Genomic DNA, 116,300 nt, shown 5'->3' on the forward strand with positions numbered 1-116,300 from the left:
GGGTCTTGTTTTCTTATCCATTCAGCCACCCTATCTTTTATTGGAGCATTTAATCCATTTACATTGAAAATAATTGTTGATAAGTATGTAGTTATTGCCATTTTATCACCCATACTTATTTTCTTTTGTCTTACGTCCTTCTAAGATTCCTTGTAATACTGGTTTGATGGTGAGGAACTCCTTTAGCTTTCTCTTGTCTGAGAAGCTCTTTATCTGTCTTTCAATTCTAAATGAGAGCTTTGCTGGGTAGCGTAATCTTGGTTGTAGGTCCTTGCTAGTTGTAGGGCTTTGTTTCAGCAAGATTTTAGGTAATTCTCAATGATGGTTGTTTTGTAGTTTAGTTGTAATTTTGATGTGGTTATGAGAGAACGTAAGCACACTATTTACTTACTTTGCCATCTTGACTGGAACTGTTTTTTGTACTTTTATTTTAAAATGAGAGATTACTAAACTCCTTTTAAAGAATATTCATAGGAGAATATCAGAGGAACTTCTTTAGATTCTCTCAGTTCTTTCTGTCAACTATGGGCTCCCTCAGTGCTGCTGCTACACTTCCATATCATGTTCCCTTCTGCAAGATTGTCTAGAAAATTGGAAATTTATTCTTTTAAAAAATTTATTGTATTTAGATCCTTGCAGTCTAGAAAACATTAAAAGTGAAAAATAGTTATCAATTTCAATTGTTAGTTTAGTTTGTTTATTAAGGCTGAAATAAAGTAGACACTTGCCATATTTTAGATTTAAATTAGTCATGTGAAATCTTTTATTTTATATCTTCTTTCCTTCCTTGAAGAAAAATAAAATAAAAACAACTTAGAATATTACATGGACAGGAGACTTAGAAAAAGTCTCCTGATTTTCTGTCCTTTTAGGTTGGTCATTAGTATACTGCAGGGAAACACAACCTATATTATTTACCATACTTAACGCGTCTATTTTTAATGTCCTGTTTGTGAACAAGAAAGCAATTGGAATCAATTACACTTTTTTAAACCATTGTTTATCCAATAAACTTCTGTGGTAGGTTTCTTTGGTGTTTGGGATTCTACTCTGATTGTGTGGAGGTGTTTTACAAGAGCCTGAGACCCTCAAACATCTCATCAGCCATGGAAGGAGTGAATTCATCACACAGGGTTTAATTTGCCCTTCACTAGGATATTTAATTTCCGTCATGGGTCCTTGCTCGGTTACACAGTATCTGACCTGGCAATAGCAACCTAGCAACCTAGTGGAACTCCACCTACCCCGAGCAGTGCTCTGGGGTTGGGGGCCCAGGGCGATATTAATTATTTACAGTGGTGAATTAGTGAAGCTGCGGAAGTGGACCTGGGCCACCATTTACTAGAGTCAATTGCCTTTTCATCTGAGGTGCACACAGACAATAGTTGTTTATCTGAGTGGCCGAAAATAAGCTCATTTAATTCTGCAACATTTCTTGGTGGGTAAAAATTTGTAAAGCTGAATGATAATTAAACTTAATCTAAATAAATCAAGCATTGTTAGAATAATTAATTTTCCTGAGTAGCCATAAGCATTTTAAGTTTTGCAAAAGAGAAAGCTACTGTTCAAATTTTAAATACTATGTCCAACATGCCTGATCATTTTAAAATGATCAAAAGTTAATATTAAACTAGGCATGCAGAGCCCCTGCTTAAGTCATATTTGAGAGTGAGAAATGCTCCTATTATTACTAATAACAAAGATGTTAAAATCAGAGATTATTGCTTAGGACAGAAATAAACCACTATGGTTTCTCTCGTGTGTGTGTGTGTGTGTGTGTGTGTGTGTGTGTGTGTGTGTGTGTACCTAAGACCAAGCAAGAAAAGGAGGTGCTACATTTATTAAGTACCAGCTATTTGCCAGGTATTTTATATACATCGCCTTTGTATAAGGTAGGTATAATTATTATCCCCACTTTACAGATGATGTAATTAACACATAGGGGACCATGCAGCTTGCATGCAGTACAAGGTGATGAACCTGGGATTCAGACTCAGGCTCCACACTCATCCCAGGGACTAGAGGACACACCTGGAGGCCCTTTGCGGAGGATGAGATACCCGATGTGCAGGTGGGGCAAGATCCCATGAAACTTGCGCTACCGCTGTTTACTGACCCCATTGGTAGTTATAGGTGAGATGATGAGACCTGGAAAAACTGAGGTTACAAACACAATGCAAATATCACACTGAGCCAATAATAACTGCTATCATAACCAAGAAGAATGCCATGTTTTAGTTTCTATGACGAGAATAATAAAGTCATGTTGTATTTATAAATTAGGTAAGATAATAGCAGACATATTTACTGCTTGCTATATGCCAGGTGCACTAAGCTCTTCACTTGATAACCCTAAGGCAGACACTTACTCACTATCCATTGCCCCCTTTTTGTATGCTAATAAAACCTTGCTTTTGTTTGAGAAAACAATGTGCCAGCCCCAGGTAATGGCTGCAGTCATGCAATAATGACACTCCTGTTCTCTGTAGTTCCAACTTCCTTTGCACTGATAGGTGGCCAACACAGCCCAGTTCTGCCCGGGACACCTAAGCTGAAGTTAGCTATTGTGGAGCTAGGGGACTGGGTTATGGAACATGCTTCACCCGGAAGACTACAGGGCAAAATCCCTCACCCTCTCCGGTCTTTTTATAAGTGTCACCTTCCCAGTAAGACCTAACCTGAACACGCTGTTTAAAACTGTAGTCCCTGGCACAGCATAGGCACCCAAAACATCTTTTTCTTTTTTTCTTTGAGCAAACATGTAAAGACAAACTAGGGAAAATCACCAGAGAAAAATGCAAAAGAGTGTGCACAAGTGCCCTGGCATATTGGGTGACTAGGAGGCGGCCAGCATGACAGGGTGGTGTGATGGAGGGGAGGAGAAGGAGAGGTGCAACTAGGGTGACAGTGGAGGGTCTCATCACACCAGCACTTGAAAGTCATAGTGAAGCTTTTGGCTCATACTCTGCGACGGGAAGCTGCGGAGGAGAATAACAGCCTCTGACTTCCCCCTAACATTATCATCTGGTGCTTTTGAGAGAGATGGAAGTGGGCAACGTAGATGCATGGAGAACAGTTAGGAGGTTACTACTACAATCCTAGGCTGATGGTGGTTTGGACCGTGACAGTAGCAGTGAGGAAGGAGAGAAGCGATTGGGGTCTGTGTGTATTTGAAAGGTAGAGTCAACAAGATTTGCCCACAGACTGGGTATGGACTGGAGAGAGAGAGGGAGAAAGAGAGAGGGATGACTTCGAGGTTTTTGCCCAAGAAACCAGAAGCAAAGTGATTGGGAGGAGTGTAGGAAGTATGGGTTTGGGGGGAGGAAATCAAGCACTCGATTTTAAACATGTTTAAATTTGAGATGCCTATTGTACATCTCAGTGGAGACATTAAGTAGTCAAATGGATATACAGCTCTTGATTTTATGGGAGAAGTCCAGGCCAGGGAAATAGATAGCATGTAAAGCTACGAGACTGGACAGATTCATCCAAGACAAGGGTGTGGGTTAAAAGAGGGGGAAAAAAATCTCCGGTGTGAGAATGAGCCCTGAGACAGTCCAATAATGAGGGGGCTAACGTGCTGCGCGTGGCCATCGCATGTCCAGGCTCTCATTTACCTCTTATAAAAATGTGGCAAGGTAAATACTCACAACCTGACTTGATAGAAGGGGAATCTGTTTCACAGTGAAAAGCTATCTGTCCAAAGGCACACAGGTAGTTAAGTGCTACTATCCATCTGACTTTTGTAGTGACTAAAAGTTTGAGTTGATTGCCTCTAGCAACTTTACTTATAAACCTTGCCATCATCCTTTGTCTTTCCTTCCTTATCCAATCAGCCTTTCATTTCTATTTTCCCATTAAGCTTCAGAACAAGGCATCCTAATCTTTTACTTTGAATTATTCTTACTGTCTCCTGATAGGATTTCCTGCCATGACATTCTCCCCATTCTAATCCATTCCTTATCTTCCTGAATATAAAGCTGATCGTGTCACCTTCCTGCTTAGTCTTTCTATTAATTCCCTATTATCTGCAAACTATAATCCAGCTTCTTTAGCTTGGTTTACAGGAGCCTTCACAATCTGGCTCCAAGCTACTTTTCCAGCCTCATCCCCTGCTAGTCTCCCCCTAATCCCACTTCCCATATCAGCCACTTTGGTGACATTGAATCTCTCATTGAGATACACCAGGCTCTTTCATAACTCAGTTTCACACGCTGTTTCCTTCTCACTCCCACACTGGTTAACCCCAGTACAACGCTGGCTGGAAGACATGATGGTGGGCACTGGGTCTTGTTCCACACAGCCGAGGCCAGCTTTCACCTTTTTACCATTAAGCGTGATATTTATTGTAGTGTTGTTTTAGATACCCTGTATCAGGTTAAGGAAGTTCCTCCCCTTTTTTTTTGTACTTGCAAATAATTTATTGTTGTTTTATCATGAATGGATGTGGAATTTTATCAAAAGTTTTTCTGCATCCATTTTGGTATCATTATTTCTCTCCTTTAATCAATCATTGATTTATTTTCTACTGTTAAATTAATCCCTGGATAAACCCAACGTGATCATCATGTGCTATTCTTTCCTTGTACGTGTATTTCTGGATTCAATTTGCTAATATTTTGTTTAGCATATGGCCCTACAATCTATGTAGTAGCCCAAGGGGAGCACTTTTTGGAGAGGTGACCAAAAGCAACCTGATCATTAGGAGCAAAGTTTGATTTCCACTTCTGACTGGTGGTAGGGGCTCTGAATGGATGTCAGAAGCGGGGGTTGAGGGGACATCTGAAGCTGCGTATTTCTACAGGAAAACGAAATTTTCATCATCAATAACTTTCATGTTCGGTACAAAGGTCAGTACATATTTAGTCTGAAAATGAAAACAGATCTTATTGTTATAATTCAAAATTTTTAATAGCAGTGAAATAAAGGCCTAATATTTATAAATAAACTTATTTAATGTTTGGTTTGCTACTTTACCTTACAGGAAAAAAAAAGAAGTCCCACAAAGCCTCCAAAACAGCCCTACAGAAAGGTTTTCTATTCCACATCCGTGAATGACATCCTGTTTGTCATTTTGATTAGGCCCAGATTTAGGAGGATGGTCTTTTCCAGTTCTAAATAACTCTCGTAGTCCATTTGCAATTCAGCCTCCATTTGCTCTTTTGACTTCTGATACGTTTTCTAGGGAGAAAAAAAGCAAGTCATCCTATAAAACACGGACAACTAGAACTACCAAAGGATGAGAAGGAGCAATTTTTGAACAGTCTGCCTGACTGCTGCTCGATGGAAGGGGTTTGCAGGAGGCCAGAGGGTGGGAGGGCATCTCTTTCGCAGTTAGGGGGAGGAAATGCTGGCTCTGAAGGGGAGTGGCAGAGAGAGAGCTGAGAAGTGTGTGCAGATTCAAGGTTACTCCTGGGACTGGGCAGACTGAATTTACTGATGGGTTGGATGTGGGCTCTCAGGGGTAGCAGGGAGCACATTGAGAGAGGAAAAAATAACAATAAGGAACGTTTCTTCAGCTAATTTACCCAACACCACTTGCTGAATAATTTGTTCTGTTCTTTGATCTGTCAGTGTTTGTATTAGCACTGCTATGGTTTAATTATTGTGGCATTTCATTGTAAGAGTGGCTAGGGCAGTCATGATTTTTAAGATTTCTTTCCCATCTGTGTCTTCTTTCTGACGAACACTTCATCTTGGTTTGGCTCATCCTTGAGTTGCCTTTGTTTCTCCTCTGTCATCTTCCCATCCTATTGTTTTTTGGTGACTTCTGCTTGTTTGTCACAAACTCCTGTCTTTGTGGATTTCATCAAGAGGAACCAAGACTCTAAGCTTTTATTCTAACTCTTTAGAGAATAACGTAAGAGCTGTTCTCCTCCTTTGAACATTCACAATTATTGCTATTCCCTTCCCCTTTGTTTGCCGAATTCTTTCCATATGTTTGATTTTCTCTCTCTTTTCTTAATATAGCTGCTTTCTCAGAGTCCTTGTGTCTAATAATTGTTGCAGCTACTTCATAGTACTGTGAGAATTAAATTAATTATTAAACATGGCAAGTCCTCAGAATAGCGCCGAACACCCAGTGAGCATTTAAAACATGTTAGCTACAGTAACCAAGTCACAAAAGAGCAGGGCTTGACAGGTATGGTGAGAATAGAAAAATGTTATTTTTCTAACCATGGTCCTTTGCGACCTATGTGACAGATCCTGTAGCATTTCCCATCACTTTAGGTATTAGGAATATTGTCATTTTCAGGTATTTGAATATCCTGGCCAGGCTAATATCAAAGTGAAAACTGCCCCTTGGTAACCTCCCCACTACAAAGCCCCCACTGTGCACCTTCAGCCTCTTTCTGTAGAGGTTGCCTCATCCCAGTTAGAAAGTCCTTTTGGGCATCTGATTTGAGCCTAGCTACTTTCCAAGCCTTCACCTGGCCCCAGGAAAACTCACCACCCTCACTCTGCCATCAGTAGAAGTTCACTGCCAACAGGCCCTCTTTCTACCCTTCTGTCAGAGCAGTTTAAATCAATCTCTTGCCTGCAGACTTTCCAGCCTCAAGAGTCAGGCCCTAGTTCCTGGGTTCCCAAAGCTCTCCCATTCTGTTTTGGTCATGGTAACTCTGGGCCTTTGGATTTCTGTGGCTCAGCAAGCCTCCTAACACATATCAGAGGCCAATTGACCAGCCACCTATCTCTAATGGAGTCTGGTGTTGCAGAAGTGGGAAGTGGGAAATACGTGGCCTTCTGACACATCTCCCCGCCCCCAAAAAAAAGAAGAAAAAAAAAAGAAAAAGAACCCTCTTCTAATCTTTCCCATATGTCTTGCTTCCTTTGTGCCGTCTGGAGTATGGGTAATTTACTAGATGTTGCAGAATTCTCTTCTAAATCCCATATAGACGGCATAATTTACGGATCACATGGAAACTGCTACTTTTCCCAGCTTTGGGTCTCCAGCTAAAATTCCAGTTAAGTAAATTCCTATTACATGTGCTGTGAAAGCTGTAATTACTATTATTTTTCAGGAAGTGAGCTGTATTCAGACTCAATGTTTACAAAGAGGGAGAGTATGATTTCCCTTACATCTATGGGTTGGAGTACAGCCTAACCCCTGGCAATGGGGGTGGGGTGTGCGGGGGTGGGGGCTCATAAGGACCAGCCGTGCTGGACAAATGTGTGATCGTCCCCAGCTCTCTGTAATAACACTCACAGTGAACACTTACTAACACTTTCTGTGTGCCAGTCACTGGCTAAGTGCTGTAAATACTTTAACTCTAATCGCCACTGCAGTCCTCTGAGGTTCCCATTTTCCCTTTTCTTAGCAGTTACTAATAAGGAGATATTTCTGACTAACATTAGTTTTTTTTTTTATCCTTGGTCACTCTTCTCATGTTCTAAATGTAACAGAGGAGTCCTTTAAAAGCTATTCATTTACCCACACTCTAGTGTCACAAACAATTTGAGAAGTGGTAGCACTACTTAAAATAGGGTACTATGACAAATGAAAATGAAGTTTCAAGGAGTTGAAAATGTTTTGCTAACTCAAAAGCATGATACAGTTTCAAGATATGATTATTATAATATTCAGGTGTTTTAAAAGTATTTTACATGCAAATTATTTTGTATTATCCACATTGTGCTGATGTGGATAATTAGGAGCTTTCATTATGGTACTTAAAAAGTCATAATAATCGTGGATAATTGCTGGCATAAGAAAAGGGTAGCAGATTATCTCCCACAACAGAATTTCAACCAGTGTTTGTGAATGTACAAAAGAACAAGACCTTTTCTTTTTTTCTTTCTTTTTTTTTTTTGGTAGCTGGGGAAAACAGTGAAAAGTTAATCGGTATTCTTTTTTATGCCTTGTCACCACTAAACAGTTTTTGAAATGAGGCTCTCCGCTTTTATTACACTAATTCTTATGTATCAATAAGTGATCATGTTAATCTATTTGCCACTGCAGTACTTTAAAATATTTCCATCTGCATGTGCTTTTATTTTTTTCAATTTATTTTATTTTTTTAAAGATTTTTATTAAAATATAGCTAACACACAATATTATATTCGTTTCAGGTTATTCAGCATTTATATACCTAAAGAAGTGATCACCATAAGTCCAGTAACCATCTGACACTGTACCACACTATCATAATATTATTGACTATATTCCCCATGCTGAACATTACATCCCCATGACTTGTTTCAGATCTAGAAATTTGGACCTTTTATTCCCCTTCACCTTTCCTGCCCTTTTTTAGTATTTCAATTACAGTTCACATTCAATATTACTTTATATTAATTTGAAGTGTACACCATAGTGGTTTGACACATATATTTTCAGAAGTGATCCCTTTGACTAGTCTAGTACCCACCTGGCACTGTACATAGTTATTACCATTTCACTGACTATATTCCCTGTTCTTTACATCCCCATGACTATTTTGTAACTACCAATTTGTACTTAATCCCTTTACCTTTTTACCCTGCCCCCAACCCCTCCCATCTATCACCCCAACAAATCTAGTACCGATATGACCCATACATAGTTATTACAATATTATTGACTCTGTTCCTTATGCTATACCCTACAGTCCCATGATTACTGTGTAACAACTATTTGTACTTCTTAATCCTTTCCCCCTTTTCACTCACCTGCAAGCCCCCTCCTATTTGGCAACCATCAATATGATCTCTGTATCTATGAGTTTGTTTCTGTTTTGTTGATTTTGTTCTTTAGAATCCACATATAAGTGAAACACATTGCATCTGTACTTCTTTGTCTGACACTCCACTTAGCACAATACCCCCAGGTCCATCCATGCCATTGCAGATGGCAAGAACCCATTCCCTTCTTTGGCTGAGCAGTATTCCATTGTATATATGTATCACCTCCTCTTTATCCATTCTTCCATCAGCAGACACTCAGGCTGCCTCCACATCTCGGCCATTGTAAACAATGCTGCAAAAAACATATGGATCACACGTCTCCTTGAAGTAGCATTTGGGTTTCTTCAGATAAATACACTGAAGTGGGATTATAGGTCCTTCTTTGTCTCTTGTTATAGCCTTTGTTTTAAAGTTTATTTTGTCTGGTATAAGTATTGCTACCCAAGCTTTTTTGTTGTTGTTAATTTCCATTTTAATGAAATATCTTTTTCTATCCTTTTACTTTCCATCAGTGTGTCTTTCAATCTGAAGTGATTCTCTTATAGGCAGCATATGTAAGGGTTGTGTTTTCTTATCCATTCAGCTCTGCTATGTCTTTTAAGTGGAGCATTTAATCCATTTTCATTGAAAGTAATTCTGATAGATAAATATAGTTATTGACATTTATTATTCATAATTTTGACCTTAAAGAAGTCCCGAGCTTCTTTAGCTTTTTCTTGTCTGGGAAGCTCTTTATCTGTCCTTCAATTCTAAATGATAGCCTTGCTGGGTAGAGTACCCTTGGTTGTAGGTCCTTGCTTTTCATTACATTGAATAGTTTGTGCCAGTCCCTCTGGCCTGCAAAGTTTCTGTTCCGAAATCAGTTGACAATCTTATGGGAGCTCCCTTATAAGTTACTAGTTGCCTTTATCTTGCTGTTTTTAAGATTCTCCCTTTGCCTTTAACCTTTGCCATTCTAATTATAATGTGTTTTGATGTGGGTCTGTTTGGGTTCATCTTGTTTGGGAATCTGCACTTCCTTGACTTGTATGTCTGTTTCTTTCTCCAGGTTAGGAAAGTTTTCAGTCATTATTTCTTCAAATAGGTTCTCAATCCCTTGCTTTCTCTCTTCTCCTTCTGGTACCCCTATGATGTGAATGTTGTTATGCATGTTGTCCCAGAGGCCTCTTAACTATCCTCACTGTTTGGATTCTTTTTTTCTTTTTGCTGTTCCAATTTGGTGTTTTCTACCACCTTGTCTTCCAAATGGCTGATTCAGTCCTCAGCTTCATCTAGTCTGCTGGTGATTGTTTCAAGTGCATTCTTCATTTCAGTTATTGTATTCTTTACTTCTGAGTGGTTCTTTGTTATAGTTTCTATGTCCTTTTTTATGCTTGCTATCTCTTTGTTGAGGTTCTCACTAAGTTCTTTGACTATCCCATCACCATTGTTTTGAACTCTGTATCTGGGAGGTTGCTTGCCTCCATTTTTTTGAATTCTTTTTCTGGAGTTTTCTCCTGTTCTTTCATTTGGGGGCACATTTCTTTGTGTCCTCATTTTGGCTGCCTCTCTGTGTTTGTTTCTATGTATTAGGTAGGTCTTCTGTGTCTCTCAGTCTTGGTCTAGTGGCCTTATGTAGTAGATGCCCTGTGGGGCCCAGTGGCACAGTCTTCCTGGTCACCTGCATTGGGTGCTGTAACAGTGTCCCTTGTGTGAGTTGTGTGTGCCCTCCTATTACAGTTGAGCCTTGGTTGCTATTGGCATGTCAGTTGGTGGGACTGACCCTCAAGCTAATTGGTTGTGGGTTTTGGCCATGTCCACAGCTTACAGGATGCTGTCAGGGGGTGGAAGATGGGGGAGATGGAGACTTACCACACTGAGTGGAATTTACCCCAGCGGGCTCTGGTGCCTGTTCAGACCACCCTTTATGTGTGCCACTTGTGTGGTGCTCTGCTGTGGTCTGAAGCCAACCTCCAAGTATATTAGTTCTGGGGTTTCTTGTGAGGGGCTCTGGTGCAGGCCCAGGTTATCCACTGCCTGTGACCAGTCAGGGACTACCTGGTTAAAAGCTAAAAAGTGATTTGTGGTTGTTTGCTGCTTCTGCTAGCCCTCGAGGTGCATTGGAGAGGCCACGCTGTGGACCAAAGACATCTGCCACCAGTACCAGGCCTAGGGGAGCTCCACAAAATGTTAGGACACCGTGGAGGCCTGTTGCCACCTGCCAGCTCCCTTAAGGTTCGGCCACTGATAAAGCCTCATGCGGTATGCAAGTTGCTGAGGCAAGGTCTCAGAGAGTCACTGGAGTTGGAAGAGTTCTAGTCACCAAGTTAATATAAATTCTGGTTCGGTGCCAGCGCTAAGCCTGAAACTATTCAGCAAAAGTCTCAGAGCACACTGAGATTAGTCGCTGCCCACCTGGGGTTTACCAGACTCTGATAGTTTTCCAAGAAAGAGTGCATTGTGGGCGGGGCTGGCTACCCTTGGAGAAAGGGCCTCCAGCATTAGGGGTGTTGGGTGGGGTGAGGTCCCACTGAGTCAGTAGGGCCCGGCTTCCAGACCAATCAGATTCAGATTTGGTTGTGTGGGGACAGGCTCAACACGGTAAAGATGGTAACCACCTGCTGGCTGCAGGGGAGGAGGACCTCCTCACAGGGAAATGGTGACTGTCCTCCAGCCCTCAACCTGGAACAACACAAGTCTGCTCCCCATGTCTCTGACACCCCCCAAGTTACTGTCCCTCAGTTGGAGCCCAAGGTGAGTGCTTGGGAGTGAGAGAATCTGTGCACAGGCCTTTTAAGAGGATCCCTGGGTTTCTCACAACCTTCCATCCCACTCTGATTGTTGGAATACCCACTGTTTTTCACAGCCAGCTGTTGTAGGGGCTCATCTTCCTGGCACCAGTACTCTGTGCTGGGGAGGCCAGTGTGGAGCTGAGGTCCCTCATTCCTTCAGGGGGAACCTCTGCAGCCGAGATATCCCTCCTGGTTCTCAACCACCACATGGCAGTTTGGGATTAGTCAGTTCTGTGTCCACCCATTCTACCAGTCTCGACTTCTGTTCAGGCCAACTTCAGATGGCTTTTCAGGTCGATTGTTCTATAATTTAGTTGTAATTGTAATGTGTTCATGAAAGGAAGCAGGCACGGTGTTTATCTACTCCGCCATCTTGGATCTCCTCCACCTACCTGCTTGTGCTTTTAATTGAGACCTAAGGTCTCACATGAATTATTACATTGGAGAATGCTACATATTTACATATACAGAAACTACGGACGGGATCAATGATGAAAATACTGGCAACATAGGGCAAAAAAGGGAATGAGCAAGAGTGAAGTAGAAATATGGACTAAGATCAACTCAAGTAACAAAGAGAGAACTGAGTTCACAGAATATTTAAAGGCATCATAACTGTGGACAAGGGAAGACCAATAGAGTGACAGAATTCATATCAAACAGAGAGGCTGAAAAATAGGAGAATGGGGGGGATGCAGAGTTCTAGGTTCCTTTTTAGTCAAATTTAAGATGAGTGCGTCCTGTAGCAAATTCTTCTCTATCTCAAATTTCACATCTCAAGTATAGTATATCATAGCAAACTTCATGTCTGTCTCTGTCTCTGTCTCTGTGTCTGTCCATATGTTAGCTCCCATTTAATGAAAGTATACTATTTCTTAGGTTACTTAACTGAAAGCCTTACAGTAATGCTAAGAGGTCGTTATTAGTATTCCCATTTTAAAGACAATAGAACTGAAGCTCAGCAAAGATGTGAGCATTGCTCGAGATCTCATAACTAGTAAATTGGTGGAGTTGGGATTTGAACTCACAGGTCTTTATTCCATATTCCATTCTTTCTGCATTACCTGTTTTAATGCATTATTCACCAGGTGTTAAAATGCTATATAATAAAAGCATTCAGGTTTTGAATCATTGTATCTGTATATGTAGATACCATTGTATCTAAATGAATTTGAAATTATAAAACATTTCAGAAACTTTAGATAGAATCTTGCTAGGTGTCCAAATGGTAGGTCTCACTCATGGTAAGCTAGGAAATCAGAGAAATGCCCTCTTGACTGTTATGACAACAAGATAAAAATAATTTTTCTATTGAAACTGTGGACTAAGCCAAACACACATATTTCCAGTGGCGTTAGAGAAAACCAACTTGCGGTTGTGAGATTTAACTTACGAATTTTATCTTCTCAGTTTCCAGATCCATTTCTTTCTTGTCTTGTTCACGAATTTTTTTGCGCTGTTCTACATATTCCAAGTGCTTGACTTCTCTTTCGAAGTAGTGGCTCACACTTGATGCCTGTTAGAAACACAGGCCCATGAAACAGGAGCCCGTATGGAAGCCCCAGTGATCTTCAGAGGGCTCTGGAAGAATTCCTGCTCTTATAACTCATCAGATACCTTACTACTTTGGGACACTGCCCGCAGGCCCACTACCAGCAAAATCATCTCAATATGGGGATTACTGTCCTCAGTGTTAGGGCCCTGCAAATTGGAGGATTCCAGGAAGGGAGTGAAGGTGGAAGGAGAAAGCTGCACATTTTGTAGAAGGAATATTCAGAGATTGCTTATTTCCCTTTCCTTCCTTCTCACTTCTAACACGGAGGGAAGGTTCATACCATCAACAAAACTTGAAAAATCCAAATGATATCAATATAGACCCTAAATGGACTGAGAACAGAGTTGAGTTTCTGGTCCCCTGGAGGGCTTAGCATGTAGGCAGAAGAGTAGAAGCCGGAAAGTAGGCAGAGACCTTGGGCAAGGTGCAGGTGAGGGAAAGCTTTTTGTCTGACTGTAACTAGTCTGATGTTGTTGGGACTTGCAACAGATTACAATCTATACATTTAGTGTTGTGTGTATACATATTTATGTATTTCTATATATTGATCTTTTTTATAACCGTATTACCATTGCTTGAAACCTTTGGGTGGTGGGTATGGTGGGGCAGAATATTGCCACTTTCAGACATGCTGGTTTTCATACATCAAGTTGGGGGAGGATGGGTGATGACTGGTAATAGAAAGATGCATTAGAACGTCAACTGTGCCCTCCGAGAAGGGCATCACTGAAATGAGGGTCCCATTTTGGTTAGAACCTGGAAATAACGTCTTACGATTATGAATCCCCAAATCAATTCTTCTCTGAATCTGGGTTTTATTTACTTGGCCTCCCTCTTATTGCATGTTTGTTTTTTCTCTTGCTTCAGACGATTTAATTCATAAAATAGAAATACATGTCCTTAGTTTTGACTGTACTGATTCTTTTGTTCTCTTGTAGAGCAAAAATGCTGTCATTTCTGAACACACTTTTAAAACATACCTCAGCAATATTTGGTTACACAAATCCTCAAAGCCAAAAGTTACTGACCTCATTGGCAGAAGGATGACTTAATGTCCAAGGGATTTCTAATATATGCAGTGTTCCATAATAATCGGCCACGGCTATAAACTGCTGCTTAGCTGAAAGATTTAAAGAAAATGGGGGGTAAAACATTTCAGCAATCAGAAAGCCATCTTAGAGGTTAAACACGAAATGTAGTTTTGTCTTGTGGTCTCTCAAAGGGGCTGCTGTGCTTACAACGATCTTCACATCTTCATGAGACATTCATGACCGGGGATCATACAAACATGGAAAAGTCATTTTTTTTTTCCCAGTTGATGAAATGAGAACTGAGATCCTCAGTATGTGACAGCCACCCTGCCTACTTCAAATCTTGTTTGCTTGGTGTCTGTATAAGGAGTGTGGCTCCTAGCTGAGGTTGACCCTCTGGAGTGGGGTCCCCTGGGCAGACTTGAGAACAAAGCAGGGACAACACGTGGAAAGATTTTCAAAGGAAAATAATGAAGCCAATTTCCGCCAAAGACATAATAAAGGCATAGTAAAGGATGCCATTATACAGGTGAATTTCAAAGACACAGCCAGAACCAGTTTTCTTATTTAAAAAAAATGGTTTCCTTTGAGCATTTAAAATGAATATAAAACACAAATGTGTTTGAGAATTTTAATTTTCTATCTCATTATGTGTTTTTTCTTCTCATTTTCAGAAGGTCTGGTTGAAATTGCTATATCCTAACTTGTAATCCCTGTAGGTATACAAAAGCAGTGTTTTGTAACAAAGATAGGAAAACACACTTTGGTGACACATACAGGTAAGCAGTAGCCGGACTGTGACACTGTAGAGATTCTGTAATCTGCATTTCTTAAGTGTAATGTTTCTGAGAGAGAAAAGCCGAGGAAGAAAATTTTATGCCTGCACACCTTTGGAAACAAAGGGAAACTTCTTTTAAAAGAGGCAAATGTATTGGGTTTACATAGAAAGTAGTACTTGGTTGAAACAGAAAAATTGAGACAAAGGAAATGAATTACTAGGCGAAGATCAGAAGGCTGCTTTTCACTGTCTGGTTCAAAACCAGCCTCTGCTTGGCATCCTAAATATATTTCAGAAATAATTGTTGATGAAGAAAACAGTGAGAGAAGTTCAGGTTGTATCCAAGATATGGTTGCAAGAGAGAACGGGAAGAATGGAAAGGAAATGGAGGAGAAGAGAAAGAAAGGAAGAAAGGGAAAGGAATGGGAAAAAACAAAAAACCCGAGAAACAACATTGGAGGCTTTCCAGAAGAATGTCAAAATTTTCCTGAGTTACACAAAAAGGGCAAAATGACTCCGCACATTTGATCAGAATTAACATACTGGAAAAGGCCCAGGGTTTGATGGAGGTGATCATAGTTATACAGATGTTTTGTGACTGGGCTGGTTCGTGGGTTTTCTCCAGAAGGTCCCAGATATCGATGTATCCATCTTCTCGGCCAATATAGAAGACGCTGGGCCTTGTCAGGGACCAGTGCCCCGAGGTGTACCTTTTTGGTGCACAAGATGACTGCACGAGGGGTCCAGTCTTCAAACAATTAAAAAAAGCACACACACACACAAACAAATTAAAAGCTTTTGTTATTATTGAAGGGACATTCACAATGATTTTAAGTACAACTCAGATAGCTAAGATCATGTAATAGCACAACTATGCCATTCTTGTAGGACTTTTATACAATGCCTGCTCTTTTCTCTTCTGTATGTTTTTATAACACCTTTTCCCCCCTTATTTAATTGCTCTTTTGGAAAAGATCAAACCTTCCAATTGAGCTGTTGATGGTTCTAATAACCCAACTGCTACTAATATCCCATTGCTATTTCTATGGAGATTGGTGTACGTTAGATGAGTAAAGATTATAAGGAAATTTTGCTTGTACGTTTATTTTGCTTTTAGGTGTCTGCTTCCCATAGAAACAGCTCTGGTAGTCAGGAAAAGCAAATAAAAAGTCAACTCCAGCTGTGAGCTGCATCCAATGGCTTATAAATATTATTTGGAAGCAATTTTAGACCAGCAAAGCATCCGAACATCATCTTGTTTTTTTCTCTACCATGGGGTGATTTGCCTTCTTTGGGAGGTTGCAATAGAGACAGAAGATCAGAATGTGCTTTCTTCCCACTGTCATGCTCCACCTGGCAACCAGGTGTACTCGTTATCTATTTATATCTGCAGGGACTAAACTAAACTGTGGAACTGTCTCCTACCCTCCAATACATGCACAGGAACCTTTCTATAGGGAACAAAGAGTGTGTCAGATTCTCCGACTCCTTAGAGGTGACACTCCTAACCTGCTCTTGACCGCCTTGCCTACATCCTTCAGTTTCTGTGGATAAACAGGGTCCTGACCTCTGCACGGTCTTTGGACAATCTTGCCTAAATTTTCTTTTTCTTGAATTACAAATCTAATACTTGTTCATTGTACAAAAAAAAAAAAAAAAAAGAACATACAGAAGTACATTTGTATAAAGTAGAAGTCTAATTCTGGATAGGCCACTTAAGTACCTTTTTTTCAATGAAAATTTTTTTCACAGAAACTTTTATTTTGGAGATTTGTGTTAGTGTTCTGGAAGTGAAAGTGTTAGGTCAGAGAAAAAATATATAATATTTACATACATTTTATATGTATAAATAAATATATATTACATATATTATGTATTCAAAGAATGTATATAGTATGGCTATGAAATATATATACCTATATAGTTCAGATTTTGAAAATCTTGAATTACTCACAAACAGGACGTATCTTACTGATTTCCCCACACCCTGGCTTCACTGGATTGTTCTCAGTCTTTCTAGTTTTGGCAGTTTGGCTTCTATCAGCCTGGATCCAGGCCCTCTCCTAATCCTGACCACCAGATTTTCTTGGCACCGGCTCGCTTTAACCCAAGCATGTGCCTGGTCTGCCTGGTGATGGACTCTAGCTTTCTTACTCCCGCTTTCTGAACCTGCTGGCATATTCCTGGTGTAGAAGCAAAGAATGTTTCTCCTTGGACTTCACACAGTAATCAGCATCCCCATCTTGTATTTTATGGGAAGTAAAAATGCAAATCCAGTCAACTGACCACAATACATATTTCAAAGAAAAGCCTATTAGCTTTCAGAGAACAAGAGACTTGTAAATGTTGTTTCCTTCCCTCAGGAAAGGAAAGCAAATGGCTGGGTTTTCAAAGGGCTTATAAAGGTTCTGCTGACAAGCTGGAGCCCACGCCATCTGTTTCAATTTCTCTAAAAGTTTCCCACAGGCACTGTTATATAGGAACAGCTTGTTGTTCCTATTGTGTTTCTCAATAACAAAGGACCACACACCCTTTCCTCCATTTCGTAAGCAACTTACCATGACACCTTCTTTCCAGATGGCCATGTTCCACCCCCCAATGGTGAGGATAATGTCCTTGTAAAAAGGTGACCTCTGAACAGTGTGGACAGCACCATCGTGGACGGTGCAGAGGTTCACTGGCTTCTTTGCTGTTGGAGTGGAAAAGGCCATTTTGTCTTTAATAACACAGAATACATTTCTACAGTGAAGAATGGAGTGCCCTCCGATGGACAGATAGGTCCTGATTAATGAGATCCAAGAGTCAAGAACCAGAATCTGTCAAGGAGTAGCTCCTCCTCTTTTTCTGGAAAGTCCAGACAATTTCCCACCAGGGCCACTTTGCAAGTTCAGAGGAACAGTTCATGTTCTTACTCATTTATTCATTCATTCATTAGTCAGTAAGTATTTGTAAATTGCTTATATGTACCCGGCACTGTAGACAGCTGGGCACACAATGGTTAATCAACAAACATAATCCTGCCCTCACGGAGCGCACAGTCTAGTGGGAAAGACAGATATGGCCTCAATAGACAAATCCCAAAGTATAGAATAGAAAATGTGAAAAGTGCTACGAAGGAAAAAATATATTACGAGAGAGTAACAAGGGGCATTCATAATTTGGACTGAATGCTCAGTAAAGCTTTCTCTGGAGATGAGTCATTTAAGCCTGAGTAGCAGTTTGACCTGGGAAGATTTTGGTGTGGAGGAACATTCCAGACAGACGGAGTCCTGAGGAGTGTTCAGTGTCTTTATAAATTTGAAGAAGGCAATAAGATCCAGTCTGGTAATCCCAGTGTGAGACATGTGAACCAAATGGGGACCAGGAGTGATGAGACCATGCAGAGCCTTGTAGAAAAGGGGTTTAGATTGTATTCTAAGTGTAATATGTCTTCATGAGTGCTTTAGGCCTAGAAGATGATCTGACTGATATTTCCAAAAGATTCTCTGGCTGCCGTGGGGAGAGTGGATTAGCAGCAGCAGGTAAACGCAAAGAGAGAACACCCTAGGAGGCTGTGGTAGCTCTGGTGCAAGGGCATGGTGGCTTGGATGAAAGTGCAATGGAGACGAGTGGGTAATAAAGAAATATTTGTGAGCTAGAATTGACAGGGCCTGGAGATGGCTCGAATAGGAGGGAGGGGTCAGAGAGATGAAGTGCTGAAAATGAGAGCCAGGTTTCTAGTACAAGCAACTGGCTCATGGAATTTCCATTTATGGCAACTGGGAAGTCAGGAGGAGCAGGTTTGAACTTGAAGATCAAGACTTCCCTTTAGTCTCTGCCCAGGCCCTGGGGGCCTTCTGCCTCCCTGGCTTGTCTACCAGGCCATTGCTTAGATTTCCGCTCCCCTCAGGCCTGTCTGCAGAGCTGGACGCTCCTCACCGCTTGCTGCCCATACCCACCCCAGGCATGGCCATAAAAATACGTGCCTGGCTAGACCGAACCACAATGTTTGTCTTCTTTATACTGAATCCATGAACTTGTTCTGAATCTCATCATATTAATGCTATGTGAAGGCTGGATTTTGTTTTTACTCAGAACACCAATGGGACACTAAGCTTAAAAAAGAGCGATTATATCTTGCCAAAAGCTCATAAAGTAGAGTTTCAAAGAGATATTTGTCCACCCATGTTCATAGCAGCCTTATTTGCAATAGCCAAAACTTGGAAGCAACCCAAGCGTCCATCGATGGATGACGAGATAAACAAAATGTGGTGTATACATACAATGGAATATATTATTCATCTTCAAAAGGAAGGAAATTCTAATGTATACCACAACATCTATGAACCTTGAGGATATTATGCTGAGGGAAATAAGCCAGTCACAAAAAGACAAATAATGTTTGATTCCACTTATATGAAGTACCTACTCACTTATATGAGTCACAGTCATAGAGGCAGAAAGTAGGATGGTGGTTGCCAGGGGCTGAGCGGGGAGAGAGGAACAGAGAGCTACTTTTTAATGGATATAGAGTTTCAGTTTTGCAAGATAAAAAGAGTTCTGGAGATTGGTTGCACAAAAATGTGAATTTAATGCTACTGAACAGTACACTTCAAAATGGTTAAAATGATAAATTTCATGTTTACGTATATTTTACCACAATTTTAAAATTATTTGAAACATGTTTATGAAGTAAAAACAAATAAAAAATTTAAATGGCACTCTTCTCATTTAAAAAAATATTTTCCCTCCAACCAAAGTCCAATCTTGAAGAGAGCACAGAGGACAGGCTTTTAAGTTCATCTTGAAGTTATCTAGAAGATTGCTGGTAAGGCAGGAAACCCAAGGCAACCAGTAGCTTTCTTCCTGCTGCTGTTCCTGTTTCTCAGAGCCTGGTTTTACCCTCAGGCTTAGCAAGGTTTCCCTGACACCACATCACTCGCTGATCAGGGCTGTCCAGAAATCTGGAAGCCCTCTGTGAAATATAATGATTACCAGTGATAGCAATATTGGCAACCGCTAAGACTTGTACTTTAAAATACTGTTAGAGGGTGATCACTTCATAAGGTATACAAATGTCTAAATACTATGTTGTACACTTGAAACTAATATAATATTGCATGTTAACCATAATTGAAAATTAAATTGTGAAACAAAACAAAATAATAGGCTAGATGTTCTCAGCCCATCGTAACTTTCCCTTTCTTTTGTCCTTTGAAAGACCTTAGTGCCAGTTAGCAATGAATGGAGGTATTCTTAAGTTAGTAAATGAAGTGCCAGAGCACCCAGACCAGGTTATTATGATAAAAAAAATGACAGTAAACAAAAAAATTGTTTCCAGAGTCATTATCTAATGAAGGATTCAGTATAGTGACTTCTTTAAGAGAGCAGACTGCCTGAGTTCAAATTCTGACAATGCAACTTATAGTAGCTACCCCATAGAGCTGCTGTGAGGGTTAAATGAGTTAATCCAGGGAAATTGCTTAGGAGAGCGTCTGGCACGTGACATGTGCCAATTTGTGAGTAGAGCATATGAAATGATTATGTCAAATGTCATTCAGCCTGCATTTCTTGGCGTGTCACTTAGATCATCTGGAAATTTTAATTTTACATTTTTTAATCACACACGTCTCAGTCAGGGTATTCTGTCTTTCAGAAGTTTTGTCTTAGAGGAGAAAATTCTCCTTGCCTTGTTGTACATTTGAGATAAGAACATGGGATTTCCAGCCGATCAAGAGGGGTTGGGTTACCTCATCTTTACTCGGGAAATTTCAGTGGTGTTTATGAAAGACAGGCTGGGAGCTCCCAAGGAAAACACCACCAGTTCACAGAATGTAATGAGGGCATGCAAAGCGTGTACTCATTGACTTTCTCTGAACTTGAACCGTCATCCAATGGGAATAGCAGTGTTATTTGTCTTTCCACGTTACAAAATACTTGACTGATGATTTTAAAGTACTTTAAGTATAAAAGTATTATGATAATTTTAAAGCATGCTTTAAGTAGGTGGTTAAAGCTATTTCCCATTTCCTTGAATGAACTAAATGCCAAGGAATTAAAAGCAACTCCTCTTCTTCCTGACCACCTTCATCCCATGGGTCACAAAGTCCTGACATGTTGATCCCTAAGTCTGCCTCGCATTTCCTCCGCTGCATGGCACTCTGTTACCATCCTTATACATCCGTCCTCCCCATCTCTTAGTGAGGCTATTGCAATTGGTCATCATACTTCCATTATAAGTCTCACCAATAAATTAATCTAGCCCCTGTTCTCCTGCCAGAGTGATTTTCTGATTATACTGGTGGCTCGAGGATAAAGTCTTAGTAGGGTACTCAAGGCTCTTTGCCATGTGGACCCAAATGTCCTTCCTGGCACCTTTCCTGCTGCTGTTGCCCTCTATATTGTTATGGTTTGGCCAGGAGATATCCCTGTTTTCTTAATTGTCCCCTGGCCTTTTGGGCTTCCATATTTTTGTGCTTGTCACTCGTTCGACCTGAAACATCTCTCTCCATCTTCTCCATCCGGAAAATTGCAATCTACCCTTTAGTACCCAGCTCAACTGCATCTCTCTTCAGTGAGGTCTTTTTTTAACAGCCCAAGAGAATCATTCATCATTTGTTTATGTTGACTTTTCCAATAGGTTGTGGAACTCCTCGGGGGAGGACAATCTCTTGTTCATCTTTATATCCCCAGTGCCTGGTACATAGTAAGTTCTGAATAATGATTTGATGAATAAATGACAGTAAGAAAGAAAGAATAAACAAACGTCAGGGAAGTTCAAACATAAAGCTCTTGGTTTTCAAGTTTGTCATTGGTTATTCTATAAATGGGAGAGAATTCATTTAAAATAAATAACTCAACCTGTTTGTTATGGGCTGCTTCAAGCAGTTGAGGAAACTGCAGGAGGAGGTAAGGCCCCAAGAAAAATCTCTGAGACCAGGAGGAACCAGAGCTTAGCTGTGTGTAACCAAGTCATGGCCTCAAGCTTTTGTCCTACGGGTACTGTGGAGACTACTGCCATGTTACATAGTGCCTGGCATGCAGTACGTGTACAATTCACATTCACGAATTATCGAATTAATAGAAACACACATCAGTGTAAAAGTAGTTGAATATAATTCATTATATCCAATATGTAATTTTGAATTCAACTTTAAATCATGAAACTGGGAATAAATGGAAAGTGGAAAATTGGTCTCAGTTCTGCATGCATGTGACCCTCCCTTGGGTCACCTCTAATCCTCTCTCCATGCACCACACTTATCAATAACATACATTTGGGCTTCTGGTCAGGGGACACTATGTACGAAAAGTAGAAATGCTTTGTTTCCAGATTAAAATGGCTACTTGGAAGCAATGCTGACAAAGCAAGCCTTTCCAGGTCTGTGGCACTCCAGTCTACGGAACCAGACTCAGTAAATAGAAGTGAATGGAGTGAAGTGTGAGGTGGAGATCTGAGCCCCAGAAGCTGTTCCCTGAGAGTTGTGGCTTTGAACTCCAAACCCATCAGTCACTTATGTGTCTACTTGCCCCAACCCCCACAGGGTTGTCCAGATCCCCAGGTGCAAACCAAGCCTGGCTGCCCCACCTGACTGCTCCACCGTGTTCTAGTAGTTGCAGGGGCTTCCTCTTCCTTTGCTTAGGATTATTCCCTGCTTTGAAAGCTGGTTCAAATATATTTTCATGCCATGATAAAATCCAAAGTTTTAAAGTAAGTAGTTGTAATTGTGGCAAACCCCAAGGCTCTCAGCTTTGACAGAGAGCTTTGCTTGTTGGGGAGCCTGAATCTTGACCTGATTCCTGCTCACACCTGGGTGTGACCTTCATCCTTCTGCTCGGCTGCCCAAAGTCCTGCTCTGGCAGCAGGGGAGACCACGGACAAGTCCGAGTTCCAAAAGCGGGTCCTACAATCACTTCTCCCATACTATCCTAAGGTCTTCAAGATCACTGTAAATTTAGCTTATAATTTTACATTAACTCAAATTTTCTACATAGATAAGCTATCAGGTTGTTGAATTATTAAAATAACACTGTTATTTTAAAATTGTGCTCCTCAAGTTTTGGTGTGAAAACAAATCACCTGGCGAATCTTATTGAAATCCGTATTCAGATTCGGCAGGCCTGGGGTAGGAGCTACAATTCTGTATTTCTAACAAGCTCCCAGTTGACAACAGTGTTGCCTGTCTGCGCCCTTCACTTTGAGTAACAAATGTAGTCAGAAACTCAGGTGCTCTCCCTTCCATTAGCAAGGCCAGGGTTACTCAGTACTTTGTAAAAAAAGGAACAACTTACTAATAATGGGACAATCATTAAAACTTACTCATCAATCGGCCAGTTTCAGGGTCTCTTTCCAGTTTCCAATCTGTGTATATCACTTCACCTTCCTAAAAATATTACAGATTTCTGATGAGTACAATGCCCACGTAAGAAACATAAAACCTCATGTTCACATGCTAAGACTAATTATGACAGATACAAAGCAGCACGTCAGTTTAATCAAATGATAATTTGGTACAATGCTGGGAAAAGGCTCAAAATTATTACTTGGTTTTATCTTAAACAATAAAACGAGTTTGTTGAGTTTTTGTTCACACACAGTGATGTGGAGAACACGGGCCATCACGGAGATAATCTATGTTCCAACACAAGTTCCAACTGCTAGGTTTCCAAAGTTTTGGTTAACAGGAAATTGTCCCGATGAACTGAAAGCTCCAGGAGGAGAGGGATCCTGTCTGACTTGTTCAGTTCTCAGCATGTTACAAATACAGTACTTAACAAATATTTGTGGTTAAGAGAGAGAGAGGGAATATGAATTTATAACATGGTATTCTTTACCTTTCAAAGTTGAGAATAGGAAACATAAAGTTCCATCCAGGTAACATGACAAGTAATAAAGTAATATGTATTCCAGTACCACTTATGGTCATTTTAAGGAGAGAGGAAGGCAGAGGACCTGGTATAAAGGAGAGTCAGAAACACCCACACAAACAGGAAAGACAGAACAAATGAATGACAGAGATGGAGAGATTTAGATACAAAAATTAGTTCTATGCTCCCATTTTAGAGATGCAAAAACTGACTCAGAAAGGTTAAATGGCTTACTCAAGGTCATCCAAATGCAGTTTCCTAATTCCATTTTATTCCCCCAGTGCATAATAAGAGAAAAACATGGAGGAGGGTATATAAAAAAAGAAATCAAGAGGACACAGAAGAGAGAATGGATTCAGATGTGTAGGTGAGGGAGGGAAGATGGGAAAATATTTGGTTTATGCAAAGTGAAGGGTAAGCTCATTAGGGCCTGAGCCCACCCATTCACTCATCTGTGCTTTCTTCACCCATGTTAATTCATTTAACAAACAAGGACTGTGTTTGGTGCTAGAAATTCAATCAGAAGATAAGCACTCCTTCCCTTCACAGTCACAGTCTACGGGCACACACTGTACACGTGGACATGTCTAGCCTGTTGCCTTTGGCACAACCTCTCATAATTACCATTCAGTGAGCACCCAGTTCTTGCCAGAATTGCTAGGAGCTTTTTGCGTGTGACCACAGCCCTCACCAAAGGTCTGTAAGAGCGTCATTAATTAATATCTCCTTGGTCTCATGGCTGTTTTGTGGGACACTGAAATTAAACCAAGTCGAAAAGGAATAATTTCAACCAGGTTCATAAATTTGTCTTGAGTGCCCATAATATCATCAGCCACCTAGCTGGAAACTTTCACGTCCTTCTCCATCCATTTCCCTAAGTTCTGACAATGCCGCTTCCCTCCACCTCTGTGTGGACACTTTTAGCCTTACTGCTCAGGCCCTCTTCATCTCTGGTTTGGTCCACCTGCCTGGCCTTTGCCTCCAGGGTCCCACTTCCTCTTGCTTCAGCCTGTGCCAGCCCAGAAGCCAGAGAGGCCTCCCTTATTCTCTCTATCCAAAGAAGAAGGACCAGCCACGTCATGGGTTGGAGAAGAGCCTTCCACTAAGATGTCAGCCTCATGAGGGCAGAAAATTTTGTCTATTTTATTCACCGCTATATTCCCTGGACCAAGAACAGTGCCTGGCATATATTAAAAGCTCAATAAATATCTGTTGAATTATGGATGGAGTTAATTCCAAGCAGGGCAAGGCCTCAATAGGCAAGAAAGAGTCTAGTGCATAGGATGAATGAGGGAAAAATCAGAGCAGCCAGAGTGAGGGAGGGAGGTTGTTGCAGATGAAGGTGGAGAGACACGAAGGAACCGAATTATGCAGAATCTTATAGGCCACAGGGTGAGGAGTTGGGGTTTTATTCATATTTCACTGAGTTGTTGTGGGAGAGTTTAAGTGAAAGGTGCTTATGCTTTAATTTCTGGTTTTTCTAAAGCTGTCATTCCCCTGCTTTCAAATTTTGGCGTGCACAGAGACAAATATATTAATCCACTTACATGAGGTACTTAGAATAGTCAAATTCATAAAGACAGAAAGTATAAAAGAATGGTGGTTGCCGGGGGCTGGGGCAGGAGGAAATGGTGAGTTATTGGTTTAGAGGGTACAGAAGTTCAATTTGGGATGATAAAAAAGTTCTGGAGATGGATGGGGGTGGTGGTTGCTCGATGACATGATATGAATGTATCTAATACCACTAAACTGTACACTCAAAAATGGTTAAGATGGTAAATTTTGTTATATACTTTTCCAGAATTAAAAAAACAATCTAAACACTTTGGTGTGAAGCCCAAGTTATAAAACATGTATCTATTTGGTAGTGCCTCATCGCTTTTCAAATGAAATTCAAATTACCTAACATGGCAAAAAGTGCCTTTGGTTGGACCCAGCCTAGCATTCTAGGCATAGATTTCCTTCTTGTGCCACGCTATTCCGTTATCTCCAGACAGACCCTAGACTTTCATAACTCCAAAATCTTGTTCAGGCGTTACTTCTGCTGGAATCCATGCTCTCACTCTGATCTTTCAGGTGCCTCCTCAACCTCCAACATCCAGCTCGCTGACAGGTCGCCTTCTCCAACCTCTTTGTCCTGTACCCCCGGCCTCCAGACCGGTGTTGGCGTGGATCACACTGTCAATGTATTTGCTTCTTAACTAGGCAGTGAGCGCCCTAAGGACAGGGACTGTGCTATTGATTCATCTCTGGTCCAGGGCCTAGTACTGTGCCTGGCAGGTAGTGAGAGCTGGTGGGATTGACTAACCCATTGTGCAAACTGCATTTGAGGAGACTGAGCTATGGCATCTTTCCACTGGCCTGGGAGACTCACCCTTCCTTTCAAGAAAGGAGACTCATGTATAAACAGGTATCTCTGCCTCTGACTGTAAGAGAGAGCCTCATTTCTTCACCTGTAAAATGGGAATAATATCATCTTTATAGGATTGCTAAGATTAAATGAGGTATAATTTGGAAAATACCTGGCACAGATCCTGATATATAGAAAATGTCCAATAAATGTGTATCGCTTTAGTTATTATAATAGATACCAAACAATGGCAGCAATTATTGTTATTATATCCAGTTGTTATTTATCTTTTGAATTGAGTGAGTTTTTTACTTTCTTTCTTAGTAGATGGTGCCGGCCTAACAAAACAACGTATTTTCTAAGTATGGTCTCTAAGTATGGCTCAGCATGGTTTTTTTCATGTAATATAGGTCTTTGGTAACTATTTGCAGGCCAATCAATACATTATTAGTAAAAAGGGTCATGCTTCATTTTATAGATCTTTCCACAGTTGTTCAGGAACATTTAAAATATGAATCTATGAGGCAGTGGGGTTAAAATTTTTAAGTGCACATAAGCATATTAAAACATGAAAATGGTATAAATGTTACAAGATTTCATAAAGCAAACATGTACAATAAGTCAATGTAGTTAAAATTATTAATTGTCAAAGCAGATAATTCCAACTCACCTCTGTTCCCACAAAGAACTTTGTACAGAAGTCATCTATTGGCTTGAGAATATTGGCCAACCCACTTTCCAGGTTCTGGTATGGGTTCTCTTCTGCCTTTATGACTTTGTTCTGAGATAACAATTTATCTGGGAGAGGAGTATGGGTAAAAGAAGCACACATTTACAATGAAAGATCTTTTAAAATATAGTTCGTCTATATTTTCTGTCCCTTTCCACACAAACCTGTCCCTCCCCAGTGTGGCATAAGTCCAAGCATTTTTAGAGTTCTAATTTAGCAGTAAAATGCCTTCTCCCACCCACCCTCCAAACCAAGGCGTATGTAGGACCCCCTGCATGTAAAACTGATAGAAGCTGCATGCTTTTTGAAGTGTTTCTTGGGTGGGACAGGAGAGACTCTTCTGCTTACTTTGCAGGGGTTCTAAAAGGTTTCATGGAACACAGCTTGCAAACCACTTCTATATATTTACATCATTTCAGCATTATTTACAGTCAACATTGGACACAATATATATCCCCTGCGTTATATTACCCTGAATAGTCTCAATAAGGCTTTCTAATGAGAAACTCATGCCACTGTTATTCAGTGGGCATCATATGAAAATTTTTCACAGTTCAAAAGTAGCCTATTAAGTGTCCAAAATTCTTTAACTTCTAAAAAAATAAATCTATCTAAAATGCATTACTTGTTTGTCATATGCACAGCATATGTAACATTATTTGTTTCCTGATGAGCTTAGATTTATTATTTCTGAATATCACTGACTGTTCTATATCATAGCTATAAGGATACATGCAAACAGCAAGAATATGGTTCATCTGGGGGCTGAAATTCAGGCATTATCTGGAACTTCTTTCATTTTAAAACTATCTGATGCTATTTTTAAAAAAAATCTTTTATAATCTAGAGTTAATAAATGTTATTTATTGGCACTTTGGAAAAGAGAGAAAAGCATAAGGACAATTACAAAAATCACCCATTATCATATCTCCCAGAGATGAACACTATTAAAATATTGGTATTTTCCTCTAGTTACTTTTCATTTTTTTATTTTTATTTTTTTTAAAAGATTTTATTGGGGAAGGGGAACAGGGCTTTATTGGGGAACAGTGTGTACTTCCAACTTCCAGGCCCTTTTTCCAAGTCAAGTCGTTGTCCTTTCAGTCTTAGTTGTGGAGGGCGCAGCTCAGCTCCAGGTCCAGTTGCCGTTTTCTAGTTGCAGGGGGCGCAGCTCACCATCCCTTGTGGGAATCGAACCGGCAACCTTGTGGTTGAGAGGATGCGCTCCAACCAACTGAGCCATCCGGGAGGCAGCTCAGCTCGAGGTGCTGTGTTCAATCTTAGTTGCAGGGGGTGCTGCCCACCATCCCTTGCGGGACGCGAGGGGTTGAACCGGCAACCTTGTGGTTGAGAGCTCCTCTAGTAACTTTTATGTGAGTATATATAAACAGGTTTTTTAAAATTGGGTATTTTATTACTATATCCTGCTTTTCTATTCTCTTAAAGCTGTATCTTGGACATTTTCCAAGGTCACTTATTAGTTTTTAGGAAGTGTGGTATGAAATTTCTGGGATAGATGGTAGAGAAATAGGTGCTCTCAAAACCTTCACCACCACATCTCAATGCATCCTCTGGGTTACATCACCCACAGGAAAACAAACAAATGAACGTAAAACCAACCAACAAACATATCAACGAAAACTAAAATAAGAGAAGAAAACTTCAGTTATGTTGATATATATTGCATTTCAAAAAATGTTTAGCATAATTCTGGACCAAAGTAAAAAATAGTTTTCATGATTTAGTAGGTACAGTCAACCAACACCTCCATTGTTTGGGATCTATGTGTTTTGAGGGGCCCCTTTACCAGTAGGCAAGACATTAGAAACAAGTATCAAAGTCAAGCCAAACATGGAACCACTTTTAAATAGATCTTTAAATAGCTGTATTACAAAGTGTCAGTCAACATTTCAGAAAAAGCTAGGCACATTTAATCACACTGTTCTTACTAAAAGATATAATACATTTAGCAAAAGTAAAAGGTGTTTTGTCTATTCAATATATAAAGTTAAAGTCATTAAAATATTTATTTCAAATTCTTCACTCATGTCAATGTCTGTTATTCTCTTTTCGAATAATGTACATAAATATATTAGTAGAATAGAACATGTATATAATTTGTAAATAAATACATGTCCACTGGGAGTATGTACTCCAAATGGTTTCCTGAGAGGGTGCCAGATGGAAGAATTTGAAGCCCTTTGGTCTAACAAGGGAACGCAAGAGCCTGATGCAGGGTTCACTACTAGTAACGCAAAGGAAGAGGCATGTGTGAGATGCATTGTGAATTAAGACTTAATTGTTCTGAGTGACAGACTAGACATGAGGGGCCTGAGGAGAGAGTCAGGGGTGACTCAGATTCTGTTCTGGAGAGATTGACTTTGAGGGAAAAGGTTAGGTTCAATCCTAGGAGAAGGAGAGAGAGGAAGTGAGAGAGAAGGGGATTCTTGGAAGAGATAAAAAAGTAGACCGTAGTACCAAAGAGAGAGTGTAATGAGAAAAGCACACAGCTGAACTTGGAATTTGAGGTACTTTCAGTGATTAGAGGGCAGCAGGTAAAATGGAGCCAGGAAAGAGGACAGAGGAGAGAAACTGAAAAAGTATGAGAAAGATCACAAAACCTAAGAAAAGGGGCTTAAACAGTGTTTAATGTGATAGAGTCAAGGAGGAGGAGGCCAGAGAAAAATGTCATCAGCTGCATTTATTCGGACTTGACTGGAATAACTTGGATATTTATTAAATTCAAGATCATCCTCATAGGTCATGGATTTTCCATCACTGGGGATAGTAGCAATAATAGCAGCTAACATTTATTGAAGGCTTACCTACCACATGCCAGGCACTAAACTGTGTGCTCCTCATGAACTACTTCATTCAATCCTCACAATAACTGGAGGTGGTTAAACATGAATCCTCCTTCAGGAATGAGTCAACTGAGGCTCAGGGAGAATAAGTAACGTGCCCAAGATCTCACACATGGTAATTAACATTTATAGTGAGTTGATGTGCTGTTCTTAGACCTTTACATGTATCAACTCTTTTTATCTTCACAGTACTCTATGAGGTAGTTATCTTTATGATCCCCCTCTCCTCCTCACATCTTCCTCCTTCTCTTTTTAAACACGTTTTTTTAAAAAAATGTAAGGCACAGAGAAGTAAAGTAATTTGACCTGGTCAAACAAATTGTGGCTTTGGGATTTAAACCCAAATCATTGACTCCGGAATCCACACACTTAACCATTAAGTTCCATTGCTTAGAAGAATATAACGCAGGCTCTGAAGGCAATTTCAAAGAAGAATTCCAAAACTATATACAGTAAAGTCTTCCTCATTGGAATAAATATAGGACTTAAAGTTCTACAAGGGGTCTATTAAGACCTAAAATGGCAGGCAAAATGTGAGTGGCCTGTGGCCACTAGATGGCAACAGAGTATCAGACACTGACGTTGAGACTGAGCGAAGCCTTGGGAATGTGATGGTAGAATAGCCTGGAATAGCTGTATTCACAGTCGAAGGAGAACAAGTATAGTGTCAATAAGCAAAATGTGATAGAGAAGCACATGAATGTATTCTAGTCAGCAGGTCCATGTCTGGCCAGAGTAGGTGGGTAGCTGGCAGTTTGTCTGAAGGAGAACCAAAATACCACAGTTAGATCTCAAATACGTGCTGAAAGCTGGTTGTCTACACAGGAAGCAGGACATGGCCATAGTAACTGCCTTTAGAGATAAGATGCATGTGTTAGCAAGATCCATGGAGCTATGGAATTGTCTGCAACATGGATCACTGGCCACACATAAGGGGACATGGCCAATCAGTCTCAGCTGTGTATCTAAAAACATGTCCATTCCTTCCATGAACTGATTTAGCCAAATATGCCTTTCTCTAAGAAACATCCAAAAAATGATTTTGTCTGGAAAGAGAATATTCATTTGATGAGGAATATTTCTGTTTGATGGCATTTGGGTCATGCTTTTAGGTTTTTCTTTTAAATAGGCCCTTCCTTAAGTGGATGTGGATATGTAGTTGTTATGTATTTTAGTATCTATCCCATCAGAATGTAAACACCGTGAAAGGAGGGACTTATCTTTTTCACAGCTACGTCTTCAGAGGCTGGCACTTTGCAGGAGTTTAATAAATGTTTTGAATAAACACCGATGTAATTGTGGAGATAGTAATGTAAAAATTATTCTTTAAAAGTTAAAAGATCACAATATTTCTGTATAATGCCCCTGGCCACATTTAGCTTCACACTCCTATTTCCTAATGTTAGCAGTGCCTATGCTAAAATGAAACAGAATGTTCTTTAAGGGACAAAAAAAGGGCTTTATCCTCTGAAATTCTACCATACTTAGGCAGTCTTCAGAAAGACATGGCTCAGGAGTCTAATATTTGTAAAGAAATGAAGTGTCAACAGAAATTACACTCACTTGAAAGACATTAAGGTTAGATTTGTTTGTTAAAAAGATATGGTCAGCCGGCCCTGTGGCTCAGGCGGTTAGAGCTCCATGCTCCTAACTCCGAAGGCTGCCAGTTCGATTCCCACTTGGGTCAGTAGGCTCTCAACCACAAGGTTGCCAGATTCCCACATGGGTCAGTAGGCTCTCAACCACAAGGTTGCCAGTTCAACTCCTCGAGTCCCGCAAGGGATGGTGGGCCCTGCCCCCTGCAACTAAGATTGAACATGGCACCTTGAGCTGAGCAGCCTCCCGGATGGCTCAGTTGGTTGGAGTGTGTCCTCTCAACCACAAGGTTGTCAGTTCAATTCCTGACTCCCGCAAGGGATGGTGGGCTACTCCCCCTACAACTAGCAACAGCAACTGAACCTGGAGCTGAGCTGCGCCTCCACAACTAAGATTGAAAGGACAACAACTTGACTTGGAAAAAAGTCCTGGAAGTACACACTGTTCCCCAATAAAGTCCTGTTCCCCTTCCCCAATAATAATAATAATAAAAGATATGGTCATATCTCATAATAAATTTTTTAAAATACACTTTAGAGAGACTTTTCTGCTTGTGGCCCAAATGGAGCAATTAGTACTGGATTTAGGCTCTCTCACCTAAAACAACCATAAAATGGGCAAGATATACGAAATTGTAGTTTTTTTAAAAAAATGGACATTGGACCAAAAGGACATTAATCTCTGAGAGATGGGAGAGAAAAAAGGATAGTTTGTAACCTAATCATGTCAATAATCACATTAAGTCTAAATGTTTTAAATGTCCCAATTAAAAGACAGAGATGACCAGATTGGATTAAAACAAGAAAAGGAAGACACACAAGAAATGCATGTCAAATATAAGACTCAAATAGGTAAAAAGTCGATGGATAAAGATACCATGCTAACAGCAACCAAAAGAAAGCTGATGGCTATAGTAATATTAGACAAAGTAGATTTCAGAGTAAAGGATATTACCAATTTATCAAGGGGATATAACAATCCTAAACACTTATATATCTAATAATGTGATGCTCAACACCTTTAATAATAGGTAAATGCAAATAAGATATCAGTACACACATTTTAGAATAGTTAAATTAAAAAGTCTAACCATACTAACTATTAGTGAGGATGTGGAAAAACTGGAACCCTCAGACACTGCTGGTGGGAATGTAAGTGGTACAACCACTTTGGAAAACACTTTGGCAGTTTCTTAAAAAGTTAAACACACACCGACCATATGATCATTCCATTCCTAAGTATTTACTCAAGATAAATGAAAGCATATCTCCATACAAAGCATGATCATATGAATGTTCATGGAAACTTTATTTGTAATAGCCTTAAGCTGAAAACAATTCAAATGTTCATCAGGTGAATGGGTAAATATTTATGGTATATTCATACAATGAAATATTACTCTGAAATAAAAAGGAATGAACTATTCATACACACAGCAACATGGAAGAATCCCAAAATAATTATGCTGATTGAAAGAAGCCAGACCAAAAAAGAGTATACATTGTATGAGCTACATAAAATTCTAGAGAACGCAAACTGACACATAGTGACAGAAAGCAGATGGGTGGTGACTTGGGGGTGAAGGTAGGGGAGGTGCTGGAGGGATTAAAAAGGGAATCCCTACATGAGTTAACCTTTGGGAGTGAGGAATATCTTTGTTATCTTGATTATAGTGATAGTTTCATGGGTTTTCAACACATCAAAACATATTAAATTGAACACTTTATCATGTGCATTTTGTTGTATGTCAATTATACCTCAACAAAGTTGTTTGAAAGATATAATGATATCCTTATTATAAACTGGATAAAAGCAGTAAAATCCTCTTGACCATCTCTTTTCATTAGGTTAAAAAACAAGACTAGGACAATTAATAAGTTATCTTTTTACAAGTTACATTAAGCTCTCTCAGTGTTGGTTTTCTTAACTGTGATATGGTAATGAAAATTCCCAGCTTACAGGATTGTTGGGATTATTAGCGTCTGTTTTATTCAGTGTTATACCCCCAGGGTCTAGCAGAAAATGAATACTTCATAAATATCTGTTACGTGAATGAAAGCATGTGCCGTACTTAACTCTTGGCTGGAATTCAATAAATTGTAATCAATAATCGAATACAAAGAAGGAAGAGAGAACTCACCTTAGATTCCCTCTGGAATAGAGCAGACCCAAATAAATTTAAAAAAACATGCAATATTTTAATATTGCTTTGAAAATGTCTATAAGAATGTACTGATTCCATGTTTTTAGCATGAGGTCTTTTTAGCATGTTATCTGTGATACACAAGGCTTCAAAGTAAGTTTTGCCCATGCTGGATATTAGATACACAATAGGTTTTTCTTTGCTGCCCTGTCATTTAACTGAAGATTGAAAAATTTATGAGAGTAGACACAGACAATAGTTTAGTGGTTACCAGAGGGTAAGGGGGGTGGGGGGAGGGAGATGAGGGTAAGGGGGATCAAATATATGGTGATGGAAGGAGAACTGACTCTGGGTGGTAAACACACAATGGAATTTATAGATGATGTAAGACAGAATTGTACACCTGAAATTATGTAATTTCATTAACAATTGTCACCCCAATAAATTAAAAAAAAAAGAAAAAAGAAAAATTTATGAGTGGAAATCCTTTTGATAAGGTAAATGTTTGGAAAATAGTTGGTAGTGATTCTTATATGTTTTCATTATGCATCGTTCTCAAGGTGGGATAGTCACACACACTTTTATTTTAATAGTTTTCCCAGCTTATCTGTGCGCCCTTCAAATTACTTCAACAAAGATGTATGGGTTGAGTTGAGATAGATTTAAAAGTCAATTGTTCTTTCTTTACTTAGTTTTATCATGGTGCTATAGAAATATTAATTTTCCTAATATATTCTGATTGAGAATGGTAAATTTGTTTCTTGGTACTTCATAACTTATTTTACTAGGTATGATCCATTCTATAGAATTATTCTCTGAGCACATACATATTTGTTAAGTGAACTTCGTTAAATTTTTTTAATGTAGTAAGTTTTCAAAGACACATAAAGGTGCTTAATAAACGTTTGTGAAACTGAATTCTGTCAAACTTTTTAGTGTGTATAGGCAGTTTTAATGTGTTGCCTATAGCTATTATAGCCATTATAAAGTTACACATCGGAGGGTTTGATTTTCTGTATTCTGTTTACAAATTAGACAGACTATCCCAGCAAGTAACCTTAGACATAATGAGCCACTAACACTAAAACTATCAGATGCCTTTTTAAGAAGCAAAGGAAATTACCTTGTGCTTTGTAAAAGAGATGATCTTCACACAGGCTTATCTTGGTTGGGCAGTGGTCTAAACTTGTTTCACCTTTAGAAAGCTTTATCTTTTGGGAGAACATACAAGAGAGATTATTTCCGTATATCCTTAAATTATTTTTGCTTTTCCCTTCTACTCCCAGATTGCTGTTTTCCACCTCTCTGTCCTTCTCCCTTCTCCATTCTTCCTCAGATTTCTAGTTACCTTTCCCCAAGGAAAGCACTGTCTGTGGGCTCATTTCCAAATCCCCAAATCTCATGTGTTGTTTAATTTCTGAAAATGTTTTGTATTCTTTTTATAACACATTCTTATTGATTTTAATATAAAACAACGGCTCATTCTCCTGTTCCCTAAATTTTTCAGCTAATCAAAGCTCCAGAAAGATGTGCAGGGACTTGACATTGCCTGGCATTGCCTAGTCCCCTCAGGGCCGCACATGCCCAAGTTCCAGAAGTGGCCCCGGGTCTGCACCAGAATGGGAAATGGTCACACTTGATATTTTTCCCTCATGGCTCTATCCCCACTTTTCCCCATTAGGATGTTTGTCCACATGCTATACAATTATTCTCAGGTGAATTTTTGTTTGCTTGTTTCTTTTTAAACTATTTACGGCTCAGTGAATCCTCGCCCAGAAAATTTCTAATCCTAACTTCTAATCCCAATTATTTCAGGAAAATTCTCGTCCCTTCGTGCTCTGTCTTCTATTGGGAGAAAATACATAATAATGTAATTCTAGTGATACTTATAAAGAAAGCAAGTAAACAAAGAAAGATATCAAGTTTGGAAATAGAACTAGACATTCCAAAGAAAGAGAACCATCAACATCAGAAGTCCATTCATACTTTCCACACACATCCCACTAAAACCGTCTTTCTTGAAGCTCTGCCATTCACGACGAGTGCAAATAATTTCTCATTCAATTTCTTTTCAGTTTGTTTGGTCATAGGTATCACAATACTGTTTCCTAGTATTAATGTGCAAAATATCCAGAATTGTGGCCACAGTAGAGGTAAAATTAGTTTTTTTTGGCTAACCTGGGAGCCTACCAATTTTCAAGCAACTGGTATGCAATTGAATGATTATTATGCAAACTATTTGTAAGTTGTGGCAGCTTATACATGAACAATTATTAATTTCAAGTTCACAATAATTGTGATTTGGGGGTTGATATGGGCAGGCATCACAGTGACTCAATTAAATAATTTATTGGATGAATGAATCAGGAATTATAAAGTCCTGTGTTAATTTGTGCTGCTCTACTTTTAGAGTTTATGTAGGGTTGTCAATACATATAAATTATATAGTGTATGTAAGCAAATAAGATGGAATAAATCCTATGTTATTTACCTTAAAGAGAGGTTTCCAGGTGAGATCTAAGTGCAAAAAAGTAGTTGGTATATCAAAAGGAATTTCAATAGTTTCTTCTTTCTTTTTCTCTGCTGGTTGAGGGGTTAAAGTTTTCTGTGGTCTGATATCCCAAAAACAAATTGTGCTTTGAAAAAAAGTTCACATATTATTTTTTTATTAAGTACAAATAAAGTTGTAATCTCAGGACTACCATTCTTGCTGCTACACATTAGCAATATAATCATGGTTGTATTTTAATATCTATGAAACTAAGATTTTTATGAAATGGAATTATTTTGCATTTTCTATTTTAGAGAATTATATAGTTCATAGGGTTATTTAACAATTTGGTTATTTGTTGGTCTTGAGACAAATATCAAATATGATAATTGAGTTTGGAGATTTACACATTTTTTTTTAACACAATGGCTTTTTGAAATATAACCCATGTACTCCCAAATTCACTCTTTTAAAGAGCACAAATCAATGGCTTTTAACATATTCAGAACTGTGCAACTGTCACCACAGTTTTAGAAGATTTTCATCAACTCCAAAAGAAACCAGATTAGCAGGCATGCCTCATTCACATACAGAGGGTGCCAAAAAAATGTATACACATTTTAAGAAAGGAAAACTGTATGAAAATTGTAATGCTCAATAGTATATACCAATAACAAAAGATGAATACAAGTCACATTTGACTTCTGCAATTACAAGAGGTGCTCAAAGTGGTTACCATCAGCGTCCAGACACTTCTGATTACGGTGAACTACTGTTTGAGCAACATTGACCAAAGTGTCCACTTGTATACATGTTTTTGGCACCTCAGTATATACTGTGAGAACACCACATACACAGATGGAGTTATATTTAATGTGCTTTTTACATCGCAGGCATCCAATAAGTGTTATTTCTTCTCTTTTCTCCTTCCTCACAGGTTGACTATAGAAATCAGATGAGATAACGTATGTGAAAATCCTTTATAAAGTTCTACACATACATACAGTGTTACTTTTAGTGCAATAAACTTGGTAAAAAATTTATAATGAAACTTGTACAGTACTTTAGTGTCTTTGTATTAATTATGTGAAAACATATGATGAAAACCACAAGAAGTATGCTAGATTAGCTCCATAATTTATATCACTGAGGTTATGAGTAACCTGATTTAATAAACTTGAGATATTATTAAAGATTTAGATGTGTATGTATTTAGATAAATGGTTGGTAACTAAAGTAGGAGTAACAAAACTTGCATTTATTTATGTGAATTATTTAATTGATACTAATCATTTATTCATCTTAATAATGAATAATTAAAATAAAATTAATTAATTTTGGTAAAACTTGAAATTTTAATTAAGAAATTATTAAAATTAATAAAAATAATAATCATTTTTGTGTTGTTAAAACATAAATCCTCAGGAGAATACCACAAATGATGCCATAAGATCTATTTTAAAATATAGTTGATTTAAACTGTTTTTCAAATTACACAGTTCTTCTTGAATCTCATTTATGCCATTACTTTGCATTATTTGTGAAATGGTTTTGCTAAATACATATAACTCTAGTTGAACTATATGCATAAATCAGTCACACATTCTTAATTAATGGAAATTTATTTTATCTTATTCTACATTGTAAGACTTTTTAGCATGGCTGAAGTATAAAGTTTAGGACTGATGAGTTTTCCAGATAACTAAAAGTTAGGTTTTCTAAATGCATAAACTTCTTTTTTTTACTTTAACAACTTTTTAAAGAAACTATTTTTAGAATACTCTAGACTATATCCAAATTTAAGGGCCATTATTATAAACAACAACCTGTATCTTCAATATAGAATGCATAATATTTTTAGTCTGTTCAGTGCTTCTAAATGTTTTTCAAGGCTACCAAAAAACAGTATAGCTCTGCGTTCTGTTGTTTATAATCAACATTAAACCCTGAGCATTTCTCCATTAAATAATAATACAATTCTCATTGTTGTGTAATATTTCATATGCCCCTATAGGTGCCATCCATGTGTTGCTTTTGCCTGGGCAACCAACACCCCTCTACTCTCCTCCCCCGCTACACCCACATGTTTTTTAGCAAAAGCATTCTAATCGTTTTAGAGGGACATGCTCCTTTCCTATTGGAAGCACTCAGGTTGCAACTGTCACTCAAGGTTCTCTGCCATTCCTTCTCTGGCCAAAGGGGTGAGTTCATGATGTAATAGAAGTAACTTAGACTCTTTAATGACACAGGTTTGGTACTGATTCCTTCATATCAAAGGGGCTGGCCATATATTCCTGGGGCCCAAATCCTTGGGACCCTTTCTGAGGCCTAGTCAGCTCTTTCTTTGATTCAGTAACAACATTACTTACTAGCTATAGTATAGGATATAATTATATATTCTGTAGGTGTCAAAAACATGTATACACATTTTAAGAAAGGAAACAACTGTATTAATTGTAATACTCAATCCATAAGGATAACAAAAGATGAATACAAGTTACATCTGACTTCTGCAATTACAGGAGGTGCTTAAAGTGGTTACCATCAGCGTCCAGACACTTCTGATTACGGTGAACTACTGCTTGAGCATAGATGACATCTCTTAAAATGTGTATACATTTTTTTGGCACCCCCAGTGTAACTCACTATATATAATGAGCTAGAGATGGATAAATGTCTTTGCCTTCAGAGACACATTTCCTCTATCCATAAGTATCTTTCAGAGTTGTAGCGGATATTAAAAAGTTAACCTATTAAAACACCTAACAGAGTATTGGCATAAACTTCCAATAAACGTATTACATTTCCACTAAGTTTATTTTGTCCCCTTAAGTTAGCCATGCTCAACTTCTGTTGCTTGCAACCACAGAACCTTACCCAATACATGCCCACAGGATGTGTCGGTCTCCTTGACCCTTTGCCCACGCTAATGTTACTTGTGCCTTTTCCTGCCACCCCACACACAGCTGCTTCTGCTGCTGTCATTCTATGACTTGAGGTGTCATTGTTTCTATTGCGGTCAAAGCTGTTTGGAATGGAAAGTTTTGCCAGTATTTGGATGCTAGATAATATTAGTACTCTTCATGTTTCCTACTCCATTATGAATTTTCAGTTCTATAAATTGGGAGATGCAATTTTTAAAACTAAACATTCTTTAACATAGCTACCAAATTGTTTACAAAAAACACTTTTTATAAATATGCAATAAAAATTTAAAACTCATTTTTTAAAAGAAGCTTTCGAAATTAAAAGTTGTTATCTTCGTAACTGTAAGATAAAATTAAATGTAAACAACACAAAAGGTAAATTTACAAATATAAGAGTGTGAAGAAGCAGAATAACTATGGATAGTGTCATACATTATCAGTCATGAAATCTAGTTAATTCTTCTTTTTACAACATATTTTTTATCTATAAAAAGATATTTTTAACCAGCAGAAATCTATAACATTGTATCCTTTAGTTATATTAGGTTTAATTACTATACTAAAAATTATTTAAGGAACAGACGAATACAATGATTTTAGAAGTGTCTAAGAAAAAATACTATATTACATGAAAAGATATTAGGTAAAGTTTAAGATAAGACATACCAATCTGCTGAACAGGTGACAAGTTGACAGCATAGCTCACTTCTATTCTCAAAGACGGAACCCATTCTGTTAATCTATTTTTTGAAAAATGCAAGATATAAGTTCTGTGTGCCTAGAACAGCAATGACTTTTTTCTGATAGCTTTTTAAATTTTTTATTTTTTTTCTTTGTTTTAATTTCTATTAAAAGAACATAACACTCCCACAGAAATTTGGAAAATAGGTTGTAAAATCAAATATAATTATGCCATATATCTTTTCCAGTCTTTTTTTCAGAGACACTTTTATGTAGTTTTAATTAGCATGCATGTACCCTTCTTTCCTGAGATTATAATTCGAATGCTTACCTGTGTATTCATGAATTAATTCTATTATAACAGTTTTATAATGTATAGATTATGTGCCATAATTTCATTATCCATTATTATTGGAAATGTAGGCTCTTTCTGCTTTGCCCTATTAATTGTGAAGCTGAACACAGGAGCTTTTATGTAATTGTTAAGTAGTTAAGATTAATAGAAAAGAGCCTTAGTGATTTGTTGTAATTTTCCTCTGACTTGTTATTTTTATTTAAATTTTTAATCACCTGAATTAATTTGCGTGTATGGTGTGAGTTAAAATGGAATTCCTTCTCTTGGTTGTAACTTCCATTATCATATGTTCAACTTTTATAGATAACAGAAACTATGCCTGGGCTATTTATTTCAGTCCATTATAACTTTTTAAAATATTATTGTTTTGCGTAATCTATTTGTATACCTTGAAGGGCTAATCACCTTTTATAACTCTAATTTTCAGATTAATTTTTGATATTCTCACCTGTTAATTCTTCAAAGTACATAGTAGGTAGACCCTTAGTGTCCTTGACTAACCATTTGGGGAGCTTACCAGTTTCCAAATTCACAAACACCAGACTTTGTGGGTCAAGTACAGAACCGCAGAGCCAAACTGTAGTACAATCAGCGGGCTCACTCACTGCACAACTAGTTTTTACCACCAGTCGCAAGGTACAATTCAGGACTGCCTTGGCAAAATTATTCCTGTATGTCTTAGATCTTCAGAGTTGCTTGCTTCAAACAGCTGACGTCATAAATTTTAAATCCACAAAGGCTAAGTGTGTAAAATATTTATGCTCTATTTTTGCATATGAAACTCTCATCTTTTCCACCATTGTATTCTATCAATGTTGACATCATCTAGATTTTTTAGTGCTTTTTAAACCACGGTAATTGAAACATTGGCCTTACTCTCATCCCCAACTCAGATATTGGACTAGTATCAGTGACACAACTGTTTGGTGCCTAGTTCCTGGTAATTGCACAATTTAAATGTAAATGAATTATTGACTTGAAACATTCTCTGTGAATAAAATCTTCCAAAACGTTATACTCCAGCAGAAGAAATGTATGAAGCCATTGAGACTTACCTCAAAGGTGTCAGGCAGCCAATGTATATCTGTAATTACTTTTTTATGTCCACTTTCTATTGAGGAGACTGCGCAGTGTCTGATATACATTACTTCCTTATTACTGTCTGGTTCAAGGAGGAACATAGGCTGGAAAAATGTTTTTAAAAAGTTATGTGCAAACTTCAGAGAGTTGATGAATGAACTCATACTGTACTCATCATTCCAATTAAAATTAATTAACATTAATAACTTGGAGAAATATCAGTTTAAGGAAAAACATAAATGAGTGTGACTCACTCCCTAAAGAATCAATGAGATCCCATTTTTGAAGGAGTTTTTTTGTTTGTTTGTTTGTTTTTTGCTCGCACAGAGGCCACATCTCATTGTTTCTTGGTGAGAGATTTGTTGATGTAAAGGTTGAAGAAGTGGGGCTGCAGATGTGCGCATGGTAGGTAAGTACTGAGTTGGGAGCTGAGGACTTTTTTCCCAAGCCACAGCTTCACGAAATCGGAGTATATAATCAAGTCAGAGAGGATAGTAGCCCCTTCATTGTATACATGAGAAAATCGATGCTTGCTGAGATGAGGGGACATGTCCAAACTCACAGGTCTATGACTCAGAGTCTGGACACAGTGCTCTCTCAGCTGCATCAGATTACGCAATTCACTTGGCCTCTTCCTTTTATTTAATGACAATAACAACAAAGAAGAACTTAACATCTTGGGATAGACAGTGCCATCTGTTTTGTGGTGTTTTACATCAAGGGCCTACACAAAAGTGATTCAGAACAATGTCCACAGCAGATGTGAAGGACTGGGAAATAACACTGGGTTTTCCTATTGAGGCTTTGTTTAGCTTGGCAACTCTGTTAAGTACTTTTTGATAGACTTCAGAATGAAGAAAAAAGTTGCAAGAGAAGAATTTGAAAAAATCCAACCTTGAGTATGGGTTTTTTACTTCTACTGCCACCCGCCTTAATGTTTTCTATGCGATCAGCATGTGCAGTAATGTCCCACATGACAATCTGAAAAAGAAATAAATGTGATCACAACATATTTGTAGGATTAAAGGTTTTTTGAAAACCTATTTGCATTGATATGCACTCTGATAAATCAATAAATTTGGGGGATAATCAAATTTAGCCTACGTCTTAGGTAGGTCAACAACTTTTTAAAGCTAATATAAAAAGAATGTGTTTTTTTTTTCTATAAAAATATTTTCAACACTTTGATTTTGGTGTTTGTGTTAATAAATGCTAGTGTTTTTTAAAATCCAAGATAAATATCACACAATACCCTCTGCTTTGGGAAGAGTTCATCCTCTGATGGGGGAATGTGCTATGATTGTGGGGACAGGTACTTTCGACCCAGAAGAAAACAACCTGTTCTCCAGAATTAAGTACAAACACCCAATTGTCCAAAAAGGCTAAGAAATGATGATTTTGATTTAATTGGGTATTATGGCCAACTCCAAATTTGCATATGACGGTCATTTTTTGAAAAATCAGAATAAAGTAGCATATGCAACACTAATTTAGATTAATTTTCAATGACTAAATTTAATTTCAGTACACAAAAATATTAACAAAATGTCAGGATTACAGAATTATTAGTGCATTTAATTTCTTCATTTGCTTTTGTAAAATATTCTATAACAAAGTTGTATTATCTCTGTAATGAGTGAAACAGGCATTTCAGGATTTGCAGGGCTGAGAGCCTGGTCTCTGGGTCATCATTGTGACCACCAGTAACTGTTGAACAAAACTGAGGGAGAAAATTTGTTTTATTGGATGTTTTTTAGTTCTAGAAAAATGGGCACGGACGCTGCAGACACTTAAACTTCAACCACAAGAACGTTTTCCTAGCCACACCAAAAAACATCATACACCCTCATAATGGTCAAATTTACTGCAACACAGTGAATTTCAATTTTGATCCTAAGATAGATTTAAGGTTTTTGTTTTGCTTTATTGGAGTAACAAATAATTGGAGGATAGATCTAAATTTTATATAAATTAGATAACTCAAAAGGGAAAAAAGAAAACCAAACATGGTATCCTACTATACACATATAAATTCAAGGACATTATGTATGTTTTCCAGTGGATTTCTGTTTAAATTCTGTATCCTTCCCTAACTCCGAACTTTAGAAAAATTTCAGAAGAGGCCTCTTGACTGAGAGGTATTAATGCTTGTGGGTTTTGTTCTTCCATGAAATCTTATACATTGTGTGGTTCTATCTGAGCCACATAAATAGGTCTGACCTGGTTTAGTTCTGGTTATCATGACTGGATTACCCTGTGGATAACTTGAGCTGTGATACCATGTCTAACACTCATTTATTTATTTATTTATTTATTTATTTATTTATTTAGTTGCTTACTTATTTATAGTAGGAAGTTTTTTTAAAAAATTTGATTTTATTGTATTGTTTTTAAAGTTGCCATACCCCCCACCCAACACATCTTTATATCCCAGTTCAGATTGGCACACAATCGGCATGCCTTCCTTCTGCTGAACTGAATCCTTAAATTCAAAAACCTACCAATCAAAATGTATTACAGAATGTTATCTAAATTAATAGATACATGAAAAAAATTTCAATACATACCTGTCCATTTATGCAGCCTCCAGCAATGATATTAGGGTTAGTTGGACAGAATTTGAAGCAGAAGATGTCATCTGGGCTCTCCAGCATTAACTAAATTAAACCCCGCAAATTCAAGAGAGTGAGAAAACCTATTAAGACTATGGCTGAAAATAATAATAAGGCAGTCAGAGTCTAATTTTATAGCTATTTATCAGAAACATGCACAGTGAGTCCATTTCCAGCATTCTACCTCTGAATTAGAAACTGCTTTTGTTGAATTTTTGTGGACATTGACCATGTCTAGGAGAGCAGGTACACTCTCAAGGAGACAAAGTCTCCCCTCCCCCATTCTCCATGGCTCATTGTAGGGGCATCTTATGATTTTTCACAAACAAAATGACTATGAAATCAATGTTTCTGAAAAGTATGGAAAATTAGATTTGGGAAGCCAGGATATTTGTCTGTTTCATTCCCGGGGGTATATCTAGCCTGGCACATAATGGGCACGTGAAAATAAAATTTGTTGAATGAGAAAAGGTGCAGGTATTGCCAGTAATAATATTTCAAATTTTAAAATAACACAGAACTCAGAAGGTAAACAAACTCAAATGCTTGGAGTGTATGGAGGAAGCCCTGCAAGGAATACACCAGTGTGAAGGAATAGGTATGTTAACCATAGTTAGCACAAGTGTTACTGAGTTACCATCAAGCAAAACACATGCATGGTTACTGTTCTTTAAACATAACTACCAAAAATGTAGGCCCCAGAGGCCACAGGTTTGCCACCACTGAGCAAAAGATTGCAAACTGGAAATGGGGTGAACTCTCTTGGTTAATTTGGTACTCTGTGGATTCTAGAGAAACCTTTACTTTTGAAGATAAAATCTTTCAATACTCTCCTATGGTTTTGTTGGAACATTGAAATCATTTGAATTATTTCTTTAAGAAATTATTTGCTTGTCTTTATTAATTTAAAAAATTTGATATTATTTTATATTAATTTCAGGTGTACAGCATAGTGGTTAGATATTTATATAATTTAAGAAGTGATTCCCCCAGACTAGTCTAGCATCCACTTGGCACTATGAATAGTTATTACTATATTATTGACTATATTCTCTATGCTTTACTTTACATTCTTATGACTATTTTGTAACTATCACTTTGTACTTCTTAATCCTTTCATTTTTTCACCCTGCACACGACCCCCTTTCTATCTATCACTCTAATAAATCTAGGACCCATTTGACACCATACATAGTCATTACATATTATTGGATATATTTCTTATGCTATACCCTACATCCCCATGACAACTGTGTAACAACCCATTTGTATGTACATCTTAATCCTTTCCCTTTTTCACTCGCCTCTAATACCCCCCACCCCAAATCTGGCAAACATAAAAATTTCTCTGTATGAGTGTTTCTGTTTTGTTTATTTTGTTCTTTAGATTCTACATATAAGCAAAATCACACTGTGTATGTCTTTCTCTGTCTGATATACTCCACTAAGCACAACACCCTCCAGGTCCATCCATGCCGCTGCAGATAGCAAAATCTGCACTGTCTCCCAGTCTTGGCCAGGTGTCTTTAGGTAGTAGGAGTCCTGTGGAGTCCAGTGGCACAGTCTCCCTGGCCACTTGCTCTGGGTGTTCCAGAGTGTCCCTTGTGTGAGCTGTGTGTGTCCTAGTATAGTTGAACCTTGATTGCTATTGGCATGTCAGGGGGCAGGATTGACCCTTAGACAGACTGGCTGTGGGGTTTGGCCACATCCATAGCTTATGGGCTGCTGTGCAGGGGCCTTACCCCACTGAGTGGGACTTACCCCAGTGGGCTCTGGTGCCTGTTGAGACCACCCTTTGTGCGTGCTGCCTGTGGGGCTAATTGGGTGCTGTTCTGCTGTGGTCTGAAGTCAACCTCCATATATGTTGGTTCTGGGGCCTCTTGGGAGGGACTGCGGTACAGGCCCAGGCCAGCCACTGGCTGTGATTGGTCGTGGAGTACCTGGTAGGAGCTGCAAAGCAATTCGCAGTTGTTCACTGCCTGTGTTAAACCTAGGGGTGTGTGGAAGAGGCCATGCTATGAACCAAGGGCGGCTGCCACTAGTACCAGGTGTGAGCTATCTCTGCAAAAAGCCAGGACACCCCAAGCCCTGCTACATCCTGCCAGTTCCCTTAAGTTTCCGCCACAGGTAAAGCCTCCTGCGGTATGCAAGTTGGATGACGCAGGGTCTCAGGAAGTCAGTAGAATGGGAAGAGCTGTGGTCAACAGATTAATGTAAATTCTGCTTTGTTGCCAGTGCTGAGCTTGCAGCTACTCAGCAAAAGTATCAGAGCACACCGAGGCCAGTCACTGCCTGCCAGAAGCCCAGGGACTCCAATAGTTTTCCAAGAAAAAGTGCAATTTGGCCAAGGCTGGCTGCTCCAAGGCACTCTAGGAGAAAGTGCCTTGGTGTTGGGAGAGATGGGTGGTGCGAGGTGCCAGTGAGTGAGCAGAATGGAGCAGCGGAACTCATCAGGCCAATCAGATTCAGATTTGGCTGTGGTGGAGGGGCGGGCTCAACACAGGAAAGATGGCGCCTGCCTGCTGGCTGCATGGGAAAAGGACCTCACACAGGGAAAATGCCGACTGTCCTCTACTCTTTCCCCTGGAGCCATGAACCTCAGTTTACCCCACCCCTGTACATCTCCGTCACCTCCCAAGTCACCCTCCCTCCACTGAAGCACAAGGTGAGTGCCTGCAAGGGAATGAGTCTGTGTGCAGTCCGTTTAAGAGGACGTCTGGATTTCCCACAGCCTTCTGTCCCACCTGGATGGTCGGAATTCCCAAGGTTTTTCACAGCCAGATGTGGGGGCTCCTTTTCCTGGCACCAGTACTTTGGGCTGGGGAGCCTGGTGTTGGAGGGTTGGATCCCTATTCCTCCCGGGGGGGGAACCTCTGTGGCCAAGATATGCCTCCTGATTCTCAACCGCCACACGGAGGTTTGGGGCCCTTTCAGCATCTCTATCCCTCCGACCATTCTTTGTTGTATTTTTATTCATAGGACTTCTGTTTGGCTAGACTTCAGATAGTTCTCCAGGTTGATTGTTCTGTAATTTACTTGTAATTTTAATGTGTTTACAGAAGAGTTCAGGCAGTGTTTATCTACTCTGCCTATCTACTCTGTTTATCTACTCTCCCATGGATCACATAAATCTACTCTGCTTATCTACTCTGCCATCTTGGATCTCTTCTTCAAATAGGTTTTCAATTCCTTGCTCTCTCTCTTCTTCTGGCACTCCTATGATGTGAATGTTGGTACGTTTGATGTTGTCCCAGAGGCCTCTTATCCTCATTTTTTTGGATTATTTTTTCTTTTTGCTATTCTGATTGGGTGTTTTCTGCTACCTTATCTTCTAAATTGCTGATTCGATCCTCTTCTTTATCTAATCTACTGTTTACTCCCTCTAGTGTATTCTTCATTTCAGTTATTGTATTCTTGATATTTGAATAGCTCCTTTCAATGTTTTTTTTTTTAATTTCCATTTTTACATTTCCATCTGTTTGTTGAAGTCCTCCCTGAGATCTCGAGTATCCTTATAACTAGTGTTTGGAACTCTGCATCTTATAGATTGTCTCCATTTGTTGAGTTCTTTTTCTGAAACTTTGTTCTGTTCTTTTATTTGGGACATATTTGTTTGTCTCCTCATTTTGGCTGCCTCTGTGTTTGTTTGTATGTATTAGGTAGGGCTGCTATGATTTCTGGTCTTAGTAGAGTGGCCTTATATAGGAGGTGTCTTGTGAGACCAAGTGGCGCAGTCTCCCTGGTCACCTGAGCCGGGTGCTGCAGGTATGTCCCTTGTGTGGGTTGTGTATATTTTCCTGTTGTAGTTGAGCCTTGGTCGCTGTTTGCACATCGATGGGAGGGATTAACCCTCGGGATGACTGATTCTGAGGACTGGCTGTGACTACTGTGGAGGAGCTGTGGTGCCGGGGCTGATCCTACAGAGTAGGGTTTGCTTTAGTGGCACTCTGGTGCTTGCCAGATTGCACTTTGGGTGTGTTGTCCTTGGAGGTGGCCAGGTAATGTTCTGGCTTGGTCTAAAGTTGGTCACCAAGCATGCCAGCTCTCTGACCTCTTGGGAGGGGATTCACTGCAGGCCAGGTTTAGCCACAGCCTGTGCCCTGCCTGGGGCCACCTGGTATGAGGCACAAAGCAATCTGCAGATGGCTGCCACCCACACTGGGCTTGGTGGTGCCTTGAGAGGCCAAGCCTCAAACCAAGGCTGGCTGTCACTACTGCTGGGCTTAGGATTGCTCAGCCAGAGGTATGGGACACACTAAGTACAGATGCTGCTTGTGTGAGTTTTGTGAACCTTTGAGAGGTTATAAGAAAGTCCACATGCAGCATGAGCTAAGACAGGTTGTTTGTACAGAAAAGCCAGTGGAAGGGGCTTACATGTGCCTGTAATTTTAATGGGGCAAGGTCTCAGGGAATCACTAGGGCATGGCAGACAAAAGGTGATAGCCAGTTTGATGGAGACTCAGATATAGTGTCTGCCTGTGTCTGCACACATGAAGGGGGAAGGCTCAACAAAGAAACAATGGCTTCCTCCAGCTCTTCCATCAGCTGTCACCCTGAAGCCAGACAATTCAGTTCTTCCCTGTATGTTTTTGGTGTCTTTTGAGTTGCTGCCCCAGCACTGGAGCTAAGAGCAAGTGACTCCATCAGCAAGTAAGTCCGTGTGCCTGGAAGTTCAGGCACACTTCCATGGCATGGAGTGGAGAGTAGTTCTACAGGGAGTAGAGAGTAGAAAATGATAGAAAACCCCAGCGAGAGAATGGCACCATTTTTGTGGTAAGTAGGCTGATAAGAAAGAACTAGAAAGCTGTCATTTTGATCTCTAGGTCCATAATAATTAAAGTATCTAGACTCTATTACAGGAAAACTGCCTTAATTCAGATAAGTTATGGAAGAAGAATAAGGGGAGGCTAGGGTTTATTAGGGAAAGCCTTAATTATATGATATCAATAGTTTATAGAAACAAAATATTATTATACCTAAGTACATTGAAAACACTTCGTCTAACCCTACACAGCTGCCTCCCCTAAGCAGAACTCTTCTTGAGCAGATATTGGAAATAGAACCCTGTGGGGCAAACTCAGCCTTCAGCCTTGTTTTATTTGGATTGCTGTGTGTTTTGGTTTGGTTGAGTGGGTGTTTTGTGTGTTTTGGTTTGGCTTTAGAATAGCTATTTAAAAATTTCGAGATTTCACACAAAATTCCTAATGGCTGGAATCTCTTAAAAAGTGGGACCACCTGGCAACAAGAGAGCTGTCTCTATAGATGGGCATTCTCTAGGGCCACCGTCCCCACTGCTCTCCATTGTTTTCCCACACAACCATCTTTACACATTACCATCACATACTGGTGACTTTGGAATTGAGAAAATTCATGTGAAACTAAAATCTATCTGCTTTTGAAAAATTACTATTTAAATAAAGCCCATAAAAGAGTTTGCTCTTTAAAATCAGTTGAACGTTTATCTTACAATGACTTTTTAAAAATAACATGTTGAGGAGCATTTGAGATCTTGCTCCCTAACATATGTGGTCAGTTTGGCTCAAATAAGCTCTTACAAAAGTTCAAAAATAAATAAATAAATACCATGTTGATTTGTTTAATAAACCTTTTCAATAAACTAACTGTAAACTTTAGTTTCACTCAAATTGAATGGGAGCAAATTCCAAATTGAAGAAAGCATGACTTTATAAGGGTTTACAACATTGATTATAAAGCACTTCTCAATGGAAACTGCTAAAGAGACACATAAAAGTACTGCTTGAAATGTTTAGACTATGAAAATGACTCTCCTTCATTACCTGAGGATGTATGGGATCAGAGAAACTCCAGAAAAGAATCAGTGATGGGTGCAGCAATAATTTACTAGAAAAGTAGACTCTGTCTTCAAAGGAGAGTCGCACAGCCACTGACACAGCTATTAGCCCTGATTGAGACACAATTGGAAATGAAGATGTGCAGCAACTGTACATGGAAATGTGTTTCTAGGTTTTGCTTTTCTACATAGACACTGTTCATTTCCCTTTGGATGAAACTTGAGTAAAAATATTCTATAGGAGAGCAAGAGTTTTCTTAGAGCTCCACTATTTAATATGGTTTGCCAGTAGCCACATGTCACTTAGTTAGCCCTTGAAATGTCCCTATCCAAATTGAGATGTACTGTTAGTATAAAATAAACATTGGACTTTGAAGATTTTATAAGAAAAAAATGGTTATTTGTTTGTTTGGTGAAGAAAGGGCCAATGGTGGGGAAGGAAGAAGAAAGAAAGAGGGCAAGGGCCTCTCTTTCTCTCTCTTTGAAGTCTCACCTTCACACATTCCTACCTCTCTTGGCTGCTCAGTCCTTTAAAGGAGGTGTGTTTCCTATTTTGTCCAGTAATCAGAGAGGCAGAGTGGCAGGGAGAATAAAGCTAACCTTGGGCATCCAACAGTCCTGAGTCAAATCCAGATTTGGCATTGCACCAGCTGGATGACTTCAGCCAGTCAGTCACTGCCCTGAGTTGAGCTTTGGTCCTTGCCTTGTAAAGTAGAGGTCATAGTAGGTGTTGCACAGTGTTGCTTGTAGGATACATGACAGAGAGAAGGTGCGGAAAGTGTTTGGCAGGTGTCTGGCACTTGGCAAATGGAAGATGTCCTATTGAAATTGAGCTAATTTGCAATTTTACACATAAAAGCAGCAAGCTATTTCAATGTCATCACAAAGGGACTGGTAGTCTCTTCCACCTCACCATAGATATCCGGATGCCATGAGACGCAGGTGATCATTGTCTCCATTAGGTTATGAAGATCAGTAAAGGACTGGAACTCCTTCAAGTGGGTATCAGTCTTGTCCCCAAAGGTGCCTTCTTCTTCTGCCAGGCATTTCCAGTCATCAATAAATGTGTTCATGATTTCATTTTGTTGCAGGGCTATCTCAACACTATTTTGTTAAAGAAAAAAAAAGCAATGAAGACGTTAGATTTTAGTATTCAATGATATGTCTTTCAGCAGCTCCCCCCTACTTCATTTATACTGAAAGAAAATAAATTCTCAATTATATTTAGTAACTAAATATTAACCCCATATGAAAATAAATGACTTAAGAGAAAAACACAATTCATGGCAGTGTGCTACTCAGAACTTCAAAGAACGTGCTATTCAGCTCCCAGGATGTGGTTCGCTGACAGCCTCTAGCACCTTCACCATCTGCTTTGGTTTCCAGGCCAAGGCTTGCTGTCCCCAGACCAATGAGCACAGCAGCTGTGGGGACAATAGGTCCTGGCCATTTCTGCCTCCTGCAGGACTCCTCCAACAGGCCATCTTCACTCTGCAGCTCCCTGTTGGATTGGCTGAGACTGTCTAAAGCTCTCCCTGTCCAATCCTGCTTCCCTTTCCTTTATTTTTCACAGTGTGACCCACAGCTAACCTGTCCTTTGAACTTGGTCTCATTGGGTTCCTGAAAACCCCAAACTGACAGAAAAGGCCATTTGCTCAGCCATATTCAATATCAAATGCTCACATGTATGAATTATTATACTACTATATAATTAGGATTGTGTGTGTGTGAGTGTGTGTGTGTGTTTATATATAATTTAGAACAACAAATAAGAGATTCTTAAGGGGAGAATTGGAGTTTAGAAGTGTGTGTTTGTGTGTGTGTGTGTGTGTGGGGTGGTGGTGGTGGTGGTGGTGGTGGTGGTGGTGGTGGTGGTGGTGGTGGTTTAGTTGTCACAATGCCTGGGAGAGCAAATGTATTTAATTTCATTACTACACCTCCTGCAGTGCATGAGATAGTCCCTAAAATGAAGAATTATCCTGATAAAAATGCTAATATTGCTTCTTAAAAAAACAATCTGAGTGCTAGGCTCATCTCTTAATAGTCTAGGGATCCTGGCTTTCCAGGCTCCTGTCTTAAAAGTTAGTATAAATTACTAGAATGTTTATTGTCCCTTCACATGCTTAGGTTTGAAAGCTCAGCTCACTCACAAAGCCTCTAGGAACTTTCCCACAATTAGAATGCCACCCAGGGTTTTACCCTAATGATTGAAAGTCCAAATAGCTTGGTGTTTTAATAGGTGTGGTAAGTGGAAAGAGTGGTATCTCAATTACGAATTTCCTAAATAAGAAAAATTCTTTATTTAGACAAAACAAATACTACATATGATAATAGATACTCCTAAAACATAATTAAACAAGGGTACCATTTAATACCTCTGTCATTAAGCCTTAACACTACCATTCACTGCTTAATGAAATACTCTTTTGGTTAAATCCTTCATGTACTTCACTTTTCAAACTAGAAGCATTTCTAGGACCAGCAGCATCAGCATGACCCGAAACTGTTAGAAACACAGTCACAGGCTCCACCTCAAACCTATTAAGTCAGAACCTGCTTTTTAACAAGATGCCCAGGTGGTTCATATGCACATTAAAATTTGAATAACCCTGTGTAGGGAGGGTAGAGTCACACCCTGGAGCTCCAAAGTTTAAACCCTGTTTCAAGTAGAAATATTTGTTAGCATTTTCGAGCTCTTATTTCTTTCTGTTTCAGCCTGAATGAGAAAGGAATTCCAGAGAGAAGTTAAAGGCAGGGCTGTGGGGACAGAGCCGCAGAGAGCAGTTTCCAGGCTCTCGGCCTCACATAGAAAAGGTGCTGGCTCAGGTAGTAAATGGCCATCAACTGTGATTGGATGGCCATCAGCTGTGGCTAGTTGGCCGTCAGCAGTAACCAGTGAGCCACTGGCCACTAATATAACTGCCGTGGCTACGCTAGCAAAAAAAGGGGGCTAACAAGAAGATGGTAGCTGAGCCAGCAAGCGGCTGAGTGAGGGTTGCAGATTGTGTGGTTCCTGTTTTCTGTTTCTCCAACCCAGTCACCAGTGAGACTATAGCGATATGACTCCCCTATCTATGGCTCCATGGGGTTCCTTTTTGGCTTCACCATGTCCTGCATTCTTATGTGGGGAGCAGGACCAGAGACCCTGCCTGACCCCCTCATGAGTCCCCGCATGACAAGGGCCTTTGTTTGCTCTGGTTTCCTGATTCTTTCCTCTCAGGGTGAAGGGGTAAGTAATTCACTAGGGAAACATGAAGACAGCACCTTTTCTCTGGTTTCCCGTTTCTTGATTTCCCTGCACTATGACTTGGTTCCTGAGAGTGATGAATTGGAGGCTGGCAACGCCGTTGTCTGTGTTAAAGCCTATGAGAATCATTGTGTTTTTTTTGTTTTTGTTTTTTTTAATCCCCAAATGAAAGTTTCTTAGTTGCTTTGAGAATTCCCTGAAAGTTTCTATCTCTCCTCTCACATGATTTCCTTCTTTTGCAAATCATGCTTCCTCATTTCTGAAAGGACTCTCTTCCAGAACAAAACTAGGTTTATATTAGTTTTTTAAAAATTAAATAAGCCTTAAACAGTTTTAGAATGTGGAGGGTGGCAGTCATATGAACATGGGTTTCTTATATATTCTTGGCCAGTGCTATTATAATTCCTGTGCCAGTTTCTCTCTTTCTTATAGTCCTGGCTTCTCCTTCCTACATCTCAGGGAAGACATTATATTCCTCTCTTTATAAGCATGGCACTTGAAAGGGAAGAATAAAAGGCCAGGACTACAGATAATACACAATATGGATAATTGAAAATTGGTTATAGATCATTTATTCCCTCAAAATGGGTTGTAGAGAGACAGACTTTTCATTTTCAGTGTTCTGATGAGGAAAAAATTATATAACTACTTAATTTTGATGTGGAGAAAAAGAAACCTTAGGTTTTCTTGTTTCTTTTTCTTTACCCACATAGAAAAAACAAACAAACTATAAATAGCATGCTTCCCATGAGTGGCATATAATTAATATACTCTCTAAATCATTGATGAATTTTTGAACCAGATTCTTCCTTGGCATAGATAATTTTCAGGACCGACAATTCATCCAGGCTGAGAGAACTAATGATGTTATCTTAAGAATAAAAAAGCATACCTTGGGATGTCTATGAACTCGACCACCAAATTTTTAACTTTGGAAATAAATGGAAACCAACCTATTGGGTTCAATTGACAGACCAGTCCATCATTGGTTCCACTTCTCTGAGCCCTGGCTGCAATCAGCTTGATAAGCCCTTGTCAAGCTCTTTCTCTGGTTTAGAAGTCCCACAGCTCTGCCTACCATCTTAGTACCACTGTAAGGGGTGTTTTGAAGACACCTCTCTTTTAGAGCCAATAAGAGTGGCAGCCACACAGGAATTAAGGATAAGGATGACATATCCAAGAAGTATAACCAAATTGAACGTAGATTCTTCTTTTTCTTTAAATTTAGGTTCTTATTTACAAAGATATTTTTGTCAATTCCCATCATCATGCAATAATCATCCTTAACATCCATAGTACCCTCATCTTCATAACCTTATAAAAGTCAATGCAGCTCAAAAGTGGAGTGAGGAGTGGAGTAAAAGACTCTAATAAAAGAAGCTGTGGTAAATAAATGTTAATTTGCTGTTATGAAAACATCCTCACATTGTCAACTGTACACATCATCCAGGTTTACACACTGTTTGGTGTGGCCCTAGCTTTCGAGGTCTAGGATGTTGCTTGGCAATAGAAGAGAAAGAAACAGTGAGAATCTGTAGAAGAATGTCATACGCTCACGCATATGTGATAACTGTCCTCATACGTTCTATCTAGATACCGTGTATTAAGCTGTTTTGTAAGACCTATTATTGTAACTACACATACACATTTTATGTTTTATTTTAAAAATTTAATACACAATTTTTACCTTATGGATGCGTTGTTAAGAAAATCGGTAAAAGGCTTTGATTTTCCAAGTGTTTCTTTTTCCTTTTCTAAAAATTCTCTTGGATAATATTGCATGGCAGCATTTTTGGGATATGTCCTAATATAGTACAAGAAAATTGAACATAAAAAATTAGATCAAAGCAAAGTGAATATAGGTCATGTCAGGTCAAAGTTTATCTCTGTGACAGTGTTAGGATATTATTTTATATTTAAATTCTATGTATTGATTTTTTTCTTTATCCTAGAAATTCATCTTAACTGCCATTCAAAGTATCTGTGTATTTCTCTCCAACATAATCAATAAGCTCTTATTTTTTAAAAATTTTATTTAGATATTATTTTAAACTCGCAGAAAAATTGTAAGAAGTCTTCTCAACTCCAGGCTTTTTCTCCAATACACTGCCTGGCTCATCTTCTTTTAATACCGTACCATTCTGCCTCTCATGCTTCAGGACTTGCCAAGTTCCCTACTGTCTGCCACAGAGAAACCACTTCTCTGTCTCCCTCTGCTACTTCCTCCATTGTACCCAGGCTGATCTCCTCACGGCCCCATGCAAACTCTGTTGTTCCCCTGTCCCTGAGTGGTTCAGGTTGTTTTTAAAATTTGGGCTGTTTTCCCTTTCTCTATGTCTCCAAATCATATTCAACATTCATGGCTTATCTTCTACAAATCTAAAATTATTTCAAAATAAGAAGTTTTTTTTAAATACTAAAAAAATGCATAACTTAGCTAAATATGTCTTCAAAATTATACAATATTTGAAGCCTAGCACAAGTCCCCAAAGCATTCCCTCGGCAATCCACTTCACATCAATTCATTCACAGGACTAATTTTAATCAAGAGCTTGATGTGTGAAATGATACAGTTTGTAGCCTCCAAGCGCTCTGGCAGATAGACAGGTGTGCTGGTGAGTACAATATGGGTCTTCAGTGTTACGACAAAGACACCTCTAAGTTCTAGTGGGCTCCTAGAAGAGGGAGTGATCAATTCTACCTAGTGTTTCCAGGAAATCACAGAGGAGTGGCCACTGAACTTAAAGGGTGAAGAGGAGTTCCTCAGTTGGACAAGGCAGTGAAGCGTATTTTATTCAGAGGAACAGCATCGGCAAAAGCAGGAAGATATGGAAGGGTGGGTATTCTAGGAGATGGAAGCAGCTCATAGGGTTAGAACACAGAGGGCTTGTTTGGGAACAGGGCCATGAGGCTGGAGGAAGGAGGACCTTATATGTCATCCCAAGGGCTCTGGAGCCAAAGAAGACATTTAGGCAATGACCTAACAGTCTGATTTAATATGCAAGAATGATGACTTAGGCAGTAGAACAGAGCAGTTAAGAGGCAATGGTAATATTCCAGGTGAAAGCAGTACTGTAATTATTAACAGCATCCACCATTTTCCCACTTCACAGTCTTTGTGGTTTTATATACTTGTATCCCATTTTCCTATTAAGATTTTAAAAGGCATTGTTGAATGTAATAAGATCTTCCTGAACTGAATTACACTGTGGAGATCTGTATCATCCTTGTCAATCCATTTCTGTTTATTATAAAGCTCTCTCAAACTAATCATAGACATTGCTAGATTTTGCTGTAATCGCCTTTGAAAATACATAAAGCTGTCGCATACTTACCATCTTGTCTGAGTACTTGTGTCTTTGACTTGGGGGACTGCTTGCATGCCAACATCTTTCTCAAGTTGCTTAAGGGTAAAATTTTTATCTGGATAGGCTGTACATTCAATATAGGCATCTTTTACGCTGGAAGCATTCTGGTCACTGAACTGAATTGGGGCACCAAATGCACTTCGTTTTCGAGAAATCATGTATGTAATCTGCAGCACAGGGAAGCAGTAAAGGGAGCATAATCAAGTCCCTGGAGAGAAATGGGTGTGTGGTAGAGAATGCGGGTGCTCTGCCCAGATCCTGTCAGATCTCTGTATATTTTCTGGGCTCCCCTCCAGCTCCATGTGCTTTCTGTTCCCACGGCCACTGCTGCTGCTTTGCCATGCAGCAGTGCTCCAGGGCTACCAGGACCACTTTGCTCTCAGGTATAAACAACAGGAGGTGACTAGCTGTTTACATCCTAACCCATGATGGACTGGCAGGAGACATAAGACAGCCTAACTCCTTTGCTTCTGTTTGGGATGACTCTGAGGTATCATTTACACTCCAGAGTTCCCCGAGGGGGTCAGGCTGAAGCCTTCCCTCGGCCAAAGTTTTGCCTGAGGCTGTGCCTTTGCAGGGCTTCTGTCACACCCCTGTCCTGATGCCTTTCCAATTCGGGCATGGGGCACTTTCAAAGTAAATCACTCACATTCAAATCCTCTTCTTAGGCAATGGCACTGTGTCGGTTCCCTAGGGAGGCTGTAACCAAGTACCACAGACAGGGGCACTTAAAACAACAGGAATTTACTCTCTCATAGCTGTGGAGGCTAGAAGTCCAAAGTCAGGGTGTCGGAGATTCCTTTTTTTCTGAGGGCTCTAAGGGAGGATCTGTTCCTTGCCTTTCTCCAGGCTTCTGGTGATGCCAGAAATTCTTGACGTTCCTTGGCTTGTAGATACAGCACTCCATTCTCTGCCTCCTTCCGCTCTCCCTGTGTCTCTATGTCTTCACCTGGTCCTCTTTTTATAAGAACCCCAGTCATAGTGGAATAGCACCCTCCCATTTCCTAGTAGGGTCTCATTCTCAGATACTGGGAGTTAGGACTTCATATGTTTTGGGGGAAACACAATCCAACCAATAGTACACACCAAAGACAATGACCATTCTTCTATTAAAAGAAGAACCACGTGCCGATAGCAAGCATAGCAAACCTTACAGATCCTTCAGGAATAAGGGCTGTTCAGCTATAAGGAGGTAATGAATGGAGATGATATTCAAGCCTCTGACCTGCTTTGTAGATTCCTTAACTGATTCCTCTTCAATTTCTTTTTCACTGCCCAAAGAAACCCATGGTTTAGAGATAGGTGGTTTATAAATAAGGGTGTCTTCAGGAACACGCTCTTTAAATTCTTTCTGTTCTTCTCGCTCTTCTGATACTGCTGGGGGCTAGAGTAAAATAGCATTCTAAAATATATGACCAATTTTAGGTTATAGAGACATGTATATATTTTGCAATAAACTATTTTCATATTAATTCGTTAAGCACTTCCTTGTTATTTTTCTTCTTTGTTGGTTCATGCTTTTTGATTGAGAAGGAAACTAAGCAAAAAAAGGAAGAATAAAGAACAAAAAAGAAAGATATCAAGGATATAGAGAGAAGATGAAAAAAGATAGGAGAGTAGAAAAGGAAAAGATATGTGATAAGAAAAAAAGCATGTACTGCACATGTTTATGAATATGGAAACTAAAACAATGTTAAATATAAAACTAGTTTTCTCTGATTTAATGAAATTTCTTTGATAAGAGGATTATAAGTATTCATAAACATGGTATCCATTAAACAATGAGTTAATGTTTTTAAATCAAGATGTCCACAAGGAGATACTAGAGAGACACATATCAATATCTCTCTCTATATATATATCCATTTACCTATCTACCGAATAAGTATCAATAGGTGAATGAACTGATATATTGTGTTATAATCATAAAATAAAACACCATAAAGCAGTTGCAATGAAAAAACTTGATATATGATACATATATATATCTGAATGTATCAAAATGAATAATCTTAGGATTTTATAATTCAGTGAAAAAAAGTTGCAGAATGATTTACATAATTTTATGTGACTTTTACATAAAATAATAAAACACATTATTTGTGGAGCATTCATATACGGTAAAAATATAAAATCAGGGACAGGAAGGATGACTTTTGAATAATGGTTCCTTATAGAAAGAAGTGAGGAAAATGGAATTAGGGAGTATAAAAATGGGAGTGGAACATTATCTATTATATTTAATTTCTTTTTTTTGTTTGTTTGATTCTTTTTATTTTTTATTTTTCAAGTATATTTAATTTCTTTAAAAAATTGAAGTAAATATGGTAAGATATTAATATTTGTTAATTCTGGGTGGTGATTGTGTGGATATTATTCTCTTCTCTGTCTCCACATTTGTAATTCTCTTTCTACACATTTGAAAATATCTCACTATACAGTCATGAGCTGCATAATGACATTTTGGTCAATGACAGTAGTTCCATAAGATTATAATGGAGCTGAAAAATTCCTGTCACCTAGTGACACAATAGCCATGGTCACATCCTAACACAATGTATTTCTCAAATGGTGGTGTTGGTGCTGGTGTAAACAAACCTACTGGGCTGCCAGACATATAAAAGTATAGCCCATACAATTACGTACATTACATAATACTTGATCAGGCTAATAAACAACTATTATGTTACTGGTTTATGTATTTACTATGCTATACTTTTTATCATTGTTTTAGAGTGTACTCTTTCTACTTATTTTAAAGAAAAGGTTGCTGTAAACCAGTATATCATGTTACGCCAGCAGCAGCCTCAGACATCTCGTTTACCACATCTTTGACTGTGTCATTTTCTCTTCTGCTTCATTTAATCTTGTGCTGCTTTGTACAGTGACAAATTGTACAGGCTTGTAGCCTAGGAGCAATAGGGAGTACCATCGATGGTTGTGTAAGGGCACTTTATGATGTTCACACAACGAGGAAATCATCCAATGATGCATGTCTCAGAACCTGTCCTGCGGTTAAGCAGCGCAAGACTGTAATAAAAAAATTAAAAACACAACCATAAAAATGACATTGGAAAATGTTAAGGCTAAGTAAAAGGTTACTTTTAACTTCAAAAGTGTTAGATATTTTAAAATTCAATGTTTTCCTTTATTTTTCTTGTTTATTGGACAACCAGTCCCTCAGTCTGACCAGGCCTGCCCCTGAGAGTGCGAGATCAGAAGGCAAGTCTCAGAAATCTGTTACCTTTCATGATCACATTGAAAAAACACCCTAAAGGTGAACTGACTTTTCCCCTTGGAAACCATTCTTTTATTTTCTGCTGCCCTCCCCACCAACTGCGCACTGACTAGGTCATCCTTTAAAATTTGTGCTTTTAAACAACATAGCAAACATTTATGGAGTACCTGGCTTTGTGTCAGGCACTATACAAAGGGCTTTACCTTGTATTCGTCCATGTAATTTTCACAACAACCCTGGAAATGGACACTACTGGTGCCACCATTTGGCACATGACCAACTCAGTAACTTACCCCAAGTCATGGGGATGGCAAGAAGAGAACAAGGGATATAGGCCAAGGAGTGGCTGAGAGCAGTGGTACCCTAGATTCACTGTGTCTGCTCTCATTGGGTCAACAAAGGGCTGATTAATACAGTAGCTGCTACCTTGAGACGTTTGATGTACTTCCTCTCATATTTACTGCTCTAGGTGCCAGAACACTATGTAGGCCCCAGGGAACCAGAGCTGAACAAGAATAATCATAACCATGTATAGATCTCCCCCAGAGGTACCACTTCCTTCTGACGATGAACAAAATGCAAGGGCATGGGTGTGCTTACATTTAAATAGTTTTCCTTTCCCTCTTCTGTTCCAATCAGATAAAAATTAAGTCCATATTTGAAGTCTTTGTCATAAACAAGCAGAAGCTCATCTGCAGGATATTCCTATAGGAATAATAGCAAAAGAACGTTACAGAACATTTCATTAAAAAACAACAGAACATACATCTTCCTCAAGCGCACATGGAACATTGTCCAAGATAAATCATGTTAGGCCACAAAACAAGTCTTCATAAATTTAAGAGGACTGAAATCATATCAAGCATCTTTTCTGACCACAATGGTATGAAACTAGAAATTAATTACGTAAAGAAAACTGAAAAATTCACAAATGGGCGGAGATTAAACAACATGCTACTGGGGAGGCGGAGTGGGGAGAGATAGAGAGAGAGAGAGAATGAAGGATGATGATGTTTAATGATTCCACCATTTATTGACATTGACACAAAACTGATTTCTCTAATCAATCATAAAAGATAGCCATAGTGCTAATCTATGGCTATTAACTCCAAATTGCAAAATTATTAACTTTAAAAAGCTCTTAAAACACGATGGGTCTAGAGAAAATTGCCATGCAATTTTATTTCTAACAGGAAAAAAAAGAAGCATTTCTTTTATTTATCATTGTGCTCTGTCGTGTGTTTGGAGACAAATCTGGACCAAAGTTATGAATTAAACAATTAAAGCAGTATGGGAAAATAAGGGTAGATTCCTAATCTAGTTAAAACTGGGCAAGGATCAGTTTTTCTAGGTGTGGAATAAGACAGTCAGTCCCTGATAAGCATTTGCTTTTCACAGAAGATCATCAAGGAGGATTCTAACGGAGCTGAGAGCAAGTCAGCATTTGCCCAGTGTCACGGCCAATGTCAGATGTGAACTCATTAAGCTCTCTAACTTTTGTTGTTATGTACCAGGAACCCCCTGAAGCAAGATTAAAATAAAAAGGGATGTTATACTTACCTGAATAATTTTTTTGAATGGGTAGAAATCAGATACTGCAGCTCTCTTGTGAAAGTCTGCAAAAATATCTTCTTTTTTGATAAGTTTATAAGGTTGTTCATCTGTGAAGTCTTCATTTACTCGGCAGTTAAATATTTCTTGGGTCTTTGTAGTTAACACTAAAGGATAAATTTCTGGATGACCTGGGAAAGACAAAATAGAATTTTGATATTTAATGTAACCACTTAAAATATCAGGTATGGGAAATATGAAATTGTTTGCTGCAAATAATTGTCTTGGTTGAAAATCTTAAAAATACTTTAAAATCATTGGTCTTATTTTAAAGTAGGTGTATCCATTATAAAAATGTCAAAAAAGATTAAAATAATAACAATTACTCATAATACTACCTCTCAAGAAGCACCTCTATTAATAGTTTGCCCTATTTTCTTCTAGACACTCTGTATATTGTATCTTATATGAAATTCTAAATCCTGACTTTAATGCTTACCATTATGTCACAAGTATTTTACTATGACCTATATAATCTTTTTAACACAACATTTTAAATTAATGTAATTAATTTAAATAATTTTTAACAGTTCTGTTGTTGATAAACATTACATTTTCTCCCTCATTTGTTTCAATGATTGTACATAACTCTACAAATATAAATTTGTAGAATGTTGTGTATAATTTTTAAAATCATATTTCAAATTATTTTTAAGGTAGATTTTAAAAGTGTAATTATTGGTCCGAAGGTATAATCATCTTTTTAGGCTCTGTCAAACCTGTATTGCTTTCCTAAAGCATCCCCTCCCTTACCCCCCACCAGCGGCTCTCTCTCACTTAGGTGACCTCACTCCCTATTTCACGGAGAGAATTCTGTGTCCTTACAGAACAGAATCCTGCAGTCCTGCCCACCAGCTGGGTGGCACAGGCACCACCTTTCTATCCTTCCCTCCAATCCGAAGACCGGCCTGCCCCTTTCCACCCTTCTCAGCCATTGAGGCCCATCCATTCAGGACTCCTCTCCCTTCAACTTTTGCTGCATCTGGTCTGTTTTCCCTTAGCATGCCAATTTCCCATTATAAAAAAACCTTCTCTTGACCTACATAGGTGCTGGCCATCCCTACGGCTCCTTTTTACAGTCACACTTGTTACTCAGCTCTTCACATTTTAAAGCTACTGACTTCCCAATTAGGTTGCATTAGTAAGCCCTTGGAAATAGGAGGAAGGTGGGGTAGGGAATCCCTTTTCCCTCCTCTGGTTCCCTAGTCCCAGCATTGCTTTCAGAAGAGGAGGGAGGCAAGGTGCAAGAGGCTTGTTGCCTTTAAAAACCACTAGGTGGAACTGAGAGGTTCACGCTGAGCTTGTGCCAAAAAGGAGGTGGCCATCCTTTATAAACAGAAGCATTCCCATTGACCAGAAAGCTTTCTGTCATCCCAGAAACAGGAAAGACAGTGACAAAGATTTTGTTCTGTGTCACCTGCCCCTACTACACCTACTTCGAAATCTCCCAGCTGGATATTTTTCACTAAAATCACCCTGTCACACTAATTGGACTTTTTCAAGGCATCTTTACCATAGGATCTAACTTTTCTTTATCTAGAAGTTAGTGAATAGCACATTGTTTCTAGCTGCAACTGACAATCCGTAATAACTTCAGGCAATTAGTGCCCAACAGAACACACAAAACTCCTGAGGTCCTACTACCTTCATGCCCTGCCCGAAAAATGGGCAAACTAAACAGGGCAAGGCCTGATGCTTCCAACACCCCCAAGGGTCTCTGGCAAAATTCAATAAAAGAACTGCTGCAAGCTAGGCTTTGAGGCCTACAGTGAAGACAGCGCATGTGGGGACAGAGCCCCAGAGAGCAGTTTGCTGGCTCTCGGCCTCACGTGGAAAGGTGCTGGCTCAGGTAGTAGATGACCATCAGCTGTAATCAGATGGCCATCTGCTGTGGCTGGGTGGCCATCAGCTGTAACCATTGGTCACTGATATAACTCCCGTGGCTAAGCTACGGGGTTGGTTGGTTGGCAGAGAAGCGTACGGTAGATTGTGGCTCCTGCTTCCTGTGTCTCCAACCCAGCGGCCAGTGAGAGTATAGTGGTATGACTCCCCTATCTATGGCCCCATTGGTGTTCCTTTTTGGCCTCGCCCTATTCTGTGTCCACCCACCCGGAGTGGGACCAGAGACCCTGCATGATAGCACCCCAGGAAGACAACAATGAGGCTATGGTGATGAGATGGGCTTTGGGCTCAGCTATGCCTCCAACAGAGTGGAATGCTGGTTGCTCAGCGGCGGGTGAAAAACGATATTGAAGCACAAGAAAAGGCCTATAGGGCCTCCTGAAACTTGCAGAGGTCAGGAGCCCTGCCACAGGGGCACGACCTGCTGGGCAGGGGGTCAGGCTAGGGTGGTGAGTGAACAACAAAGTAGGTGAATAACAGCCATGATAATTACAGTAACATCTATGGAGCACCTACTGTGTGACAGGTGCTGTTCTAAGCACTTTACATGCATTATTAATTCAATCTTCACAACAACACTCTGAGATGGTGACTATAATTGCCTACATTTTTTTTTTTTTTTTTAGCTGAGGAAACTGCAGCCCACAGGGTTCAAATAACGTGTCCAAAGTCAGGGGCTAGGAGTTGGAAATAGGGGATCTGGGATCCAAACCATGGTTCCTGCATTCTAACTACCATGCCTTGTTGGGGCCCAGGGCAAGCTGCCTCCAGATATCCCACAATGATGTTGATTGTTTTGAATAAAATCACCTGAGTAGCAACAGGAGCAGGAGGAGCTCTCTGACTTTCCCCTGTCATCCTAAAATCAGGAAATAAATCTCCATGATAGTTGCCCTCCCCACTCCTGAAGGATTGAGAGCCGACCTTACCACAGGAGTTATAAAATCCAGAGTCGAAAGGAATGTATAAACAAACCTTATAGCGGCTTTACTAATTTACTACCCGAGTCCAAACCTTGTTTAGATTCCTCACTAACAATACCCAAACCTTGCTTAGATCCGTTTCTAATGAGCAATAACTTTCTTTGTCCTGTCAATTTCTCACAAATGTATTGTTTCTTTGTCCAAAAAGTATAAAAATGGTGCCTCATTCGATCATTTCTCTGAGCCTCATTTTATGATCTGAGCATCATACTGTGATTCTCCCGTGTGCCCACGTATTAAATTGGTTTTTTTTTCCTCCTGTCAATCTACTCTGGTGTCAATTGTATTATTTTATAGCTAGTCCAGCCATAAGAACTAAAGAGGGCTAGAGTGGGGAATTCTTTCCTGCTCCCCAACACTACACTTTCTCTCTAATGTGTGAACACAGCAGAGCACAGGCGGGGGTCCTGCTCCTTCTCCACACACAGTCAGGAAGGTAACAGGAATTCCATTCCATGGGATGCAGTGAATGGCAGTTATTTACCTAACAGGCTGATCCAAAGACAGACTCAGCTCTGCACACCTCACTCCTTAAACCCTTACTGTGTGTGCAAGGAAGAGGCCTACGCACTACAAATCACGTCCTTCCTGTTGAAACAGTTAATTTAAATAACTTCCATGCATTCCATCTGTATCTTTTTAAAAAACATTTTAGTTGTTTACTTTAAAAAATCAACACTTTTGAGATACAATTGAAAAATAATAAACTGCGTATATTTAAAGTGTACAATTAGTCAAATATATACATATACCCATGAAACCATCACCACAATCGAGATAAAGAACACATCCATAATTCCCAAAGTTTCTTCCTGCCTCTTCCTCCCAGCAACCCTCCCTCACCCGCAGGTATCTACTAATCTGCTTTCTGTTACTATAGATTAACTTGCGTTTTATGGACGATTTATAAGTGAAATTGCATAGTATATACTTTTTGTTTGTCTTCTTTTACTCAGCATAATTATTTTGAGATGGATTCATGTCTTTGCCTGTAGCAATGGTTCATTCCTTTATATTTTTGCCTTGTATTCCATAAAGAAAAAAATCGATTAGGCAAATATTTCTTAAAATTCATGGCTTCGGGTATGTGGTACCTAGGGAATCTTTGCTTGATTTAGGTTCACAAGCTTTTCTCCTATGTTGTCTTCTAGAACTTTTATAATGCTTGGTTTTACATTTAGGTTTATCGTCTGTTTTGAGTTAATTTTTGTGTATGATTGATCTAGATTGAAGTTCACTGTTTTTCCATAAAGGTATCCAATTGTTCCAGCATCTTTTGTTGAATAGACTGTCTTTTCTCCACTGAATTGCTTTTGCACTTTTGCTGAAAATCAATGGACTGTATATAAGTGAGTCTACTTTTGGACTCTCCATTCTCATTTATTGATCTATTTCTCTATGATTGCGGTATCTTTTTTATAGTAACAACAATGAACCTTCTTTGTGACAGTCCTTGAAAGGAAATGTGCATGTACTACCTGATTTAACTTCTGCAACAGTCTCATGAGGTGGGTATCACTACCTCATTCTTCAGATGAGGAAGTAGAGACGCAGAGAGGTGAAATCATTTGTGGCCACAGTCAGTAAGTGGCAGAATTATCATTTGAACCAGGGCTGTCTCATTCCAAAACCTGTGCTATTAATCACTTATGGTAAACAGAATAATGCTCCTCTCACCCCAAACATGTCCAGGTCCTAATTCCTGACGCCTGTGAATATGTTCCCTTACATGACAAGTCGGACTTGCAGATGTGATTAGGTTAATGATCTTGAGATGGGGAGATTATTGGGCCCCTGTGGTTGGTCCAGTGTAATCACAAGGGTCCTTATAAGAGGAAGGCAAGAGAGTCAATATCAAGGAGGGAGATGTGACAGGGAGGCAGATGTGAAAGAGAGAGAACGATTAGCAGAAGCTACCTCTGTTAGCTTTGAAGATAGAGGAAAGGGGCAAAAGTCAATGAATTTAGGGGTTTTTCACTGAAAAAGGTCAGGAAAGAGATCATCCATTCAGAGACTCCAGAAGGTAACACTGAAAGTAATTTCAGATTCCCATCTCCAAATGGTAAGGTAATACATTTGTGGTAATTTGTTATGGCAGCAATAGGCAATTAATACACTGCTGATACCCTAACCGGTATTAAAATATGACTTATAATTATGATTTGGGTAAATTATTTAACTTTTGAAAGTCAGCACCTCCATCTTATCATGGTCATAATAGTGCTTACTTTGTAGAGCTTTCAAAGGATGAGGCACAGAGCTGTTGCTCCATAAATGTTAGCTATGTGTAAAAATTATACATATTCTCTAGAAACCTCCAGACATTGCCTTTAAGCCCTTAGAAGACAGATGTTTAACTAGGCTGTGGCTCTCTTGGTTCCTTGGCAGGAAAGGGGATACTAGTGCCCTGGAACATGACAGCCATGAGCCCCGAGTGACGTTGACAATGTCCTAGCAAGGAAGACACAGGGATCCTGCTGTTGCCCTGAGAGGAGTCTGGGGTAAGGGGAGAGGTTCTGCTATAAGGGGATGCCAAATCAGGACCTGCCCTCAAGTCTCACTGCCAAGTACTGAGGTTTCTTTGTTTTTTTCTCTTTATACAAATATATTCACTTCTATTTTTCAGTCCTTTCTCATTTGGCCTAAACATCTCCACCATGCCCCATTCTCAGGTTCATGGATCTTCTATCCAGCCAATTATTTAATCAAGAAATATTTATTGAGCACCTACTGTGTGAAAAGCATGATGCTAGTGCCAGGGTATACAGTCTAGAGGGGAAAACAGACATTAAATAAATACACGCAGATATACATCCGTACAAATTGTGACAAATGCTATCTAGAGGAAAATAGGGTGAGAGATTGAACTAAGGAGGGCAATAGTGGTGGTGAATTCATTTATACAAGAACAACAGAGAAAGGGATTCATTCATTTATTCAATCAATCAGTCAACAAATATTTATTGTTTGTTATATGTCAAGATCTGTTCTAGGCATTGGTGTACAGTGGTGAACAAGAGAACTTCTGTTTCCCTGGAGCTTGAGTGTATGTGTGTGTGTATGTGTGTGTGTGTGTGTGAGAGAGAGAGAAAGACAGAGAGAGAGTAGTTTCTAAATGCATAAACAAATAAATAGTTGATCCTCGTTATTCACGGATTTTGTATTTGCAAATTCACTTGCTAAAATTTATTTGTAACCCTAAAATCAATAGTTGTGGCACTTTCACAGTCATTAGTGGACATGGTTAGAGTGGCAAAAAATTTGAGTCTTCCAAAGTGCACATTGCCAGCTGAGGTCAAACAAGAAAGACTATGCTCTGCTATCTAGTATCAGCTGTCACACCATAAACAAGTGTTCTTTCCAATGTCTATTTAGTGCCATATTTCTCACATTTTTGTGCTTTTTATTGGTGATTTTGCTATTTAAAATGGTCCCCAAGTGTGGTGCTGAAGTGCTGTCTAGTGTTCCTATGCACAAGGAAGCTGTGATGTGCCTTACAGAGAAAATACATGTGTTTAGTAAGTATCACTAAGGCACGAGTTATAGCTGTTGGCTGTGAGTTAAATGTTAATGAATCAACAATATATATTAAATAAGACACGTTTAAACAGAAACACAGATAAAACAAGGTTGTATATTGATTGGTTATATCAATGTTACGACTAAAACCTGATCCTGTAGTTTCCCTAAGAACAATGTCTCAGTGTTTGCTAATTCAGTGGTCACAGCAATTGTATAGAACTGCCATGAATAAGGAGAACCAACCATACTTTAACTTCAGAATTATGATAAGTGCTGTGAAAGCAAGGAGACTAGATGAGAGAGAGGCCTTCAGGAAATGCCTCTTACAGAGATGGGACTGGAGTCTGGTTCTGAATGATGAGATGGTGCTAGTTATATAAAGATCTGGGGAAAGATGTATCCAGGCATGTGGAGCAAGAGCAAAGGCCCAGAGGCATGAACACATTTGTTAGGTTCTGTGTTGTAGGCAAGACTGGTAAACTATAGATGGGGGAAGAGGATGAAGAGAAAAGATCAGAGAGGAAGATGGGCCCAAAAAAACTATACACACAAAGAAAAATCACGGGAGAGTTTAAGCAGGAAAGAGACATAGCAGGTTGCTGTGTGCAGAACAGATTCAAGGAAGCTGAGTGGAAGCAGTGAAACCAGCTAGGAGCTAAGGAACTAATCTAAGCGAGGGGGTGGAGTTTGTGACTAAAGTTGTAGACATGGAGATAATGTGAAATGGATGGATTTGAGACATAATTTAGAGGTGGAATTGACAGGAGTTAGGATGGTTTAAATGCAAGTGGGGAAGTGTTGAGGAGGAGGAAGGGGTCAAAAATGACTCCCACATTTCTGGGTGGTACATTCATTAATTCAATAAGTATTTGTTGGGCAGCATAGCCTACTCAAGTGCTGCCACTTGCTGTTAGCTGACATCTTCCCACCATCTCCCCACCTCTGCACTCCACAGCTCCACCCCTTCTGTCACTCTGGCCCAAGCCACCACCATCTCTCTCCTGGACTGGTGCAATAGCTTCCTAACGACGGTCTGCTTCTGTCCTCGCCACTGCAGTGCTCAACAGAGTCGCCAGGGTGACCCAGTCAAAACCTAAGTCAGATCATGTCACTCCTCTGCTTAAATACTGCCCATAGCGCCCTATCCTACATGATTAAAAGCCAAAATCTTCACAATTGCCTACACTGCTTTTAGAGCTTTCTCTTTTCCACCCTCTCTGTTTCCAAACATGAGGTACAACATCTAAGTCAACATTAAGAGAAAGTTTCAAAAGCAACAAAACAAAGCTCTAATTATTTAGCCTCTAAAAGTAGGAACATTAGTTTGGTTGTCTAAGGTCTAGTTTATTTGCTTAAAAATCAGCCTTTCTCCTTGAAATAGTGGAATCTTACCATGAAGTATAGATAAATAGTGCCGATGAGTCAGAGTTTTAAAATACTAGTCTACGAAAGTAATAACTTTCAGACTTACCACACTTTATAATTACAAAAGGTCTCTCAATAATCATAGAATGTCGGATTTTGAAGGAACAGCTTGGCTCAAATCTATTTCTCAGTTTGATATTCTTTCTTCCAGTCTTACTTTTATTCTATCTTTAAAATTTTTCATTTTGTACTCTAAATGACATGAAATAATTTTAGTCTATGTACATGTTAAGCAATTGCTTCAATTTGTAACATTCTCACTTGTTTAGTGCATATTAAAATATTATAAAAACTAGGGACATAATTTCTAAATTATATTTCCAAGACTTACCCATGTTCTCCATATTCATAGGTTCCGCTTCACTGACTAGAATATAATAAAATGATGTCAAATTTACATTTTTCAATCAAATATATATCTTAATTTATTACAATTTTTTACCAAGTCTCAAAACACAAAGCATAAATGCAAATACACAATGAAGACTTAAACTATTTTATGAATAATTAAATAGAATCTGAATAATTATCTTTCTCACAGAATTATCTCTTATTGATGTTTCCTATGGCATTCATTACATGGCATTTAATTGATACTGTAATGAAATGGATACAAAATCAGAATAAATCCCCACATTTTGAATTCCACTTGTGTTTGGCTTTATGACAGCAAAAATATTTAAATTTATTCGATACACAAAACCATGATCAATTTGGCTGCTAATATATGTACAAATACTAAAGCCATAAAAATCCCATTAATAAAAAGACAATCTTACCTGATAATATTTCCTTATTTCTGACAGTTTTTGGCGTTTTTCGGCCACGTAAGCTCTTTCCTTGTTGAGATTTTGGAGCCATGGCTCTGACTTAGGCTGCACAAAGAAAAACTATCATTAGTAAATGTCTGGTTTACAGTTTCAAATAGTAAGCATTATCATTTAGTAAACAGAAAAATATATTTTCTAAGTTTAGCCTTTAACTACATCAACATGGGTCGTCATAGAATGTGTGTTCTGTGGCCAAAGGTGTAGTGCAACAACAATCTTACTGATAAGCTACTGCCATCCCAGTGGAGGTATTTAGCTGAAGCACAAGGAAATGACCTGCCAACACTTCAACGTCTCAGCCTCAGGCCCTGCCATCGAAGTACCACAGAGGACACTGGTTTCCTGGCTTCGTGCTGCAGTTCCCCTCCCAGGGAGTTGCTCTGTGCTGGGCTTCCTGGCAGGTGTCCCAGCTACAAAATTTATGGGCCGACAGAGACCTACAACGTGTATATATGTACGTAATTTTTAAATGAACATAATTTAAATAATACTTTTTTGTCCCAGCAGGTGTACATGTAACCACAGTGTCCTTATTTGCACTGTCAGAGAATGCCTCCAAAAGTTTTCCGTGGAATCACTCATCAATTTTGACAGACATGACACTGGCCAATGGCCTTGCCATGACATCAAATCCTTGTCATCTCCTCAATGCTCACCATTATCCCATCTGATTAAATGGTTAGGAGTGTGATTTCAGGAGTCTCACCAACAGGATTTAAAAACAGGTTCAACCTTTTACCAGCTGAGTAACCCTGGGCAAATTACTGACCTTCTAAGTCTCAGTTTTTTCATCTGTTTAATGGAGATAATAACAAAACCTATCTCACAAGGTGGTTGTGAAGATTTAATGAAATAAAGTTGCATCATCAACAACTGAGTCATCTCACACTGTCTCATTTTCATAAACCAACATATATTGAATATTATTTTATAGTGTGGGGGAAAAAGAAACTTTTCTCTGCCCTCAAACTTCTTTCAGCTGATCTAATAATTAAGTAGACATGAGACAGATTAACCAGAGGAAATAACCAAATTTAATTCATGCATGTATACATGCGAGTCTCGCATACATGAGAGTCAGAGACGCCACATGCAAGAGGTTCAGAGACAGAAAGGGAAATTGAGTATAAGTGACATTCTGAGCTAGGGATGAGGTAATGTACCTTGGGGCTTCAGAAGGTCGCAGAAAGAACACGTGTTCAATAATTATTAGTTTGTCCTACCATATAGATAGGTAAAAAGTTGTTTCTGGTTTTAACACTTATCATGGGCCAGGCTCCCAATTTAAATTCTTCTAGATAGCTAAAGGGCAAGTGTGTGGTGGGGGCTGCATAGCAGAAGTTTCTCTTGAGCCTGCAGGGTTTTGTTTGCCTTTAGCTCAAAACAATCTGCGTACCACTAAGGCATATCTGGGATGGCTCAGTCTGAACCCCTACAATTGCTCACATCGAAATATCACGAGCTTTATTTTATGCCTAGTCCCTTGCTTACGAAATCTTGAACTAAATGTGGGTGTGTTTGTCTAAGGGTTTGTGTATACACGTTTTTTTCCTTCTGCTTTTCACATGTGTTTTTTCAAATGGTAATAATGATAGCCCATGTTTGTTGCATGCTATGTGCCCGGCACAGTTCAAAGTAATTTAGATGTTATTTTTTATTTAATTTCAACCACCCTTTTAGGTAGGCATTTTCTTAATGCTATTATCTTCATCTCCATTTTATGACGTGAGAACAGAGGCTCCCAGAGGTCAGGTAACTTGCATGTGGAGACATACAAGGCTGAGTGGTGGAGGCAGGGTGTGAGCCCCAGCGGTCTGGCTCTTTGTCTACACTCTTACATTTTGTGTGAGACTATCTCTTGGATTTCAGTGGTAAATATTTATTGTATTTCATTACAAATGAAGCTTAAATTTAAATTCATTGTCTTTCCCTAGAAAGGTATGATTTAATCAACATTTTATGAATCGGACAATTTAGGAATTTCTACTTTTAAAATATTCTGCAGTGGATGGCTCTGACCCAACTCTTCAGCTTGTCAAGTATCCATCTCACTTTTCAGCCTTAGCATAATTTCAAATCTTGGACCTAGTCCTTTTTTCAAAATATTCTTTATAAAGGTACCCCCCTCCATATTCTATTCCAGCTGCATTTGACTTAAAATAGTCAAGAACACTCAACACCACTGGGTCTCTCTCTTTCTCTCTCTCTCTTTCTCTCTCTCTCTCTCTCTCTCTCTCTCACACACACACACACACACACACACACACACACACATTACCATAATCATCATCATCACCAACACTACCACTGCTACCATCCCTATTCACTCCACAAATATTTATTGAGCAACTATGATGCACCCGATGCTATCCTAGGTGTTAGGAATACAGCCGTGAACAAAAGAGCAAACCCTTGCCCTGATAGAGCTTCCATTCTAGAGGGGAGATGGATGGCAAACAAATAGGGAGCAAAATATTTAGTACTTTAGATGGTGATAACTATCAAAGAGAAAAATCAAGTAGGAAGGGGGTTGGGATTACAGGAGTAGGGACATTGCAATATTATATTGTAGAATCAGGGAAGCCTTCACTTAAGTGACATTGGAGCAAAGACCTAAGAGAAGGGAGGGAGCCCAAAATGCTGATATCTAGGAGAAGGATGTTTCAGGCAGAGGGGAACAGTAAGTGTAAAGGTTCTGGGGCAGGAGTATGCTTGGCACATTTAAGGTCATTATGCTTGCTTCCCATCTTTTCTATTTTTAAACAAAGATTTAGAACATGACCTGAAACTAATATCTTGAAAGTCTGGTAAATATATCTCCAAGAACTGCTGCTTCTTATTCAATCTCCACCAAGATCCTGATTAAGCTTCAAGGTTCTCCTGGGTTCTTCAACCATTTTCTGACAAGTACACAACATCCGCCCTCCAGCAATAACTGTTTCTACAATATTTCCAATTAGTCTACAATACTTGTTTCTCCCCTTCCAACCACCTCTTTCCAAGATTAAATATTTACTCATGTAAGTAGATGCTATCCCATCACTTTGCCCTTTGAAACATCTCTTGGATTCCAAGCCGGCCTCTCCCATACCCTCCACTTGTTCTGGCCTTTAACATGTGCTCCTATACCAGAAGTTCCTTTTTTGTGCTGGGAACCCCTTTGGCAGCCTGATGAGGCCCATGCGTCAAACAAAAACATGGGACTGAAAGGGAGATAGATTTTATTGAAATATGGATATCAAAGCATTTTTAAATTATAATAATTTATATGCTTCTTTATTAACACATTAAATAACAAGATGTAGCAGTGGTTCTAATTACTATCTTAATTTTGAAGATGTGATGAGCAAAATCATAAATCTATAACATCCTTAATATAATATGAAAACAGCTGTAATCTCTTTTAGTGACAAAGTCACAAGTCCTGCTGATACCCGGTGACTTGTTACCAAATGCATACTTTTCAATTAGCAATTAGTAAAAATAAACATGCAGTTTTATTTTTCTATCCACAGTCTTCTCCCCTACCCTCTAACTAGATCATGGCCATTTAATTGGACTCCCTGCCTCTGTTCCAATCAGAATAGTCACAGACAGGGCAGGCCTTCAGAGCTCTCTTTCTAAAATGCGGATCTGAACAAGTCACTTCCTTGTATACTGGAGAATAAAATGTGGGTCCCTAGTGACCACAGCTCATTCTCTAATAGTGGAGAAATGGAGCTTATTTGAAATGCACATTTCCTGGCGCCGCGATCATGCAGGTCTGGGTGAGCCTGCAGTTTAAAAATCACTGTGAGATAGTCTTACACTGGTAGTCAGCAGACTAGACTTTGCGAACCAGGACAGAGTCAAGTGTAAGCATCACCTTTAACACCCTTCAGAGTTTGCCTCACCACATCCACCCTTCCAGTTCTACTCCAGCCTCATAGGATTACTCTCCATTCTCCAAACAGTCCGCAGAGCTGCCTAGCTTCCTCTCTGGGAAATTCCATTCTCTCCCCATCCCTCTAGTTCACACCATTCACACATTTCTCGACTTGCTTAAATCTTATTCATTCAAGGTCCAACTCCAATAGGACCTTCTCTCTGAAGCCTCCCCAACTTTCTCACTCAGAGGCTTAAACAATTGTTTTCCCTGATGCTTTCTGATCACCCATTTAAAGCAGTGAATTACGCCAGGCTTCTGCAAAGGCAGAGAGCCTCAAACTCAGAGCTGTCTGAAAATTGATGTGAATTCATTCAGCATTCAGCATACACTCAGGAGGAGAGAGAAATTACTGAGTAGCAACTAAGTCCTGGAGGTCACTAGAGGAATAAGACAAGATCTTTCATTTCGAAGAGTAAATGTGTCCCCCATCATTGTCTTCACTCTTTATCTATTCCAGCCCTTTCTTAATGATCCTGGGTCATCTCTCAGTCCACGTTAATCTTTTCTTCTTTGATTCCTGATACCAAAGAATAACCAGGATCAAGCTGTTTTCCCATCCATCCACCCATCCATCCAGTATTTATTGAACTCCCACTATGTGCCAGTCAATGCGATAGACACTGGGGATATACAACCTGCGAACAAGCCACAGTACCTGCCCTCAAAGTTCTTAAGAGTGTCGTTAACTGCTCTCCTGTTGCTATTTTTGCCTCCTGGCTGGGCTGGAAGTTCTTTGAAAGCAGGCATGGTTTTGTACTTTTTTGTAGTCTTCACAGCAGCTAGCACATTGCTGACATAGAGTGTTCCAAGTGCCCTTGAAAGAGTGAGTAAAATACTTAATTGTTTTCCAAACCTCCGTTCCCATTCAGAGCTTCCCTTACCTGATACTGCTGAACTGAAGGGAGAAGAAGCCTCTTTGCAGCACCCTAGGGAAAAACTCCTTCGGGGCCTGAAGATGGAAGTTTGACGCTCCTGTCTCAGAAGAGTAAGTCCAAGAGCACAAACCGCAGCTCCTCTGCAAGCTGTTGCTGCGACGCACTCGTTGCTAAGAGAAAAGAGGCGGTGACTCGGCAGAGATTGACAAAGCGCCAATACCAATACCGTCCCCGCTTTCTAACAGTCTCTTCAGAACAGACTTGTGATTGGTTGCTATTATGCCGGCGCCACGCAACAGGGGACAGGGCGAGGTCCGCAGTTTTTCACTTGCAAAGAAGGAATTGTGTGTCTTGGGTATGTTGAGGACAGTGGCCCGGTCTGACCCCAGGTCTGATAAAGCTTGGTCCAGCGCAAGCGTCCCGGAAGAAAAATCCTTCTAGAGTGCTCTCTAGCAGCAGGGAGGGAAGGTGATAGGAAGATTGCGGGGTTAAAATCCGTAGAGCAGCTGCACTGCTTACCCAGAGGTGAGCTGGGGCCTTCCCAGGAGCCTGTCCTAGATTCCTGTGTGAAGGAGAGATAACCAGGTTCGATTATCTTCTAATGTGTTACCTTTTCCTCTTGCCAGAAATAACTTTTGTGTAGACTTGGACTCAAACTGTAAGTATGAGTCTCAGGGGAAGGAGTTTAAATCCCTTAGTAGCTTCAAGGTTCATTTTATCTGTGGTTGCGGGTCCTGTGGGATTCATACAGTGGAGCTCCTCTGCACACTGTTCCACACTTTCCTCTAAAAATAATTATAACTGCTAATTCGTAAGCTGGGAGAATTTAATAAAGCAATGCAATTGGCTGCTGTAATTGCTCTAAATTAATTTTTTACATTCAATTTAAGTAAAAATACTTGATTGAGAAGAAACTTATAGACATATCTGAGACTGAATGATCTCAAATTAGATAAGACTTTGCATTATGTTTAGGAAGATCATGTATATCTCAAATTTCTGAAGAATTTGTACTTGCAAAATGTAAATAAATTTTACTAAAGAAGTCATTAAAAAAAAAAGGAGGAGGAGGACTTACTGTGACAACTTTTCCCCAGCCTCTTCTACTTCCTGACACTGAAAGATAAAGTTTCCCCTGGGGCTCACTTCTGAACTTCTGAGTCTTCTTTTCTCACTCTTTGTGCTCTCCTGGTGTCACAGATCGACTTCCCTTGGTTCAGTTGTCTCTCTACACATCAGAGATGTACATTTTCATACTCTCTGCCTAATACGTCTCTTCAATCCCAGATCTTAATCTGGGAAGATCTTAATTGCCCACAGATCTTAATCTATCCCTTCCCCACGGCACTGCTATAAAAAGGCTAACATAGTGTCTTAACTTGTGGTACATACTCAATGAATAGTTGTCAATTCAGAATTAATCTTAAATTTCAGTCAAAGTGAATTTATAGACATTGCCTCTGCCCTTTGGTGATGATTAAAGGTAGATTTGAATATTCGCCACTTAGACATTTCCACTTAGATATCTATTACAGATTTATCTAAAGGGTAGCCCTCAGATCAGAGCCAGCCAGGAAATATTTGTTAATAGTCCACCAGTCCATGAGTTATTTGTTACCTGTTTGAAACAAAGAATACAGAAATTGAAGTGCTTTAAAATTTCATAGCAATTTCATAGAGTAACTATGTTATGTATGAACAAGGTTAAGATTTTCATTTTAAATGTCTTTATTCCATGTTTCTAGCAGTTCATTTAAACTACAGTTTACAGAACTACCAGCTTGTGAGAGACGTGAACATAAAGCCAAACCAAGTAGCCTCCAACAGCTAGCCCGAGAGGCCCTTGATAGACATCTCAGAGACATTCAAAACGAAACTCCTTATTCTCTCCCACTGACCTGCTCATCTTGCAGTCATCTTTACCTCAATTGATGGCAATTTTGGCTTTATGGTTGCTCAGGAAAAAAACTTCATGGTCATCCTTGACTCCTCTGCTTCCATCTTTCACCCTTTTGGGAAATATTTTCAACACAGAACCCAGAGGGATACATTTTTACAAAGTAAGTCAAATAAATCCCGGTCCTCTGCCCAGGATAGCTCCAATGGCTCCCATTTCACCCAACGTAAAATCCAAAGTCCTCACAAAGTCCTCCAAGATTCTGCACAACCTTGCCCCTGTTACCAGCCCCATTTCCTGCCTTTCCTCCCCATGACTCACTGCTGCAGACACACTGGCCTGCTTGGGTTTACTCAAACAAACCGGACAGGCTCCTGTTGCATTGGCCTTTCCCTCTGCCTGGAACACTGAAACCAGATATCCTCCAAGTTTTTGCCAAAATGTTAACTTCTCAATGAGGACTACCCCCACCCTATTTAAAATGGCAACTGCTCAACACTCTTGATTCTCCTTTCTCTGCTTCATTTTCCCCCATAGTATTTATGACTTTCTAACACATTCTATCATTTACTTACTGTGGTCATTGTCTTTGTCTACTAAAATGTAAACTCTACAAAGGCAGAATTTTTTTTTTTTTCAGATGCATCTGCAATGCCTAAATCCATGCCTGCCATATAGAAGATGCTCCCAAACTGTTCTTTAAATGGTTTGGAACAACACTTTGGAGCGTATTAGGCAGTATGTATTAAATCTGAAAATGTATATATCCTATAATCTAGCAATTCTGCTCTCGGATAATTTAACCTAGAGGAACTCCTACACATGTGCATGAGGAAATGCTTCATAGATGTTCACTGCAGAATTGTTTTGTGATGGCAAAAGATGGAAACAATCTAAATGTCCATGAGTGGGGAAATGGATAGAGTGCTATGGTTTAGTCAATAAATTGCCATAAAGCTGTTAAAATAAGTAAACTTGAATAGATATAGGTCAGAACCAAAATCATGAGGTAAATGTTGAAGATTTTGTACAGAGCAATGCCATCTTTGTGAACGAAAACAGGTATGAATGATTTCTATATATTATGAATACATGTATGTAAGAAAAATATTGCAAATGAACCGAAATGATTCACACCAATTTGTGACAGAAGATTGCATTTAGGGAGAGGGATGGTTAACTTTATAATGTTTTATTATTTTATTTCTTATAAAACAAAAAGATTGGAAATAAAATGAAATATAAAATTCATTGAATTTAGGGGTTGTGAGTATTGAGTGGGATTAATATGAATATAAACATATTATATAAACATATTAATGTTGTTTCATTTGCAAGAGCTAATCACCAGCAGGGGCAGAAACATACACTTGTAACGTGACAACAATAAATGCTAGACTGACTACTTAGATTTTAACTGCTTCTCTCTAACATGTTCCTGTTATTCTTTCCAGAAATGTTGCCCTTAATCTTTGACTTTATGTGTCAGAGTTTCCTATCTTCCTTTTGACTTGATGTCAATATATTCATGTGAACCAATAGTATCACTATGTTGATTGTTAAGGTTTATTTTCCCCCTTGCATTGTTTTGGCACCTTTGTCAAAAATCAATTGACCATAAACATGTGTGGATTTATTTCTGGACTCTTTAGTCTGTTCCATTGTCTATATATACTCTACATGTGTCTTCACAAATACCAAACTGTCTTGCTTATATAGCTGTGTAATAAGTCCTGAAATGAGGTAGGGTCAGTCCTCCAATTTTGTCCTTATTTAAAAAAATTATTTGGTTATTCTAAATTCTTTGCATTTCCATATAAATTTTAGAATCAGCTTGTCAATTTTTACAAAACAGTTTGCTGAAATTTTGATTGAAATTTGGTTGACTCTGTAAAAGAACTTTCTGAGAATAACTTCTTCACAATATTGAGTCTTATAATCCATGAACATGGTTGATCCTTTTATTAATTCAGATCCCCACCCCCCCCCGCCAAAAAAAACCCATCAACACTTAAAGCACATAAAATATGCCAAGCACAGTACTGGGTGATTTAAATACATCCTATTAATTAAAATTCATCGTTCCTTTTATTAGATGAATTATATATAGAAGGAAATGGAGAGATGAAGAGGTTAGGTAATTTCCCCAGGTCAGTCAGTAAGTGGCACAACAAGGGAATTTGGGCCCCTATCCATCTGACCCCAAAGTCTGTTTTTTTCTATTCACCTGTCTATTTAAATTAGCTCTAACTAGGGTTCAATTAGAGACATCTTTTATGCCTGCAAACCAAGGTTCAGATTGTTCCGGAACAATCAAACTCCCACTGTCAAGATGACCACTGTAAAAGCACTACGCAATAGTGCTAAAGTATGTGGAGGCATATGGGTGTTAGAGATTAAATTATATTTTCTAAATTGCACTTGAGAATGGAGTTTGCCAATTATAGCTTTTTTAATATCTACCTGTTCACAGCACTTGGGATTCAGTTAATAAACAGTATAAAATTATTGTACCCCATTGCAAGAAAAGATATTTCCATTTATAAATTATCCATGCCAACAGATTTAGGATTTGAAAAAGATTTTGTAAAGGATCTGACAGCTCTTGAGATAATTTCAGGAATTACCTGTTATGAAAATTCAATGATCTTTTGCAAGCTTGTCTGTAACCAAAAGATGAAAATAATCAATTAAAATATATCCGTAGTGGTTGGGTTCAAGTTAACCAAAGTTCCTGATCTACCCATGATAAGGAGTAAACTAAGGTTTAATTAAAAAAAAATGATGAAAAATGTTTACAGTTGGAGGTCTATTCTTAAAGAAAAAATGCTCAATTACACTTGTTAAAGATGGAAGGCAGACTTTATTCAGGACCACTGAGATAGTTATGAGGATTACTGCAATGGGACTTTATAGTGGGGGAGAGATATGAGGCTAACTCTAAATACAGTAGGGGCAAGTTGGAATTTATAGCCCAGGAACAAGGCAAGGTCGGGGTCAGTGGATGAAAAATTACTAAGAGAAAACAACAGAGGTGAAGGGAGTTCTGGCTAAACCACCTAACTGAAAACAGGCCATGGTGGGTGATCAGACATTGTGGGGGTGGAGGGGGGATGACGGAAGATGAGGAACCCCATGAGATATGGAGGATGATCAGATATTGAGGGTGTGTGCTTCTGGTTAAACTGACTTAGCAGGGTTCTTGCTAAAACTTGATTTTACAAAGAAGTGCACAGATGAGCCTAGGAGAAAGTTTAGGAGGCTGACTAAAGTTTAGCCAAGCAAAGAATCTTTTGTCACTACCTCAAGTATTTCTAGTCACATTTCATTTCTTCTCAGAGCTTCCCAGGGCTCCTTCTGTCCCAGCGCCCAGTCTAGAGGAGTCTAGTCAACGGCGCATTAATTTCCTAGCAATTCTCCCAAACTGGAAGGCTGAGAGAGCGTAGAAGGCTCAGACCTGAAAAGTCTTACGCTTTAGGATTTCTCCCGTAAACAAACATCAGAAGAGACGGCTGCTAGAGAGGACTGAGGTTCTTGAGAGCCATCTTGCCTCCCTCCCGTCTCCCCAATCATGTGAGAGGAACGGAACACGAGGGGGAGACCCCCTTTCGGATTTGATGCCCAGAACCCACTCACTCCCACCTCGCAGCACCTGTGCAATCAGAGAAAACCGAAAAACGCTTGTGCGGAATGTGTACCCGGACTGGGAGTGGGGGTGAAGGGGTGTGGGGAGGATGCCAGAGAACCGGGCAGCGCTGCGCTCCTTCCGACTGCCCCCTCTGCCCCGCCTGGTAACACCAGGAAGGGCGTGGAAGGGAACCGGAGCGGGGGGGCGGAGGCGCACGAGCGCTCGCGGCCGGAGCACGGAGGATGCCACCGGCGGCGGCTCTCGGCCGCTGCGCTCCAGCTGGACCCGGCTGAGCCGAGCCTCAGAAGCTTCCAGGGCGGCCCGCAGACGCAGCTCCCCCGGGCCGCCACGTCGCCCCCGCCCCGCGCCCCTTCCGCGCGCCGCGGGCCGCAGGTAAGTCACGCCAGTCCTCGCACGGTCCAGTGGTATCAGGTGTCTTGGGAACGGCGCCCGCGGCTCAGGGAGGAACCGCGATGTCGCGAGCCGTCGGTGACACAAAGCGGGAGGGTAGGTCTCCCGCACGTCGGCTGCATGGAAGGGACACAGGTGGCAGCGGGATACCAGCTGCAGCAGTTTGGCCCAGCGCCCTCTTGGCCGCCGCGCCGAGGTCAGTGGGGGCGCGCGCGGGTCGGGGTAGGTCCGCGCCCCCCCCGCGGGGTGAGCTGCGGCGGCTGCGAGGCGCTGCAGCGCGGCCCCCACCTAGCCTGCCGCCCCCCGGGAAATCCGAGGCGGGGAATTTGAGATCCCGAAGCTACTTGCGATCCACTCTGGCCTGGGAAGGCCTGGTGAGGGGGCGGCCGCCTGGGTGCGGGCCGGGGCTCGAGATGGTCTGGAAGTTGTCTTCACTCGGATGTCCCTTCACTAGCGGTGTGGGGAGGTGGATGGAAAAAGGGGCCCAAGGCCGGGGACCCTGCGCTGGGCGAAATCCGCCTGCAGCCGGGCTCCGGGGGTCTAAGTGGCCCCCGGCGCTGGAGCCGGAGGAAGGCGCGGCTACTGCGGGCCGAGCTCTTCCAAGGATCACCGCGACCTCCACTCTATTCCCCGAACTTCCGGAAGTACCAGCTCGATAAAGTCGGTCTTGAGCGATTGTTGAAAAAGGGCGGTGGGGGGAGGGGGCAAGATGAAGGCAAAAAGAAAGCACGGAGTAAAGACCGAAGTTGTTTGTGTATGTTGAAGTGAGAACGCGCTTCTGAAGAAATAAGGTTGCGTTACTTTGTCTCCAACTGTGAGGCTTTTACTATTTACACATATTCCCTGGTTTTCTCTAATTTTCTGCAGCTCAATCCAATTATGCCTTTCATCGCTCTGAATAAATAACCTCTGGGTGTTAGTTTGTGGATTCTAAAGCCATGCCTAATACCTCAAATAACCTCTCTTCTCGCCCGCAGCTCCGCCCTCCCCGCATCCATCCCCCTGGGCGCTCTGGGAAGGGTGTGAAAGGTTGTGACAGGCGTTCCTTCAGCCGCTGGGGGTCTGGACAGATGGTAGTTTTCAAAGTGCACCCCCAGAAGGGCTTCTGGGATGCGGTAAAGCTAACGTTTGCAGCCAGGTTTCGCTGTCAGTCCTTGTAAATGAAATGTCTTGTTTCCGGGACAACTTGGTGCGATGTGCTGAATACATTAATTGTGGTTGGCTCATTTTCTCTTTGTTTCTGTGGGTTACTGTTACATGGCATGTGGCTAGTTTGTTTAAAGTTTAATTATCCCTGTATCAGAATAGAAAGGACTTAATGTGGCCTCAAATCTGTTTTATTATTAACGCGTTTTACTATTAACAGCTTCATTATTATGTTGGTGTTCATATGTGAGTTTTGATCAGCGTAAAATAACTTCGTTTTAAGTCCCCTAGGTAAAGTCTCTAAATGCTGGTTTAAAGTACACCTTTTTGAAGAAGGACATAACATGTTCTTGAGTGAAAAATCCTAAGGGATCAATAACCTTTTTCTCTTCTTTATGTCTTTACCTAAGTTTTTGTGCTCATACTTTGAAAAGCATTTTAAAACACATGGGCCACACTCTAATAAGTTCTGTCATACTTATTTCATTTTGAATGTACTGCATGTGCTAATATAAATATGTTTTATGTCTTATTGACTCAGCAATATCCTTATTAATCTTTTTCTTAATCAAGAGTTTAAACACTTTCCCCATGGCTATTTTTTATAGCCAATATCTATTGTTTGGAATTGTGTTTGCTAAGAATGTTTGAATCAGAACCAAGGGTGGGATTCTAGACTTGAAAAGCAGTGTAGTATCTAAAAACAGTGACTTGTCAGATAATGTATTAGTATAGTTTAACCCCCTCCCCTCGATTTCTGAGTACAAGTTATTGTAAAAATATCAAACAGAGCCAGACTTTTATATGGAAGGACTCTACTCTCCCTGGTGGCTTGGGATATTTTATTTTGAATCAGTTTCCCTAATAACAATATAAGTCTGAGTGAAAATCCAAGATGGGTACCCGCTTCTGGAGTGACTCGTCACTCTGGAAAAGCTGACTATGAAGACAATAAAACCAGCCCTATCCTTTGTTTTTTCTTTTTTTCCCCTTAAATTTATTGGGGTGACATTGGTTAATAAAATTATTTAGGTTTCAAGTGTACAATTCTATAATACATCATCTATTTATATATTGCATTGTGTGTTTACCACCCAAAGTCAAATCTCCTTCTGTTGTCATATATTTGACCTCTTTTACCCTGTTGTACCCTCCCCCGTTTCACTCTGGTAACCACTAAACTGTTGTCTGTGTCTATGAGTTTTTGTTTGCTTGTTTGTCTTGTTTGTTTGTTGCTTTCAATTTTATATCCCACATATGAGCGAAATCATATGGTTCTTGACTTTTTCCGTCTTATTTTGCTTAGCTTGATATTGTCCAGATCCACCCATGTTGTCGCAAATGACAGTATTTCATCTTTTCTTATCAGCTCTATCCTTTCCAAAGGGACAAAAGAAATAATAGGTATGCAGTACTTTGAAAAGTAAACTCTGCTACAGAAACATAAAACTTTCAATAGAAAGCAACTACAAGTGATGTGTCTGCTTGGGAGTCGGACTTAAATTGAGCTTCTGTGTTCCCCTTTGTAGACCAGTTAAGTCCCCTGAGGCTCCCTGCCTTTTTAGAACCTTGTTGGCTCTTAGGAAACTTCTCTGCCTGCTGAGACTGTAAGCCAAGTGTTGCTGCTTGCTTAGTGTTAGACCCTGTGCAGGGGCTTTATTTGCATTTTTATTTAACTCTTGATACAATCATATGAGGGTAGATATTGTTATTCCCATTCTGCAGAAGAGAAAACTGAGTCTCAGAAAGGCTGAGTGACTTGCCTCCGGTTACAGAAGTGTCAAATGTAGACACAGGATTAAAAACTAAACAGAGCTCAATGGTTTAAAATGTCTTTCTTTTCCATGTATAATGTAATAAAACTTTAAGCCTCTCCCCAGAAAAAGTCGTCATGTTCACAAAATGTTGCATGTAATTTCAGGGTCCATCTACACTTTGAAGCCCTTTCTCAGACTTTTAGATCACCAATCGTAACAGATATAGTTACTGAATGAAGCAGAAAGCATCAAATATATATAGCAGTTCTTGAATTTGGTAAATTTTAACTGGGTAAAAATTCACTTAACTGAAACAAAACAAAAATGACGTATTACATCCTAATTGACTCTGTAAACATCTAAATTCGAGTTTAGAACCGATGGTGCTTATTTGAAACCAGATCTTTTGTTTGGACTTCAACTGTCTTGCAAAGAATATAAACTTGTACCTTTACTTACAGAATGGAAACAGTTTTGTTTGTTTGTTTTTCCTCTAGAGATGGCAAATCCTGAGGTAGTTACAAGTAGCTGTAGCTTTCACCAAGAGGAAAATGGCCGCACGTTTAACCAGACTACATCTCCCTCCGAGGAGCTTCTATTAGAAGACCAGATGCGGCGAAAACTCAAATATTTTTTCATGAATCCTTGTGAGAAGTTCTGGGCCCGAGGTAGAAAACCATGGAAACTTGTTATACAAATTATAAAACTTGCAATGGTGACTATCCAGGTAAGGAATACCTGGCTATCCAGGCATCTTAGATCAGGAATTTGGTGAAGGCCTTTTTTAATAACAAAGAGAACTATGGACAATGATTTTTATAACTTTTAACTGTATACATTGATGGAGAACTTTACTGGAAACATGTAATCTTAAACCTTTTTCTCTTTAATATTTGTGAAAGAAGACTTTGGTGTGTTTTTTGTTTTTTACTTTTTTTCTTTCTCATCTTTCATTAAGTTATAATTTCAGTTACATGATCTAATTAGTTTTCAGGAAGAGAAAATTTTAATAGTTGGCTTCCAAGCAAGAGGGTTAGCTGAAGGTTTCTGAATCAGCCATGAAAACTATCTGTTGCCCAACCAGAAGATTCTTTTCCTTTCTAGTTTGTTTCCTGGGAATTTCTCTCTCTTCAGAAACTTCGAGGGTTTCTGTTAAGGCAATTACTTGGATTCTCACAGTCCTGTGATCACGGGAGTCTTGCACTGGAAAAATGTAGTTAACACAGGAATGGCAGAGATACTGAAATGTGAGACTTCCTTTTAGGAGATTTTGACTCTCACTTCCTTGGTGTTTCTTAACATTTTTTTGGAGAAACTATATTTTGTGATTCTTTATGTGTACAGGTTGTGATTTACTCATGTGAAAATGTGTTTTTCTGTTGGTTAGCATGATGATCACTTCTTAAAAGCAAAAGAGCAAAAATAAAAGCAATTTTTAATTCCAGAAATAGATGTGATAGGTTTATTTTTATTAGTACTTTCTCTTCTTGGTGAAAAAATGCGTAAGTAAATAAACACGGAGAATATAAATTAAACCTCGACGTCACTAAATCTTAACTGATTATTGAGAACAAATGCTTCAGATTGTTAGAAGCTAAGGTGATTTCTACAGTCATACAAAGTTGGTAGAATTCTTGCCTAAGTTTCTGATGCTAGTTGTGTCAAGGGAAATGAACAGTTAAATGACTACTCTGTTCCAGGATATTATTTATGTAAATCCAACAACATTCTTATTGAGTAAATACTAGTATCCCTTATTTTACAGAGAAAGAAACTGATACATAGTTTTTTTAAAAGCCACATGGTAGTAAGTAATTGAATCAAGACTTAAGAGGCAGCTGTGCTTTCTCTAATATATTACCATGAAAATGGATGTTCAATTCTCAGCATAATGATATTTGGCAAGTTGGAATTGAAATTCTTAACTTCCACGTGATAATACAGTGTCATAATAGTGAAAACTTTATCTTATGAGTAGGGGGGAAAGTATGGATTCGGTGAACATGAATATTTTTTACTTAGAATGATAGGTGCCACTTGAGTACTTAACGTTTCAGGCTAAACATTGTATAGACATCTTCATGTCTAATGCTTAAAACAAATCGGAGATAGATGGTGGTATTCCCACATCACAGCTGAGAACACAGGCTTAGTGGGGTGAAAATAGCCTCTCATAGTCAGGAAACAAGAAGAGTAGAACTGAAATTCAAACTCAGATTTATTCCCTCTATGACTTATGATCTTAATTATTCCTTCATCTTTTAGGGAGCTCATCTAACCTTCTTGTGTTTCCTAGAGTGGTCAAGAGGAAAATTGGCCACTGGTTTAAAATGTGAAGCCTGTTAGTAATAGACATGTAAAAGGTGTTTACAGGTAGGTTTTTGAAAGGAACTGAGGATTTCTTAATTGTGATGGTTCCTTAATCATCTCAGCATCAAGCAAATATTACATGAAGACAACTTTGTAATTGAGCAAATGAGGGTGACATCATGACAGATTCTCTCTTTTCAGGGAAAGGAAGGCATTCTTGCCGTTAAGTGAAGATTTTTGTGTCTGCAATAGGAAAAGAAAGATGTGTACAGTGATAGGCACCCCACTAAAATTTCCTTTCCCCACTTCCTGGCTCAGTCTCTGAATTATAGCACTTCTGTCTCGGCCCTTGGTGCTCCCGTCTGCCACTAGGATCTTACGGGCAGGGACTGTTGCCTTCTCTCTGTATCCTCAGCACATGCTCACGGCTGGCATGTATTTGAATGACTTGGTAAGAATGTCTTTGCAAATTCTCTGGAGGCTTTTTGGTCATCAGCTTCAAAAAATGTAAAATCCCTGAAATAGAAAACTATCATCTTATTGGGATTTAAATAGGACTTTTAGCTTTAAAAGACTCTTCAGAAATGGAAGTTGAGTTAGGTGGAGAGTGGTGACATGTGTAGGGTATAGGGCATACATCACAAGGGGCGATGAGAGGGGAAAGATTTGTCTACTTTCTATATTTTCTTCTGTTCAGACCTGTGTAACATGATAAGGTAGACAGAGCTTGGATATAGTCTGTTAGACAAATTCAAATTTTAACTATACACTTGCTGGTGATGTGATTTGGAAAAATTGTTTTACTTCTTCGAGTCTTTATGTAATCATCTTGCCAAACGGGTATATTAGAGAATATACTGTGAGATTAGTATGAGGAAAGTTCATGGAATACAGTATGGCACGTTGGTTCTCAGTGTTGTTCCCCTTTTCCACATAAAATACATCCTGCCTGACTCTGGGATTGAATTCAGAGTGTATGTTCTAAACTTACGGTGTATGTGTGGTGGGGTAGGGGGGTCGGTATATGACAGAGATAAATTGAGATGGTTTGGGAGGGAAGAGAAGGTAAAAGACTTGGAATAAAGTAAGATTTTGGAAAGAGCTTATGTTAATATGACAGCAATGCACTTAAACACTTTTTGTGTGAGGCAAACTAGTTTCATGTAAAACTCTGAGGTCCATCCTGCATGAATATTAAGGATATGTCATGTTAATATACTTTAATTTAAAGATAAGTGGAAAGGATATTTTTATTTTGGATCTTATTGTCCCAGTTTTGTTATATAGAATATATATTGGAATATAGATTGACTGTAGGATTTAGACTTATCTAAAGTGTTTCTTGCATTATATTATACACCTGCTTCAAAACCTTCTTAATGTGGAATTCATTTAAAAACTCTTCTCCTTGCTACTCAAGCCCCTGCACCATCTGTCTCCACTTTTTCTGCTCACACTTTTTTTCTCACAGTTCATCTATTGAATTATGTGGGTATGCTCAGTATCCCCACAGAGCCCTAAGTCCCATGCTACCTTCTTAGCCTTTCCCATGTGCCCTTCGAATGTCCTCTGCCCAAGTTCTGCACATACTTCAGAGTTTCTGTCATTTTGTCTTTCTTAAGCAAACTTTCCTATTTCTGTAGCCAAAGTGACCTGGCTTCTTTGACCACCAACAAAGCTCCTAAAGGACTTCTCTGAGCTCCTAAAGCTTTTGATAGTAGGCGCAATATCATATGTGAGATAGACATGAAAATAAATATTGAAAAGATGCAAAGCCACTTACTTTTACTTTAGAACTAGAAACCTACCCTATATTTAAGGACAAATTAATTCATAGCTACTAAAAGTTTAATTTCTGTTGAATATACTCAGGATCAATTAGACATTGAATCTTGAATTGATAAATTGATCATTGTAGGGAGACCTTTTATTTCATTGCTTTTTTACCCCTTTACTTTTTCTTTTTTACTTTTAAGCTGGTCTTTTTTGGGCTAAGTAACCAGATGGTGGTAGCTTTCAAGGAAGATAACACTATAGCATTCAAACACCTCTTCCTAAAAGGATATGTGGACCAAACGGATAACACTTATGCAGTGTACACACAAAATGATGTATACAATCAGATCATCTTTGCTGTGAACCAGGTAAATCAAGCATGTGCATTCTCTCTCTCTCTCTCTAAACGCACAGATAAGCTTAACGGAATTTACTTGATTTTCCCCTTTCAGGAGTGCTTGTGCATTTTTTACTTGGGAGAAAGAACAGACTAGAAAATTATTAGCATTGTACGTAATAGAAACTGACATTGATATATAGAAGGGTGAACGTTTCTGTAATGACATGTATAAAACCATTAAAATTTTAAAAAATATCTCACCAAACTTTTACAAAACTAGAAATTGAGAAAAGCTTTTGTCTAGTAACAGAGAGACAGAAACTTTAAAGACTTAATTTAAAAAAAAAAAATCAGAGCTAGGGCTTGGAATGAGGGACAGCCTCAAAGATTTAAAATTATTAACTTTGACCCTGGTCCTACCTATGTAGTCATTAAGTTTTCAGAGTATATACTTTCACGGGCCCTTAACACATAATGAGAATACTTAACTTTGCAAGACTTAAAAGTTCATTTAGAAAGTAAGGCCTTTATGTCGTACATGACAATGATCTTATTGTAACTTTGATTAACTGCCAAAAAAGGTAAGCTTGCTTTTCATACAGATGAGTCAAATTCCTATCGTGAGTTTCTAATCAATTTGTTTTTACTATAAACAGTATTTTTCTCAAGGTCCTAAATGTCTTATTTTGTATATGTCATTGAAAGTGTTCTTGAAGTCACTATTTCCGACCTGGGTAAGTTTGTAGATCACATTTCAAAATTATTACAGCCCTTCAAAAATTTTTTATAGTGTAATCATGGCTCTTCATTAATTGGAGACAATTCATGCACAGTGAGGTAGTAAATTGCTAGGACAGGATATGAATTATGGTACCAAGATTTTCTGTTAGCATTCTGATTGTGAAAATTGGCCCCAAATCTACATTAATAGAATTTGCGTAAGTTGTTAAGCAGAATTATGTCCTACAATTTGTAAGGGAAAAAATAGTATAATGCTGGAGATATTCAGTTTTGAGATCTTTGTTTTAAGCTTATTAAGTTTCTCTAAAGCTATTCTGAACCAAATTGGTAGTTTGTTCAGTTTTTTTTGCTGGGGAGGGTAGAGGCAAGAGGTAAATAGTTCATTAAATTTCTTCTAATTTACCTTTATTAGCAGGCTTAAAATTAGCTTTAAAAATATAGTGCTATTTAGTATTGAGGCCATTCTGTTGATCAGATTTCCATATTCTTTATAAAAATGTATGTATATTTCTTATCCTGGTATATAAGTAGATAATATTAATTGGGGTGGTTTTCCTTGGGCAAGTGTTCACCCACCGTCTTCCAAGTACTATCAGGCAATTTTAGTTGAAGGTAAAAATATCTTGATCACAATTTTCATGAATAACTAGAATTTTTGTGGTTTAATGAGGTCACTTTTCTACTTGATTCCAGAGAACTGAAAGAGAAAATATGAACTGATATTAAGGAGGGATCTTTGTTTGCTGTAAGGAATATCTTGATAGTTGAGGTGATAGTCACCAAGGGGAACTAACAGATAGGACAATGGCTTCTCTGCTCTCAGTTATTTATACTACTAATTAGTTATCCTGAAGGGTTTAGCCCCCACATGTCCTCTCACTGGATCATCTCTAGGGCTCATCGTGATCCAACACTGGTTATAACAACATTATTTTTTTATTATATACGCTTATATGAATGTCAAAATATAATTTTGTTTTAAGTTATATCCTGGCTTTCCTCAACCGTTTGTAAATCATCTTTACTGGGTTCTTGGCTTTCCTCTGCCCCTTACATTTGGGCAGGCCTCAAAGGTTTGTCCTTTTCCTGCAGAATTTCCTCCACTATGCAGCCTCAGCCACCACCACGATGACGTGACCCTGACTCTGAAACAGTCGCTTACACTGCTGCGTGCCAGACAGCTCGCAAGCACCTCAGAACCACCCTGTCTGAAGCAAGTTCATTGTCCCTTCCCACCTGCTCCCCTGACCTGTTTCTCTTTCTGATCAGTTGCTTAGATGTAATGCCTCAGGGTACTAGAATCATTTACTCTTACAGCTTAAGCACAGTCTATAAATTCCTGCCTCTGATTAGCTTCCCTTCTTCCCCACCCACTGCCCTACCACTTCTTGGCTCTTTTTCTAAAGGATTCACCTAAAATCACAGATTTGATTGCATAATATTTTTCACTCATTTTACATGTAGAGAGAGAGAGGGGGCCAAAAAAATGTACACACATTTGAAGAAAGGAAAAAACTATTAAAATTGTAATACTCAGTTTATAATGATAACAAAAGATGGATACAAGTCACGTCTGACTTCTGCAATTGCAAGAGGTGCTCAAAGTGGTTACCATCAGCGTCCAGACACTTCTGATTACAGCGAACTACTGCTTGAGCAATGTTAACCAAAGTGTCCACTTGAATGCATTTTTTGGCACCCTCGGTATACATACGCGCACATGCACACGCGCACACACACATGTAAGTGTTTAGTGCCACAGCATTTGATGTACTTATCCCATGAAGGCAGAGGTACATAACGCAGTCAGATTTTTGTGAATGAATAAATGAACTCAGAGGCTCATTATATGTGTTAGGAGCAAGTTATCACAGAAGGACCACAAAGGAGCAATGGTTTTAATCTGCTTTACTTTGGGTGCCACATCACTTAGATTAGGATCTTTAATGTCTTTTTATATTGTCTCCCAAAGGATGACCTGGGACCCATGTATCTGTGTGAAAAATTCCTTCTCTCAAGGCAGAGCTGCAGAGGCAAGTAGGGACAGGTGTCCAGCCTAATTAAAGCTCCGCAGAGGCCACAGCCACTTAGGTGCCCCATCAGTCAATTCCACAGGTCATCCTTTTTACAGCCATAGTCCCATACCACATTCCTGTCCCAGAGTCCTCCAACTTGGGCTCCAGAGCTGCCCTTTAGCTGGACACAGCGCTGCCACTTGTCCCCGACCATCCAGCTCTCGCAGGTGCTCAGACCTCCACAAAGAGTCTTACTAGGACAGAAGGAAGTCTGGCCATACCATAGCTTGTAATGTTAGCAGGAACCTGCAGCCCTATGCCTCAGATTGGTTGTGTTTCCAGATATTACAAGGTTTAAGACACACAGTTTCTGTGGCCAGGAGTTTCAGATCTTTAGTTAATTCTCATAAGGATTGCCTCACAAATAGGTGGACACTCAGAAAGGGCTATCGGACTCCGTTTACATGTCACTGTACTTCATGACTGTTACTTGCCTTTCCAGCTTTACCTCCCATTATACAGCCCACGTTTCAGGCACACTGGTCTAGTTGGTACCTTGTGTGTGTTACGCGATGTTGAGTTGGCTCCAACTCCTGGCGACCCTATAAAGGAATGATGCCCACCATGTCCTGTCCTCAACAGCCCTGCTCTGCTCCTGAGGACTCAAATCTATGGTTTCTGTTATGGAGTGAATCTATCTCATGTCTGGTCTTCCTTTTTTCCTACTGCCTTCTGTTTTCCCCAGCATGATTGTCATTTCCAAAGAACCCTGCCTTCTCATCATGTTCCTGAAGTACCGTACCACACTCAATATCTTTTACTTTCTTTTTCATTTAATGGACTTTACTTCTTACGTCCTCCCTATCCCTCCACATAAAAATACCAATTTAGTTCAGAGTAGCTTTAGAAGGACTTAGTACACTTATTTCTCAGAATAGAAAATAAAAATCTCCAGCATTATACTCTTCCTGCTACATGTAGGACGTAATGCTGTTTAACAATTTATCCATCTTAGTTCTCTTACTATGGATTTCTGGCTTATTTTCCCAGTCCCAGTGCTAACAGAAATCTTGGTGCTATAATCCAATGTCTTATCCTAGCAGTTTCTCATCTCACTGTGCATTGAGTAGGTCTAATAAATGAAGAGCCACTATCACATTATAATATTTTTTTACCTCACCATTAATTTGACAAACATTTGAGCACCTACTTTGTACCTAATACTGTTCTAAGTGCTGGAGTTAGAGTGGTGGACTTGAGAAGTCCCTTGCCCTGTGGAATTTGCATTCTAATGCTGGAGATGGACTTTAAACAAGTTTAAGCAGAATCATTTGATTTCATATGATGATGAATGCTATGAAGTACAATAAGGTAGCATAAGGTATTACAGTCCAGGGTGGTCAGAAAAGGCCTCTCTGAAAGCATAATGTCTGGGGAAAAATGTTCTAGGCTATAGGAGTAGCAACAGCAAAGGCCCTGTAGGCCAGAAAACATTGAGATGTTTAAGGAAATGCCAAGAAAGCAAGTGTGGCAGGGACAGATCTCTCAGGGCTCTCTGGGCCCTATAAAGAAACATTGAAGTTGACTCTGAGAGAGAAAGGAAGCCACGGGAGGGCTTTCAGTAGGGAGAGACAGTAAGTGTTAGCAAAGCCTAACATGTATTCACTTAAATTTTTAGTATCTGTTATGTATCAGGTATTGTTTTTGGTACATGAATACAGCAGTGAACAAATAGAAAAAGTCAAAGAAGTCATATTCTAATACGAAGAAAAAGGCAGAAAATAACTAAATAAAGATATCATCTGTCAGTTGATCATAAGTATACTGTAAACAAAAAAAGAAGGAAGAGTGAATGACTGGAGGTGGTCGGGGAAGGCCTCTCTGATAAGGTGATAGGTGAGCAGAGAACAGACAAAAGAGTGGTTATCTCAGGGAAGAAGCTTCCAGAGAGAAGAAACAGCAGAAACAAAGTCTCGAACAGGTTCACATTTTGGTTGTCGCTGTTCTAAGGGTTTTACATGTGTTAATTCACTTACTCTCTATAGCAATCCTATGAGTTCTTTCTGAAGACTCGACTGTGGTGAGAGTCCAGAATGGAAGCAGGAAAACCAGGCTAAGCAGGTGGGAGATGACTGGTGTGGACTAAGGTGATAGCGGTGAAGGTAGTGAGAAGTGGTCAGATTTGGGATATCATTTGAAAGTAATGCCTGACTTTCTGATTGATTGGAAATGGAGTATGAGAGAAGGAGACTGAAGGATCATTCCTAGGTTTTGACCTGAACTGATTGACTTACGGAGTTGTTTATTGAAAAGGTAATTATTGTAGAAGGAGCCTGTTTTTCCTGTTGGTCTCTTTATGTTTCAGATTCCTTTGTGACACCAGAGGTGTTGCATAGGTAGATTGAACATGTCAGGGCTGGAGATATAAATTTGGAAGTCATCAGCATATAGATGGTGTATAAAACATGGGACTGGTTAAGATTGTAGAGAGAATGTGGATAAAGGTCGAAGACTGAATCCAAGGCACTCTAAGATGTAGAGGTTGGCAAGAGGAGGATTCAGCTAAGGAAACTGAGAAGGAGCAGTCTCTGTCCCACGAAGTCAAGTGAAGAAAGTATCCCACAAAGGGGTAAACACTCAACTGCATCAGGCACCATGGAGAAGTGAAGTCAGATAAGGACTAAGAACTAAGCATCAGACTCCATAACATGCTGCTTATTGGTGGCTTTGACAAGGCCCAGCTCAGAATCAATTCCATGGGCCCATATTGTAAATGATTTCCTTCATTTATCCTAGCATGTTTTATATTCGTCTTTTAGTAGAATTATTTATCTATGTGTCCATCCCACTAAATTATTAATTCCAAGAGACAGATACCATATCTTTATCTTTGTATCACCAATTGTGCCAAACACCATTGTTCACAATAACCTCTTAGTTTTTTGTTTCTCATCTACACGAATCCATTAAGAGTTTTAAGTTGACAATTATTCCAAGGTACCATGATATTCTCATTTGCAAAAGTGACATTTTTGTTTCAGTTAGAGGGTTCACTAGAACAGGGGAATATTGGTATGAAAGTGACTACACTGTATTCTTGCAAAGATAAATATTTAAAAACATTTTCTTATCGAAAGTTTTGCTGGTTAGCCTGCCACAGTTGTAGACGTCTTCTTATATTGCAGTAGTAAAGCAAAATTCTGATTTTACAGAAAATATGTCAAAGATAAATAAACTTTGTATTCACACTGAATGTAAAAACCACTTCCTGGACATAGTTCTTTAAAGGACGGAAGAATCTCAAAGATCATGTGGCTTCAGCCTTTAATTTTGCAGATAAGGAGCCAGAAAGTCAGAAAGTTTGTGACTTGCCTGAGGTCACAGAACTGGCACTTGAACTCAGAGCTCTGATTTTTGAGTGCTCTTCGCCCCTCTGCTGTCCTGGTAGCATGTAGCATGTCACTCTGCGTATCAATGTGCATGTCTCCACCCTGAGTGGAGGTGGGAACCTGCTAGCTTCAAAGTCAGGAAGAGAGGGGTATCATGGCTTCACTTCAGCCCTGGCTGGCATTCTGATGTTCTGTTTCTCTTTTTGGTTGAAGTACTTGCAGTTACGCAACATCTCAATTGGGAATCATGCTTATGAGAGTAAGGATACGGAGCAGTCTGGTATGGCAATCTGTCAGCATTTCTACAAGCAAGGAAACATCTGTCCTGGAAATGACACCTTTGACATTGATCCAAAAATTGAAACTGGTAATGTTCTTCTATGAACTAGAATTTCTACTTTATAACGTGTTGATTTATACTTAAAATCAGTAATTTCATTTCCACATTGTAATTTCAACATTGATGTGGTCTGTGCTATTAGGTCGTTGTACGAACCCTATAGGAGTTATTATGTCAGCCAAGTACTGTTCTAAGCCCTTTACTAAATAACGATATCATCTGTCAGTTGGTTATAAGTATAACTCATGATTCTTCAAAAATAAAAAGCTCCATCAAGTTAAGATTTCTTATCATCATCCCTATTTTATAGAAGACTAAAACACGGCTCAGAGAATTAAGTGATCTGCTCAAGATGAAACTGGTAAGAGGCAGTGCTGAAATTTGACCCAGGCTGTCTGTGCTCTTATCTACTATATTCCACTGCCTCTCGTGCTGGATAAGCCAGTGAAATAGGCAGATATCCTTACAAACTTCATGCTTGCAAGTTCTTGATGTGTATCAAACTCCCTCCCCTCAATAGCCTTTCGCTATTCAGTATCTTTGGGGGTAGGTTGGGGATGGAATGACAACCAGAACTTAGAATAACACAACTTATTCTTATCAGCAAAGTTTTATTTGCAATTTGTACCTAAAACATTAGCTTAGGTCATTTAGTTCAAAAGTAAGTATTCAAATGCTTTCGCAGTAACCACTGGCCATTTTTTTTTTTTTTTGAGGGATAGTAAAGGATTACAGTACTGATTAGTGAAAACCTTCTAAGATACTATCTTCCTCTTTTTAAAGTGCTTATTGGGGAAAAATAGTCAACATGTAGTATTAAAAATAGATCCTTTAACTAAGAAACTTTTTTCATAGACACTGCAAATGCTTCAAACCTATGTTTAAAATACAAAAAAGTGAGGAAGGACTTAAACCATAGGATTAAAAAACAGGAAGGAAGATAGCATTCTGTAGAGGACTAATGAGACAGAGTTCAAATCTTTCTCCATTCCCATCTACTGCAGTAATATAGCCAATTATGTCTTAAAAACAAGTGGGTCATTATAACCAAGTTGCTGTGGCTGTCTAGCCTTTAAAATCTTCATTCTGAAAAATACTAGAATCAGAATATCTAGTTTTAAATGTATTTTCAAAATGCAGTTTTATTTATTTTGGCTTCTCTATTATGTTTTGTTCATTTCTATGGCAGAATGTTTCTCTGTAGAGCCAGATGAATCTTTTTACATTGGAACACTAGAAGAAAATAAACTCAACTTAACCCTGGACTTTCACAGGTGAGGGAAATAGATGGGAGTGAAACTTATGTTCATGTGTATCTGTTTTCACTGCACTAAAGTCTCTGTCTTCTAGACTTCTAACAGTGGAGCTGAAGTTTAAACTGAAGGCCATTAATCTGCAGACTATTCGTCATCACGAGCTCCCTGACTGTTATGACTTTACTCTGACTGTAAGTGTGGGCTTGGCGGGATGTGGTTCTAGTCTGGAGAAAAATGGTTTTATCTAGTTATATGTTCCATCTATTTACCTTAAGACATTAAATATATAAGATGTTTCCACTTGAATGTGCATAGGGGAAGCATTGGTATAGCAAGCTTAATGTTTTTTATATCTGTCTTCTACACCTCAGTGTAAATTCTATGAGGGCAGGGACCTTGCCTTGTTCATTGCTGTGTCTGCAGTACCAAGAACAGAGTCTGGCACTGTGTAGGAGTTCAAATACAAAAGGAGCAGAGTTTTGTCGATTCTGTATGGTCAGCTTTTAGCAGTCTGTGGCTATTGGCATAAGGTCATTGTGAAGTCTTCTTGCTAACCGAGTTTCCTCACCATGAACGTTTATGGCCTTTGGGTTATTGCTCACAGTGCCTTCCTTGTGCTGCCTCCGAATGCTCCGGTTAGTTTCTCCCCCTTCAGCCCACCCTATCACGTTGGTATTCTCTACATTCCAGCTGTAAATGGAGCTATTCATGCTCTCTAGAGAGCACAAGATGCCTCTCATGTGAGTCCATCACCTCACGAGGATCAGAGTCAGTAACCCAACACTGTGTGGGCATATGCAGGAAAGCATGTTATACAACTTACCTTCATGTGACCCAAATTTCTATTATTTCAGCAGTAGTTTGTATCCAAAGCTATGTCCACAATACTCAACTAATTGTGTAGGTTTCCATCTGGCCTCATTTTCCTTCGGCCTGAAGGGCCTCCTTTAATATTTTTTATAGTGCAGGTCTGCTGATGATGAATTCTCTCAGCTTTTGTAAGTCTGAAGAAGTATGTTATCTTCATTTTTAAAAGATAGTTTCACTGGATATAGAATTCTAGGTTGTTTTTTTTTCTCTTGTACTTTAAAAATGTTGCTATTCCAGCTTGCATTGTGTCTGATGAGAAACATCTGCTGTCATCTTCATCTTTATTCTTCTGCATGGGATGTGTTTTCTCCCCTCAAGCTGCTTTTAAATTTTTATCTTTATCTCTGATTTTAGCAATTTGATTGTGATATGTCTTGGTTTAGTTTTCTTCATGTTTCTTGTGTTTGGAGTTTGGAGTTCATTGAACATCTTGGTTCGGTAGGTTTATAGTTTTCATTATATTTGACATTTACTCAGTATTATTTCTTCAAATACTTTTTGTCTCTTCCCCCTCACTTTTCAGAGATTCTAAATACATGTTTATCTGGACACTAAAGTTGTCCCATAGCTCACTGATGCTCTCTTTTTTGTTTTATTTTTCAGTTTCTTTTCTCTGTTTCATTTTGGATAGTTTCTATTGCTTTGTGTTCATAATTCACTAATCTTTTTTTTTTTCCTGTACTGTCTAATCTGTGGTTAATTCCATCCAATATTTTTTTCTCTTTATTTACAGCATTTAGCTTCTTCTAAGATTTACTGTAATATGATTGACATTAAGCTAAATTGACATTTAGTGAGCACCTACTGTTTCTACAACCCTGAGGCTCTTTCGGTGTGAAAAAGCATGGTTTCTCCTTGGCAAGGATTTCTCATTCATTCAAATACTACTGATCATCTTCCTTGTGTGAGCCTATGGGCTGAGTCCTCCAGCAGCTATGGAGTTGGGCAGACACTGACAATGCCCTTGGTTGCTTGTCAAGGAAAGAAGCTTACAGATCAATATGAGGAAACAGAGTAACCAGATTCACTAAATTTATTCAAAATCTTATATATGAAGTGATACCTGATTACCCTATGTGAAGAAGCTTCAGTAAAACTCATTTAAATGACAGACTTTTGAAATAACATTGTTTTTTTTCTTAGTACGTTAGAGAAGAGGCACACACAGACACAAAAAAGACTGATTTTCTTGCCTTGCCTTTCCAGTCCCTGCGTGGGACTGGCGGAGGGAGCTAGAAGGGGAAAACAGTAGGACCATGGAAGTTGTTCTGCAATGGCTTTGTGTGTTTGATGCCTGGTGTCCTGAAATGGTGTCCTTGGAGCAAGACATGGCTGTCAATTCCCTGGACTACATCCTTTGTAATAACATACGGTTCTAGAGTGACTAAGAACCCAGGTCCAGAAGGAAAATCAATAAAGTTCCACCTGAAATGTTTCAAGACAGAAATAATGAACCTTTGTGTTAGTAAGAATTGCAACAGCACTAAAAATCTATCCCTAGCTGAGGACCTGCTTAAAGATTAAAAAAAAAAACAAAGCACAATTGTACCAGCTCTTTAAAAAAAAAGTTATTCTGGTTGGCATACAATATTATATTAGTTTCAGGTGTACAGCATCGTGGTTCAGCTTGTACCCTATGATGTGATCACCACACCAAGTCTAGTAACCATCTGTCACCATGCAGTTACTCCAATATTATTGGCTATATTGTCTGTGTCATACTCAGACACTATATCTCATGGCTTACTTATTTTATAACTGGAAATTTTGAACCAGCTCTTGCTCATATCAAGACAACATCTAGAGGTACTTTGAATGGTAAGGAGAGGGAAATTCTCTTGTTTTGTAAGTTGTCCAGGGCTGGAATACTGTCTTAGAAACATAGTATTTTAGAGGCTAAAAAGTCTCTATAAAAGATGTAGTTCAAACTTCTCATTTCACAGAGAAATAAAGTGAACTTCCCAAAGTTCAACTGAGTTAGCAATAGGTCGGAGATGAGAATCTGGGTCTCTTCTCACACTGAAAGAGTTGTTTCCTAATTAATGCATGAAGTTGTCTTGCCTTCAAAAAACTATAATGTTTTTGATCCTTTTTCTTTTCCTCACAGATAACATTTGACAACAAAGCCCACAGTGGAAGAATTAAGATAAGTTTTGATAATGATATTTCGATCAAAGAATGTAAAGACTGGCATGTGTCTGGATCAGGTAACTGATGCATTTTACTAGTTTTCAAAATGGTTATTAAATGACTATTCCAAGAGAAACGTGGAGCATCAAATAATTGTTCCATTTCCAAGTCCCTAATTCTGTGCAAGTAGATCAATTCATTGTAGATATCCAATGTTCTAGGCGATACATAAGTTAATAATAGAAAAGATTTTCCTGCTATCTCCATGTGCCTACATTGGCCCACTCCTTACTTAAAAAAAAATGCTTATAATCCCTACAGAAAAAATAAAAATCATTTACACCCAAACCAATATTTATTGAATTCCTATTGTATAAGTATTCCACCTACATTTTTCTCATTTTAATATTTTAAAATATGTTTGAGACAGGCAGCATCCCTCTTTTGACAGATGAAGAAACTAAGGCTCAAAAGAAAATCTTGGTGTCCAAGGTTCTGTAGCCAAGGAGAAGTCAAGTAGGCTTTGACCCTGAAGCCCCCGCACATTATAGTCATCGTCTATCCAGGTCAAAAGGCAGACTGGATAAGGAAAGGGTATGTTCCTAGAAACATTATATTAGTCTATATTCAGATATAGACTAAATGCTATAAAGAATTCTGGAACTGAACTGGAGTGCACTGACTGGAAAGAACTGACCTACCTCATTTCCTAGTCCCTTGTTAGTGACTTAATTATATATTGTGCTGGACTTAGGGAGTAGACCAGCGGTTCTTGGATTCTAGTGAGCAGAAGAATCATCCCAGGTGCCTAAGATGCAGTCTTCCCAGCTCCGTTAAGACGGTCGGTCAGTGGTTCTGAGGAGGGGCCTAGGAATGTGCGGGTAGTCATTACTCATATCATACTTGGGCAATAATTGTTTTAAGGTTTCCTACTGATTGATGCACAAAGTTCAGAAGTAGTAAAATGAGATAGTAAGAGTAAATAAAGTATTCTAGTATTCTTTTCACTAATAGGTAAAACTTCAAATATATGAGGCTCTTGAATCAGAAATTTTATTTCAATCACATATTGTTTATTTGAAACACAAGCCTGTTTTGTCATCTGTAAACATCGTAATACTTTAGGGAAAATGAGAGAGCATATGAAAGTGCCTGACATATAGGCTTGCTCGCAAATGTTTGTTTCTTCGTTTCTAAGTTTTTCTAAAGTGGATTTAGATACTTGTATAACAATTAGATGCCACTTGGTCAATCTAATAGGATGCTTCATTATAGACCTAGTCTGAAGTGCTTTGTCAGTAAAGAGAAGTCTAACTTGTTAAATAAAGACTAGCTCTAGAACAGAGCTTATGATGGCTGAGACCTCTGCCCACCTCTCTTCACCTGGCTTCATTCACACTGGCCAGGACTTTGCACTTGGGATTCTCCAGAATCTCTGCATGGATGGTTCTGTCTCGTCCCTCAGCTCCCTTGGTGAGGCCTTCCTATACTACGTAGTATAAATGACCTCTCTTCTCCCCATTTCCTGACACCACCTCCTTCATATAGAACTGTGGTTGTCAATGTTAGTGTCACGTGGAGAGCTTGTGAAACCAGTTTGTGATTCAGTGGCTGTAGGGTAGGGCCGGAGAATGTGCATTTCTAACAAGTTCCCAAGGGATGCCAAGAACCACTAATACAGAGTGACGGACACTGGAAACAGACTGCAGATGTTTGAAGGCTGACTACTACTTACTGGCTATGTAATCTTGGACAAGTTCTGTGACCTCTCTGTGCTTCAGTTTTCTCACCTGAGAAGTGGGGAAAGTCATGCCTACCTCATTGGGTTTGCTGTGAGGATCCAATGAATTAATTCATATAAAGTGCTTAGAACTCCGTGGTAGCTATTATGCTTTATTTTCTTCATATCACTCCTATCTGAAAGTGTTTTGTTCATTTACTTGTTTACTTCCTTGCTTGTCTCACTGCAGTTGAATAGAGTTTCACAAGGTCAGGGCCTTTTCTGTCTTGTTCACCACTGCGTCTTTCTAGCACCTGGTAAAACACCTGGCACATAGTGGGTTCATAATAAATATTTTATACCTAGATAAGTTTATGTTAATAGGATGTACAAGGAGGCTAAGTATATTAGGAATAAGAATGCTTGCATTATCTAAATTATTCTAAAGAGGAGTGTGAAAGATCCATATAAAACTTGAAAATGCTTTGGAAGGATGCAAAAAGAAGACTTGAATCAATGGAAAGGCACACCATGTTTTTGGACAACAAATTCAACATCATGAGTATGTCAATTCTCCCTAAATTAACTTATAAATTTGACACAATCCCCTTCCAAAAATTACCAATCAGCATTTTATTGGAATTTGACAATCTGATCCTAAAGAATACATGGAAAACAAACAAGCAAGAATAGCCAGCAAAAATTCCAGAAAAGAGTAATAAGAGGTATTAGTCTGAGGCATTAAAATACACAATAACATCAACAAGTTAGGATATGGTACTTGAAGACGTACAGTAATTTGGTACATGATACAGATGGCATTTCAAACTGTTGGGACTGATAGATTTGCCGTTTTGATTGGAAAAACTTATTACTAATACCTAGTGGTGGAGATATGTGTAAATAGGTAAACAGGCACGATATTTTTAGAAAGCAATTTCTTGGGATCTGTTTTTAGAAATATGTCCCAGGGATGCCAAAAAAATGTATACATGTCACTTGTATTCATCTTTTGTTATTGGTATATATTGAGTATTACAATTTTAATACAGTTTTTTCCTTTCTTAAAATGTGTATACATATTTTTGGCATCTTCAGTATATGCCTTAACCCAAAAATTGCGCTTTTAGGCCTTTATTCACTTAAAGAATCACTTGTACCTGTGCACAAAGAGGACTTGAAGAATTGTTTGCAGTAAAGAAAAACAGATTACAATCTGAGCGTCCATATAAAGAAAGTATTGTACATTTATACTGTGGTATACAACGCAGCAGTTAAAATAACTGAGGCTAAAAATGAAAAGAAAAAATAAGAAGGAGATGTCACCAACCTAATGTCCCACTTCATAAGCAGGTAATGCTTTTCCTTCCAGTTCAGAGGAACACTCATTACATGATGATCTTCGATGGCTTTGTTATTCTAATATGCTCGGCTTCGTTAATCCTGTGCTTTCGATCTGTGATCAGAGGACTTCAGCTTCAACAGGTAGGGGTTGTTGCTTTCTCGAGTATTACGGAGATTTTGATTGACAGAGAAATTCACTGTGCCTCCCTTCTTTTCCCTAAAGGAATTTGTCAGTTTTTTTCTTCTTCATTATAAGAAGGAGATTTCTGTTTCTGATCGAATGGAATTTGTCAATGGATGGTACATTATGCTTATTATTAGTGACTTATTGACAATCACTGGATCAATTCTGAAAATGGAAATCCAAGCCAAGGTACGTTTCCCCCCTATTTATTCCATTGTGAGTATCAGATTTGCATTAATAGTAATTTATTTTTCCAGAATGTGAGAATTTGCAGAGAAAATGATTTCTGTCAAACATTGTATCTAGTAAACTTGGAATCAATAGCAGTAATTTTCTTAAATGTAGTCAGGAAATCTTTTAGGCAAGGTTTTTGTTTTTTTTTTAATTAAAATTTATTGGGGTGACAAGGTTAGTAAAATTACATAGTTTTCAAGTGTACAATTCTATAATACATCATTTATATATCACATTGTGTGTTCACCACCCAGAGTCAGTTCTCCTTCTGTCACCATATATTTGACCCTGTTTACCCACATTTATGACTTTCCTCCCCCCTCACCCTTTGATAACCACTAAACTATTGTCTGTGACTATGAGTTTTTGTTTCTTTATTTGTTTACCTTGTTCCTTTGTTGCTTTCAGTTTTATATCCCACATATCAGTGAAGTCATTTGGTTCTCGACTTTTTCTGTCTGATTTATTTTGCTTAGCATAATAATCTCAAGATCCAACCATGTTGTTGCAAATGGCTCTATTTCATCTTTTCTTATGGCAGAATAGTATTCCATTGTGTATATAATACTACATCTTCTTTATACAATCATCTATCGAAGGACATTTTGGTTGTTTCCATGTCTTGGCCACCATAAATAAAGCTGCAATGAACATTGGAGTACATATATCTTTACGGATAAATGTTTTCAGATTTTTGGGGTAGATACCAGGAGTGGGATTGCTGGGTCATATGGTAATTCTATTCGTAATTTTTTGAGGAGCCTCCACACTGCCTTCCATAGCGGCTGCACCAATCTGCATTCCCACCAACAGTGTATGAGGATTCCTTTTTCTCCACAGCCGCTCCAACACTTGTTGCTATTTGTCTTGTTGATGATAGCCATTCCCACAGGTGTGAGCTGATATCTCATTGTGGTTTTTATTTTCATTTCACTGATGATTAGTAATGTTGAACATCTTTTCATATGTCTATTGGTCATCTGTATGTCTTCTTTGGAGAAATGTCTCTTCAGGTCCTCTGCCCATTTTTAAATTGGATTGTTTGTTTCTTTGTGGTTGAGTTGTATGAGTTCCTTATATATTTTGGATACTAGCCCCTTATTGGAGGTGTTGTTTGCAAATATCTTCTCTCATTCGGTTGGTTTAGGCAGGGTTTTTCAAAGTGTGATTCACAAACCTTAATATTGGAATCATTTGGGTACCTGGTAAAAATGCCCACGTTAGACCTACTTAATTTGAACTCTGGGGTGGGGCCTGTAAATTCATACACACAACAGGTATCTAAGGTAAGAGGTGTTTTTTGTTTTTCTTACCAAAAAATGCCAGAATCTTCAACAGAGTAGGGCTGGGGTGGGGAGTGAGGCCAAATTACTATTGTATGAGTGCCTGAGAATTTGTCCCTTTGTCCATTCAAACTGAGAATCTTTCCATGTCTTATTTTTCCCATTGATGTGCTACTACAAGGTTTTTCATTTTAAGTTAGGACTTATCCAGCTTAGAAATCACCCCTCTCCTCCCACCCCCAAAGCAAAAATCAGATTAGAAAACTATTATTCAAATTGGGCTTGTTCAAATTTATATTTTTCTAGCCTTGACTGCAACTAAGAATGAATATGAGCCTGTTATGTTTCCGATTCCTGGGCAGAGATCCCCTCCACAAATGAATGGCTCAGATAAGATAGGAGCTTATTTCTCTCTCATATAATAGTCAGGGTGGATTTTCCTGGTTGGTCAGTTGCTCAGCTTCACGCAATCATTCCGGGATCCAAGTTTCCCCCATCTTGTTTGTCTGACAGCCATTCAGGACTCTCCTGGACTGCATGATTGATGCTGGGTCATCTCATAAACAGGTTGCAACCCATGGGAGGGAAAACACAGTCTGGTGGTAGCTCTCCCATAGTCTTACAGCCTTGGTTATAAGTGGCAGCTTTCATTTCTGTTCACAATACACTGGAGAGAATTTAGTCACATCTAACTGCAAGGAGGTCTGGGGAATACAGCCCAGGCATGTCCCTCAGAAGCAGAGAATGGGTTTAGGTTGTCATGGAACAGCTGCCACCATGTCATAGCTGTAGGATATATCATCAGAATAGATATTTAACGTTATGGGGGGAAAAAAAGGAGTAGGGGGAGATTTGCAGCAAATCTTTATTTTTACCAAACCTCAACTATTATAAACCTCAGTGAGCTCATAATGGTATCCAGTAATCTTTCCACATTTTTCTAGGCCATCCACTCCTCATCTTATAGATGATAATTTCATGTTTGCTTGTCTTCTGAATCCAGTAACACCCCTGCCTCATCCCCACTGTCAGCTGACTTCACTTCTTATTTCATAAGAACAACAGGAAAAAAAAAAAAGAAATTCCACACACTCCCACTTCATTTATCTACCTACCAGCATCAGTGCACATATGCTCTGTTACTTTTTCTCTGTTACTGTGGCTATATGATTTAGGTTACTATTCAAGGCCAGCGTCTCTACTTGCCTACCCCACGCTGTCCCCACTGGCTTACTCAAGGGCATAACTCCAGCTATTTTTCCTTATGCAGCATCCATTTCCCACTCTCTACCATGTCATTCCTATTAGCATGGTTTTTTTTCTCTTTTCTAAAAAGACAACATCTCAACCTGTTTCTCCCTCCTACTACATCCCCATTTTCCTGCTCTCCATTATATATAGCAAAGAACTCAAAAGAATAGTTAATCTTATTTCTGACTTTGCTCCTCCCCTTCTCTTTTACGTCTGTTCCAATCAGGCTGCCCTGCCACTCCACAGAAAGTGTTCTTTCCAAGGACCTCCTAGGTCCATAAGTCTAATAATCAGTTATTTATCCTCATTTTGACCTACCAGCAGTTTTTAACCCTGTAAGCACTCCCTCTTTGTTGATGCACTTTTGTGCTGGGCTGTCACTTACCTGGTTTTCCTTCTAAATCATGGGCTGATCTTCTGACTTTCCTTTGCTGGTTTCCTCTCATCGCTCCAAACCTAGTAAAATGACAGTGCTTCAAGGTGCAGTGCCTGGACATCTTTTATTTTCTGATTACCACTGTGTTGGTAATCTCATTCTATTCTATGTTTTTAAATAGTATTGATTTGCCAACGATTTCCAAATCTGTATCTCCAGCTTGGAATTCTTTCCTGTACTCTAATCTCAAATATCTATCTATTCAACATCTTCACCTGAATGTCTACTTGACCTCTCAAATTTAACGTATCTAAACCAGAATTCCTAAGATCCCCACCTCCATAGTCCAAACCTGCTTCTCCTTTCTAACTTCAGTCAATACCAACTCGTTTCAGTAGCTAAAGATAAGAGCCATAGATCCTTGACTCCTCTCTTCACTAATCCCCTCTCCCCCGCATCTAAGAGGAAACCCTATTGATCTACCTTCAAAAGTCACCTCATCACCTCTACCACCAGCCTGGTCCAAGCCACCATCAGCACTCACTTGTATTATTGCAATAGCCTTCTCACCACACCAACAATGTGCTCTCAACCATAGAAGCCAATATTTGATCATATCATTCCTGTTCAGGGCTCTCAAATCTCCCTAACCTATTCAGAGTAAAAGATGAAGTTGTTAAATTACCCCCGAGGCCCTAACACGTTGCCCCTTACCTCTATGATTCCATACTCTCCTCATCTCCTACTCCAGCCAGATGCCCTCCTGCCCCGGGGCCTTTGCACTTGCTGGTTCCTGTGCCTGGAAAGCCCTTCCCCTTGATTTTGTTTGATTTGCTCCCTCACTCCATTCAAGTCTTCGCTCAAGTGCCACCTTTCCAGTGAGACCTTCCCTGATCACCCTATTTAAAATGCAGCCCATACCCATTCCTTATCCCCTCTCCTTAATTTTCTCCTCAGCACTTACCATCAGTTAAATATCAGGTGTTTATTAATTTGTTACTGTCGACTCTCCCTCCCCCCACCCATGTAAGCTTCGCGAGGGTAGGGAATTTTGTCTGTTCACTGGTTTGTCCTTAGCACCTAGGACAGTGCCTGCCTCACAGCTACCCAGTAAATACACATATTTCTTTCTTTCTTTTTTTTTAAAGTTTATTGGGGTGAATTGTAAAATTACATAGATTTCAGGATACAATTCTGTATTTCATCATCTATAAATCCCATTGTATGTTCACCACCCAGAGTCAGTTCTTCTTCCATCATCATATATTTGATCCCCCTTACCCTCATCTCCCACCCCCAACCCCCGTACCCTCTGGTAACCACTAAACTATTGTCTGTGTCTATGAATTTTTGTTTGTCTTGTTCTTTTGTTGTTTTTGGTTCATATACCACATAGCAGTGAAATCATAGGGTTCTCTGCTTTTTCTGTCTGACTTATTTCGCTTAGCGTTATACTCTCAAGATCCATCCATGTTGTCACAAATGTTCCTATATCATCTTTTCTGACTGCCGAATAGTATTCCATTGTGTATATATACCACAACTTCTTTATCCATTCATCTATTGAAGGACATTTTGGTTGTTTCCATGTCTTGGCCACCGTAAACAAAGCTGCAATGAACATTGGAGCACATGTGTCTTTATGGATAAATGTTTTCAGATTTTTGGGGGTAGATACCGAGGAAAGGGATTGCTGGGTCATATGGTAATTCTATTCGTAATTTTTTGAGGAACCTCCACACTGCCTTCCATAATGGCTGCACCAGTCTGCATTCCCACCAACAGTGTATGAGGCTTCTTTTTTCTCCACAGCCCCTCCAACACTTGTTACGATTTGTCTTGTTGATGATAGCCATTCTAACTGGGGTGAGGTGATATCTCATTGTGGTTTTTATTTGCATTTCTCTGATGATTACGTATTTCTTGCTCAAATGAATTTCTGATTATTGTATTCACTCTGCTTTAGAGTCTGACAAGTTATGATGTCTGTAGCATACTTCTTGGGACCTCTACCTTGCTCGTGTGGATTGGAGTCATCCGCTACCTCAGTTTCTTTCAGAAGTACAATGTAAGCAATTCCATAGCTCTCTGTGCTCTTGGTATTTGTCTTTCAAAGTTATTGCATTGCTTTGGCTGAAGGACAAAAGGATTCTAACGGTGTCTCTTACTTTCCCAGCTCCTTATTCTGACCCTTCAGGCAGCATTGCCCAATGTCATGAGGTTCTGTTGCTGTGCAGCCATGATTTATCTTGGCTATTGCTTCTGTGGATGGATTGTGCTGGGGCCTTACCATGAAAAGGTACTACTAAGACCACTTTTACCTGGTACCATGAAGCTCTTAGAATAGTGCCAGGGGCTTGTTTTCTCTTTTCAAATGAACTCCTTTTATTTTGTGACTCATCCTTAAAATGTTGAAGGTAGTATATCTAATTGCCATGTTTATAAACTGGGAAGGTCTGACCTACTGGAGAGAATACTTCACTCCACTGCCTCAATTTCTTTTGTGGAATATGTCACAAAAGACATAAAGTTTAGTCAATGTGATTGATCAATATATAGTAGAGTAGGTTATTTAGATAAGTCTTCTCAAAGTGCGACTTTATCTAAAAAAGTAGTATAGGGAGAAACTTGTAGAAATATTTGAAAATTTGTTACTGGAGTTATAGTCTTGACTATAATGCTATTATCTTAAGTGGGATGAACTTTAAAATAAGCATGAGCAGGCGTGGTTGGGGTCTGGGTTCTCTGCAGAACCGTTTCAAGGATCCCTTTCCATGAAGGTAGAGGGAGGGGGTCAGGGCAGGGGCTAAGGCGTGACACACAAGAGCACTGAGGGCGTAGACCAGCCCCTTCTGCCTTCATGTTAGCCTGCTCTCATTAAGAGGAGCATCAAGAAGCAGCTGCTTGTCCCAGGAAAAATGATAGGCTTGTACATGTTGTGTGTATCACAAAGCAAATGCTTTGTAGTCACCTCAAGTTATTAGTCTGAAAGGGTAACTTGGGATATCTGGTCCCATTATTTTATTTATTTATAATTTTTATTGAGGAATATTGGGGAACAGTGTGTTTTTCCAGGAAACATCAGCTCCATGTCAAATCCTTGTTTGGGGGGGCGAAGCTCAGCTCCAGGTCAAGCTGTTGTTTTCAATCTAGTTGTGGGGGGTGCGGCTCACTGGGACATGTGAGAATTGAACCGGCGACCTTTGGTGTTATGAGCACTGTGCTCTCACCACTGAGCAAACCGGCTACCCCCCATTATTTTTAATGTGGTGTCATGAATAAAGTTTCCCATGGGAAAGAACATGGAATAAAGTAAACTTTTCTCTTTTCTTTTTTCAGTTCCGTTCTCTGAATGTGGTCTCTGAGTGCCTGTTTTCCCTGATAAATGGAGATGATATGTTTGCCACATTTGCAGACATGCAGCGAAAAAGTTACTTGGTCTGGCTGTTTAGCAGAATTTACCTCTACACATTCATAAGCCTCTTTATATATATGATTTTAAGTCTTTTTATTGCACTGATCACTGATACATATGAAACAATTAAGGTAGGTTCATCAGGAGCCATAAGTGGCAGCATTTCTCTAGAACTTGTAGAGTGACAATAAAATATAGTGTCTATGGGGGGGGGAGGGGAATTGAGGGAATGTTAATTACTTCAGGGTAGAGATGAAGGACTTCAATTTTAAATACTGAGAAACAGACGTGAAGGAGAAATAGAATTTCTTGATTGTTGAAAGTTTTGTCTCTAAATAACTGGGCTTTTTCGTAGCTTTCTAACCTTTTGTTAGAATTATAAGAATCAGTAGGTAGGTATTGGGTAAAACAGATGGCCTTTTAGAAAGCCACACTTTGGGGTGGGAAATGCTTAAAATCGAATTTTTGTAAAGAAAAATTGACCTCCTCAGTTGGAGCGTGCTGTCACTGAATCCATTACTCTTTGCAAAGCCCTGCGTGGCCCCAGAAGCGTGGTCTTCAGAACAGTGAAGGAATGGATATGTCAAGTACTAGTCATGTATGCATTATACAGCTGGAAACTTGACGTGAAAAGCTGTCATTTTTCATATTGTCATTCACATGGGATATTTTAAAAATCAGTTTGAGCCCTTTGAAATAGAGAAAGGCAGGATAAAAATCCATATGTATTTAAATTTCTAATAACCTTACACTGTTAGGTCCACTATTAGCATAGACACTTTCACTTGGGGACTTTTTTTTCTGAGTATGGGGGGTAATGAAACATGATGCCATGTGAATGGTCCAGGAATAAAGAGAAGGCCATCAGGAATTGATGGATTATGAGTTGATAATTATGATACCTTGCTCATGAAGCCAGAGCCATGAAATCATTCTTACTGAATCAGATTTCGGGAAATGACTGTCCTCAGTACTTGCTTGGCAGATGTGTTCTTAGTGTCACTAAGGTCACTGGGAAAGAATGTAGTTGTACGCATTCGAATCCCTCCCCATGATGCTCTAAAAATTTACTACCTTCCACTCTACATGCAGAAAACTATATGTTACTTGAGGGTGACATCCGGTATCTCTAAGAGTGGTATGAGTTGACAACTCTCCATGACATAAGCATGGGACTCGTAGTTTAGCTGTTAACCTCTTTTCATGGGCTCAGAGCACTTCCAAATGGGCAAGCTAAGTTATTTTTGATCCTTTTTGATCAGAGCACATTCTAGAGATCTTAGACATCACACTGATGTAAATATTAGGCCCTGAAACAAGCCTGTCTGTCCAGAAGAGCGACTCAAAAGGGTGCGCAGACTGAAAGGCCCCTTACAGCATTCACATCTTTGTCCAGACACCTGGACCAGCTCAGGAGCATCAGGTTGCTGAGGTCTTCAGAGGAAGGCTGGGTATTCCACCCCCACAACACCATTGTTGATCTACATTAGCTGGACTTCTTGTGGCCTCAACTAAGTTCTATCCAAGGTGTCTACTTCATACTGGACTGGAAGTCATGGGCTGCAATGGCGAAGTGGTGACAGAGCTTCTCAGACTTGGGCCAGGGCTGGCTGGATGCTCCCTGGAAAGAGGGCTCAGAGTCAGATTCAACATGCTCATTTGGGGTTGAACCAGACCCACAAAGGAGAGGTGAGGATGGCACTGCAGAATCCCAGATCCACTTTACCATAGCCAAGCCTAAGAATGGCTCTAGCGACGACATCCTCCCTGAAAATACTCGAAAGTGACTAAACCCTCTAGAAAAGATTGACTCCTTTGCCAAATGATCTATTTTAAATTGGGAGTAAAGTTGTTTTTAAGAGGTTTATTAATGAGAGGTGTTTTTTCTTAATTTTTATTCTTCTGTATAGCATTACCAGCAAGATGGATTCCCAGAGACTGAACTTCGCACGTTTATATCAGAGTGCAAAGATCTACCCAATTCTGGAAAATACAGATTAGAAGATGACTCTCCAGTATCTATATTCTGCTGTTGTAAAAAGTAGCTATCAGGGTTATTTGTGCTATAGAGGAAAATATAATGTGTAGCTGAGTTGGGAGACTGTATGGATATTTTAATATCAGGTATAGTATGTTTAAAGACTTATTTTGGGCAAGTTGATAGCTATAATTAATCAAGAGCTAGGATTATATTTTTAAAAGCAATAGTTAATGTCTTTTCAGCTTTCTGCTGGGTTTATTTATTTATTTTTTTAAAAAGCCTAACTTTGATTAGGGAAACTGTTGGATTCTTGTTCTTTCTTTCCTTTGCCATAGTTTTAGAATGGGTTCTCTATGCCCTTCTTTACTCTAGCTCTTAATCTCTTGCTTCCAGCTATTTTGACCGTGTTGATTATGACATCTGTGGAAAACAATGCCTGGTCTGAAAGTGACTTCAGACAACTCACTAATCCTGGCCTGGGCCACTCTGAAGGTCCATCTCTGAGAGAGAAGGGATGGTTGCTGTATGTCCAGTAATCATTGTATTGTAAAACCAGGGCAGAATAAGAAAGAAACAACCATCACCAGCGAACAGTCCAATATTTGGTTCTGAAGGGCACCTGTTACGTGATGCTTCTTTTAGTTCTGGAGTGGATCAGGATTTTTGTATTCATGCATAAATTTTTTCTTCTCCTTCAGTGTTAAAGTACAAAGTTGAAAGAGTACCCTATACATATGTGACAATTAAAGCACAGAGCAAATGCATATTTGATCCCACAAGGACGATTTTATTAGTACTTGCACAGTGTTGTGAAGTCTGTGTGATATACTGGGCCCTTCATAGGCACATTCCAGTCTCACAGAAAAGAGTAGAATTTGAGGGTCAGAAACTGGTCTCATGGAGAGAGGTTCTGTAATGCACATTAAAAATATTTTATAAAACAATTATCCTCAAAGGTTAAAAACAAATGGGAAACGTATGCCTTAAAAGACACAAAAACCAAGTCTATAGTCCTTGCAGACTGCTGATAAGAAGTTTCAGGGGTTTTCACAGCATGAACCTTTGTTTTGTGTACTGTTTGTTCAAATAGAAATGAATTCAATGATGTGCAATAAAGGTTTTCTCAAAGCAAACTCTTTTTTTTTTTTTTGAAGGAAACTAATTTGTTAATTTTTTTTATTTTGTTTTAAGGGCTAAATGAAGATAGCCTTGAGACACTAAAATCTTATGATTTAATTGTGACCAAATAATGACTCCAGGTGTTGAAATGTGAGGTTTTACAACAATCGTAAGCTATGTTTGTAGTACCTGTAGCTTTTTAGAAATGAAACATCTCGGTGAATTTTTCCTTAGTTCTAATATTTGTATCATAATTATTTTTAGAATTTACTAGAATGTAACATGAATTTTAAAATTGTGTTTATATGATACTTTTTTTTTCTAACTTCTTGTGAGATTTTTAGTAATAATACTTCAATGGAAACAGGAAACTACTGACCCAGTATCGAGCCTGGGGTTTTGCTTTGCCCTAAAGTCAGTATGTTTCTGCTGTGGAATTAAAGCCAGTGACTTGGCACCTTCATTTCTCTCTCCTGATTCTCCAAACTGTCTTCTTGTGGCAGGAGTCCCTGATAAATTTCAGGGCCTAATTTTTAGTAATGATCCCTATGAGAGAATATCTCTATTATTTCCTGAAAGAAACAGCACTTATTTTTTTGAACTGTCCCTAAACTAGTACAATGGCTTGCTCTGGGTAGGCAGATAAATTATGGGCCAGTCGTTTCATATTTCCTTTATATGCATATATGTGTCATAAAGAATGTCGAGGTTGTTGTAAGAAGGAATGGAGAATGGAAGTTTCTTCTCCCAGCCTTCGAATTGGGGGAGCAAAGAGGAAATTGAGGCTGGACTTTTACTGGTGATGTCCATTTGTCTGGAGGTCAGGTTCTCTACTCTTTCCTTCCCAATATCCCCTCTCTTCCCCAACAAAATGATTCTCAAGCTTTTTGGACATAAGAATCATGGGGGGATTTTGTTAAAATTGTGGATGTCCAGGTAATACCAACAGAGATTTCTTATTTTTCAAGTTCTAGGGTGAGGCTAGGAATCTTCGTTTTTATTAGGTACACAAGGTGATTCTGAGGCAAGTGGTTCATGGTGGCTGTGTGGCCCAGCGTTGGACAAGAATAACTGAATCCCCTTGTTGGGGCTACAAATAAGGAACTGTCCATAAGGCTCAGGATTCAGACTGGCCTTATATTTTTTGACCACATTAGTCAAAAGAGAAAACCTAAGTTAGAGGGTATAGAGATATCAAAATAGGTACCTTAGGATTTGTGTTGTCCGTTACAGTCTTTTTTAGGTAAACTTTGAATTTTGCTGAGGCCACATTTTCTTTAAACAATTCAGATGCCATTTTCTTCTGTTACTTTTACAAAGCTTTAAAATATCTAATAAATATTGAATTTTAATTGTTTTGTCCCAGCATACCACTTTCAAATTAAATTAATACATATAAATAGAGAGGTGATGGATCAGGAAAAAAAGATAAAATTCTCATTATTTAAGTTTATGATGATCTACCTAGAAAACCTAATAGAATTAACAAATTTTCAAAACTAACTAGAGAATTCAACAAGGTTGTTGGATGTAAGATCACCAACTCTAAGCTTCATCTCCACTATTAATAATCATGTAGAAAATATGACAGAAATCATTCATAATAGAAATAAAAATTATAAATTATCCAGCAATTATCCTAAGGTAGAACGTACAAAGTTTTCCCAGTGAAAATGTCAAAAACTCCATTACAGGACATAAAAGAAGATCTGAATAATTGCAGAAGTAATATATTCATGAATAGGGGCATCTTAGCATAGTAATGATTGAATTCTCTTCAAATGAATCTATAAATTCAACATAACAGCAATAAAAATTTCAGATTTTTTTTGAAACTCAAAAACTGAATTTTAAAATTCATATGACAAGATCTATATGAAGAATATTATCCTACAAAACTCTAATGAAAGAAATAAAAGAAGAACTAAATTGTTGGGGAAATATTCTATGCCCGTGGATAAAAAGACTCAATATTATCAAGCTGTCAGTTCTCCCCAACTTGATCTATACATTCAACACAATCCCAATCAAAAATCCCAGGTATGTATTTTGTGGATATTGGCAAACTGATTCTGAAGTTTATACGGAGAGGCAAAAGACCCGAAATAGCCAACACAATATTGGAGGAGAAGAATAAAGTTGGGAAACTAACACTACCCAACATCAAGACTTACAACAATCTACAACAATCAAGAAACAAGAAAGTGTGGTATTGGTGAAAGAATAGATAAATAGATCAATGGAACAGAATAGAGACCCCAGAAATAGACCCACGCCAATAGAGTTAATTGATCTTTCACAAAGGAGCAAAGGCAAGATAATGGAGCAAAGATAATCTTTTCAATAAATAGTGCTGGAACAACTGGATATCCACATGCAAATAAATGAATGAATGAATGAATGAATGAATCTAGACATAGGCCTTATACCCATCACAAAAATTAACTCAAAATGGATCATAATATATACATAAGATGTGAAAATATAAAACTCCCAGAAAATAACATAGGAAAAATATAGATGACCTTGGGCTTGGTGATGACTTTTTAGATAAAACACCAAAGGCACAATCTATGAAAGAAAAAATTGATATATTAGTCTTCGTTAAAATAAGAACTTCTGCTCTGTAAAAGACACCATCAAAAGAATGAGAAGACAAGCCACAGACTGGGAGAAAATATTTGCAAAAGACATATCTGATAAACGCTTATACAAAATATGCAAAGAACTCTTCAAAAGTCAACTATTAGAAAACAAAACCTGATTTTAAAAATGGGTGAAAAACCTGAATAGACACCTCACTAGAAGATGTACAGATAGCAAATAAGCAAATGAAAAGGTGCTCAACATCAAATGGCATGAGGGAATTGCAAATAAAACAATAGTGAGATACTACTACACATGTGGTAGAATGTCCAAAATCCATAACCCTGACAACAACAAATGCTGGTGAGGATGTGGAGCAATAGGAACTCTTATTTGTTTCTGATGGGAATGCAAAATGGTGCAGCACTTTGGAAGAAAGTTTGACAGTTTATTATAAAAGTATACTCTTGCCATACATTCCAGCAATTGTGCTCCTTGGTATTTAAACACATGAGTCGAAAACTTTTGTCTATGCAAAATCCTGCACATGGATGTGTATTGCTTTATCATAATTGCCCAAACTTGGAAGCAACCAAGATGTCTTTCAGTAGGTGCATGGGTAAATAAACTGTGGTACATTCAGATTATAAAATATTATTTAGTGCTGAAAAGAAATAAGCTATCAAGTCATGAAAAGACATGGAGGAACCTTAAGTGCATATTAGTAAGTGAAAGAAGCAAATCTGAAAAGGCTACATACTGTGTGATTCCAACTACATGACATTCTGGAAAAGGCAAAACTTAGAAGACAGTAAAATGATCAGTGGTTGTTAGGGGTTGGAGGAGGAGGAAGAATGAATAGGCAGAGCTCAGAGGATTATTAGGGCAGTGACTTAATCCTTTTGGGCTGTGATAACAGAATACCATAAACAGGGTGGCTTATAAACAAATTTATTTCTCACAGTTCTGGAGGCTGTAAAGTCCCAAGATGAAGTCACCAGCAGATTTAGTACTTGGTGAGAGCCTCCTTTCAGGTTCACAGACAGCTGCCTTTTTGCTATGTTCTCACTTGGTGAAAGGGGGCAGGGAAGTTCTCTGGGACCTCGTTTATTAAGGACGCTAAATCCCATCCATGAGGGCTCAACAATGATGACCTAATCATCTCCCAAAGGCTCCATCTCAAAACACCATCATGTTAAGCGTTAGGATTTAACATATAAATTTGTGGTGGGCGCACAAACATTCAGTCCATAGCAGATAGTGAAACTATTCTGTATGAAACTACAGTGGTAGAGACATGTCATTACATTTGTCAAAACCCATAGGCTGCATAACAAGAGTGAACCCTAATGTAAAGTGTACTTTGGGTGATGATGTGTTGATGTAGATTCATCAATTAGAACAAATGCAGCAGTTGATAGTAACGAAGGCTATGCATGTGGGGGGTCTATAGGAATTCTGTACTTTCTGCTTAATTTTTCTGTGAACCTAAAATGGCACTAAAAATAGTCTTATTAAAAATTAAAATAAGAATAATATTTCATGATATGTGAGACACAGTACCTCTCTTTTGTTTACATACTGTCTGTGACTGCCTTCACATTATAACAGAGGAGTTAAGTAGTTGCAACAGAGACAGTACATCCACCAAAGCCTAAAATGTTTACTATCTGGTCCTTTATAGAAAAGGTTTGCTAACCCCTGATTCATAAGATAATTTGCTGAAAACTGACTTAGTTTCACGGAAAAATTGAGCTGCCTTCCTATCTGCTACCATGTGCACATTTGAAGTACAATGGAGTTTGGTATGAAGAATATAACTAAAATATTATAGAAAATGCAGAAAAATATTTGTGACCTAGGGGTAGAGAAAAACTTAAGGTCGCAAAAGCACAAGCCATAAGGATTAGTATTTTTAATTTTGGTTTCACAAGATCAAAATTAAGAACTTCCATCCAAGGAAGAAAATCACAGACAAAATTAACAAATAGGTGAGGCTGAAACAAAAATTTATAATGTTTACACTGGCAAGGAATTGACATCTAGAATATACAGACGGCTTGCACATTAACAAAAATTGGAAAGGATGTGAACAATAAGTAAATAAAAGGCACCATTTTTTCTCCTATTTTATTTGTTCTTCCTCCACATAAACCTTACAGTAAATATTGTTCTTGCCTATCTATCCCAATAAACTATTGTATTTTTACTATTAGCCTGTTGTACATTTTCTAGACTTAAAAAAAAAATCCCCTTTAACATTGTAAATCAGTGAAACTTTCATATAAAGGTAACCTGCTAGAGAAATTCAAGACCTCTGGTGTGTACGTTTAAAATTCCTTGTTATAGTACACTATAGATCAAAAGATTCTTATGTTATTTGGCTATTGGTCATTACAAACTTGAGTCAGTGTGCATGACTTTTTGTACTATAATATACAGAACAGAACACAGCCATTTGAAAGGAACAAAGCATAACACAAAACAAGGACTATTACCACCAGTGAGAGTGAGCCAGGATCTTTACAATAAACAGTGACTTTCTGAAAGTGAAAAACTTAACTGTGAACTAATTTACTAAGTTG

General features: G+C 39.0%; 2 protein-coding genes across 4 annotated transcripts; one reads left to right on the forward strand and one right to left on the reverse strand.

Annotated features, from left to right (window-relative positions):
• Positions 1–338: 338 nt before the first annotated feature.
• Positions 339–74,382, reverse strand: DNAI3 (dynein axonemal intermediate chain 3). 2 transcript variants are annotated; one of them, XM_081056393.1, is made up of 23 exons: positions 74,223–74,382; positions 69,363–69,458; positions 68,915–68,950; positions 60,701–60,882; positions 59,741–59,845; positions 57,128–57,286; positions 55,870–56,069; positions 54,222–54,338; positions 50,201–50,391; positions 49,274–49,398; positions 43,431–43,520; positions 41,758–41,844; positions 40,839–40,967; positions 39,414–39,487; positions 35,821–35,965; positions 34,453–34,540; positions 26,667–26,794; positions 23,099–23,162; positions 17,358–17,488; positions 15,343–15,547; positions 14,019–14,110; positions 12,829–12,951; positions 339–5,181 (listed from the first exon to the last, which is right to left on the reverse strand). In XM_081056393.1, the coding sequence occupies exons 2-23, from the start codon at positions 69,442–69,444 to the stop codon at positions 5,038–5,040; spliced, it is 2,697 nt and encodes an 898-aa protein (XP_080912519.1). In that variant the 5' UTR covers positions 69,445–69,458; positions 74,223–74,382; the 3' UTR covers positions 339–5,037. The 2 variants fall into 2 exon arrangements, with proteins under 2 accessions (XP_080912519.1, XP_080912520.1); XM_081056394.1 differs by lacking the exon at positions 74,223–74,382 and adding an exon at positions 68,630–68,775.
• A 5,552-nt stretch (positions 74,383–79,934) lies between these two features.
• On the forward strand, positions 79,935–111,140 carry MCOLN3 (mucolipin TRP cation channel 3). Of its 2 annotated transcripts, none has more exons than XR_013993711.1 (13): positions 79,935–80,134; positions 83,553–83,782; positions 87,342–87,509; positions 93,840–93,993; positions 95,156–95,240; positions 95,317–95,413; positions 98,200–98,299; positions 101,315–101,427; positions 101,510–101,659; positions 106,581–106,682; positions 106,791–106,913; positions 107,954–109,718; positions 109,940–111,140. XR_013993711.1 is itself a non-coding variant. In XM_081054655.1 (13 exons), the coding sequence occupies exons 2-13, from the start codon at positions 83,555–83,557 to the stop codon at positions 110,072–110,074; spliced, it is 1,662 nt and encodes a 553-aa protein (XP_080910781.1). In that variant the 5' UTR covers positions 79,940–80,134; positions 83,553–83,554; the 3' UTR covers positions 110,075–111,140. The 2 variants fall into 2 exon arrangements, 1 of the variants encoding a protein (XP_080910781.1); XM_081054655.1 differs by having other exon boundaries at positions 79,940–80,134; positions 107,954–108,160.
• Positions 111,141–116,300: the final 5,160 nt, after the last annotated feature.

The sequence above is a fragment of the Rhinolophus hipposideros genome (assembly GCF_964194185.1).
Source record: "Rhinolophus hipposideros genome assembly, chromosome: 8".
NCBI classification, from domain to species: domain Eukaryota; kingdom Metazoa; phylum Chordata; class Mammalia; order Chiroptera; family Rhinolophidae; genus Rhinolophus; species Rhinolophus hipposideros.

What these genes read in the sequence shown, in the direction of transcription:
- MCOLN3 (XM_081054655.1), top strand. Translation starts at nt 83,555, where the DNA reads ATGGCAAATCCTGAGGTAGTTACAAGTAGCTGTAGCTTTCACCAAGAG. An exon ending in CTGGCATGTGTCTGGATCAG is followed by an intron (nt 98,300 to 101,314) that starts GTAACTGATGCA and finishes TTTTCCTTCCAG; the next exon opens with TTCAGAGGAACACTCATTAC. An exon ending in ATACATATGAAACAATTAAG is followed by an intron (nt 108,161 to 109,939) that starts GTAGGTTCATCA and finishes TCTTCTGTATAG; the next exon opens with CATTACCAGCAAGATGGATT.
- DNAI3 (XM_081056393.1), bottom strand. Translation starts at nt 69,444, where the DNA reads ATGGCTCCAAAATCTCAACAAGGAAAGAGCTTACGTGGCCGAAAAACG. An exon ending in AAATAAGGAAATATTATCAG is followed by an intron (nt 68,951 to 69,362) that starts GTAAGATTGTCT and finishes ATTATATTCTAG; the next exon opens with TCAGTGAAGCGGAACCTATG. An exon ending in CTTAACAACGCATCCATAAG is followed by an intron (nt 50,392 to 54,221) that starts GTAAAAATTGTG and finishes TTAACAAAATAG; the next exon opens with TGTTGAGATAGCCCTGCAAC.